This window comes from Filicampus tigris, chromosome 1, assembly GCF_054856515.1.
Source record: "Filicampus tigris isolate MCC_2025a chromosome 1, RoL_Ftig_1.0, whole genome shotgun sequence".
Taxonomy (NCBI): Eukaryota; Metazoa; Chordata; class Actinopteri; order Syngnathiformes; family Syngnathidae; genus Filicampus; species Filicampus tigris.
In genome coordinates, this window is record NC_141217.1 from 28,231,237 (window position 1) to 28,372,087 (window position 140,851).

The following is a 140,851-nucleotide window of genomic DNA, read 5'->3' on the forward strand; positions in this document are numbered from 1 at the left end:
TCGGTGTCATGTTCTTAAAGCAAAACTGTGTCATGTCAGTTTTTGTTGATTATGGCGGCGCCATGTGGACAAAAGTGGTAGTGTTTTAACAAAAGTCAACCACATTTCCCATGCGCGCCAGCGCATAGTGTCGTGAAATCCTGATCTCCCGCTGGCCTGCAAGTTGGACTGAATTACATTTCTATTTCCATTGGCTGTGTGAAAGATGAACACCCTGAATTGGTTGCCAGCCAATCGCAGGGCACACAGAGACAAACAAATAACCGTACTCACAATCACACTTAGGGGCAAATTTAGAGTGTCCAATCAACTTACCATGCAAGAACATGCAAACTCCACACAGGCAGGCCGGAGCCGGGATCGAACCCACGACCTCTGAACTGTGAGGCGAATATGCTAAACAGTCGGACACCGTGCCCGGCTTCTGCTATGACACCAGTAATGGTGCGTAGATGTTCGAATTGACTTCCGTCCTTATAGCCAAAGGAGGAAGTGAGTATGCCATAAAGCAATTCAGGACATTTGTATTTTTTTTGTGTTCCAGGATTGCTCCCATCCTCCTCAAAGTTGGCTCAGGTAACGACCAATCACGGCTCAGCTTTAGAAAATAGGCGAGCTGTGATTGGTCGTTACCTGAGCCCTGAGTAGTCCTGATGTCATTTGCAGTCGACAGAAATGACAAAATGGCCGCCCCCTGATATGGCTAAAAAGGGGTGGATTCATTTATATTCCACAAATGCAATATTAATCAGAATGCCGTGTTTCGTGTTTGCATATTTTTGAAAAAAATATGTTTGGGTTGATTACGTCTTTAAGGTATTCTAATGTGTTTTATATTCAAATGCGGGCATTATGGTGGTCTTCTTGTTGCTGTTTGCACACCTGCTTCATATTTGAGAGGTTTGGAGTTTGAAGTCCAGCCTTCCTGTGTGGAGTTTGTGCAAGGCCTCTTCACATTCAGGGCCGAATTTGATAAATTTGTGACTGGCATGGCGCTAACCGGTAAAAATGGAACACAAAGATAGCGTCTACTTCACCAAGCATGTGCAGATGGTGAAATGCTTCACTAACTACGATGCCAAGCATATGCTAGGGAAAGGTGGTATAAGGGCTAGCATTTTCAAAGAGATTTTATTGACTATACCTTCTATCCACATCTAAAAACATGCACGCTCATTGGAGTTTCTAAATTGTCCATAGGTGGGAATGTGAATGGTTGTTTGTCTATACGTGATCTGTGACTGGCTGGTAACCAGTAGGACTGTAGGGTCTACCCTGCCACCCGCCTAAAGGTGAGCTGGAATACAACATGATCAACAAAACCATACAGTGAATATGACATAAAGAGTCACTTTACAAAACTGAACAATTTCGTTTATTTGAAGACATTTTGAACTTAGAGTTCATCTTAGTTCAATTGAATTCTGGGTATAACATACAGCAGTGCTTAAAAGGAATACTGTACGGTAAGTACAGTAAACCAGTCTATAAAACATTAATACAATATTGTTTCAGAATGTTTACCAGAAATCACAGCTTTTCCTGCATTGCATAGTTTGTGTCATTATTTGATTGTTCACATCCGTTAACGGAGGTGCTACGATCAGGTTACAATTGTCTCAGCTATTCCTTTCAAATTCTTTCTACGGCTAACTATTCTTCTTTCTTCATATTTGTTTCTCCTCACACACTCACAAAGCAGACGTGGAAACAAGGAAACCATGTCACGGTGGCATACAGTTAACAGTTATTTACAGTTATTAATGTATGTTGTTGTGTAGTGCACAACCCAGATTTTGGAAGCAGTGGAACATAGTTAACTGAAAGACAGAAAAGGTTTACAGAATAAGGCTTTGGAGGTTTGTGAGGTTATTGACTGATAAACCTGAAATCTTGTAATCTGACTTCAGTTCAGTGGCTGAATTATCAACTAGCTGTCTTTCAAAGAGTACCCGTGTCACCTGATGCATGCTGCACACACAGCAAGCACAGACGCCTCAATATTTGTTATACTGTCACTGTTGATGGAGGAAGTTCTTCCCCTCTGGTGACACAAAAAAAAAAAGAAGGGGAGAACATTAGCAGCGATGTGGTGGTGTAATGGATCAATGAGACTGCTGTACATAGTTTTTATAATTTGCTTCTCTTACTTCCTCACAAACATTATCTTCTGATGCATATTCGTCCTAGAGTTCCACTTCATTGTCGATCTCCTCTTCGTCTGATTCAATTTGTTCAGCATCTACAAAGACCTCATCATGATCATCGGCCTCTGCTATAGCATCACCCTCATCAAGTAGTAGTGCCTCCAGGAACTGATCTTCATCACTCAGAATCTCCTCCAGACTTGGCTTCTCCCTTTTTCTGTGTGTTGCATCGGATTCTGGAGAGGTAAGCTTCTGTTCCGTCTGCTCAGTATAAGACTCGTCATCAGAAGCGTCCTGCGCCGGCTCCTCTGAGTCAGACTCTGCTGCTACAAGGGCGGCTTCCTCCTCTGTAGCTGGATCCTCTCTCTCAACAAAAGGAGATGGCTCTCCCTCAGCTTGGTTTACGGACTCTGGTAGAGCCTCAGCTTCATCTCCTACCATCTTAAAGAAGACATACATAAGGTCAGTTAATCAGCAAGGTCAGCAGAAGCTGGATAACATACCTGATTATTTGAATCAGGTGTTTTGCATCAGTGAGACAAAACATCCATGATACTGGAAGTGATGGGCAGATGAAGCCTTCTGAACCCTTTCCATCCAACTGACTCACAAAAAGGTTCAGCTGGTAGCTAAATTATTGACGGTCATTTGAACTATGTGATTTCTTTTTTTTCCCAGTCCAACAACCGTGTCAGCATGAAAATAATAGCTGGAATCAAAACACCAAATTAGGTCTACTGGACTGGGGTTAATTTATGTAATTTGTTTATGATTCATTTGTGGCTTATGTTATGGTATGAAATGACATACTATGTTTACGTTCAAATTGGTGTTTAACAAAATTTGTGACATTGACATTGATTGTGCACCGTAGTGCATGTGCTTCAGAACGCGCTTCCATCTTAGGTTGTTGCATTCTCTTTGTTGACCACTAGATGGAAATGAATTCTACACATTGTCCTTTTAAGAAAAATATATTGACCCCAAACTTTAAGTAAGTGTTGAAAGACCACTCGGAAGTAAAACCAATAGCCAACAAGCACATCATCTGAGATTTTAACCTTTTAAAATCTGAGCAAGTTTGACATCCCAACTGATGAAATATGGCAAAAATGGTGATTTGGCCTCAACCACAAAACATCTTTGAAGGCCCATTGCTTTCACTTGTTGTATTATGGCTATTTTGTTGTTGTATGTTAAGTGCTTTGTTCCAGCTGTAGCTATTGTGCAATATACATAAATATAGCTATATACATAAACTTGTATTGTACTTTCTTTTGTCGGTTAGCATATAGTTTTGGTGCATTACCGCCACCCTTTCTAGCATGATATAAAGAAGGTGGCCACCAGCAGTAATGCGTGACTACTTCTTCTGTCTTTTAGCAGTGAGCGAATACTTTTGGTGCATTATCGCCGGTGGAAAGAAGGTGACGGTAATACACTGAAAGGCAACACAATTAAGAAATGGGGAATTTGGGTGCCAGACACTGCCAGTCTAAGTTTTCATTTTAATATGAGTATAAGTCATAGGACCAGCCAAACTATGAAAAAAAAAGTGTGACTTATAGCCCGTAAAAATAAGGCACAGCCAAACATTGCACTGTGTTCACCCACTATATAACTAACATTAATCATTTCGATTGTTTTGTTTACTATATTACCTGTGTAACCTGCCACTGTAGGTTGTCCAGCTGAGCCCTGAGTTCGGCGTGAAGGCTATGGCTGGCTGAGTTCTGTTCCCGAACACTCATTCGAAGTGCGCTGATCTGTTCCTCCATGTCGGCCTTTGTGAGTTGCTTGGAGCGTTCATTTGGCAGCAATTCTCTGAGGACAGAGCATGAGAATGCTTTTCGTTGGTTTTACCTTTGCAGGCTTCATCCTGAGTATTAAACATGTAATGTGTCAAAAGTTGCAGATGATGCATGCTAAAACATGTTTATCAAATATTCAACCCCAGTGTTTTTATAGCTTGGTGCATTCTTGCAATGTGATCATGAAGCCTACCAACAGGGACTTGGAGCAACACAGAGCCGTAGCCAGCAGGGCTTTGACAAAGCAAACATCATGTTATGGGTCAAAGGATAGGAGTTATTCCCTCCCAGCACAAAAGCTGCTTTCTCCAACCTGATAGTCGCCATCTCGGTCTGGTACGACTTCAGCTGCACCTCCAGACCGATCAGCTGTGCAGCCTGCTGCTTCAGGTTGTCCCTCAAAGTGGCAACATCATGCAACATGGCTTCTGCTTCTTCCAAGCGCCCCATCACGGCTTGGACCTGCTTAGATAAGTTGGCGCTGGACGTAGCGAGGGCCTCTACCTGAAGTCCAACCCCCTTAAACTCCTCAGTCTTCCCCTCAAACCTTGCCTGCAGCTGGCTTAGCTGCTCCACAGACACAGTGGTCTGTTGGATGTCTGCCAGGCGGGATTTCAACTCCGTGTGGAGTGATAGCACCTGAGCGTGCAGATCCGACGTTTTGAGGTTCTCTGCGGTAGCTAAGGCCTCCTCCGCCTGCTTCTGGGCCAACGTGTACGACTCTTCCAGAGCATTTATGCGACTTTCGACATCATCTGTAAAATGCACCTGTAATGACAAGTGCAACATCTTGAGCCACTTGAGAGCGCTAGCTACCAATTCCAGGCGGGAGCTTGTTGACTGCTTCTTATTCCAAACCAATACAAAATCCAATGAAGCTGAGGGAACTTGCAAGGACTTTACTATAGAGGTTAAATGAGCTCCCACCATGTCGGTTGAGCTTTAAATAACAGGTCTTGTGCAATATGTTTTTGGAATTTGACCAAGGCTTAGCATTTAATACTTTATCAGGTAACTACAAGAACCCAAATGGTGACACCCAAGGTGCACAACATGATGTTGTAATTACTACATGTGCTGCAATTACTGTTGATTGTTATTCATTTTATTGTTATTTCATTATACACTGTACAATGACAATACAGATTATAATTATAATCCTATTCTATGGACCGAGCAGGCAAACACATAATTCATTTATTTGCTGAAAAAAATAAAATCTCAGTTCAATTCATGTTGGTTAACCTTTCAGAAGTAACCAGTAAACAGTGTCTGCCCTTGTGTTCCGGTATCACTTAAACCACGGACTAAATTTAGCCATGACATTTTACGGATCCAGTTTGTATATTATTAATAATATTATTTATATCAACACAGTGACTGCAGACTGTGGAGCCACAACGTGAGCTCGGACACTTTCCATATGAGGGTATAAATATGTAGTAGCTACTGCTGTATACTGGAGTGAGAGATCAAGTCAGTGGGTCATGACAAATCTGACCTGTTTGGAAGCGGCAGCCTGCACTGCAACCTCGGCGTGTGGACAAGAAAATCACTAGTTGGCATTGTAGCAATGACTCTAGAATTCTTACCTTATCACTAGCGTGTCGCATGGTCTCCTGTGACGCCTGGAGCTTCACCACTTTCATCTGCATGGCTGTTACGGCATCTGTCAATTGGGTCAAAGTTAGGTGCTGCTGGTAGCAGAACCATGCTGCCGTTGCACCACCGACTACAACGACGATACATGCTAACAACACAAGCGGGTAGCTATTCCCTCCTGCTCGAACTTCGGATTCCGGAATTTCACTTTTGATGTGGTCCTCTTCGTGTTTGTGATTGCTTTTCCCCTTCCGGTGCTTGGCCGTCATTGTTCCCGCATAAAGGACACGATGTGAAGGAAAGGAGGAGGCGTGGTGGGTAACAAGCTGAACTCTGCGTGAGCGCACGTTGAAGAGGCTGCTACAATCTCAGCCCAAGATGAGAGGAAGTAAAGGAGGCGTCTACGATAGTACTTGTACTTGTAGTCGGTCCGTTCGGGAAGGGCCGCCGTCCCACTACTCGTGGCAACCAGCTCCTGGGCGCTATTTTTTACTGCGGATGACATCCGAGCTGGGTGCGCGCGCGTGTGGTCATGCAGCACGCAAACATGGCGTTCGTGTCATGCTCATTACCAGAGGTGGTCATTCCGTCTTATGTGACGGACTGGTCCATCTATCCGTCAGTAATGGACGCCCGTTTTACCAACGGTTGACGAATGACGGGAACATTTTTAAAATAGACATATTAAGCATAGACGGAAACCCTTTATTTAGTCGCCATTCGTCTGCAGTCTATCATTACTATATTTTTCGCAGTCTATGTTCAATGGCCACAGCTAGCGCAGGGAGGACAAATTGTTGTTGCTCGGGGGACAGATTTGAGTGAGGGACCAGGCTGTGAAGACGCTTCCAAAGCGCATTGAGTCACTATTCCACTCCCCTCCGTCAGTCCATCCACAAAATGAGCATCCGTCCGGACCGTTCCATCCCTCTCTCTCTCTCTCTCGCTCTCGCTCTCTCTCTCTCTCTCTCTCTCTCTCTCTCTCTCTCTCTCTCTGAGAGGACAACCACAAAAAATGTATATATTTTTATATTAATGTAATAATCATTTGTTTGATTTGCCTTCAAAAATAAAATTACTTGAAGGTAAAACTTTCAGGTTACACCAAATTAATATTTTTTAATTGATCAAAAGCCTAAATATTGACTGTGATGCATAACAATTGTTTTTTATGTCCATCCTGTGTTTAATTTTTTTCAGTGTACGGTACATATTTCTAATCTACCTGTACATATAACTTGTAAACCAACAAGACCAAGGGGCCATTCATTTTCTTCCGCCCTTCCTTTCACACTCATCTGTCTCCCTCCGACATAAAAATAACGACACGAGATTCAGGCGTTAACCTGAGCATTTATTGTATTGTTTCGAGAGTGGGTTGGTGTGTGGGTACCTGTGTTTTCTGAATGGATGCTGGAATACCCATCAGTTCATTTTGCATAGGTTTTGCCTGGTCGTGAACAACTGTCCACTTTATGGATGGAAAAAAAATCACAAAAACCATGCAGAAAAAGTGAAAGGCACAATCACCATAGATATCAGATACACCACATTTTATGTGTCTAAATATTTCATTTCATGGGGAGGTGTGTACTACTTGAGATGTAACATGGGCCAAAGCTCATGTGTTGGTAAGCTGCCATCATTTCAGGGCACAACATAAACATCAGAAACTCCCCAGACATTCATTGTTTTTCATTTAAAACACCCTAGCTATAATGACTATACAGAAAAATACAAGCATATTCTGTGTTATTTTGATACATATACATCATTTGATTTCTTTAAATATAAACTGTCTCCTACCTCATCGTTTACCTGCCCATTTCCTTTCATCATAAGTGTTCAACACACAGTATGACCACTCCCTCTCCACATTGTTAGATATCTTTTACTCTGAACACACACTTTCCAACATTTACACACAACACAATGATCCAATTGAAGAGCCAGAACGTGGCTAATGGGTGGGCCTGGAAAAATCAGGGTGGGCCTGAATATTTCTCTCACTGAGCACAATCCTCCTGTCCCGACACGTCGTATATTTGAATAAAATGACAAACTGAACAATATGAAGTTCAGTTCTTCCTTAGACATCCACAATTAGGCCATTCTTAATATTCAATAAAATAAAAAAAACAACGAAACGCAAATAAAAAAAATAATTTAATAATTTACTAAAAATTAAAAAGTATATAATTTTTTCCTGAATCTCACTGGGTGGGCAGTCTGTCAATTTGGATGGGCCTGTGCACACCCAGGCCCACCCATGGTTCCGCCCCTGCACTGATCACATTTCCTTCTTACATCACAATAGAGGTGAGGAAAACAAATAAAAATAAGCAGCAACGTTTTGCAGACACAAAGCTTGAGCGTTGCATTTTACATGCATGTACATACACCCACCCACAATCTTGCACACGTAGATCTGTGATCTCATCAACAATTCAGCTGTGCATGTCATTTCATTACTATACCCTGCACAATACATATAGAATAAACAAAGGGGGGAAACAAAATTTATAAATATTTTAATGAAAAATATCTTTTATGGGATTAAAACAATAAAACAATTTTGGTATGTAACTAAAAAGAACAATTAAAAGACTTAAATGGATGGTTTAAAAACACTCTCATTCTCTTTGATTGTGAAAGCATTGCCAGTTAATTCGCCAATTGCCGCTAATTCTTTTGAACACAGCAGTACAGATTTGTATTACAGCCATGTCAATGCCCCCAGAAAAGTCCAAGCGGACCCTCTGGGAGGCAGTGTTAGCAAGCCAATGGCACATCGACTCTCAACCTCGTGTGATTTTAATTGTTCTCCTCAGTAAGGTGTGACTCAAATGGGGGCAAGGATGCCGTGTGGGCAACCGAGAAGCCTTTTCCATTTTCATAAGGAGCACCAAATTGATGCAGATAGGAGTCGCATAAGTCCCTTTGAACTCAACAGTGTGCACTCAAGTCTAGAGAGGCTTTGACGTCCAACAGAGCACTAGAAATTGTTCTTAGAATATTTACAAGTGTAATAAAGGACTATCATAATGAACGTTTTGGGGAAAAAACAAGTGAAAGAGTAAAGGAACACACAAGCACACAGCACACCACGAAAACTTTTGACTCACAAAAATGAATGACAGTGCAAATGTACATCCATGTCTCCAATAATATACAAACATTAGTTTACATTTCAGCACCATTGTTTAATATTGTTTAATACATATCATTAAGCTGAACCTCTAGTTGAACAATGCTAAGCGTTTGGTGTACATACAGGAACAAACACCCGGAACAAAGACCTAATGAAAGTTTTAGATGAGTTTTTTTCTCAAAAAAAAACAAAAAACTGCATAATTGGAGTCTTTTTAATGAAAGGGGCTAATGAATGCAACCAGCACGCTTGCTTTTTTCGTTTCGTAAAAGTGGAGAATCACAGCACACTCTGTGGCTGGTGTGTACTGGGCACATTGCTTTAGCTGGCAGATTTGCCACACTCACTATCATGCAGTGTCTTCTGCAAAGAGGACGTTTTCATGTATTCATCTTGTCTTCATGAACAGACTACTATTGGCGGAACCATGCACAGACTGTAAAACCAACAAAACAGAAGAAAGAGCTAAACCATCAATCCTGCTCTCGATACACTTACTATATTCTGTCATATCATGTGACCCAAGCACAAGGCCTTTTTCCAATTATTTCACTTTTTTCTATTAAAAAGCCAACTAACTTACCATTATCTCAAATATAAATTGAAATCCTCAATGTTTTTTAATTGATGCTAGACAACACAGGCCACTGTTGAGGGTCACTTTACACTTAGCTTTTCTTCTAAATCACAGTCACCGCATCATTTCCTTTACTCTTTAGTCTGTTTTGCTCTCATTTTCCCACCATCGCCTACTTGCTCTCATCCTTCTCAAAGTGAGACATGAGGAATCACACAATGTTTAAGCTCCCGTGTTAAGATTGTTTGCTACAATTCAAACGCAATAGATTTTATTGAGCTTTTCATTCCACAATCATCACACGGTATATCCATCCTCTTTTTTCTGGACGAAAATAAAGTTTCATGTGGTTATATTAACTTAACATAGAGCTGTGGGGAAATGATGAGCGGCTTTCTCTGGAAATAAAGTTTAGCCATGTTGCAGTCAAGGCAAAGTTCCCCCAATTTTCTTTTCTGTTCAGACAGAGAAGATCGCTTATTAATGTGAAATGACTCATCAAGTTCATCAATGTATTGTAATTGATCTCAAAGTTGTATCTGGTAACGATTCAATAAGACACCTTGGGAAACAGTCCAAGACATTTTACTAAAAAGGAGAAAATGAATAGAGCTATTTATTTACGTGGGACTTTTATGAACATTTTGTTGCTTTTTTGGACATTGCAGAAAATATAGTTAAGTTCTATTCAGATCCACTCTGAGGGCTTAACTGCAAAATAGGGAGAATCCAATTAGTCTAAAGTGTAGTATTCATTCAGTTGGACAGATTGTGCCGAAAAGAAATCAGATGCTTGAATGCACTGAATGCGGAGAAGGTTGACTATGCTCTTCTGATGCCCTCAGAGTGGACAATGTCCCCAGTTTCTCGGGGTCTAGTGGCAGAAGTTACGCTTGCTAGGCTGGTGCAGGAAGGTGTTTCGAGCGTGACTTGCGTGGCGTGGAATCTGCTCCCTGCTGCGGTTTTGGCGTTGGATGCGGTTGCGGCTCAGGTGGCGCCTCTCCATGCGAGCTTTGCTACGCTGGACTCTGGCCACTTGGGCCACCTTAGGCTGGACATACGGTCCAAAACTCACCCTGAATGGCCCAGGGGTGTGTGTGGCCGGAGCAGCAGCTGGCTCGGCCACTCTGCTGCAGGAGGGGAGCCAAAAAAAAAAAAAAAAAAAAAATGTGGTTGTTAAGCGGCTCGTGATGGTGCTAAGCGGGGGTGTTTTGTGAGTTCCTCACCTCACGCTACTCGCCATGCTCACAATGCTTTCCTCGCCCAGCACGGAGAGGTTGCCGTTGGAGACCATGGACAGGTTGTTCGGCAAGACATACACAGACATGCTGGGGTGCTCGATGAGCAGGTCCTCCATGGGGCTGGCTTCCGCCGTGGCTCCTTCTGCATTAAAACAGGGGGGAGGGGTGACAAACCAGCTCTCATCCATGCAGCCTCTCTCTGAGCCTGCCCTACTGCTATCCCCACTGCCCCCACACTCGCTCCCAACAGGAGAAGTCGACTTAGAAGTCGAGGAGGCTGTGGACAGTCTGGCCCGTCTTGACAATGTTGTGAGGCCCGTGTTTGATGGGTTCAGACTAGCCGTGGGGTCCGGCGGTAATACTGCCCCTTGCGCCCGGCCGCTACGTGTCCGCCGTCGCTTGTTAGGTGGGCGGGGAATAGAAGTTAGGCATTCAGTCCGTGTTTGAGCGTCTTCAAGGTTTAATGGGTTGCTGTTTGGGATTGGATGTGCAATAGTGAATTGGGCCTGTGTGTCAGCGTCAGCTTGCATCATGCGGCCAGACTCGTCTACGCGCATGGCACGCATGACATCAGGGACGGGGACGCCAATATGGTGGAGGTGGGAGGATTTGATGCAAATGTGGTAAACATTCCAAATGCCGGTAGAAGGGATCGTTTTGTGGCCATCACATACGCACGCGCACGCATACCAGTGTGGGGGATGTAAGGGTGTGTACAAAAAATCGGAGGGGAGGGGGGAGAAGAGGGGGCAAGGAGACACAAAACATAAAAGAGTCACATCATTAGTTGTGTTGACCCTCTTGGGTTTTGAATGTTTCTCCTATTTTTTTCGTTGTTTGATTGGCTTCTGAAGATACATTTTATTTTTCAACAGTCCACTTTGTCATGATTGAGATCATAAACAAGTTGGAGTGAGAGTTATGTTCAAAAGGAATTGCATCTTTCCCTTGTCTGGCTGAAAACATCTCAGGTAAGTCAGCCTTCTGCCTGGGCCTGTACATGATCAATTCCTGACTACACCCTTCACTCAAAGCATTATGTTCAGTGCAAGTGGGGACAGCGCTTGCACTCACTCTTTAAATTTCATTGCAATAGTTTTCACAACCCAACGGTCATCCTATGTTGCTTAACTCTCGAAAGCTATTATCCAGTCAGATGACTCACCAGGCAGGTTGACAAGCATCCATCCTTCCTCGTCGGCCTCTGTCACGCAGGGATTAGGTCCCTTCAGTTCAGCTGCCACTTCTTCTACCTCCCCAAACAGCAAGTTGCTCAGACGTTGAAACATGACGGCTTGGCCTTAAGGTTTGAAGACTTGACGCGCAAAAACAAAAAAAGCTGTAGCTGCCTTAGAATGGGATGCGTTTTTTAGGTAAGACTTGTAGCTGTGTATTCTTATTATTTGACTTTGCTTTGACTCAGAGCCCTTTGCTGGATCTTGGTTTGGACAAGGAGAGGGTGGGCCTCAGTAGTGCAAATGTAAGGTTTCACTTGGTTTGGAGCAAAGGCCTGAAAGAGAGGAAACAGATAATAATGGTGTTAGAAAACTGTGTTCTTCACTGGCAAAGCAAATGTTAAGAAAACAATTTCATGTCAAATAGTGCAACAAAGTCCACATTTTGTATTCCCTCCAAACAAAAACCTGACAGCATCCTTCCGTCAACAAACATGGTGGGGTGTGCATAATGAGGATTATTTATGGGGGTCCAAATGATTTTGGTGCTACCTCTGTATTTGTATTATGAAATATTGTATGTTCGCAGTCACTGCTGATGTGCGAAGCTGGCTGGAGCTTCGTTATACGTGCGCCCTTTCAAAGTACACGACTTGTTAAAGACAGCATACTACAAGAATTTGCTCACTAGAATTGTCATAAATTGCACTTTGGTCCACAAATCTGTGGCATAGCTTTTGTTTGCACGATCACCTTGGTTTGCTTAAATACAACCGCAATATCATTATGTGGACCTCATTTGTGTCTTCAATGGTGAGAGTGAAGCGCACGTGTATCCACTAGATTGACCTTTAATAATAAATTATATTATTGACTTAACGAAGCCAAGGAGAAATGTAAACCTTTCTGGGTTTGTTTGTTTTTTTAGGATGACCTGCGTTTAGAGGTAACCACATGTAGCATATATTAGTGAGGCCACAGTACTGATACCATTGTTATTTTGCGATAAAAGAAAGAACACAACACATAAACATAGGCACTTACATTTATGTTTCATAACACTACAGAGTTTTCTCTCAAATCTTTATCACTTTTAAGCCTGATCATGAATCTGATGTATCATTTGATCGCCACAACCAAGAGGCCTTAAATGTTTTTTGTGGTTTGCAGTTAAGTGTTGTAGAATGCTGCATCCAAGGGAGAGTGGTTTCCAATATTGAGCCTCTCTCACTGCAGTCAAAAGTTAGGACAGTTTCTCAGTCAAACGCATGAAAAGGTGCATCTAACCTTTTTCCAGGTAGTGTAGCTAGGGCACATACTGTACATCTCGGTAGTTCAACACCACTGCAAATTACACCCACACTAGTAATAATATATTTTCTTAAATTATTACCTCCTTGTGTCAATACTGAGGAAATGTATCAATGTAAAGCCTGAAGTTTTGATTCAGCTCTTGTATTGGATTTTGTTATGCTGGCAAGTTTTGAAATGTGGAAATAAATGAATGCTGCTTTATAAAGAAAAAACATTTAAGTGGAAGTCAGCCCAAGCATATTTTTTTCAAGAATATGTTCTATGCAGGCCCACTAGTTGAAACAAGGCATTCTGACAAATATTGCGTCTGGGGAATAAGAGTTAATCCACCCGTTTTTAGCCATCTCTTGGGTCGGCCATTTTGTCACTTCTGTTGACTGAATATGACATCACAACTGCTCAGGGCTTAGGTAACGACTAATCACGGCTGACCTGTTTTCTGAAGCTGAGCCGCGATTGGTCGTTACCTGAGCCCTGAGCAGTTGTGATGTCATTTTCAGTCGACAGAAGTGACAAAATGGCCGCCACCTGAAATGGTTAAAAAGGGTGGATTTTGCTGCTTAACTCATATTCCACAAACGCAATATTAATCAGAATGCCGTGTTTCAACTAGTGGGCCTGCTGGGAACATATTCTTGAAAAAAAAAGTGTTTGGGTTGACTTCCGCTTCAAGTAGTGAAAATAAGCAACACAGAGATATTACACATTTACAGATCATTAAAAGGGAAGGAGGTCCATTCACTGTGGAAGCTACTGAGGCAAGGGATAAGGCCTGACTAATGTGTAACAATGATGTAATAATAATAATGTCCAACTAAAGTTTAATAAGTCTGCTGACACGAGTGCAGGTGCATAAGGTATGACGCTCTGTCCTTATTTGGAGAACACAATGGTAAAAATGAACTTTAGAGGACACCTAATCATAGTGCACATTGCTGGCATCGGGCCAAAACCTCTTATCTCACTATTTGGTAAATCTAATATTCTTTTCACACATCTATACCATTGGTCAGTCCGCGCAATTGGATGTTATTTTCACAAATTATTGAAGTATATAAAGTGTTGAAAATGGTTTGCTCTCTTTGATTATGCAATGTTAATGGTTGAACAAACACACCATTTTTGAGGTCACCTGAAAAGTGATCATTTTGGAAGATGAGGATTCCGCCCGAGACCAGCAACATACAGATTTGGATTAGATAAAAGGGAAAGTTTATGCTCAACACTAAGGGGTTGTGTCTGTTGTTGTTTCAACGTATGTTCAACTTACAAAAATAATTCGTTCTGTGGCTCCATTTGTAACTCGAAATGTTCATAGATTGAGGTATATTTTCCCATTGAAATAAATGGAAATGCAATTCATCTCTTCCAGCCCCCAAATCATATTTATTTTATTATATATATTTGTTTATTTTAATCTGTGTGTGGTTGAAAATAAATACAGTAGAACATGAAAATAAGTGAAAATGTTATTATCACTATCACATATCACTAAGAAATAACACACTAAAATAAGAAGTACTTATTGTGCTTTAACTTTAAGTGAGGAGGGGAGATGGACAACAGCTCCCCCATTGAAAAAGAGTCTCCTTCCAAAATAGCATGACAAACTTATTTAGATGTCTTTTTTGCAATGTTAATGACGTCAAGGTAGCTGCTGTGAGAATTGTGATTGGAAAAAGTGCCAACCACGACGGTTAAATCATTCTGAGGTCTCATTAAGAGTAAAAAAAAAAAAAAAAACAGCAGAGCTATGGCAATTACTTACACACAGAGCCTATGATGGTTGAATAGAGAGAAAAGCACAGCAATTGAGCCATCCGCTCATCCATGCTGAGACAGTTCACATAACGAAACTTTGACGTTACTAGATCTAGTAACGAGGCATGTTTTCTATTAAAAAAGATTGTGCCTAACTTGAGAAGTTCGTAAAATGGGTCGTTTGTAATTCGAGGTTACATTATATGCTGTATACATAATCTCCTAAATGTTGCTGGATGGTTGACAACAATGATAATACAATGGTGTTAGCCCGGCTATAACATTTTGCATAGTGTGTTAGCATTAAGCTAGCAGTTTTGAAGTACTTTGAGTTAAACAATGTGTAATTCAGTTTTCTACGTAACGTTTGACATCGCCTGGGAGTGTCAAACAGTTAGAAGCATTTTTAAAGATTTGTTCACTGTCTGCCAAACTGCTGCTTATTTTAAAATGAGTTGAAGCGAGTTCATTGCCACCCTACAGCACTCTTATCAGAAGCTTTTGCTTGGAAGTAAAGGAAAAAATAAAACACCTGTGCAATGGCTAGTATGTCGAAAAACCTGGAAATCTGGAAGTCAGGTCACTTGTAAGTCAAGGTACTACTGTATTCTTTTAATTAAAACAAATTATATTGATATTGCTATAAATCATTATTATTTCACATATACATTTTAACTATGTATTGTTACTTACTTCGTCTATAAATGATCTGGTCCATCTGTCAATTTAAAAATCAAATGTGGCCCTTGATCACGCTAGTCATTGTAGTTCTATTTTACGACTAATGTATTCATTAACACGATTTCCACTTTCCAAACAGCACCTTGTATTACAGATGATAAGCGTCCCTTTTGCTTCTAGGGGCGGAGCTTATACAGTAGGCGTGGTCGGGGAATGAAAACAAGACGCTGTAACGTCACAGCATCGTCACGCAAGCCGCAGAAAAGAGTCTGAGGCGCAAACACAGCGAAATTGTAGGACATATGAACAGTGACGCCACACGAAATGAGTCCTTCACATCCAGTTTCGCGTCAATATTCTAACTGTCGTCCACCATCGAATATATGAGCGGCGCTGTTACAAGACGCTATCGCGTTGGTCGTTGTGTAAAAGCAGTAAAACTCGACGGCATTATACGGAGCCAGACAGCTATCGACGGACTTTTGTGTCGGTTACGTTATCCAGGTTACAGATGAATTATCCGTGTAAGCCCTCCAGCCGAAGGGTCAAAGCAATGACAGTCGTGGCTGATCAGCGAAGCGGCACTCACAACAAGACGTTGGCCCACACTGATGATAACGCAGACAGAAAAATAACACAGCGATGTTGATTGAGAACCTTAACCTCCAATGTCCGCCTCTCGAAAAACATCAACATCCGCCATCGGGCATTTGGTGCAGTTTGCACAACAACGGCTGCACAATGCAGATTGGTGTCATCTTCCGAGCAAAAGGCGTCGCATAACACTGAATAAAACGCTTTGAATCACACACGACATTGAAACATTTAGGCTGTGCAAGTAGTAGGTGACGATACGAGATGAAATTTTTACAGAATGACGGTTGACATTTAATCTTTATAGCTGTCATTTTTAAGCAGAGGGTATGACGAAAAAAACAAAAAGAAAAGCTGCTTACCTGCCTTTGCAATATTATTCAAGTTGTAAACGAGATCACACACAGTAGGAACGACAATTCTTAAAGCATAGCTTTAGATAGCCTTTAAGAGAGGTAGTTAAAACACCATCGTATAAAAATAAAAGGCTTTCTTCTCAGAAGAAGGGCTTCGTGTAAAATATTACACCGATGTTTCAGATCATAACATCTGCAGCTTTTTTGAGCCTCTGCTATCGTTTCTCCTTCTGTTTATTGCTGCCTCCAGCTGATCCTCAGATCAGTATGTAGAACGTACAAAACAGCTGATTGTGAGATCACAATACACAAGGACACGCCTTCGCTCCGCCCCCATGACGCCAGCGGGCCAATCAGAATCGGACACAAGCCACAAGCTCGAGCTGTGGGAAACAGCAAGGGTGGGGGCTGGGCCAAGAAGACTTCAACCTGCACTCAGAGAGAAGTTGGCTGATCCCTGATCAGCAGTCTCCATTGCCGCGGCTAAAATTTAGAATACAAAGCTGGGGGAGGGGAAACTGACTTGGTGTCTGTACTCACACGCCGTCTGCTATGAGGGCCCCTGAGGGACTTACCCGTAATTCAGGGTGAGCTCGCATGGATTCTACTGAAGCACTCCCTCATGCACTATTAATTAATGTATCAAATTCATTATGAATTTGATTTGCTCACATACATAAACTCGTACATACACTGGTTAATTTTAAACAGTCTTGTATACACAACTGATATTCTTTCGCCCACACCAGTGAAACGCACTACTGAAACCCAATGATACACGCATTAGATTTTTTACAGCCACATACACAAGCTCTAACACACACTGATTAAAAGCTCTCATATACACTGAAACACTCCCATGCTCCCAAATGAAATTCTTTTCACTCACATACACTCACACAACTGAACTTTTCCTGCTCACATACTCAAGTAAAGTGTTTTTCAAACTTTTTTGAGTCAAGGCACATTTATTTCATTGAAAAAAATCCCGCGGCACACCACCAACTGAAATTGTGACAAAAATAAGCTTATTTTAACAATATAAGTGTTATATTGTTTATATAAGCATGTTTAACATTGAAGAATGACGTTTTATTATAACGTATTGAATATTAATTGAATAAACACAAAGAAAAAAGTATTTTATAATGTTTCATATTGATACTTAATCAGTGTGAAACATGGGCCTGTTTGGATAAACATGCGTCACTAATTCGCTTGTCTCTAAACAAAGACAGTTAGCTACCTGCTGCTGCTGCTACCTTCTGGTATGGAAGAGTACTACAATGTGGTAAAGACATGATTACGCTGCCAGGCGCTAGACCGCACAGGCACACAAATGAGATAATTTCCCACGGCACACCTGACAATATCGGCACACAGTTTGAAAAACACTACTAGTAAACACTCTTACATAAACGAGTAAAATGCTGGCTGAAACACTACTGATCTCATACAAAATTACGTTTTTTTGCTCACATACACAACACTCACTTGCGCACAACAGGTTTTTTTTCACTCCCATACACAAGCGCTTACATACACTAGTTAAACGCTCTCATATACACCACTATAAATCTCTCATGTACAAAACTTATGTTCCTTATACATGAAACGCTACATACAGTATAACTGCATTTTTTTCTGCTCAGATGCACAAGTGAAATGTTCTCACATGCACGAGTCAAACACCGTCATAAACACTACAGAACCACTCTCATACACACTCAAATATTTTCTTTTCAGAAGCTCAATTAAAATACTCCTATACACTCGACTAAAATCCTTTTGCACATTACTCTGATATCCATTTGTTTAATAGACATATTGAAATATATGTTTAAGCAGTGTGTAAGAGAGCACCGCTATGATGTACATCTTGTCTTCATATTAGTTAAAGTAAGTTTAAGATTTCTTTTTTTCAGATAGTGCTCTTCTTATTCCAGTGATGAGAAACTCTCTTAGCTAGCTGAGAGTTTCGTCTGTCACTTCAGCCTTCATCGGAGCTGTCGCTGCTGTTGTCCGACGCACAACAGGACATTACACCAGAACCCCAAAACACAAAGCAGAACAAGAAAACAAGAAATCAGCCATAACAGACCACTGCAGAAGAACTAATTACATCATGGACTAGGGAAGGGGAAAGTCATTACATCAGAAACCAATACATTCAAAAGATGGGTCAATGAGGCAATTGAAATTGACGTGAAGATGGCATCATCAACAGGGACGAGGGGGCATACATGCTCCCACACGCCTGCGACACCAGCCTTCAACGGCGGTGGGTAGTTGGAGCGCAGGCTTGATTGTGTCGGGGAGCCTTATTTTGAAGGTCAGCTGTTTTTAGACACATTACAAAGAAGCCGTGACAGCTCCGTTGAAGGCTGAAGTGACACCCGGAACTGTCAGCAAGGTAAGCGAGTTTGTCTTCACTGAAATAAGAAGACCACTGTCTGGGAAAAAAAGAAACCATAAACATAGTGTGTAAGAGAGTGTTTTACTAGTGTATTCAAGGGGGGGAAATAATTGGTAGTGTGTGTGAGAGCATTTCACTTAGGTGAGAGAGCATTTCAGTTGTTTGTATGAGTGTTTCAGTAGTGTGTGTGAGCTAATCCTGAATTACTGGATGTCTTAGTTGACTAGGAAGAGAAGCTTGGACTGCATAACTGTTCACTTGCTGTGAACAATCCATATTTACCTTTCTATAAGAGATCTTCATCCATCTGGTTCATCTACAGTATATTTATAACTACCATTTGTGTTGCATTTGTAATTATATTTATAAACTCAAACACCTCTCTGTGTGCCTTAATTATCATATTTTTGAAGCGTTGGAATATTCAAAAAAACAAAAACAAGATTAGCACTCTCTCTTCCCTCCGTACTGTTGTCACTTTAAACACTGTTTGTAAACAGAAACTTTCCCTCAGCCCAAAAAGTGCCATTCGACATTCAACAGCCAATCAGGTGGGCTCTGTCTGGATGCAGCATTTGAGTAGCCAATGAGCTAGGAGGAGCTTCTCAAAACTCCTGCTGGTAACTTTTACACTTTGCAGTCTGTCACTGCCTTTATGAAACTGTTAACTCATAAAATACTGTGTGTCATGACAATCCCTTGTACATGTTTAGCATTGTAGAAGCTCAGTTTCTGTTTATAGGTGGCATAGTCACCTCATGTGGGTTTGCTGTCAGGTCTCCCAGCTCGCTTGTGATGACACGTGAGGCTTGCGTGGCTGCATGCATGGTCATCCATGTTCTCACAGGGCTTACTGTGGAATGTAATTCCTTTAGAAAAGTAAGGAAAACACAGCAGCCTAATTGTCTCTTTTAAATGACGACTTGTGTACAATGATGACTTGAGTTACACTTAAAGGCAAAAGGTCTAGCTACAACTGTCCTGTAATGTGGTAACGTTTCTTTTGTGTGTGTGTGTGTGTGTGCGTGTGTGTGTGTATGTGTGCGTGTGAGTGGCGGGAGGTTGTTTTAAATATAGATTTTGTTTTCGCTGTCTTTTCTGTGCAGACTGTAGTATAGACTTTGTAAAATACAAACACTTGAACAGTAGCCAAAGCCTGGCATAAGGATCTTTAAAAATGCAAGTGAGCACACCTGGCTGCATGAGCAAAAGTCTGCAACCAACAACCAACCAGTGCAACCAAAAGAACCACACCCAGCATCGTTGTGTCTACAATCACCTGACTTCCATTCCGACGCCTAATTACAGGTAAGATTGTTTTTGTCTGCAAGTTCATGTCTTTTTCTGAGAGACAAAGGGCCCTGCACCGTTTGAGCTTTGTTAAAGCAAAATGATAAAGTTTCGGCCTATACGGTTACCAGGTGCTAGGCACACAGACACTCAAACAAACACATTCCCCTCACAGCGAAGATTATGTGAGTGACACAACAGGAACAGTTTGTGTGTGCGCTCATGTTTTTGTTATCAAGCTCGTCTCGTCATACATGTGGTGGAATTATTCAAACAAATAATGCCAAATTTTAATGTAATCCATGCAAAATATACCGTAGGTCTGGTTTATGGCTTCTTTTTTCAGTCCCCACAACACAACACAAAGCCAGAGCTTTGACAAGATTCCCACAGTTTCGCCAAGCCGGCTGAAGAAATAGGTGAAAGTTCAGATCCGAGCCTTGCGTTCCATGTGCATGCTCATGTTCACCAATGTGACACACGGCTCTACCTGCATGCTTGTCCTCTCTTGGGCTGGCACAGCTAACTGCTTAAAAATCAAAAGCACTGTTCTTGCGTGCTTGAAGGTTTAGGTGTTGCCGATCGACAGAGTGACTCAGACTTCACACCTGTTGCACGTTCACACTCGTTCCTTGTTTGTTTCGTGCTGTTGAATTGCTCCCTTTAATCCCTTCCCGAACTGTGACATGGACATCGTGTCTGATGAGGACAAGTGTTTGTTGTAGTGTATTTTAAAACAGACCATTTGGAAACATGCCAATCCACAAAAGCACTGCCCCTCTTCTGACCATGTTACATAACAAAATAGGCCATGAGCAGAACAGCACTCTGTGTCCCTGTGACCTTGTCACATGTTTTGATACCACCGTCCTTTGAAGCTTTTATTTTTGGTCTTGTCGCTTTCCTTTCCTCTCTGCTGCAGCATTAGTGGCTGTTTGCATACGATAAGAGTGTGTCATGGGTGGCAAGCCAGATGAGACGTGAAGTGCTGTATCGAGGGCCTGCATGTGACACAGTTTTGGATGCCCAGAGGAAAAGGATTTGAATACTGACACAACATATCATGGATATAAAAAGTCTACACATGGTTTTTGAAAAAAATAAAATAAAATAAAAATACCAAACTTTTTGTACAATTAATGTAACCAATAACTTGTACAACTCAATTGTGAATAAAAAATAGTAAGTTAAAACAAACAACTGAAATAATGTGTATACATAATGTGTGCACACCCTCTTATAACTAGGATGTTTATATGTCCAGAATGAGTCAGTCACATTCAAAACTCATGTTAAATAGGAGTCAGCACACATCTGAGACCATTGGAAGTGTCTCTTTACCCCAATTTAATTTCATGTTCTTATAGTTTTTTTGTGACATTTTTATTTTATTTTTTTGCTTTCTAGCAATTATTGCTATGGTGTAGTGGTAAACTCGCATGACTTGTGAGCGAGCAGCGTGAGACCGGTTCCTGCTCAGTGATGGTGTCTCCTGTGTGCTCTCCGACTGGCTGGCTACCAGTTCAGGGTGTAGTCCGCCTTTCGCCCAACGTCAGCTGGGATAGGGTCCAGCGGCAGCCCCTCCCCGTGACCCTGTATAGCAGGGCTATTCAACTGGCGGCCCGGGGGCCAGATCAGGCCCGCCAAACATGTTGGTCTGGCCCATGTATGATTGCCAAAAAGAAAAAACACAGACGTTCGCCACATATACACATCCTTATGTTACACATTGTCTGGTGTATGGGTTATAAGTTCCATTAATAGTGGATCTAAAAAATAAAAAAAAGATTTATCTTAGTATCTGTTTTTTATATCACAAAACCTGGCATTTGAACAGGGGTGTGTAGACTTTTTATATCCACTTTATCAAATATCTAATGGTCTGAGTATGTACCAGGTAAATGACTGAGCTCTTGAACAATGTTCAGTGAAACAGGACACACAAAGGTGACCATTTCAAAGCTTTCTTGCTTTTACAACTGGATTTTGCTATTAGGTGACGTTGAGCAAATCGACGCTCTGCACTGCTCTGGGCATCATGTAACATACAGTTTGTTTGTAAAGGTTATCCTCAACTGCACTTTGTGGTCCTAAGATAACCCTTAAATACACATAACACTTAGCCAGCAGAGACTCCACATGATAGCTTCCTGTCCTCCATCCAAATTACACAGCTGAGCTGATATAAGGCAAGTACCCCCTCCCATCCATATTCCAGGAGATTTCCCTCGCAGTTCATTTAGCACACAGAAAGGGAGCAAAGGGAATGTGTCAGCTTCTCTCTCCTTCTCTCCTTTCCTTCTTCATATCGCCTCAGAGCTCTCCCAAAGCCCCCCATGCATCCCGTCGGTGTGTCCTTACAAGGCTCGAGTGGACGGGGTCTGGAAGTGTCCTTGGCAAGGGGCAGCTGATAAACACTTTAAAAGCAAGGACAGGTTGTGCAGAGGGGGAACATAGCCTCAAATTCATGCTTCCCTGGAGGACACCATTAAACTTCACAAGGGAGCAATTATAAATTCCCCAAGGGATGACGGCCTTTTGGATGATGAGAAAGCATTATATTTCAGCTACTGGGGTCTAGATCTGAGAAATATTTTTGCTTTTAATGTTCATTCTAACATATATTTAATGATACATGAATATATATTTTTTTCCAATAATAGTAGGTGGTTGAAGAGTGCCTGGACTCTGCTTAGATTTGTCCCCCAATGATATGCTGCACTTACCATCAGCTGATGGCAGGGCTCCTGCACACAGCGCGCACTGATTGGATGGCCAATTTCCCACTGAGCGCCACCAATCAGAAAGAAGCGCTGGCACAGGGCAACTCTCTATATAAGCAGTGTGCGTTCACAATCAGACAAGTTGCTTGAAGAGGCACAAAGAGGTACATTCCCAGCAGATTCAAGCGGAGCTCAGTCAGACAAGCGGAGCGGTCATTGAAGACACACTACAACGGGCGAGGAGGATCCAAAACATATTGTTTTCAAGAATACATTCCCAGCAGGACCACTAGTTGAAACACAGCATTCTGATTAATTTTGCGTTTGTGGAATACGAGTTAAGGAGCAAAATGCACTTGTTTTTAGCCATCTCCGGGGGCGGACATTTTGTCTTCTGTCGACTGAAAATGACATCACAACTGCTCAGAACGACCAATCATGGCTGACCTGTTTTCTGAATCTGAGCCGTGATTGGTCATTGTGAGCTTCATTTTGGTGTTTGACGCTTCAGGGTACGTGGTGTCTCTTACCGTTTTTTTTTGGTGCCATGCAGGGATAGAATTGCATCTACCGCTGTGAAATACTGCGGTTATAGTACAACAATTGTCAATACGTGTACACTTGTCCCCTGTGTTGGTTAAAACATTTCTTAAGATGAGTTAGCTGATCAACAAACGGCTAACATACGTGCCGTTCACAGGTGCACGATGCACTCTGAAGTAATTACGGTGTGTGTGCATTGACTTCATATTCTTTGAGTTATGCAGAAGGCTAAACGTGCACAAAGTTGTAATCACAGCACTGCAAAGTACTTGCTCTAAATTGTCGTATAGTTCATTGTGCACTATATAAATTAAGAATTAAGATGTACTGTATTGTATTATAGGAAATGTGAGTAGTGTAAATAGCAACAGTACTTCTTACTGTGTTGCATGCACTTTTTTTTTTTTCATCAATTTATTTATTTGTTTTTTACTTTCAGTCTCCCAAGAGCATCTTAAACAGCTCCTCAAGTTTTGGGTGGGATGGGAGATAACCCATGCCCGATATGAAAGTGGACGGTGGTGAGAGTGGAACATCCCACTTCAGCAACGTGCTCTTGGAATTTAAGATTGCCTGCCCATTTCAGAAATTAGTCAACCCAAACGGTTTTTTTTTCGGAAATATATTCTGTGCAGGCCCACTAGTTGAACTATGCCATTCTAATTAATATTGTGTTTGTGAAATATGAGTTAAGCAGCAAAATCCACCCCTTTTTAGCCATCTCTGGAGGCGGCCATTTTGTCACTTCTGTCGACTGAAAATGACATCACAACTGTTCAGGGCTCAGGTAACGACCAATCACGGCTCAGCTTCAGAAAACAGGTCAGCCGTGATTGGTCCTGAGCCCAGAGCAACTTCAATGTCATTTTCAGTCAATGAGTGGATTAACTCTTATTCCACAAACGCAATATTTATCAGAATGCCTTGTTTCAACTAGTGGGCTGGCATAGGCCGTATTATTGAAAAAAATATGTTTGGGTTGACTTTACCCTTAAAAAGAACTGCAATGCAACAACTGATAGTGGCTTTGGATTGTCATAGACTGAGGTTATAATTTTGTAAGTTTTAACCAAGTATTACTGATTTTGTGATCGGTAGCTCAGTTACAGTTTATTCAACATTTGTACGGTTTGAAAACATTTACCAAGCTAGTTTTTCTGTTTGGCCACACAACTAATGACCCAATTGTCACTTTGTCACACAAGAAAATAAAGACTTTGCTTGACATTTCTTGTGCAGTTTTTTCTCTTTACTGGAATTGAAATAAATACAGGTATAGCAATGGAAAAATAATATAAACTTAATACAATATATTGTATTATAATAACTTTCAGGCCACAATTTTGCATGGATACTGAAAATTTGACTGAATGTCGCCAATATGTAATATTCTGTCACATGGACATTCAATGTAGTAGTGGAGGTGGTTACATGTTTACACAAGTTTTGCATAATTTTCATTCATCACAATCCTCATTTGGCCCGTGAACAAAAGTAGTTGCAAAAGGATTGTACTATGTTTTCCCACTGGGATTAGACAAACTTCAGATGACCTTACCAAAGCTGGAATCACTGGACACAAGGCCACAACTTTCCCAGTTAAACATGGGGATGTGCAAACCCTGTAGGTGATGTGTAACAATTCATTATGTTGCCTGAAAAACTGCATGTTTTGTTTACCAAAGTTTAAAAGGACTTACGCAATCATTAGACTCCTGTAAATTGTGCTGCAGTCCTATGTGCCACAGTTGGTTAGCGGTACCATTTCACTTAGTGCTCATTGGATGATTGTCCCAGCCATCTTTGAAAACATCGTTGGGCTTGTAAGCAGTGAACAAAGACATTGACAACAGAAAAGGTGGACGCTGCTGGACAGGTTCAGATCATCTTCCTCCAGTTGGTGCAGTATGGCATGTAGTGGAGGCAGGAGATTGTTGCGTAAACATCTCGTCAGAGAAGTTCAATTCTGTCAGGTCCAAATTTAATTAGTTCGGCTTTTAAAATACCCTTGTCTAGAAAGAAGATAAGTAGATATCATTGCAAACCATGTGAGTCATAAAAGAAAAAATAAATCGAGTATAGGTTCAAAGATGAATCTACTAATTGGCTATCAAATTAAGCTTTTATGATAATTGATTAATTATTTTCATACTTGGTTTACAATGTTCCTTATCCCCCAATTTTTACCCTCTCAACAGTAAATATTCTCAGGTCTATGTAGCCTTTGATGAAAGCACCTATTTTTTTGCTTTTTCAAAAATAAGACATTTGCAAACATTTGCTTTTACTTAAATAAGAATGATCAACATTTTCCAATATTCTCTGATGTGCCAAAGACAAGTCTAATCGCTTAATCATAAAGAATTTGTGCATTTTCTGCACAAAAAATTTGAAAGACATGTTTTAGAATGAAAGGATGGAAACAAAATGTTGTTTTTTTTAATTCATAAGATTACTAAATAAAATTAATTATTAAAATGAGCATTAGTTGCAGCCCTACAGCAATTATGTTTTGAAAGAAGGTGAACAATTGTTGTCCTTTGCTGCGTTGGAATGACTGCTGGCCTTTGGTAAATTGTTGCTCTAAATTGTTGTCTTTACATTTTTTTATTTAATTATGAACAGATAATTAGAAGATAAATGCAGCGGATACATTAAAAAGTCATTATTTTGACTACAAAGAAATACTGTACACGTAAGAGGTTTGAAAGACACTACGTACCCTGAAGCATCACACACCAAATAGAAGGTCGCCAAGTGGTGGTTAGTGGTAACAACAAGTCACATCGCCTCCAGTGGTGACGTCAGCGAAACGCGCCGTGCACGGCCCTATTGTTCAAATCCGCAATGAATTGTGGGTAATAAAGTTTGGTTTGGATGCGGGCTAAGCCGAAGTGTTGAACAAGGGTACAAAACAGAGCGGTTTTGGAATGGGACACACTCGCACCCTCAACTGGAACGGTGAAAGTGGGGGTATTAGGAATTTGGGATTAATGTGAGTCCATCGTATATACTTCCGTGGGAGGAGGAGGAGGATGATGAGGAAGAGGAGGAGCATATTGAGTATGACGACAACAACAACAGATGATGTAACCGGAGCAGGTGATCAACTCGCTGACATCGGATTCCACATCCATTGTCTGGGCTGAACTTGGTCGTCCTCGTACCTGGACTATGTGTACCAATCACAGTGTTCATACACCAGACGATGCGACGCTGAGGAGCACAGTACCTGTAGTGTGGTGGGAAGTAAGTGCTATATACATGTACTGACAAGTGGCAGCACCTTTGGCATTCCTGTAAGTGGAGTATCTCCCATGGTGAAGTATTGTGCCGAACCTGTTGTTCCGGTTGGACACCCTCCACTGACCCATACAACGCCGTGGCAAACGATAGTTAGTGGTTCCTCCAGTGATAGAGAACGACACGGCTGCGACACGTACACACGGAAAATAACCCCTTAAGGAATATTTTCGACTTCCTCATGAACTACCCCCAGCATGGTACGTAAAGTGGATTTTGCTTGTTTTATTTTCGAGCCGTGATTGAATAGAATTAGCCAGAGCTTGTTAGCTATCTTGTGCAAAGAGCGGCCGGAATATCCTGACAGGTAATGTTAGCAACTTGGTACTACAAGTCCTTGTGTACGTGCATTTTCAATGCATACATTTTTTATAATAACTGAATGTTGTGTTGAGGTATTTATGTTAGGCGATAGGCCCAGTGTCGCCCAGTATGTAAAGCAGGCCATGGAAATAAAGATAAGATGATCTGCGAGTGTTATGTTCTGCAGGTTCTTGTTTACACAAAATGCACAGTCATCTGAGCAACGCACCCATTTCTTAGTAAGAATGCTGAAAAAGGGCAGATTGTGACGGTGTCCCAATTTGACTTAAAGTCTCACCAAGTTAATAACATGCACGGACCTTAAGTGTACTGTATTAAGGTTCTTCACCGGGCCACACAAGAGACTCAGAAGTATGTCCATCTTGTCTCTTAAATGTTATATTTAAAGAGAGGACAGGCATAGTGTGTGACCCCCGCGATCCAGAAGAGTAGCCATGCACAATCCATCCCCTGAAGGAGTGGCAGAGTACCCTGGCGGATTTGTGGTGGCGAAAGATGCCACGCCAGAGACAACGCTGGGCAGTGCCTATTCTCCGGTGGACTACATGAGCATCACAAGCTTCCCCAGGCTGCCAGAGGATGAAGTGATGCAGGGGGACAATGCCTTAAAATCTCGTAAAGATGATGACAACATCCTAGGCGAGCAAGAGACAGGTCAGTAATCCTGTGTCACATGGTGTTTCCTAAAAATAAATGTTTTCTAAAATCACTTTGGCTGTTGTATGCATGAGGAATTCAGAAAAGTGATGGTGAAAACATCCTATACTGTATATATCTTCCATTCCAGACCCAGACGTGTTTTTGAGGTCTGCTCGTCTCCAGCGTCTCCCGTCCTCGGCGTCTGACCTAGCTTACCACGATGTTGTGTCCTTGAGGGAGACCACCAGAGACCCTTTTACACAAGATTGTGCTTGCCAACGGGATGGACTGAAGGTCATCATCACAGCCTGTCTCACCTTTGCCACGGGGGTCACCGTTGCTCTCATAATGCAGATCTCCTTTGGAGACCCCCAGGTGGGAGTGGCCATTAGTATGTTACAATAGGGCTAATTTGCTGAAATAATTCCTTTCTCAGGAGTGAAGTTAACCACAAACCATCTTCTTTTTCTTGCTAGGTCTTTCACCAAGGAGCGGTGGTGACAGATGTGGCTCGGTGTACATCCCTCGGATTTGAAGTTTTGGGGAAGCAGGGGTCCAGTGTTGATGCCGCCATCACTGCTGCCCTCTGTTTGGCGATTGTACACCCTCACACCTCTGGTTTAGGAGGGTGAGTTGTCCAGGGAAAAATCATGTATGCATCGGGGAAACATTTTTCTTACATTTGTCTGTACAGTATACTGTATACCAAGATGTCTGTGTGATGTCCTCAGGGGGGGAGTTATGTTGGTGCATGATATCCGGAAAAATGAGACAAGGGTCATTGACTTTCGAGAAACAGCGCCGACTGCCATTCGGGAAGAGTTACTCCAAACAAACCTCGATCTCAATGTGAGGCATTTATCCCATGTAACTGATAAGCAAGCCATACCTTTAGGATTTTCTAATTGCATGATTCATGTGCCTTTCAGCCCGGTCTGCTTGTTGGTGTACCAGGAATGCTCAGTGGGATGCATCAGGCACACCAACTTTATGGCAGGTATGTATAAATACATTTAAGACTTTTAATTCAACCTCAACACCTAGATGAGTTTCCATCCTTGTACTGTGGCACACTGGCATCACAACGTCTACATTCTTCTCCATAATGTATTTCTTCCAATCATGTCCTCGGGTTTTCATTTACTGAACTACCAAGAGTACCATGCCTTTATGGTCCTGTTATTCCTAGTTGAGGCAGAACTACAAATGTTATTAGAAATCAAGGAGTTCAAGCATGCAAATTGTACTTGTTTCCTCACTGTCTCATATGAAAGACTCAGGGGTGGTCATATTGACAAGCAGAAAGAACGAAAGCAAATCACAAGGAATGTCATCTTAGAACGTTAACCCACAGAAATACATGTACCTTCATGCTGCGGTCAGACCAAATGCGAGTTGAGTGTTGTTGGCATTGCGTTTCCATATATAGTCAATGCCGTTCGCCAGGTCGGGCACGAATGCACGCCAGGTGGTGCGGATGGAGCATTTGAAGTGAAAAATTTGCTTCTTCTACCATTTCGCTGGGCTTTGCAAATGTGTTTTTCACGTCGCCAACAGCCAGTTGAGAATGTAGTTACTATGTCACATGTAGCAGCAGCATAAGCATAAACAGGTCCACACACCGTGATGGAATAAAAACAATGTGTGACACTTTCATTACGGTCTGGTGGACCAAGAGGTTTACAGCACAGCCAACTTCCAATAGCGTTCGGGACCGAGCCAAAAAGGGAGCAGACTTGGGGAATGGTGAGTGAGGAATTTTGCTTATTTGGTGAGGGCATTGACTTGTTACGGTTATTGAACTGTCAACCAAGATAGCATTTAGTAGCCAAAGTAAAATAACCACCTGTCACCAGATCAACTAGCCATGTTCAAACTTTTTTTTTTCTGTTGAGGTAGGAGGAGCCCCTCCTCTTTTCCACTTGAAGCAACCCCGGTGTAGTTTCCCCGAGAACAAACACACGCTAGGTACCTGGGGCAATGTCATAGTTCGTGTTTGGTCTGAATGTAGCATTACAAGTTGGCCCGCTCTTGCTGGATTTCCAGCAACTTGGATGATTTGATTGATTGCAGGAGTCTCCAATTTCCATGTAAGTGGCAAATTGTGTGACCAATGTTTCCATATCAAGAGATTTTGCCCTCCTAGACTTAATAATTATCGTCCTAAGATGATCAAGGCTGTGTGTCAAAGTTGCTCTTGTGTGTGTTTTGAATAGTTTAAGTGCAGAGAAACCTGTTTCACTGGAGGCACTACTAATTGGAGTTACTAATGCAATTTTGTTCAGCCTAAAAAGTTAATGAATACCCCACCATCATTAGCCCACAGAAGCTGCTGTCCTACTCCAAGGGCCCGTTTGCAATAAGATAAGATAAGATAAGAATGCCTTTATTGATCCCACAGTGGGGAAATTTTCGTTGTTACAGTAGCAAAGATATAGGTCACACAGGGGCGGCGGCATAATGTGGCCATTAATGTATAACATTGACGGCAAACATTTAGAATCAAACCTATGTAGATATACGCAGTAACATGTGTATATACACATGTGTATACACACCAACCTACATCTACATAAAAAATATGAGGAACACTCATTTCGGCCTGTACATAGTACAGAGGAAAAAATACTCTAAGTGACAGTGCTGCAGTGCTGTAGTGAAATGTAAGGAACAGCATTGGATAAAAATAAAACTAGACTAACAGTAGTGGGGAATGTTGAGTATTGCACGGTATTACAGTAGTGGGGAATATTGGGTATTGCACGATACGAGCTCAGGTGCAGGACTGCACAATTGCACTAATGACCGCCAGTTTGTAGAGACTACACAATGTTCTTGTTAAAGAGTCTGACAGCAGCAGGCAAGAAGGAACGGCGGAATCTCTCCTTTGCACAGCGAGGGTGTAACAGTCTGTCACTGAAGGTGCTGTGGAGTGCTGTTAGGGTGCCCTGGAGGGGGTGGTCCGGGTTGCCCAGCATTGATGACAGCTTGGCCAACATCCTCCTGTCCCCCACCGAGTCCACAGAGTCCAGGGAGCAGCCCAGGACAGAGCCGGCCCTCTTGACCAGTTTGTCCAGCCGCTTCTTGTCCCGGGCCGAGACGCCGCCTGCCCAGGTGACCGCTCCCTGGAAGATGACCGATGCAACCACCGAGTCATAAAAGTTCCTGAGGAGTGTCCCCTGAACCCCAAAAGACCTCAGTCTCCTGAGTAGGAAGAGTCTGCTCTGACTCTTCCTATAGAGGGCGTCTGTGTTGTCGCACCAGTCCAGTTTATTGTTCAGATGAACACCCAGGTACTTGTAAGTTGAGACTCTCTCAACATCTGTTCCCCGGATATTCACTGGTGCAGGTGAAGAGTGCTGGCGCCTACCGAAATCCACCACCATTTCTTTGGATTTCCCCGCATTGATCAGGAGGCGGTTCTGCTGGCACCAATCCACAAAACCCTGAGTAAGTTCTCTGTACTCCCGATCATCTCCGCCTGTGATGAGGCCGACAATCGCAGAGTCGTCAGAGAACTTCTGCAGGTGACAGGTAGGGGTGTTGTAGTTGAAGTCCGAGGTGTAGAGGGTGAACAGGAAGGGAGCCAAGACAGTTCCCTGTGGGGCCCCCGTGCTGCAGAGGAGCACGTCAGACACACAGTCCTGTGCAATAGCAGTACAGGTGACAAATCGGTGATTTGTTTTGCAAATTTTTAATCCTCTGTCATGTAAACCAGTATTTCATGTCATAAATTTGCCAGAATACCGTGGAAGGACGTTGTTTCCATGGCAGCAGATGTCGCCAGAAATGGATTTAATGTCACTCATGAGTTTGGTAAGTAATAACATTGTGTCATGTAAGTCACTTGTAAGAAATGAGATTTCATGCCTTCTGCCATCTTTTCGTATCCCTAGCTGAAGCTCTTGCTAACGTTAAGGACCAGAACGTTTCGGATGCATTTCGGGATTTGTTCCTACCTAATGGCCAGGCACCCCTCTCTGGGTTGTTGAGCAGACGACTGGATTTGGCCAGTATCTTGGATGCTATCGCAGTTAAAGGGATATCAGAGTTCTACAGTGGAAACTTGACACAGGAAATTGCGTCTGCGGTAAAGATTTCACAAATCTCCACATAAGAATGCCTTAATTTTTCACATGCTTACTGAGCACTCGTACTATCATATTGCCCCCTTCCTGAAATAATGGCCGATGTCATTTTCCATTATTTTCAGAAAACACAAAAAGCTGAACCAAATACACATTATTTTATGTTTATTAACCATTTTATTTCAGATGAAGAAATGAACGATCTGTGGATGTAGGCGATTTTAGCAGGTGACCAGTATCCTGAGATGTTTATGGCAAAAAATATTTTTTGTTAAAATATGACATAGGTCATTATTTTAAGAGGGTGGCGATATTAAAAATGACTTTAAATGCATTAAAAGGACATTTTTGGGGATAGATCTTTGATAGTACACACCCCATTGAAATGAATGGTAATGCCATTGACCCGTTAAAGGCTCTGCTAAAAACAACAATGTAATGTGTTTTTCCAGGGAAAAGGAAAATACCACTCTACTTGCGGTGTACATCTCTCCACAAAAGACAATTCAATACAATTTTCCATACATGGGGTACATTATGATTCAAGGATGCACAATTATAAAATGTTATTGATTCGATACGGTATGGCTGTAGCTTTTGTCATGTTTATTAAATATGCAACATCATGTACAAGTGTTACAAAGCCCAAACTATCCAAGTTTATTAAATTCAAAGAAGCAACAAATCATCAGCAATGTCAAACTGATTTCTATCTGGTGTACATCTCTCATAATAGACCATTACATACGTATCTCGATACATGGAGTGTGATACAATTCAAGGATGCAATGATTTTTAAATGTAATGATACGATTCGGTTTGTCAATTCAAAACCGATTTTCCTACTCAAATCAGTTTTTATTACACACTTAGACTCTAAAATATTTTACTTATCTAAAATATTTTACTTAATAAAAATATGGTAATAACAATCAAATAGAATATAAAGAAAACAGTTTGTGCATCACGATTAATTAATTGCAACTCCTGTTCAAACAGCATGACGACTTGGCCCTCGGGCAGCAGTACAATTACAATTATGCAGACAAACAGAAGAATTTTACGCTCCCGGCTTAAAGACAAGTTGTATGGGTGTTTTAATACGCAATGTGTAACTCTCTTTTGTTTGAAGTTTAGTTTGATAGTGAACGTCAACCGAGAACAGCTGAAAATCTGGAAGAATTGTTTTTGAAGAATTACTCACAAAGCCATCCTGCTGCTTTTGTGAAGTGAGCTCCGTTGAGTTCATTGCCACCATTAAGCACTCGTATCTCAAATTTTTGCTCACAAATCAAAGAAAAAAAATCAGCTGGAACAACAGCTCGTATCTCGAAAACTTGCAAGTAAGGTCACTGAAATGCTTGATGAGATGCACACTTTGAGATGATCTGAAGTTCTGAACTGTAATAATGATCATTTTAGGGTTTTATATGGACTGGACAAGATTGAATTCAGTGCCCTGACTCAGAAATGGCCTTGACTATTGTGTTTCTCTGTTGTTGTAATTTGTAAAGGTGCAAGCGAGTGGTGGGGTGCTCACAGAAGATGACTTTGGGAACTACAGCACAGTCATACAGCAGCCAGCACATATCAACTATCAAGGTGAGTACCAGTTTCATTCTCCATTCTCTATTTTTGCAACAATATGTACAATTACTATGCTGTTCTCTGTGGACGTTTTTGTAGGACACCATGTGATGGTGGCTCCAGCACCCCATGCGGGTGTTGGCCTGATCACAGCTCTCAACATCCTGGAAGGTTACAACATTACCAACCAGGTGCCCAGGAACAACACATATCATTGGACTGCAGAGGTAGTATTGACCCTTTCACTAAATCTTGTTTCAAGTACAGTACAGTGGAACCTCAGTTTAACCGACAAATTTGGTGTTGTCCGTTAGAGCCGGTTGCACGTTAAATTTAGTATTTTATTTCTGAATTATCATAAAAATGCTTGAAACTGAAATGTTTTAAAGTTTATCCACACTTACCTCACTGATGCTTGGCGGGGGGCTACAATGACGTGAAACTGGTCACTTAAGCCACAATGTGACTGCACTTCCTTTTTTCACTGACCAGTCCGTCATTGCTTCCGACCAGTCCGTCATTGCTTCCGTCAGTATTTCAGCCAAATAAAGAAAAATAAAATAAAAACAACACACACTCACACGCACGGCGTGGTGATTGGTGAAATAAAAACAATATGGGACACATGTCATTGAGGTCTGTGGGATGGAAAAGTACACAACAATGTTTTATTTTTGTCTGTATTTGGCTGCGTGTGACGTGGTACCGGTACGTCTGTTCTCAACGCCTTTTTGGCTTTGGCCTGAAATACTGATGGAAATTCACTGACGGACATGGACATGGACATGGCTGCAATATACAGTATGTCCATGTATTGCCCTTGATGGGAAAATTGCCCCCGCCAACAGAGGTGTGTGAGCTTGCTCGAGTCGACTGTACAGTATATCCGTGACAACAGCGTCACAACCCGGAAACACGTGGACCAGTTTCTGTCAGCAATTGGCTTCCAACTGCAGCCAATTCTGGAGCAAACAGACTTTGACAGCTGCTGAACAAAGGGGCGTTTTGAGTCGACTGGACACTATTTTCTATCCCTTAAATCCGGAGTCCGTTGGTGCCGGGTCTGTTACATCAACGTTCCACTGTACGGGAGTTATTCATCTATTGTTGTTTTTCAGTCGGTGAAAATAGCTCTGGCCCTGGCGAGTGGCCTAGGCGACCCTATGTTTGACACTTCAGTCTCAGAGATAGTCAGCAAAATGTTGAGGTACACTATGCTTTGCTCTACTGCAGGGTTGTTCAAACTTTGTCCTCAATGGCCGCTGTCCTACCTGTTTTAGATGCATCCCTCCTGCAACACACCTGATTCATACACATCTAAAACAGGTAGGACAGCGGCCCTGGAGGACCGGAGCTGGACATGCCTGCTCTACTGCATTCAAATGACTTTTGTCATGCTCGTTCATAGAACCCTTCCATGTCCAATCTCTAAGCAAAGCACAGGCATCCTTGCTCCGCCAAATGATCAACGACTCTCAAGCCTTTCCGGTCAGCCATTACACGCCCTCGTTTAGTTTGGAGGATGGCGCTACAGCTGCCCAGGTCATGATCATGGGCCCGGATGACCACATAGTCTCAGTTGTAAGGTATGCTTTCATACAACTCTGGCTTGTTTTGTTTGTTTTTATTGAAGAGTAAATACATACATCTCATACCATTGGTCTTTTAGCTCCCTAAATAAACCATTTGGCAGTCGGATAGTGACTCCTTCAGGAATCCTATTGAACAGCCAAATAATGGCCTTCTCTTGGCCAAATAAAACCCAAAGCTCCACACCTAACCCTGTAAGTAAGCCTTCTCGGTGCTGCCTTGGGATACGAGTTTAATTTGTTCTGAGGACACATTCGTATCTCAAATCATTTACCACTGAAATGAATGGAAATGTCGTTCATCCGTTCCAGGCTTCCCCCCAAAATAAAAAAATGTCGTCATGTGTACTTTTACTAGGAAAATGATACCCCATAACATTGTATTTCATAAAAACATACAAAATAATTAAACAGTTTTTGTCGCATGGCATCAATATAATGCTGCTCCTTGCGGTGTGCCCGCCTTGGTCACTTGGGGGCAGCATAAGGGAGACTGACAGATACAAAGTACTACTGTTATTTTAGGTGTTATTATAAACCCACGAGTTCTAGGCAGGACACGCCCAGTTGCAATTTGATTGGCTACTGCATTTTTCAACACTCAAAATATTGAAAATACATTCACGCACAAATAACGGCACAAATCTCAGAGAAGTTATTTATTTAATATCTGCAGTATGTCTGCAACACTGTAAGCAGTCAAATCTGGTTATTGATTGTAAGATGAAGAAAATATGGACTCTTGAGGTGAGTCAGCGTTGGACCATACACTCTGAGAACCACCCATTTATGAACATGAGTACTGTTATATTGCCCACTGTAGTGTACATGTTTCTGGACTGTTTGTTTTCAGTTTATTGATTAAAGGCTTAAGCACTGCAACAGATGCTAATTAATGTTAGAAATAATAATAATCTGGTTGTTTTGCATACAAAAAGTGTTCCGGTAATTGTTTTGTAGTTTGTTGAGTATGACAGTAAACTTCCACAGGTAGTAAACAACTTGAAGCCTCTTTTGGGGTGAATTTTTCACAATTTGCCCAAATTGCTGCTTATTGTAAAGTGTGGTGAGTTCACTGTCAATATACAGCGCTCATATCTCCAGTTTGAGTTCTCAAGTCAAAGCAAAAAACTGGCCGAAGGATGGTTCGTATCTAAAAAAAAAATCCAAGTAGGTTTGGTCGTATCTCAAGGCACCACTGTATTTTATAATGTTGGTTTTTGATTTCTTATCTCCTACTGAATCATGGTTGATGTCATTAGCATAACAGCCTCCAGCCTGGGAAGCGACCATTGTCCTTCCTGTTGCCCACTATAGTGAGGCCACCTAACGGGGTGTGCGGTACGTACATTGCAGTTGGATCCTCCAATGGAGCAAAAGCTCTTAGTGGCATCACACAGGTGATTATCTTACATTATTAAACTGAACTGAACTGAACTTTGGCACGTCTGTCGACTGATGATGACATTGAAGTTGCTCAGATAACGACCAATCATGTCTCACCTCTTTTCTGAAGCTGAGCCATGATTGGTCGTTATCTGAGCAACTTCTATGTCATCTTCAGTCGAGGATGTGTGTGTGTGTGTGTGTGTGTAGGTGCATGTGCGTATGTTTGTGCTTTTATTCATGTAATGATGTTCTTTTCTTATCCGTCACAGGTGCTGCTAAGTGTTTTGTCCTCACGTAAAAACATGAGTGACAGTTTAGCGTTTGGTAGATTCCACCCACAGCTGGAGCCAGACACCCTACTGGTGGACTGTAAGTTTTTTTTCTACTCCTTAGTCAGCACAGATTCTAGATTCTCTTCAAAAACTGCTATGCTTTTTTTTGTTGTTGTTTTAAATGTCATTTTTGATTTCAGCTGCAGTGCCACTGTTGCGTTTAAACAATATTTTATGACCTGCTTATTTGTACACTTGCTTGTAAACTTGTGTTTATCTAAGTTAATATCAGGAGTAAATACTGTGTTATTGAAACTATACGGATGATTGCAGCAAAGGCCAATCCTCTCTTACAGCTGAATTTCTAGATGAAGATGTTGAGCTGCTGCTGACCAAAGGCCACAAGGTTGAGAGGATAGATGTTTTGTCATTGGTAGAGGGCACCCGGAGAACTGATGACCTTATCATTGGAGTGACGGACCCCCGTAGTGCTGATGCCTCAGCCCTCGCAATGTCCAGGACTTAGCCGTTGTTTTTAACCACTGCTACTTAGTAGTTCTGGACACTGAATAAATTGAATGGCAATGGACTGTTCCTGGTGAAATCAAACTACACAGGTGTGCAGTTTGAGATGATTTTGCAGGTGTTGCTTGGACAGATTTTAAGCCTTGGTTGGCTTGCCTATCACAGTTGAATTTTATGTGTTCTTCCCCAAACAATGATATTTCCGATGTCTGCAAAGCACATACTACAAAAGAAAGTCTGTTACAATTGCATGAGCCTCTGCATAGATGATACAACAACAACAACTGAACAAGGTTTCCGCTTGCCTTATACCTTTATTTGTAAAAGTATCTGACTCCCAAGAGATGTTGAAGAAGCTAATTAACAATCATAATCATCTTTACTGACCAAGTGTGTTTCAAACACAAAGGCACAAGGGAATTTGTTATCACTAGTTCTAGCCACTCTACTACTCCAGCATACAAATGTTTCCTTACTCGACCGCGTGTCAGGAGTGCGGCACCTGCATGTTTAAGTCCGTTCTCTACGCAGGTCGGCTGACTCCGACCGACCGAATATGCAGGACAGAAACCCGGGACCGATGCCCAGCTCTCTCTCTCTCACTCTCTCTCGCTCTCGCCTGTCTCTCTCTCTCTCTGTGTATACGTATATATGTATATATATGTATATATTAGGGGTGTAAAATTAGTGCATTAATTGTGATCAATTAATTATAGTCAGAGTTAAAGCGTTATTTTTTTAATCGCATTAATCTGATTTTTAATCTCTAACTTTACTGTTTCTATATGATGATGAGATCCATTTTGATTCATGGGGATTGAGTTGTTGGGGGTGTGACAAATTTGCTATAACCGCAGATCACTGGACCTCAACTCGCAACCATGGTTATTTGGGGGTGCCTGGACACTTTATTGATGGTGTGTGGAATTTCAACTCAGTTTGCACTGATCGCCGTGAAAACAGAAACCGGGGACTTGGCTGGCAAATGCGAAAAACAGTACCTCAAGGTGGCAAATGACTGGGTAATTGAAAAAACACCATAAATACATATACAGTGCATCCATACAATGGGGGGCTTTGAAGCTTTTATCTGCAATTTTTAAGTGAGATTAAAAAATAGATTAATTAGGGAAATTAATTACAGATTATAATCTCTCATCAATTAACAGCCCTAATATATATATAGATAGATAAATAGATAGATAGAGGGTCAGGCAAAATGATGGGTTAAATAACCTACAAATGTGTCAGATCATTTTGCCTGACCCTGTATAGAGAATATGCAATATGCATACATGCACACACACACTTGTGTGCTTGGTAGGATGTTTTGACTGATTTACAGATTACCAAAATAAGTATGTGGATGTGCAGTTTATTTTTCTCCAATGCATGCAACCTCTGTATTTTTTTTTAATTATCTGTTGTAAAAATTTTAAGGTGGTTCTATTTTAGTGTACACTGGTGATAATTTAATTTGAAATTGTGCAATATGGTTTTGATGCTTGTTTTGTCTATAGAGTGCCATGCACACTTTTGCACAATATGTTAATGATTTTATGTGATTCTTTTCCATTCAAGTAATCATCCTCCCTCATAATAAAATGTGACTGTTTATATGGGAAATGGTTCCACTGATAGAATAATTCTGTACATGTATGCTCTAAGATTCTATGTGGACATTCCTAAAAACTTGTGTCTAGTATATGTTTTGCACATTGACATATTACTCTTATTTAAATGAAAAAATATGTAATGATATTGATTTCACTGTCGCCGTTTTATGCAACATTCTTTATTTTGAAAAGACCAACGGAAACTCTTAGCGTACTTAATGCCGTGTGTTTGGTTATCCCTGTTTTGTTAGCTAATTTGGCTAGCAGATGTCGACAGGTCGAATTTATTTTCAGAAAACTATGCGTGGTAAGATGTTTTCTCATCGTTGAGTAATCTGCTATGAATAACACTTAGGTGATGTGCTAACTTCAAAAAGAATTCAAAAGCTATTCGTGCCATTTCGAAGCATCCGCTGTGAATTAGTACCTGCACGTCGCTAGCGTTTGCTAATTGAAGCTTGCTTTGATGCCCGAAGTATCCGCTTGGTCATAGATTTGATATGTTGCGAATGTGTAACATAATCTAACACAACCGGTTAGTTTATCGTGATGCAATGCAAATAGATGGATGCAGGTTTTCTATTTTCTTATTGAGACCTTTTTTGTTTTACGTGTACCGAGGCTTTGTGCCAAGGCCCTCTACTGCAGGGCCGATCCTGTCATCCTAGCGATTGTTGTTTTTTATTTTATTTCTTTCATTTTGTCGTTACAGCTTCTATTAGACAATCTTTGCCTTTCATTAATCAACACATATACATCACCTCAACGTAACACGTAGAATGCAACAACACGCGTTTTACTGTCCCCAAGCTGTTTGGTGTCTGAATGTCACAAATTTAAGGCAAACAATCATGAGTAAGCCTTTTAATTTTGTTGTACTGCTTTTCTCTGAGTGCTCGAATATCTTATCCTTAAGTCATTGGTGTATACGTGGACAACATCGTTCAAGTAACTTGAATCTAACGTAAATAATACTAAACAAGAATGCATTAAATCAACCTATGAAAGTCAGGCATTGATATATATTTTTTTAGGTCAGACATAATTATGTTTTAAAAATAAACTAATGAAAATAGCCCTTTTGGCTCTTTTGCTTTCCCGACTTGGCTACTGACAGAGTAAACCAGGTGAAACAAAAGCAAATACATAATAAATTCATACGGTAGTTCTCAGGAAACATGTTGAGGGTGACACGTGAGTCCCAAAGTGAACTTGAGCAAATTCAGTTAAAATTTGTATTATATATACTTTGACTCAAACGTTACTGCAGTGTGTTATGAGTAAATAAATAAAAAAAATACTGGTAGTGGTAGTTAATTCAGTCCTTTGATCGTCGGAGATTGTGGTAGGTATTGTAATATAAGTGACTAGTTGGACCACTGATTATAATTAAAAGGGAAGTCAACCCAAAAATTTGCTTTACAAGAATATGTTCTATGCAGGCACAGAGTTGGAGCACCTTTGCTGTATTTCTTTGTAGGAGGGAAACATCTGAAACATGCAGGGTAGTGGCCCTAGAGCAGTGTTTTTCAAACGTTTTTGAGTCAAGGCACATTTCTTTCATTGAAAAAATCCCGCGGCACACCACCAGCTAAAATAGTGGGGGGGAAAAGCTTATTTTAACAATATAAGTGTTATATTATTAATGTAAGCATTTTTTTAATATTATATTATAACATCTTGAATAGGAATTAAATAAACACAAAGAAAAAAGTATTTTATAATGTTTCTTATTGATACTTACTCGGTGTGAAACATGGGCCTGTTTGGACATGCATCACTAATTCGCTTGCCTCTAAACAAAGACAATTATCTACCTGCTGCTGCTGCTGCTACCTACTGGTATGGAAGAGTACTACAATGTAGTAACTACATGATTATGCTGCCAGGCGCTAGACCGGCACACAAATTAGATAATTTCCCACAGCACAACTGACAATATCTCACGGCACACCAGTGTGCCACGGCACAGTGTTTGAAAAACACTGCCCTAGAGGACCAGATTTGGAGACTGGTAGAAGGTGTTGTGGTTTACACGGAGTGTCGGCATGTACAAACAGGATGTAGTTTGGAAGTGTATTGCGCACTGCTGAAAATCCAATACATTCACACACAAACAACAGACAGCACAAATCTCAGTCAGGTTGTTTATTTAATCCCTGCATTATATATGTCCAGTGTTGGGGTACAGTAACACATTTAGGCAGTGACAAAGTAATGAGTTAACCTTTAAATTTTTGTAATATGACAGTTATTGAGTCAAGTAACGCGTTACAAGCTCGGGACCACAACATAAATCTAATAACATAATTCAAACAAGAGAGCAATTAATCACCCCACTTCCGAAGTAAGATATTTAGTAAACTAATTATCACAAGCATTAACTCACAGGGTAAGTAATGTCGCAAAATTGCCCCCACCTTCTCTCTTCCAAATGTTTAGTTTGTTTTAACACGATGATGAGCATTGTACATGGCTGAGAAGTTATTTGTGACGCCAATCACTGTCATGGTTTCATAAAATAAAACATATACTCAAAATAAAAGTGGCAACAAACCTAAGTAAAAAGCAGCAAGGAAATGAGTCATTATGCTTTTTAGTTGCGATTTTAATTAATTTTGTGCCATCAATTGCAGTGCGTAAAATAGTGGTCATTCTGATTGGCTGTTAGCAAGCAAAATACAAACCCGTCTGCCTCGAATGCTGCTGACATCACGCTACGGCAACTCCAATCGAACAAACTACAATATGCCCCAATAAATTAGACTGCTGCGCTAATTTATTATTTCCATTTTCTTTTGTTCAATTCACCGCGAACCTTTGTCACTATGTAGTAAAGAGAATTACAACTTACTGAGTTGTTTTTTTTTTTTAATGAAAAATAAAAACACTATACTTAGGTCTGTTTTGACTTGATCAATTCATAGTTTTGCTTTTAGAACACATGCTCTATCTATCTGGTTAGATCAATTATCCATTATATGTCATGTATCATTATTAGTTGTGTGTAAATTAATTTTATAATTTCATCGATAGTTTACAGTCTGGGATTTACTGTACAAAATATCAGTTAGAATATTTATATTAACAAATAAATCTTATTGGTACAAAAATTGATGGAAGGTGATCCCCCACCAGAGTCGAAACATTTAACATTATAGCCTACACGTTAGTTAAATATCCTCATTACAAGTTAACTTTACCAGCTACAGTATGGTCGCAAATTTTTCCTTATAAACTGTCGAAATCATTAACTCATTCACTGTCAGACATTTTCAGACCCTCTTTTACCCTAACGTTTGGAGAAAAAAATAAATACAAATCCTGGGATTGAATGGCTGGACTGTGAAAAAACAAGTAAATTAATCAATGGCAGTGAATTAGTTAAATAAATCCCCTTTTAAAAAAATAAAAAGTAACTTCAACTTGAGTTAACTGATTACGCTACAAAGATTTTATTTTAGATTAAAGATTAGAAAGATTATTGTAAAGAAATGTTGGTATTTATTATTATCTCACATGCAAGTCACTGCTAATACCGTATGTAATATATTAGAATTTAGAAGTAACTTGCCCAATACTGTATATGTCATTGGAAACAATCAAATTTGTTGATTGAAGGGGGGGGGGGAAGACTCTCAAATTGGGTCACCATGCGCAGACTGAGGAGGGCCATGTTTTCTGCGAACCACCCGTATACAACAAACTGTACAATGTGATGCAGGTTTGAAGGGTGACTTCTCCGGACTGTATTTTTCATCTTCTTTCACAGATAATACAGTAGCAAGACTGTAATGAAGTTTTGTTTTTGTTTTCACCCAGTATTTTTTATTTATTTATTTATTCCAAAAGCTTTGTGTTTATGTCGTTATCCTTTTAGAGGACCCATGACTTGCAAATGCGACCAAGCTTTCTGACACTGGGCAGCACATCCCAGTTTGCCTTGATACTCCTTTGAGATATTTTTTGCATCCTGCACAGATTCAATTCAAGGTGCTCTGTGCCATAATTAGCAAAGCAGCCGCAGAACATAAAATGAGTCTGGTGTTTTGTTCACAGTTGGGTTGGGAAAGTCCACCTCTTTTTTTTTGTACACGTGGCACAGGCAAATTTGTGGGTTGTCTTTTGTTAGAGATGGGTGGGTGAAGATTCATGAAGAGTTGAGACTTTCCTTCAAATTGTGCCAAAACAGATTCAGCGCTTTGCTGCTTCATTGAAAGCAACATTAGGGACATCTACTGGAAGAGTGAAGTCAAAGCAACCTATGTCGCTAAGAGTGAAACCTTCGCTCACTCTCATCATTCAGCAATTAAAGTAAAAATATGATTGATCAATGTATTATTCACAGAACCTTTAACGCCCTAATTTGCTGCTATACATACAAAAAAACAAAAACATTTTCATAATACAATGAAATCTCAAAACTACCAGTTGCCGACCTGTTTCCTGAGCATTTGACAAGATAAGTGATCCTTAGGATCAGATCATAATCGCTTGTTTTTTCTCATGTGAAATTTTAGCATAAACCGGTTCCAACGCCACTCCCACAAGAAGAGGAGAATGGCCGATCGAGGCACTCCACCTCAGCTGTCCCAACGGTCCGACGACCTGGAGCGTGACAGCGACTCCGACTGGGACTCTGGCATCGGCGATGACGTTGACGGTTGCCACAGAAGCCCTGAGACCGAAGAGGACAACCACCGAGATGCCACTGAAGACAGCAATGGGGCAGGAGAACATTTTACTGTTTTTGTTGCCTTTCAAGGGAGTATGGAAGATGAAGACTTCACAATTAAACTTGACACTGTCCTCAGTGGTATACCCAACATGCTTGATATGGGTTAGTATGCTTTATTTAAACCCATCTTTCTGATCTAACAATGCACTTGTCGTTAGCAGGGCCCGACCGATATGGATTTTTTTCTTGAGACAGAGGCCCATATTTGGCAGAAAAAAATTTCAGATTGCCAATTAATTGGCCAAATAAAAAAAATAGATTGTGAATGAAATCACAAAAATGTAAATTACAGGCAGAACATCTGAGACTTTGATAATACTTTGTCCTTTAGTATTTCTGATTTGGTACCGGTAAGTACAACAGAGACGAACATTCAGGTACAAAAGCCTGCAAAAAAGCTTTAACTGATTTTCTTAGGCTATAAATGTATGCAGTATGCTGTACCAGCGACATAATGCGTGTAGTTAACTGGCAAAACATTATGCATGATAACCTGTAATGTTAAATTAAAAATTTCTTCTACTGTATTAGTTTCCTTGCAATATAGTGATTACTTCAAGATAAAAAAAGAAAAAAACAGATGCCTCATCGTTGCCCTGATGCCAACGACGACGGGTGCAACGCTACAATAATAAATGCGAATTCACGATGGAGACAACTTGACATGCATTGAGAACTCTAAACTGAGTTTTGGATTCACGACAGTATTTTATTTTATTTTTTTATCTTGTCTATGTTAAAATAAAAATCACAATTCAATTCCATTTCAGATACACTGCAATTGAAAGTTGTATTCTGCCCTCTTCTAGAATCAAAGACGCTGCAGCCACAGCATGTCGAGCCGTGGAACAGTGTGCGGGTTACCTTCAACATTCCGCGGGATGCTGCTGAACGACTGAGGCTGCTGGCTCAGAACAACCAGCAGCAGCTCAGAGACTTGGGAATTCTTTCAGTTCAAATCGAAGGTTGGGATACATTGATTTTATTTCACAACCATTGCACCTAAGTTTACTGCGTCAAACACTATAAATAGGAATAACAATGAGTGTTAATAAATGAATGTTTTCCTCTATTATTTAGGAGAGGGGGCCATCAATGTTGCAGGGGGACCAAATCGAGGACAAGAAGTACGAGTTAATGGACCAATCGGTGTAGCTGGGCAAATGAGAATGGATGTGGGAATTCCAAGTCAGCCTGGTCCAGGTATTGCTGCTCTTTTGTTGCTACAATGAAACAGTGCGAGAATTGTTTGTTTTAGCTGGTCGTGTAGGACTTAATTATGAAATAAATTATTGATTAAAATTCATTATTATGCATACAGGTGATAGAAAGTTTACACAACTCTGTTGAATGCCAGGGTTTTGTGATGTTTAAAAAAAAAAATGGGACCAAGATGAATCATTTCTACACTTTCTCCACCATTGATTCTGCCTATAAGCTGTACAACTCAATGGAAGGAAAGCATATTTTGGAGAAATAAAACAAAATAAGATAATGTGGTTGAACAAGTGTGCACATCATCTTATAACAAGGGATGTGGTCACATTCAAACTCATGTTAAATGGTAGTCATCTGCCACAATTTAAAGTACGTCTGATTAGCCTTAACCTTGTTACAGCAGAAAGTAACCAACTATAAACAGAAAATTAGCAGGTAAATTAGTAAGTGTCTAGGGAGAACACAAGACATCAGTCACACAGTAAGCGCACACGTCCGAAAATCCAAAATGAAGTAGTACGTAATGTTACCGCACAAGATATTATGGTCAATGATACAGAAATCTATCAAGTGAAAGTTGGTAAAAATTGACACTCCTTTAACCAGGAAAAAAAAGTTTGATTCTGCATTTTTCTGTTCTTTTTTAATCAGCAGTAAAAAAAAGGTAGTTTGCACAAAATGATGCCAATGGACTCAGAAACTATGCCAACGTCATTTCTAAAATGCAGCATCAATGTTCTCTCTTGGTGTTTGTGGATCAGTGAAGTTGTTTCCAAATTTGAAATTTACATAAGCCATTCAGAAATATTTCCATTGCAATTTTTACACTTAACCTGCACTATTACTGTGAACGTATGTATTTTAGGCCATACCGCCCAGCCCTATCTTGGGGGGACATACATACACATACACACACACACGCACCCCGCCCCACGCACACTCAAACACACGAATCACAAAAAACGTGGCATTTGAACAAGGGTGTACACTTTTTATGTCCATTGTAGTTTAATATGCTTCTTTTCTACAAGTAGGAGTCAGGATGTCAAACCCTTCGATGGTCCCGGCAGGCTCAGTCATGACAGGCCAAGCTCTAGTGCCAGGCAACAGTGGGCAGATGCATCCACGTGCTGCAAGACCATCTTCACAGACAGGTTTTTAACATTTGTGTACTTAGAGATACTTTATAGTACCCATTTTATGGACAGGATTAAAATTGTCCAAATGATACATTCTGTTACAGATGTCATGGATCCAATGATGCCTGGCATGTCAATTCAGCAGCAGCAACTTCAGCATCAGCAGGCTGGTCCCCATGGCCCCATTGCTCCCCAAGCTGCCCATCACATGCAGGCTTTGCAGGCTGGTAGACCAATCAACCCTGCTGCTTTACAGCAGCTTCAACAACAACATCACCAACAGCAACAAGCCCAACAGCAAGCACAACTCTCGCAGCTTGGAGCCAGACCTCCATTCAACCAACCGGGCCAAATGGCTATACCTTCTGGCTGGAACCCCTCTGGAGTCCTCCAGACACCGGCCGTCCAAGGAGGTCCTGCCTGGAGGAAGCCTCCACCTCAAGCTCAGATGGTTCAACGCCCTCCATCCCTTACTACAGTCCAGACACCCAGTCACCCTCCACCACCTTATCCATTTGGTAGTCAGCAGGCAGGTCAGGTATTCAATGCTATGGGACAAGGACAATTGCAGCAGCAACAACAAATGGCAATGGGTCAGTTTGCTGCACCCCAGCCTAAAGGTCCACAGGTTGTCCCTAGTGGGGTAGTTGGACCACCTAGACCTGCTCCACCCATTCCACCCACTAGTGGCCCCCAGGGGACTCTCACTGCCAAATCCCCGGGGTCCTCATCATCTCCTTTTCAACAGGGTTCACCTGGAACTCCCCCGATGATGGCTCAGAGACCTACAACTCCACAGGGTTTCCCACAGGGGGTTGGCTCACCAGGAAGAGCAGCCCTCAACCAACAAAATAACATGCAACAAGGATTCATAGGAATGCCCCAACATGGACAACCTGGAACACAAGTTCATCCAGGTCCGTAACTTTTCTTTTGTGGGTGTCAATGTGTGTATAAAGAAAGAAACTGATATACTACTGTTTGCCATAAGAAGTGCTGTCCTTGGCATTGCTACTGTATATATGACATGACAAGTCAATGAATCTTGCCCAGCAGGTATACCGAAGCGGCCTCTGGGATTTCCAAACCAAAACTTTTCCCAAGGTCAGGTGGGCACCAGCACGCAAGGAGCCCCTGGTGGAGGACCTAGTCAGCAGCTACAAAGCAGTCAAACATTGACTCATACAGGTAAAATGCGCTCAACAGATGACTGAAATGAAACCATAGTTTTGAGTCCTTTTTGTGCGGGGGCGAGCACAATGTGTTTCTCAAATTTGATATGCAATACTGTTTGTAATACCCGTACTTACAATGACGTTTAGTTATTGAGTAAATGTTGTCCCTGCAATGGCAATCTAAAGCATTATGCTGGCATCGGGCAGAATCCTCACATTTCCAAAAAAAGGCATATTTGCTGAGTCATTGACATTGCATCACTGAAGACAGCAAGCTATTTTCAACACTTTGTATTGGTCAATAATGTGTGATTTGTGTAACATTTTGAAATGGACCAAATGTTGACATAGCCATCAATATGTGTATCACTATATTACTTAGTATTTTCACTCATTTTGTTTTGTCCCACTTTGTGGCCATTTGAATGTTGACATATTCAAACAAGCATTATTCAGCATTCAGGTAGGTGGAGGCAGAGTGCTAACTGCTATTCACTTATTATATCACTGGTGCCCATGGAAGCCCGTTTTCATTTTCAGCACTTTAGAATGTCAACAACAACAGAAATTAGTATAGATCTCTGAAAACATTTTAAGTTGACCAAATTGTGACAAAGGAGGTTTCGGCTTGACACCAGCGATATGTAAACTGCCAATGTTTTTCTTCTCTGTTTGCATCAGGGGTCCAGCAGTCTTCCTCAACACCAAGTTCAATCCATGCCCAACCCAATGTTATGGGTGTACAAAGTGGCATTCCAGGTCAGTCCCCGGGCACAGCTACTGTGTCTAGCATGACCCAGCAGCAGCAGCAGCAGCCAGGCCTTCAGACCCCAATGTTGGGCCTCCAGCATCAGGCCCAACCCGTGTCCTCCTCCCCCAGCCAGATGGTTCAAGGCCAGGGTGGAGGTCAGACTGTCCTCTCAAGGCCCCTCAGTCAAGGGCAGAGAGGAGGGATGACCCCACCCAAGCAAATGATGCCTCAGCAAGGCCAGGGGGTGATTCATGGGCAGGGCCAGATGGTTGGAGGCCAAGGGCATCAGGCAATGCTCCTGCAACAACAACAACAACAACAACAGCAGCAGCAGCAAAATTCCATGATGGAACAAATGGTTGTAAGCCAAATGCAAGGCAACAAACAGCCATTTGGAGGAAAAATACCTTCTGGGGTCATGCCTGGCCAAATGATGCGTGGCCCCTCACCAAACGTTGCAGGTAACATGGCTCAGTTCCAGGGCCAGGTTGGCCCACAGCCAATGACGCCACAACAGCAGCAGCAAATGGCTCATCTCCAACAACAACAGTTACAACAGCAGCATCAACTGCAACAACAACAACAACAACAACAGCAGCAACAACAACAACAACAACAACAACACCACCACCAGCAGATGAATCAGCAGCAGCCACAACAGGTTCCACTTACTGTCAATCCTAATCAAATGATGGGCGTGCATGGGCAACAGTTGAGGCTTCCTGCTGGTCACCCTCTTATCCAACAACAGTTGCAACAGTTACAGCAGCAACAGAAACAGCAGCAGCAAGCAATGTTGCAACAACAACAGCAGCAGCAGCAGCAACAACAACAGACAGCTCAACCACACCCACATCAATTGGGAGATCCCAATAGTGGGACAGGCGATTTGGGGGTCCAACAGATGGTCCCCGATATGCAGGTACAGCAGGCACAAGGCATGATGGGGGGCCCTCAGCACATGCAAATGGGAAGTGGACACTTTGCAGGTCATGGCATGAACTTTAACTCCCAATTCCCGGCTCAGGTTCCAATAGGGGGACCTTGTACACAGGCAGGTGGTTTTCCTGTCAGTAAAGATGTAACATTGACAAGCCCCCTGCTGGTAAATCTGCTGCAGAGTGATATCTCAGCCAGCCAATTTGGACCAGGAGGAAAGCAAGCAGGTGGCAGCAATCAAGTCAAACCCAAAAAGAAGAAACCTGCACGAAAGAAGAAGCCAAAAGATGGAGAAGGGCCCCAGCAAGTCGAGGGACCTGGGTAACCAATTTATTGGCAACAAAAAGCCACCTTTCAAAGCAAATTGTACATTAACAGTATGATTAAGGTTGACCCCCCCCCACCTTATATTTTTAGAGGTCTGGATGTGACTGCTACGATGGAGGATTCTGAACTGCAAAATTTTGGTGGCGAACAGAGTTTGGCCCTGGATAACTCAGGCGCAAAGCTTGCTGACTTTCCCAATAGGGCTGCAGGTATTTAGGAATAGTTTTATTCATTTGATTATGTTAAAATTAATGGATTAAGTATTAAGATTGACAGCGCTGCTTTACAAACATAACGGCAAACGGTAGCCATTGAAGCCTCACCGCAGAAATAGACGAGACGATTACATAGAAAAAATGTGCTTCAGACTAGGTTTCGTCCGACTATTTGTTTAAGTTTCCCGTCTGTCATTTATTGTCTACAAAATGGGCGTCCATCATAGGTGGATAGACAGATCGGTCTGTCAGCCCAGCTCTGAATAAGTGTCATTTTTCAGGTGATAATAAAAAAAAAAAAAAAGAACATTTATGGGATGGGTTGTGTGGAGCAAATGCTAGATATGCTCAGTTAAATGCAGTATAGTTTTTAAATCTGGTCAATAGTAACGTTCTTGGTCTTCGGGCCATTCTTTGTCATTTTATCAAATTTCTGAAAATCTTCCCACCTGACCATCACAGAATTTGTTGAAAAGAAATCAAGCAAGAAGATACACTTATTGATAGGAAAAACCCAGAATACAGGATTAGGTTTCTACTTACCGTCAAGTTTTCTCATGAAAAATTATTGAATGCAGGGTCGTTTAGACGGTTTTTGGCCTCCTACTCTGAAAATCCATTTTTAAACAGCATTATCTGGAAAACCGTCTCACCTGTAGCCTTCAAATTTTCTACAGTGTATATCTGTTAATAAGCCTCCAGACCTGGGATGTCAGGGGTGTAGCTCAAGTCAGGGGCGGAGCCATGGGTGGGCCTGTGTGTGCACAGTCGATGTTTCATCAGAAGAGTTATGAAAAGATTTTATTAAGGTTAAATACTTGCGCTGTGTTGCTTTAAAAATGGCTTTTCAGAGTATGATGCCAAAAACTGTCAAAACTACCCAACATTCAATGATTTTTCATGACAAAACTATTGACAATAGAGACCAAATATTTAGGATTTTTCCTAGTAACAAGTGTCTTTTTCCTAGAATTTTTTCAGGACATCCTGAGATGGTCAGGTGGGAGGTATTGATGAAATGAGATGGAATGACCGTTCCATGTTGTTAAGTTTCTTACTGTGTCCAGTTATCACACTGTTCTTTGTACATATATTGACATGTTTCCATTTGGTATCTGTTTTCCCCAAGTATTTCCTGGTCAACCAGGTGATCAAAGGATATTGCAGCAGGTACCAATGCAGTTCATGCAGCAGCAACAACAGCAGCAGCAGCAGCAGCAAATTCAACACATGCAACAACAACAGCAAATTCAACAACAACAGCAAATTCAACAACAACAACAACAACAGCAGCAAATTCAACAACAGCAAATTCAACAACAACAACAACAACAACAACAACAGCAGCAGCAGATTCAACAGCAGCAACAAATTCAACAACAACAGCAGCAGATTCAACAACAACAACAACAACAGCAAATACAGCAACAATTACAACAGCAGCAGATGCAGCAGCAGCAGCAGCAGCAGCAGATGCAACAGTTGCAGATGCAAGGTCTCCAGAATGTTCAAGGGCAGCAGGGCATGACGGGACCACAGACAGGTGGCCAACCCCAGGTACACCATCAGTTGCAACAGCAGCAAGGTCAACAGCAACATCTACAACATCAGGTAATTTGCTTGAAATACGAGAACATTTTGCAATATGCATTAGATATCCATTGATCTAATCCTGCTTGATTTTCAACCCCAAACTACAGCAACAGCAGCAGATGTTAATGATGCTTAAGATGCAGCAAGAGCAGAAAAATCGCATGTCCATCGCTCCAGGGGGTCAACTCCCTCCTCGTGTCATTGGCAATCAACCCGAGGCACAGAGACTCCCAGTCTCACAGCAAGGGAACATGCCTGTCATGATCAGCCTTCAAGGACATGCAGGATTAGCGCCATTGCCTGATAAAGCAAGAGGGATGCCCCTGATTATAAATCCCCAGGTGAGGGAAAGGGCTGTACTTATGGGTATTGTTCTTCAAGAAAAGACTTGACTAATAAAGAAAGCTACATTTTGTAATGTCAAAATTTCTACATTGAGTCTTGATGCTAAGAGCTTATTACAGTATGTTGTGAGTGTGTAGTATTTTATTGAGTCAAGTTTTGCCATTTAGCTTACAGGTGCTGCACGACGAATGTCCCTTCCTGAATCGGGGCAGGGTCCCCAAGGCACTGGATCTGATGAGACAACTTCTGGGAACCACCCAAAGCAGGATAAGACAAGTGGTGTAGAAATGGGCATGCAGCCTGGGAATGGCGCCCAACAGATGATGGCCAACCAGAGTTCCGCACCACACGTGATGAAGCAAGGCCCTGTTCCGTCATCAGTGGCCCAGCACCCTGGAGCAAGTCCCCAACAACAATTGCCCACGCAACCTCAACAAGGAGGACCCATGTCCGGCATTCATTTCACTAACGTTCCCACAACTTCACAGAGTTCCAGACCAAAAACTCCCAACAGGGCTAGCCCCAGGCCATACCATCACCCCCTCACCCCAACTAATCGTCCACCGAGCACCGAGCCCTCAGAAATCAACCTTTCGCCAGAAAGGCTCAATGCTTCAATTGCAGGGCTTTTTCCACCTAAAATCAACATTCCTCTGCCACCTAGGCAGACAAACTTAAACAGGGGATTTGACCAACAGGGCCTTAACCCAACAACTTTGAAAGCCATTGGACAGGCGCCTCCAAACTTAACTTTACCAGGCAACAACAGTGGAAGTGGTGGAAATAACGCTAGCAACAGTCAACAGCCTTTCTCTGCTGGTACTGGTGGGGGAGGCACTAAACCGGAGAAGCAGTCTGGAGGACAGAATAAAAGGGCAAGCCCTAGCAATAGTCGTAGGTCAAGCCCAGCTTCCAGTCGCAAATCAACCACACCAAGTCCTGGAAGACAGAAGGGCGCAAAAGTGCCCATCAATGGCCCTCCCCAACCTCAACAGCTGGTTAATGCTCAGGGGCAAACGTCGATGCTAAGTCCTACTTCAGTAACACCAAATCCAGTATCTTTGCCGTCGCAGTTAATTGGCAGCATGGAGACACAACAAACCCAGAGTCCCTTCCATGGTTTACAAGGTAACCCTCCCGAGGGCATCAAAGAAAGTCAGACAACGATGGCATCGGAGCAACGTCAGATATCTCAGCCTCAACCACATCCTCAGCCTGTGCGGGAGTTATCGGCTCCAAGATTGACAAGTCCTCGTCTTCCCGCTCCTCAGCAGCTAAAATCTGACTTGGAGTTGCAATCTGGAACAGTCGATAGGCAGTCAACACACAAAGCACCATTGCAGGACTCTGGGGGATCAGGGGCTGTCAGGATTGGTGCCACTTCCCTCAACCAGCTTCTGGACGTCCCGAGCAAGCCTCTTCGACCTGCGCATGGTAACATGCTTAGGGACGTTATGGCAAAAGACAGCCTTAAGTCAGCCATGGATCCAGAGAGACAACTTCACTTTAATACTCAGAGTACAGACATGCTGGCCCCTGTCACTACTTCAGCCACTCCTAATGAATCAGAAGCTAAACCCAAGCCTCCTGTGTCAACTCCTATTAGCAGTCACAGCATGCATGCTAACGTGACCTTCAGTTCCGTTCCTAGCAATAACCAAAACCCTTTACTCTCTCCTGGTGCCAGTTCCAGTCTGAGTACAACTACTAGCCTTTGTTCTACCTTCACTAACACTAATGTTGTGCAGAGTGTAAGCCCTAAACCCGTTACTTCCACTCAGGGTAGTCATTCGTTAGCTGTTAGCAGCAGTTCTAACACCAGCTCTAGTCCAAGCCAAGCCAATGTGATGCTCAAACCCGGCATGGGCCCGAAACCCATTACAAGTGTTCATTCTGTCATACAGATTCCTGCTTCATCCAATTCGATTTCTCCCAACCAGATCACTGTATTTGTCACACCTAACCCAATCACTTCTGCACCGACATCCCAAGTTCCTGCATCTATGGTCTCCACAATGGTGACTCTTCCGAACAAGAACATTCGGCCACAGGATATTCGGCATCAGACGCCTGTAACTCGACCGCCTCAGTTTATCACCACCACACCGGTTTTTATCAACCCAATTTTTCAAGTCCCAAGTACATCTGTTTCGCCCAATACCACAGTAGTTTCTCAGTCAGTCACTATGGTGGGACCTATCCAAGTATCTACTACAAATATTCAACTTTCTACTGCCCCGAGTTCCACACAGTCCTCGGGGGCAAACATAAGTGCATCTCAACTTGCACAAGGCGCTGTTGGACACCTTCAGACTGTCACCAGTGTGTCCTCGGCTACCACAATTGGTGCGCATTTGACTCCTCAGCAAATCAACCACGGGGCTCTTAAAATAGAAAATGCAGTTGGAACTCAGAAATCAAGTCCAGCGGTCCGTCAGCCATCTCATCCAAGCCCTTCGACATCCTCCTCTTTTCAACCTCCCACCGCATCTCCGCCTTGCTCAAGTCCTAGCAACATGAACACACTTCAAAAGGGCCTCATGTCTTCCGTTCCCACTGCCCAGTTAAAAAGTAAGACGGCGCAGGTAACCATAGCTCTCTCTGGAAAAGCTGATTCCCAGATACCTGCTCAGGTATCCAGTGTGGCTGCTCCACCACATGTCTTACACCCTTCCGCTAGTCCAGTTATTCCAATTGAAGCAGCAGTGGCCCACACCACTGTTGCCACTCCAAACCTTACTACACCAGCAGTTTCCTCTTTTGTTTCGGTTCCTGGTCAAGTTACTGTTTCGACACAGGCTCCATTGCCTCCTACAGCTTCACTGTCAAACTTCACCCAAGCTGCAACATCCCAAAATCCCATCGCCAGTGTAGTCGGTACCATTACTGCAGTCTCCTCCACGTCCTTGCTCTCTACAGTCAGCCCAGTTCAAAACCCAGTACCATCTGTGGTTCCAATTGTTGCCAAGCCTGGACTGATTCAGGAGACCCCACCTCCAAATTCATCTGTTGCTAGCGCCAGCAGAGTTCCACTTTCTCAGACTGGAGCTGTGTCTTTTGCGCCCGCCATTTCACAAGCAGTGGCTCCTGCTGAAACTATTCAGGCCACGCCAGGTAAATGCAAGTCTTAAATAAGATTGTACTGGATGCTAGGTACTTCTGTGTCGTCAGACTTTAGCCCACGTTTTTGTGTACTGGGAATTATTTCAAACTCATGAGTATGTTGTGACTCCTATCCGCCTTCACTTAGAATCTGTTCACCAAGATGCTTCACAAGAGCCCGTTGCTGTTGAGAAGACAAGTGAGTGTGTCATTTTCTGCGGATAAAGCCTGTTTTATGATCCCCTTTGTAATTAAGTGTGATAGATGTGTTTTTTTACTGTCGTTTCAGGTGAAGAAGTCATGACAAGTCTTGATCAGGGGTAAGATTCCTCACACCATGAGTGCTGCTGTCACTTTATGACTAAATGTATAGCTGAATACTTGAAGAGCTTTGTTTTACTAAGATATTCCTTGTTAATGATCATCTAAGTTGGCCTAAGACTTACTTGTGCTCTTGAAGAAGAAATGCTTAGAAATGTCTTACTCTACTGAAACTCAGGGAGATCATGTGGTTTGCCAAGGGGGTATATGGTGAAAATCAGTGAGCCTTGTGGCCTCGGCACATGGTATGTATGATGAGCATGAAACAGTCTACTAATACTACGGTAATGCATGTCTCAGGTTAAACCAAATGACAGTGCATATATACAACAGTTCATATATACAACTCCGCTGACCTTCATGGCCTCATCTCTTTTCTGGGGATTGTAGTAATATGGTTTGGAAGTGAAGCCATGTTTGTTCAGCACAGTTAGTTTACCGCTGTTTTTCCACTTCTATCACAGATGGGCAAAGAAAAGAAAGACGCCCATCAACTTAGTTCCAAGGTATGTATTTGAACAGGTTTGCGCTGCAAAGACACAAGCAGTGGTCATGTTGACATAGTGGAGCTGTCGGGATGAAGATGGACAGTATCTGTGGTAGATGAGGAAAAACAGCAGAGTCCTGCGCGGTATTCTATCTTCCTGAGTAGTGAAGAGTTTAACTCACCCCCTCTTTAATAATGCTGTGTCATTTTCTTCTGTTTGTTCGTCTTCTATCTGCCATTCCCAGGGCTGCTGTGGAGAAACCCAAGGGGCCGAGTAGACGCAGCTCCCGAGCAGAGAAGGAGGTGGAGGAAGAGCCAGTAGCAGAAAGTGGTGTCAGGAAGAGATCAGCACGGCCTGGAACAACTGCTGCTGCTGTTAAAGGTAACACAATCACAAGTGAATAAATGCCATAAACTAACAAACCGGAATGTCGATTGACACACTACATGGTACTTAATGTCTGTATTTCAACAGAAACTGGAGCCAGCCCCACCCAGGCCAAACGAAGGAAGTCAAAATAGGAGCAAACGTCTGCTTTGACCACTGTTGTTTTCTGCTGTGAATCACTTGATTTAGATTTCCCTATCCCACCTTATGATTTTTTTTTTTTAACTCGGAAGAAATCATGTACAGATTGTTTTAAAAAGAATAATGATGTGTTGTCCGTCCTGTAATGTGATATTGTGGTTAAAATGTGTGCAAATAGTAATGTTGTTTTTTGTTACATGCTGGATTAATCATGTTTAGACTGATATTGGAGCTTGTCCTGTTTGCAAAATTGTTAAAACTGAATTAAATTTTCTACTGCTTTAGCCAGTGTGTCAAAGGAATGTAATTTTTTTTGTTTGTCACAACAAACGTTATTGTTGAACGCAGATTTGTTCCTTAGATGCTCCTTATTGTACATTAAAGCCATTGAGGTATATTTTAATATAGACTAATACAGTTAATCTTCATTTGCTCCTATCTTAAATTAAGAGTTGCTGTGTCTGCAGACCAAGGGGGTCAGTAGGTCATTAGTGCTTGAGGGGGAGAACAGGATGCCCACAAGGAGTGAACATCTGTTTAAACTATTCTACCCTTTCCTTGGTGTTATCTGAGTCTTCCCAAGGTAATAAAACCAAGGGGAGTGAAACCTTTTGGCTCTGGACAGGACAATTGGGGCAGTTTACTTCCACTGGAAGCTTTGGGGGAAGAGAATAAAGAATTTAGCTATTTGGAGGTAATCATATGTAATAATTTAGTTGGAATATTCATCACGCTCTCAAGAAGGCAGACACGAGAGTGGGCAGACGCGCGCGTGGCAACTTTTTGGGACACCTTTTTTGACATCAGCTGTATTGGACAATAAAATCTTTTTTCTAATCGACTGACTGTTGAAAAGTTTCTTTTCCATGATCAATCCAGCCTTGCTCTGCGTCTTCTCCGGAGGGACGCCGAGACGGACCTGCTCTTCAAAAAAAAATACACTACATCCAACGCACTCTTTCAAGGAATGTTAAAATGAAGCATTTCTTTGCCCCTATCGAGACTCGCATCGGATACTGTCCCGTCAGTGATTTGTCGTTTTGAATTTTTAGAATCTGAAGCGGTCACTCGATCAAGCAACAATTTAATTCAATCGCTATGTAGTTTTGACTGCGCATGCGCAATCCGTGTCTGTTGCATCCCGCAATTTCACCTGGGTTACTAATAAAAAAATAACGCTGTCCATGAATGGCGATAAGGCACATGGAGACCCACAGCACAGGTACCCCTCGTTTAAAGGTATACTGTATACCATGTAGATCACATGGAGTTGATGTCGTCCCTGTTATAGACAAGGATCTGCTACCGAGCTATGAATTAACGGCGAACAAATATCTTAGCCACGAGACGCACATAGCCATTTAATCAGTTTTTATGTATTAATGTTAATATATTTCTACGATGCACATGTACACTTGAATGACTAACTTACCGGCATTTTAAACTTTCACCTGTGAGGCCTATGCTTTTTCACAAATTTCAGGTAAATTTGGCAATTAAAGGAAGCGGCCGATAGGTCCTCTGGTGATGTTTTTATTAGGAATTATTACTACAATTCCGGTCTTACGTTAAAACGACGCCACAAGCCAACATGGCGGTCAAGTCGGTGAAAGCAAACATTTGGTTTCATTTGTTTTACGATTTCAATATGTGATAAAATGTCGTCTGACTACAACAACAATCAGCATGCATTGGCAAAAGTTCGAAATAAACAGAAATTGGACGTGATTGATCTAACGTTAGATTAATGTACTTACTAGCAGCCAAGAGGCACTTAGAAGTCCAGTACAAAATGTTTTTTATTTTTACGTTTTTTAAAGGTCAGTTATAATGTTCAAAACACTAATACACATAACACACATTATTCAGATAACGTTTTTAAAGGAACAATGTATAGAATGTTTTAATTTTTCCATGATCATTCATTTAAAAAAACAAAACACTATTCATTTCAACAATATGCAAAAAAAAATAGGCTCTATCACATCAACGTAATTACTTTTTTAAATAATTGTAGGTGAGGTAATCTGTAATTATGGGGCGCGTCTCCCCTACAGGGCTACCATATTCTGCTGCCATCTTGGTGCTACGGATACTCAAAGGAGACAAACTTAGCCAACGTAGTTCCTTGGCAACATGACTACAACTTGTGTAAAGAATGCAGTACACTGACTTCATGACTTGAGGGAATACTTGGGAGTCGTTTGCAGAGCTGGGGATTTTACTAATCTGTTATTCGTCATGCGTCTGCAGCGTGGGTTCTCTTCCGTCGTTCGATATTCGCATTTTTTTCGGGGGTTATAGTACCCGCTCTACCTCCGATTTTAAACGGGCTTCCATCAGCGATTCCGACTGCAAACTTAAATAGCCCCCAGATATGGAAGATATGTAATTCAAAGTGCTTTACATGAGTTAATTATCTAAATATTGTTTCAAGTTTGTTTCAATTTATCATCTCAAGTTGCAACATGTTATGGAAATAAAGATTCATTTTGAATTTTCTGGTTTATTCAAAGAAGTCACACGATGTATGTTCAATAGATCAAGGTGCGTCAAACTCTGGTACAAGCCCAGGCCTGTTCTTGGAGGCCCTCTCTCACCCCTTTGGTACATGGCCCTCCCCATTTACGTACACTTGAATTAATCATAAGGCCGCAATACAACATCTTACTTACTGTATTGTGGCGTAAACAGGTCCCCGACTTCACTATGATGGAGGAAACATGCATCTCTATTCATACAAAGGAGGCAGCAACCACCCACAGAGTCCATCCATCCATCATCTATATCGCTTATCCTCACGAGGGTCGCGGGGGTGCTGGAGCCTATCCCAGTTGTCTTCGGGCAGTCATTGGAGTGAAACTGGTCTCTGCCCACCTTTGAAACATGGGGTTACAAATGTAATTTACATATGAAATAGCTGAACTATGTATGCACAGGAAAGATCAAGAGCATGATTATGTGTTTCCATCAAATACATTGAATTCCAGTGATTGGGCTGTGTTGATTCGAAATACATAATACCACAGATTCTTTGCATCTTATGGAATTCTTCACCAGGTTGTTGATTGTTTTGTCTATGTTGCTATTATAGAACTAGTCAAAGAGGAGGAGGAGGGCGAATTTCTTCTCCAGAAAAATGGCTCACCTTTGGCTGACCTAAGCAGATGTGCATGTGTGTGTGTCTCTCGGTAAATCAGATAAGTCCAAGCAGTCCTCCCTTATGTGTGACTGATAAGATATTTTCAAAGGATTTAAAATGTTCACAAGGCCTTTTCACTTGCAGGCCTGTTAATTTTGAAGTCTACATTTATCCAATGTGTGTGTGTGTGTGTGTGTGTGTGTGTGTGTATTTCCTCTGTATAGGTACCTGATAAGTAAGTTTTAAGCTTCCCACCATTCAAAATGACCTTGACTTTCAAGTCTTAAAATTAAGGAGTGAAAGATGCCTAAGACGGTGAGCTCACTCCCCCTCCCCCCAAAAAGTGGACTATATGAACGAGGGTACAAGCAGATGTTCATCAGAAAATAAATCTCGGCTGAGCAGAAACAGAGACAAGAAGAATCGAAGGTCATTGACAATGAACAGTTAAGTTAATACTTTTGGACTTCAAAAGAGTCATATCCATACATTAATGATGGATAATACTACTTTCTGTAATGTATATATATATATATATATATATATATATATATATATATATATATATATATATATATATATATATATGGAGGCTCTCCATCTGTTTGGCACCCTCTGATTGAAATTGATGATACTAATGCGTCTGAAACCGCTTCAGTTATAGATAAAAACGCCTTTCAGCAGCCTGGTAAGTTTTTACATTATAAATATCTCCTTGTCTACAAAGTTGTGAAACCGTCGTGGATCGGTAACAGTTATTCATTCAGAAAAAGGAAAAAAAAAAGTAGGCCTATGCAGACTGTCAATATGATCTCTAAGCTTATACAATGGCTCTATCTTTTGGCTGTCATGAGAGTCGCGCTCTAGATGTACCAGAAAAAAAATATTTAAAAAAAATCCAAACCTCTTTTTTTTCTGCAGCAGACGGAGGCGCTCCACCTGTTTGGCACCGTCTGATTGAAATTGATGATGGTATTGCAGAACCTTGTTTTCTACAAAGTTGTGAAACCGTTGTGGATCGGTAAATGTGTTATTAAATCAGGAAAAATGTACGCGTACGAACACTGGCAGTAAGATCTGTAGGCTTATACAATGGCGCCGTCTTTTGAAATACAGTACATGTAACTGGTCATGTGATCTGTAAGATCATATAAATCTTTTCGTTTACATATGACTGGTAATATGATCTGTTAGATTACACACTTGCGGCATCTTTTGGTTGTCATGAGACTGGCAATATGATCTGTAAATTTATACAACGGCTCTATCTTTCGGCTGTCATGAGAATCGCAGCCTGGAAGCCTACATTTTTACCTATCAAATGGGGTTAAGACCTGTACTATAATCTTATTGTTGACGACTCAGTAGATTAAAACAGCATCCTGATATATTTTTCTAAAATTTTATTAATTCTGTTTGATTATAAATAAATTTTAACTATTCAAGAAAAAATATACTTTTTATTTATTACTTTTTGCAAAGTTGATATTTACTTACAAATAATATTTAAATTTCATGACAATTTTATGAAGTTGATATATTTAACTACAAATATGTTTTTAATTTAGATTAAGTACAATTGACTTGTATTTACAACATGTTAAATTCAATGTTTCTTTCCTTTTTTTCCCCCCCACAGGACCACCCGAGAGAGATGTGATAGCTAACAGACGACCAACATCACGGCATGAAAGACCTGTCAGACTGAGACGACCTGTCTCAAACAGTGAGATAACACTACGGCATGTAAGACTTGTCAGACTGAGAAGACCTATCTCAGACAGTGACATAATAACAATCCTCGGGGAACGTCATTCTGTACTTGCTCAAACCTTGCAAGTTGTGAACAAGTTGACCTCTCTGGCTGACAGGTTGACCTCATTATGGTGAATCAGTATTCAGCACTGTCCTCATGAACAGGTGCTAAAGTTCTATAGCCTTTTTTATATCGTGTTTTTTTTTTTTAAATATTCTATGTATGCATGATTTTTAAAAAAAATATTCTATGTATGCACGATTTTTTAAAAATAGATTTTTTGTATGCATGTTTTTGAATAGTCTTTTCTATCCAATGTGTTTTGTTCTAATAAACTGTCTATAATGGAAAACTCTGAAATATAGGCTTTTGAGATACCCAACGATTTGCAAGATCTAGTGAATCACATAAACGAACATGTATCAGATCAAAACATACCTTACCAAATACAGATTGGCGATGATGCTGATCCATTCAATGCAATACGTCTTATTGAAGATTTTGTAGATTTCTTTAACCCTTTAGAAGACGCACTAGCACGTTTAGCACACCCATCACAAGTGATGGATCACAATACAGAACAAATCACAGCGTCACCTAGTGGTACAGTACACCTGCTATCACAACAAAATGATTAATTAACTACACAAACATCTGACGATGCAAAAATGCAGATCAGTGAGGTTGAAGTAACTACACAACCATCACAACCAACCATGTGAAGGGATACAGAACACCTGTTAGCACAACAAAATGATGAATTAACTATACACAAACATCAGAGAATTCAAATTTGTTAGTATCGGGGCAATATGATCGAACTTTCTTGTCCTTGTCGGGAGTCTACCTGCAGCATTGTGGACAAGCTGCGGACTTTTAATACTAGACAGGAAGACCAGAGAGTAAAACGCTACAATGATCGAGGTGAGACATAAACTCATGGATTATGATTTCTGCGTCACTAGTCAATAGAATTTACACATTTTTGCAATATTACGAAGATGGAAAAATGCAGTTCTAAGAATATTCTTAAATGTGCATTTCAAAACAGAGTCAAATATGACTGAGATTTTTTGTTGAATCACTTTGCGTAATAGTACATTTTTCGAGACTCGGAGTGGTGTCCTTAAATAGGTGCCGACGACGAGCAGGGCCAATAATATTTAATCAACATCTTGGTTTGTCGAAGTCGGTAATCAGAAATGCTAATGCAAGCCTGTTTAAAGTAATAGTCGGACCGACCTATAGGTGATTACTGTTTGGTCTGGCCGGACAAAATGGCGGATAAACGGACGGCGGAAGGGTACCCCAGCTGTTGACAGAAGGCAATAAACGAACCACGAGTTTATAGTAAAATGCCCAGCTCTGGAAAATACAAAGTAAACAACAGAGAGCTGGACTGGAGGCATCCTCCCTGGAAGAAGGTTTGACGTTCTGACAACATGTCACTCAGTAACTCAGGCTTATAAACTGTAAAACATCAGGCCTATATGACATAATAAAGGATAGAGCATAAAAGGAACCTTGGCAACTGCATAGCAACTGATACATCAAGTAACAAACAGTCACAAAAGTACCACCCCCCTCAAGGGGCACCACCCGGTCCCTAGAATCTAAAATAACAAAAGACAAAGTCAAAAATCGAAAACACTAAACTACAACAAGAATCAAAATAACTAAAAAAAAACAAATACAAACAGACAAGACACAAAGTGTGTAGAGGGAGCTGACGTTACAATCCTGTCCATCCCGCGGCTCGCGAGCCGTATGCGGCTCTTTGGCCGGTTTCATGCGGCTCTTGAAGCCCTTTTTGAAAATGAGCTTAGCTTGCGCTGTCAACCTCATTATTGTGTAAGTGGTGAGGGGTGGGTAGCATGGTAAAAAGTTAAAGTTCCTTGCTATCGTTCTTGTCTTATTTGGTTGCAAAACAATGACAAACAGTCTTCTTAAAATGTAATTTTACTCGCCAGTGTGGCATTTCAGGACCTCATTTCGGGGGTTCATGTTACACGGCCAATCAGGCGCCCAATTGGCTGCGCAACCCATGTGATAATTTGACACGTGTGAAAAAAATGCATTGATGATTGGCTGACTGACATTTCTCCCGCAGAGCTATGTATACAAAAGCCAGAAGCTACGTTACATTATCTTACGATTCAAACATAAATAAAAAGAGATATCACCGCGACGTGCCATCGTCCGGTGGAGAGCAGTGTCCGTGGTTGAGACTTCCACTTCAACCGACTTCTACTCCTTGCCTCGGACAACACATCAGAGATAAGTCGACCTCCAAATTTAAGCATGTCAGTAAGCACAGAAAAATAAACTAACCAGGTGATTATTTTCAGAGCTGGGCGCTTGACCCTTTTTTGCCGGTCCGTCCTCCGTCCTCCGTCCGTGACCTGGGTACCCTTATGGCCTCATCGCTCCGTCCTTATTCATAAAAATGGTCAACCCCCACAACCTCATCCCAAACCTCATCCATCCTCGTCCTTTTAAAGCGCTTCCGTCCTTGCATTCCGTCGGTCTGAACGGTCACAAATATTTTTTTTCATATATATTTAAGATTGAGCAAAAACGCAATACTATTGTGTTTTATTGCAAAACGTTTTCTTTTTAAGACAATTTCATTTATTATAAAACAATTATTGCAAAATAACTCAAGGCTATTTTAAGAGGAAACAAAGACTTCCACCTCCGGGTTGGGTCTTTTAAATGTATACGTTGGTAGGGATTTTTACGGTCTAAAGATGTCCCACACAAGGACATACTTCGGCCGATACTCTGAGCAGAGTGAAAAGGGGAGATGGAGCAGAGTCAAGAAATACGACACGAGAAACAACTTGATATATTTTCGATTTGAGGAGGCAAGCAAGACCTTAAGACAATAAGAAGTGGAGCGGAGGAGAGAGGCAGGTGATAATAAAAATATGTGAAATATAATACATTTTGGGAGATTTAGTTTGGCAGGGGGCCCAACATTTATTTGAGGGGGCCAGGCCCCCTCTTGCCCCTGCCTACACCTGGCCCTGCCGCTTCTCGTTATTTTTAACTTTTAGCAGATTCGATATTTCTACTTAGCAGACCTTGTTCGAACCAAGGCAAAGTTGAATAATTGAATTATAATAGTGTTGTTGTTAGTACTGTATTGAAAAGTTGTCTTGTCATCCCTTTGACCCAGCTGCCAAAGGGCATCTTTCTACGGAAAGAACCCTAGTAGTTTGTATGTAGCTGCAGAAATTTACCAATGATCAGCCATATGTCGTCAGTGTAGTATTACAGTACTTTCAAATTTAGATTTGTAAGTCATTTGCTATATTGAGCGTATGCAAAGAATTACTAAAAATCAGTGCTAGAATGACAATCCATTAGAAATAACATGAGCGTAATAAGACTTTTGGTGTGGAAGAAGGAACATTACTACAGTATATAGGCATGGGGCCACCAACATGGTGCCCCAAGGACCACATGAGTAACCCGTGGGCCTGTTCTAAAAATAGCTCACCCGTGATGGGACATGATGATTTTGTAAGAATGTTGTAGAAGTAATCACTTGAAAATAATATAAACATTGAAATAGCTCTTGCTTGCCACTGTGCGAGTGTGGGCACTCACACGCACGCGTACACAGTAGGGGTGGAACAGCTTATGAAACCCGGAGTTTAAACGGTTCGGTTTGACTGTAAAAATTAGGTTCACATGGATTTATTAATGAAGCATAGCACTGAGGCATGCCAAAGCCCATTTGGACGAGGCAGATTCATTTTGGAATAAGGTGCAGTGGACTGATTAAAAGGAAGTTATTTGGACATAAGAAGACCAGTGTAGGTACTGACGATCTTTTTGAAGTTGAAGGTTGCATGATGGATTCCAGTCTGTACCAGCAAATTCTTGAGAAAAATGTTTCAAAGTACAATGATTGGAATGGCCATCTCAGTCCCCAGACCTAAATATCATTGAACATCTGCGGTGTGACTAAAGCGGACTGTCCATGCTTGGAAATCATCAAACCTGACTGAAATGTTTCGCAAATAAGAAATATGGTCGAAAATAGCTCCAACCAGAATCCCAATCCTCATTGGAAGCTATAGGAAGGTATTTATTTATTTTTTTTCAAGAGAAGAGTCTACTAAATATTGATGTAATCTTTCCACTGGGGTGCCCAAATTTATGCACCTGCCTACTTTTGTATAAATAATTATTGCACACTCTCTGTAAATCCAATACACGTTATTTCACTTCTCAAATATCATTGTGCTCGTCTGCTCTATGATATATCCATCCATCCATTATCTGTACCGCTTATCCTCACAAGGGTCGCGGGCGTGCTGGAGCCTATCCCAGCTGTCTTTGGGCAGTAGGCGGGGGACACCCTGAACTGGTTGCCAGCCAATCGCAGGGCACACAGAGACAAACATCCGCACTCACAATCACACCTAGGGGCAATTTAGAGTGTCCAATCAACTTACCATGCATGTTTTTGGAATGTGGGAGGAAACCGGAGTACCCGGAGAAAACCCACGCAGGCACGGGGAGAACATGCAAACTCCACACAGGGAGGCCGGAGCCGGGATCGAACCCACGACCTCTGAACTGTGAGGCGGACGTGCTAACCAGTCGGCCACCGTGCCGCCCTCTCTATGGTATATTTAACTGAAATTGCTGATCCGAACAACCATGATTTATAAAGGAAAATCTTGAAAATAATCAGAGGTGCTTAAACTTTTTCATAGGACTGTATATTGGGAGATTTTGAATGGCGTCACATGTAAATTCTACCACATAAATGTAACTACATACTTTGTATGAAGCTGTATGTATATTTTTGTTTGTTTGTTTAACTGGCAGCGCTTTTACTTTGAAAGCTGTCACCGGAAAAGCTAGGTTTTCTTTGTTATTTTGACGCTACTAGTGGTCGCAGGGAGGAGAATCGGCTGGGCTTCGTGGGCTTCCAGTTGGTGACTTGAGCAGAAAGCGGACTTGGGTACCTTTGCCACTCGCGGTCTGCCTGTCCTTCTCTATGGACGGCCAGAGAGGGGTCGACGAAACGGGGCGTTTTGTCGACTGGAGCTGGTGAGCCTCCGCGGGGGGCTTGGCGGTGCTCAAATCCCGGAAAAGCGGACGATAAGCACAAGGAAGGGCAACAAACGGGAGTGAGGAGCAGGCAGCCGTTCGAGATGTGCGGTCAGGCCGAGATTGCGGCGGTAAGTCCAGCGCAGCGCAGAGCAGCACAGCCCAGCATCTACTGCGACGTGTTTCCCCCCCTCCCCACACACTTTTTTTGTTCAACGGAAATATGAAAGCAGACATGTCAAGACGGAGAAGAGTAGCTACTCATACCTGAGCCCATTTGGGGTTCTGAAACGAAGCACAGCAGCAAGTCTGTGTCTGTGGCCCAGCGACATGTTGGCTCACTCTCACCGGCCGCGATTCTGCACTGAGGAAATGGCCAGACGACGTCGCTTGTTACACCACTCGGCTGCTTGCTTCTTTTGGCCAAAGCCAAGTGCTCCCCCCAAATATGTTGTCTCTCTTAAACTTATCCGCGGCCCGGATATCAATTATTTGTTATAACCGCCACAAGACTTGAAAGTGTAACATGTACGGTCAAATGTTGAGCAGAAAGTTACTGTATGCTTTGGGTTATTAGCTTCAAAACACGTACGGTAGCTTCCCTGCCAGATGTTCTTTTCTTTTACATCTTAGGTATATTTGTGTGATGGCACTTGACACTGTTCTGTCGTTCATATTTAAAAGTATGAATTCACAAAAAGGAAAAACTGGATGTTGGACTTTACTTGCGCCTACCGTGTCGCGTTACAATGGATCCTTGTGTTTGTTTTTGCCGCTTGACATAAAGATGAGCTCTGTGACAAAATTTGGCCTGTGATACTTAAAGCCAAATTATTATTATTATTATTATTATTACTACTACTACTATTAGCTTTGCTGTTCACCAAACTACTTATTAATTATACCTTGAACACTGACTACATGCTGCTGGATAATACAGGTACTCCCTTGTGTGTCCAAATTTGAATAGGAATGGTAAATATTAAGTCGGCTAAAACTGCTAGACGTTCCTCCTGGCTGTGTCAACTGTGGTTGAAAGCATGTAAAGGTCTGACACACTTGAAATTTGTTATTTCACAGGCCTCACTCGTCCTTCTGTTGTAGGTATCCCTGTCTGCTAGGCCTGGGCTAAGCATATTGTTCTGAAAGGAAACGGATAACAAACAGGGGAAGTGAACATGGCTGGGACCTCAGGCTTCTTTTCCAACGGGCCCGTTGCGTGGATGGACAACGACGCAGAGATGAACAACCTCTACCGAGACTTGGAACTGGGCACGGTGCTGACGCTGTTTTATTCCAAAAAGTCTCAGAGGCCAGAGAGGAGAACTTTTCAGGTCAAGTTGGAGACAAGGACCATTATCTGGACCCGGGGCACAGACAAAATAGAGGGAGAGAGTGAGTACCCATCTGTACACTTGAGTGTTATCACTATACCAAAATTCTGACTTTGATTCTAGTCCTGCATACAATACCTCGATACCGATACTGAAACGATGAAGTCTCCTCGATTCTAAATACCATATTTATTATAAATATTGAAACTTGGGGTAAACATTTCAGCGAGTGTACGCGCTGCAGGCTGGGTCCCATTTACATGAATGCGACCAGAAACAAGTCTCCCTCGGCGGTCACCCGGCGTGACGGTCGTGGCCCTACCTCGGTGGCGGCGCCCAACACAGAGCTCGGATGCCGGAGTGCGCTGACGAACGAGCCTGGCCTTTTCCTTTTTAATTGTTCTTGTACTTTCGCTACTGGATACTGTAAACGAGTGGACTTAATCAACATTGGATTGCAGTACAGACTGACGGGTTCTAGCGACTTTTCACCGCGTTTTAAACATCCCGGTCGAGAGAACGCGACCCGCGGGAGCTCCGTGGATTGTTGTCAGGTCTGGCAGGCACCGTAGGCAGCCTTTCCTCATATGGTTTCTCTGTGCCTTGCCATGTGTTTTTAACACAGTTTATCGGGTTGTGCGTATGCGTGTCTGCTTTGTGTGTGCGAGTGCTGATGTGCTTGTGAATTAATGTCTGTATATGTTGGGAGGGAGGGAGGGAGTCTTCTTTTTATGTTGTATTTTGGATGTTTTTATTGCACAGCACTTTGAGCTGCATTTTCATGTATGAGAAGTGCTATATAAATAAAAAGTGATTGATAGAAAAGCGGGCTACGGGCTACGGCTAAACTAATGGCTAACCACTCAAACCTCCGCTTCAGAGGTTCTCTACTTCTCCAATGCCAGATCCATAACACACAAAACGTGTGAAGTGGAACTACAGATAGCGGGAAATCTCTAAGTTCGGGACTGTTGCATTTTATTAATCACAGGAACCTGACTACATGCTCAGATTCCCCAAGCTTCAGTGTAACTGTACTTGAGGCTAAGCGCACCGCAAAGTGACGTTACATCGCTGGTTCATGATGTCCAATAATGCGTAGACTACAACTAACGACAACTTTATTGCACACTTGCGACCCTAGTGAGGAAAGGTTTTTCAGAAAATGGATGCATTGATTTTTAAATGCTATGACACAGCACTGCCTACGATAACGATTATCTCACGATATGACGATACAGCAATTATCAATTATGTTGGTCAGGGAATCAATCCACAATACTACTACTCAATCCACAATACTACTACTCAACAGAAAATTGATGTTTTTTAAATTTTTGTTTTTTATTTTCATACGATCACTGAAACACAAACAGTGACAATATCTGTGTAACATTGCTGTAAAGTGCGAATCTACTGCAAGGCCTCTACCTGCACATTTAAAGGGGAAAATTTGAAAAGTAACAATAATAATAACTTGAATAAGAAATATCAAATCCAACAACGTCAATATTAATATTCTTCAGAAAACAGAAATTGTGGGCTTCAAAAAGTGAATTAATGACAAGTTTTATCGTGTCAATCTTCCACTCATCCACTGCTCTCTAAAGTACTTCTGCAATGTGCGCACCAGTGTGGGTTTCATACATTTCACGGGTTTGAAGCACACATGATTTGAGTTCCCATTTAAGTTCCCAATCACAGTGTGGCCCTTGATGTCTGTCCATCACAGGTAAGACACACTCGTTCTTACCACTCGAGAGCATTCATCACTTGAACTCCGGTCTCCTTGTACAAAGTTGGAATTGTTTTCTGAGTCAAATGTTTTGGACTTGGTATTTCGTAGCGTGGTTCTAACGTGTGCATCACGTCGCGAAAACTATCATTCTCAACTATGCTATATGGGCGTAGATGCTTGCAAGGCCTGGACCGATAATTCAATATCAGTCTTTATCGCGATTGACACATGATCGTTATCAATAGACTATGCCTTCGATAAAACGTTTGATAGAAAAAAAATAGAAAACAAACCAGATCGCGGCATGGTGCGTGATGTAGGCAGCGCGCATCCGCCTCCAAACACGAAGAAGTTAAACCAAAATAGAAGAAGCAGCTAAACCAACCAGAGCTGGGCATCGCCTAACTGCCACCGAGTTCCGTCCTGCATATTTAATCACGTGGTCTAGGTCCAGCCCTCGTCGGCCACAGCCAATCGGCGTCGAGAACGTAATATTAACGTCACAAGCAGGCGCCCAAGCAGACATGCGGCCAAACAAAAGGCCCTGATACACCAAACCGACGTCAGAGGTCGTGAAGCGTCGTGGCGTCTTTAAGCGCTATCTGATTGGTGTAGTGACCACCGTCGTAGTGTCGTAACCCGTCTGTAAGCGTCTGGGGGGCGTTTACGTGTGTTGAATCTGCGTCGCCAGTCCTGACATTTGGTCTCTCTGATTGGCTGTTAGCTAGCGAATCAGCGCGCGGAGCACCAACGGGAAGTGACAAATGCGGAAAAACAGTGAGCAGGCCTTAATCTTCCTACAAGAGCGAGGGTTGACAATGTAAGTATTTCAAAATACCGTGTCAAGAACGTGATTGTTTACTTTGCGTGGGAGTTCATCGTGAGCGAAGAATAGAGCTGAATGAATTGTTTACGTTTTTATAATCCCGGCCAACAGCTTTCCGGTTGGAGTTTTCTAACCATGAGAAATGGTGACTACTGCCGCCGATGGTATGGAAGGGTATTCCATCTTCTGTATGCGCAGAAGGTACTTTAATGGTCAGCGTTGCTGTCTGTCGTTGCGGTGTATTCCTCCAGCGTGACGTGCCGACAGCCGGCCGGACGCCACAGGGGGTAAGCGTCTGTCACTGTTGGCCAGCGTCTTTTTGGTGTATCAGGCCTAAAGGAAAACATCAAACAAAAACGACACACACACACACACACTCACAGTGAGGTGATTGGTGAAATCAAAACACATGCGCAGTGGTGGTAACCCGGGTGATAGTAACAGAAGCATTGTGGGTAAAGTAGTGTAAGCCTTACACTGTAACTGCTAGTTCGTGTTGGCAACAGAGTCCGAAAGTTACGGCGCATTTCACCAAATATATTCAATACAATGCAAACCTGCCTTTCATGGCAGCACGATGGGGATGCCCAATCATTTAAAAAAGGGAAGCAAGTTTTGGTTTATGCCTAATTTTATATCTGACATAGGCACAGTTGTGTCTAGAAGCTAGCTGCAGTTAGCATACACACGTTACGGTGTGTTTGATGTAACGCTCCTGTTTGCTACGCTGACACGTCGTAACATCTTCTATGGATTAAGCAGCCATTATTCGGTAAACTCGCGTTGATCAACAACCAAAACTGTGTGTTTATGCCTGTGGTGGACATCGAAGCAGAAAGCGCACACTTACTCTCTCTCTCTTTCTCTCACTCGCAAACTGGGAAATATCAGCACTCAATACAAAAACGACATATGTGCCACTCATCGGCATCACATAACAATAAAATCCATAATTAAGTTTGTTGTAATATATATATATATAGTATACTATGTTATAGTGCAAAAAATGTCTTCCTTTTTTTGTTACAGGTGCATACCACATTTTGATTGTGTAGATCAATTTACTACTTTTGAATTATGCATACTAGTGAAAAGAATAACAAAACCTTTTTGATAAAGTTTAAATTAACACAAAATTAAGAACCAATACAACTGTTTATTTTAGTTTTCTGTAGCACAGAGCATTTGCCCAATTTACTCCTCTGATTTCACTACCTTCCGTGGAAAAAAAAAAAAAAAAAAAAGGCTTGGTGCCCAAGAAGAGTGAAATATGTATACAAGTACTTTATTTTGTATTCAGAGATAATTTCACTGTATTAGTGCAACTCTGCATAGTGTATAGTTTTGGTTCAATTTTGAAACGCACTAAAGAATTACAGCACAACATGTCAGGAATGATGGCTTAAGTTGCAAAGTTTAATAGAAGTTGAATGTACTATCATCTTGTCTTCATGACTAGTTTGTACATAAAGAATTTAATCTGTAAGCGAATGATGCTCATTATAAGAGCAGCAGCCTGCTGCTGCGATTTGCCGCGATTTATATATTATCCGATTAGTCGAGTAATCGCGACTACTGTTAGTGATTAGTCGACTAGCAAAATAATCGTTTGTGGCAGCCCTGCTCCCGACACATCGACCGTCCACATGTGCACGAACTACTCACACCTTGACTGTTTTTCAGATACATTCAGAATACACTCAACCTAACTGTCTGCCTATGGAGATATTTGAATCCGTGCCCTATGCAATCATAAAAAAGAGATCATATGCGACTCCCCAAATATCTGCAACTGAGCGCACAAAATATTGAAATTTTATGATGTGCAACTTAAAACTAGAGTGGACCCTAATGATGACAGGTGGTGTAGACAACGTATGGTTGTAAATAAATGTACATGTACACTTTGTTTGTGGACATAAGAAGTGCCTGTGGGAGGAAGGATGGAGAGCTGGAGGAAGCGTGGGAGTGTGCTGCAGGGTACATCCTCTCATCTCCTTTAATGAGGTTATACCTCTGGATACCTCCTTATTTCCGGCACCTGCTCAAGTAGGCCCCATAAAGTTTGACACAAAGGACTGAAACAAGTCAATCTGTCGTGGTTTTTGCACAAGTCTGTCGCCACATATGATGAACTGAGCTTGGGGCGGGGAATTAGGGAGTCAGGTGAATCAGTCATTGTGTGAATCTGTTACTTTCTTATCATGACAAATTAATGTTCATTACAATTAGGGATGCTCTGATCGATTGGAAACCGATCATGATTGGGCCGATTTTCGTGAAAAATTACATGATCGGAATATTCGATCAAAGCCTTTTATTGCTGATCAAAACATCCGATCACCCGCAGCTCATGCTTGGCTGCCGCGAGACGAAACGGCAAAAAGGTTTATTTGTTTAATACGCGACGACGTCCCTCCGCATCACTCGCGCCACCCTACATGCAACCGCGCCCGCCCGCCCGCGCGAGCAGAAGGGAGGGACGCAACACAAGGCTGTGAAGCATGAGCTGCGGGTGATCGGATGTTTTGATCGGCAATTTTTTTTCGTTGACAAATGCACAAGATAGTTTCTTTATGCACAAGACAATAAAGTTCCTGAGTCGTTTCAATTTAGGAACTCATTGAATAGTTTATTCAAGTGAAGCCTACATGTGACTATTTTTTCTACTTTGATTATATTCTGAACCATGCACTGTTTAGGTGGCATGTTATTTATTTGACTTTTTGCATAATTAAGTCTTTTGAGAATGCTGATTATTTTGATCTGTTAAAAACAGTCTTACTAAAAGCTGGTAAATTTAAGTTTTTCAGTTATCTTTGTGACTGAGTAATTGTTGTATTGTGACAGCAACGGTTTTGTATTTCTTCATGCTTTTGAAAATATATATAGATTTTTGTCAAAATTACGGCAATAATATGGCTGTTTTTTTTTTTTCAGATAATATTGCATAATAGCAGTCACCATAAATAAATGGAAAAATATACAGTTATTCCATGTGATCAGAATCGGTATCGGCCGATCTCACTTATGCATGATCGGTATTGGTGTCATAAAACCTGATCGGAACATCCCTGATTACAATTGATCTTTGTGTCAGTGGGTGAAATGTAAACTTTTTTTTATAATCGAACAGCGCTACACAAGTAAATCCTGTTTACCATTTACCACTTTTTGGCTTGGTGAAATTAAGTGTGAGAAGACCAAAGACCTATCCTTTTTTTTTTTTTGGTGGTTCAGAAAAGAGCAAGTACACCTTAACACAAGCAGCTCTGGTGTGTGGGCGACAAAAGCACAGGAAGTGTGGTGCAGGAAGAGTGGCAGGAGCTGAAAAAAGAAAACGTGACTGCGTGTGCGTGTGCGTGTGCGCGTGCGTGTGCGCTTGCATGTTAGTCCTCTCACTACCGAGGCCTTTGAGACCTCTCAGCCCACACATAAACTTTGTGTGCGCTCATTAACTGAGGCAGGTTCCAAAAATCAGCCATGTGTCTTTAACGTCTAAAGCTCAGTGAGTATAAAAGCTTGATCATATTTGAGCTTGATAAGCAGCCAGCACGTCACCTTTTATATTGCAACACTAGGCTCATTTTGTTTTTTAGATGCTCGACCTGAAACATAATAGTCAATTAGCAGTTTCTTCAGTGGCAAAAAGGCCTGTTGCCAAGTTTGACTCTCAGTCCCAAACCCCACCGAGCACTTAACTGTTGTTTACTCGTTTGCAAATCAGCAACTTTTTCCTGGTTAATAGTGGTACAGCGGCCCAATTGACGCCATTGCAGAAACCATTCGGATTGTTTTTGTTTGTTTTTATTTTTTTGCTTTGGCGTCTTTGGTGTCACAGTTTAGGCTAATAGTTTATTTTTGTTGTGTGATGTTCAGGCGTAACCCTCCAACGGTCAGTCAACACATATCTTTCCTTCATTCATTCATTTGCCTTTTTCCTTGTATCTTTTCCGTAAACATTTTTTACGCACGCTCTACAGTTAATTTGCACTTGTTTTGTAGACTTTGGGTGGACAGACTGAATCTTACTTTTGTACTTATGTTGTGTCGTTTCATATGTGTGCCGCTTCACCAGTTGACATCCGAGAAATCAAAGAGATCCGACCCGGGCAGAAGTCCCGGGACTTTGAGCGCTATATGGAGGACTCCGCAGCCAGGCTGGATCAAGCTCACTGCTTCGTCATTCTGTACGGGACAGAGTTTCGCCTTAAATCACTCAGCCTAGCAGGTATGCGTTCGAAAATGTTTGCCTGAAAAACATTACAGCTTAGTCAATGTGTACAGTATGTTGTTTGTGTGTCATTTATTTATTTATGTATTTATTATATTGCCCATGAACGTAATAGCAACGTCGGATGAGGAGATGACCATGTGGGTGAAGGGGTTGAACTGGCTTGTGGCTGACACGCTGAAGTCCCCAACACCACTTCAAATAGAGAGGTAAAGGAAGTACGAGGTGGACGTCTTGGAATTCACTGTCATGTTTTTAATGCACCGCATCCTTAATTGTTTTGATTTAGGTGGTTACGTAAACAGTTCTATGCCGTTGACCGCAACAGAGAAGATAGGTAAGTTGTTTGTATGAAGTTTCATCCTCGTCAAATTATTACAGTGGACCACCCGCATTCTCACCCCCCCCAGATTTGCATATTTTCAATGTATTATTTATTTATTTGAAGAAAACATTTTGGGGGTTGGAAAAAAAAGTTGAAACATATATCACATAAGAATATCAAGCACCGTCCCCCCCGTGTGAAGTTCATGAGCTACACCAGGCTTGAGTGTTGTGAGGTGCAGTGAAGGAACTAGCCTCTCAACCGCACACTAGCAACCTTTCCTGCCACAGGAAACAGCCTGTGCAGGACTTTAGGAGATGCACAGAGATGTTTGTCTTTCGCATCCTAGACGACCGATCAAATCTGTTTGAGGCTGCAGGAGTTTTTCCTCTCGCTGGCCAAAGCTTTCTGTTAATAGGACATGCATCTACGTGCATCTTCATATTTGTGTTTCCTTTTATTTAAAACCAAGCGTGTGCTCTTGTCTAGGATATCCTGTAAGGATCTGAAGAACATGCTGAGCCAGGTCAACTACAGGGTGCCCAACATGAGGTTCCTCCGAGAGAAACTTCCGGTAACCTCCCTCGACTGAACAGTCTGGCTTGCACTATACTGATGCTTTAGTATTTAGCGTGACACTTGAGGTGAAAGATGATAACTCTTATTTATTGTCCTTTTTCCCCCCCCAAGGACTCTGAGTGGAGGAATGGAGAAGTGTCCTTCAGCCAGTTTTCGCAACTTTATCGCAACCTTATGTTTGATGCTCAGAAGAACGTAAGTATAGACGATGCATTTTGTGATGTGTCCATTGTTCACAGACAAGTCTGTCTGTGCCTCCTCTCGACAATCCACCCCCACAGTCCGATGCCATTGCCCAGGCATGCTTCCTCCCCCATCTGTCTGTTCTCAAATGGCACCGAGATCAATACGATCCAGTTCAAAACTCCCAAGCCCTTCTGGTGAAGGCCATTAGGACACACATAAGCAAACTCCTGCAGATGAAGAGGAAGCAGGCTGGGGTATATTTAAAATAAATGGACGATCTCAGTGCCTGCCATAATAACCGCTCTCACACAACACCAGTTTGCCGTCCTCAGGCCTCCAATTAAGTGACATTGTTGCCTCTTTCCTTCTTCTTTCAGCTTGAGTTCCCATTTTTGCAGAGGTAGGCCAAAACGAAAAAAAATCAAGCCAGTGCTTAGCCACATCCCAATATGTGCGCTTACTGAGGCATTACTCTCTCTGGCAGGTTCATTGATAGACCAGAACAGAGGATCTCCCTTGAGGACTTTAAGAGCTTCCTTCTGGATTCTCAAATGGTAATCATCTCTGCGGTTGTTTGCAGATCGGCTTCCACTAATGCTTGAATGTTTTTATACACTTCATGTAAATGCAGGATATGTGGGCCACAGATGGCAGCAAGGTTCAAGAATTTATGTTCGGCTACCTGAAAGACCCTCTTCGAGAAGTGGAACAGCCTTATTTCCTCCAAGATGAGGTACACATGCTTGTGCATGTTTTATTTTCCTGATATCATTGTAGGGGCTTTTTTTGCCGCCTGCCGATAAAATGTAAAATAGCTGTCGTATTAGTTCGTATAGTTTTCCACTCACCCCACTCCTCGCACCTCCCGTACCCTTTGTTTGGTTAGGTACTGCTCAGTAATTGACACAAGAAAGCTCGATGCTGGCCTTAAACACCTCCCACACAATTAGAAAAGGTTGGCTGCGGCGACGTGTGAGTAGTATGCAGAAAGTGACTGATGCTCTCTGTGGTTGCCATAAAGCGGTGATTGACTAAACACAGCAGAGAACAGAGAGCACTTATGCAAACCGGCCTGTAGGAGTTGGTACCCGTCTCTGTTTGCACGAGGTCCTGTTATGGCACATAAAAGGGCTTCATGCTGGGAAACCTACACTAAAACATGGCTTATGTTGCTACATATTCCATGAATCCTAAAACCTCTTCAACAGGCTTTTAATATTTTTTTGAACCTCAGATAAAAGGAACATTTGCCCGTTTTAGGCCCGAGCATATCCCGCAGCATATTGCTGGCGTCGGCTGGAATCGTCATACCTCCAAAGTGATCACTTTTCAGGAGGACCCAAAACACGGCATGTTTGTTCAACCATTAACATTACATCGTCAAATAGAGCAAGCCATTTTCAACACTTTATGTTCAAGAATCGGTATTCAATCATTTGTAAACACCCACACATGGACTGACCATTAGTAAAGATTTGTGAACAAATATGAAATTTCCCAAACTGTGACACAGGAGGTTCCGGCCGGATGCCAGCGATATATGACACATCGCACAAGATACAGCTTTGTTCATTTGTACTTCAGTTTCATGTAATTCTACTCAAATTTCTTTGAAAGAGTAGTTATGTGTCGAGGAGACTTGTTGAGTCTACTTGGTCTTTCTGTTACAGACTCATATTTGGTGAATAAAATATTGTTCTTGTTGCTTTGTCTCATTTGTCTAGTTCCTGACGTACTTATTCTCCAAAGAGAACACCATCTGGGATTCCTCCTTGGACCAAGTATGTCCAGAAAATATGAACAACCCTTTGTCCCATTACTGGATCTCCTCTTCACACAACACGTGAGTTTGTTTCTGTCTACACTTGCTGTTGGGTTTTGGGAACACTTGAGTTGACATTTTGGTGTGAAACTTTTCGACAGATGTCACCAGTTAAATACAAGTGGATTATTCAACAATCAAATTTCAGATTGAGGGGCCTATATTTTGTCCGGAAAATACATGTTTTCCATCAATTGAAAAGTGTGTGAAATGCTGTTCTAATTTGAACCTTCTATGCTGGTTTCCAAACTCTTTGAAAGAGCAGAATGGCAGCTTTTGATGTTGCTTTTTGATTGAGTTGGAAATGTGCGTTTGCACATGTCAACAAAGGAGAAACAACATTTACTGTGCGTGTGAGCGATACCGATGTGAATGCCTCAGAGGTATGCATGCTTTGACTCGTCACATGCTTATTTTTAGGTACCTGACAGGAGACCAGTTTTCCAGTGAGTCGTCTCTGGAGGCGTATGCTCGCTGTCTAAGGATGGGTTGCCGCTGTATTGAATGTGAGTAAACACTGTCTGCTCAGTTCGCCTGCGACTGCAGCTGCCACACCTTCACACACGCGCACGCACACAACGGTTTCACAACTACTGTACATTATCGCATACATGGACTGGTCAAGCTGGTTTGTTTGGATTGTATAAAAAGTGTTGGTATGTGTCATAGAAAATTAAACAACTCACTTCCAATAGCAAGTTGGGGGTCAAGTTCAATCTGTAGCTCTGTAATATTCTTTGCCATTCCTTCTTACCCTAGTAGCTGAATGTGTTTTGTTTTTACAGTGGACTGTTGGGATGGTCCAGATGGAATGCCAGTCATCTACCACGGGCACACCCTCACAACAAAGATCAAGTTTTGTGATGTGTTGACCACCATCAAAGAGCACGCATTTGTTACGTCAGAGTGAGTTCCCAGAGACTGTCAGCCTCTCTTCAGTGTCTTGTTCTAGGCGCGTCCCCGGTGATGTATGACAAAGATAAATATGCTTGCTGCACGCATAAAGTGTGGAGAAACAATGTGACCTGAGGAAATTGTTCCGTGTGAGAAAATAAGATAAGAAATGGCACCTAAGGGAAGTTGCAACTTTTAGTCTGATCTCCCCCACAGCTTTCCCATAATCCTGTCCATTGAGGACCACTGCAGTATTGTCCAGCAGAGGAACATGGCCACTTACTTTAAGAAACTGTTCGGAGACATGTTGCTGACCAAGGCGGTGGATATCGCAGCGGATGGCCTTCCCTCACCCAACCAACTCAAGAAGAAGATCCTCATCAAGGTTGGTCTTCCGATGTCATTTTTAAAACACTGTTGCTCACTTACACACATCCGTCTTACATGTTTGGCCTCTTAATGCGCTCTAAATTGATTCCAGCCTCTGTTGCATTTTCCCTTTTGCGCACGTCACGTAATCGTGCTTTCACATTCTAAAATTCGATCTTTTTTTTCACATTGTGATTTTGTCGCAAATGCAATCAATTGTTCGTCTTTAATCTCACTGCTCTCTTTTTCCATGTGGCAGCATAAGAAGCTTGCTGAGGGCAGCGCCTATGAGGAGGTGTCCACCTCTACTCCCTACTCTGAGAACGACATCAGCAACTCCATCAAAAATGGAATCCTATATTTGGAGGACCCAATCAATCATGTAACTATTTTTATTTTACGTTACGTTACTTAAACGGAACATGTATCTTCTGGAGTACGTTTGTTTCGTCTGTTCGCTGTTTGTGTATTTATATATATTATTGTGTAACTGTATCCTGCTCAGAACAAAATATGTTTGAATTGCTTTTCCTGGTCAGATGGTGGTCACATTTCTGTGCAACACATGGATGTTCTAAATAATTAATGTAGCTCACACATTCTGCCTCCTCATATCCTGTCCCTCTCGCCGCAGGAGTGGTATCCGCATTTCTTTGTCCTGACCAGCAGTAAGATCTACTACTCAGAGGAGACCTCGAGTAATCAGGGTAATGATGAGGAGGAGGAGCATAGAGAGGTTAGTAGGTCTCACTTCGCTCGAATACAGACTTGGACCACACTGTCCCAAGGCCAGATCTTTGCAACACTTAAAATGTGTGGCATCAAGTATTTGGGTTTGAGCTCTTTTATCTATCCCTCCCGCTAATCGGCAGGTTTCCAATGGGATGGATCAGCATGTTACAGAAAAGTGGTTTCATGGAAAGTTGGGTGCAGGGCGGGACGGGCGCCAGATAGCGGAGCGCCTGCTGTCAGAGTACTGCCTAGAGACTGGAGCGCCTGATGGCTCCTTCCTGGTTCGAGAGAGTGAGACATTTGTGGGAGATTACACACTGTCTTTCTGGTATGTTCCACATGGGGAATTTTATGTTGCTTCTGAAAAATTCCAACAACTGATTATTGTGCACATATTTAGCTTCAGTAAATGACCAAATTATTCGGGTTATTTTAGATGCATCATTTTGAATTATCTGAATGTTTTCTAATTTCTTTTTCCATTTAACATAGTTTTTTCATTTGTATTGGGACATCAAATGAGGACTGCATTCATTCAATGTGCATTTCATGGATTTCATGTTGTCGTGTTCGGAGCATTGACTTTGTCTGTCATTGCATTGACTTTGACTAAGTGGAGTCACGAACGGGGTAATCAATGAAAGTGATAGGTTGAACGTATACGCTTGGAGTTTTCCAGGACAGGACAATATTGAACAAAAACATTTTCAAGGTTGCCCTGCGACTGGCTGGCGACCAGTTCGGGGTGTAGTCTGCCTTCGCCCATTGACGGCTGGGATAGGCTCCAGCAATTCCCCGCGACCCTGTATAGGATAAGCGGTTTGGAAGATGACATGACATGACATTTTCAAGGTCTGGTATACAGGCTCTCCAAGCACCCTGGAAAACGGTGGCTCAAAAACACATGGAAAGTTAAACCGCTAATATATCGCTTTATATAGAGTACTGTAAATCTCCTGTTACATTGCTGTACATACTTCTGAGAAAGGCCCTAATTTTTCTTTTAACACAGTGAAAAAAGCTCATTCTAATAAATTACGACTGAGTGAAAACAGTACATTTTGTCACATTATTATCCTTCATCAATTCCATTGCAGGCGCTCAGGACGAGTGCAGCACTGTCGCATTCACTCTCGTCAGGAGGCCGGCAGCCCAAAATTCTACCTGACTGACAACCTGGTGTTTGACACACTCTTCGCCCTCATCAACCACTACCAGCAGGTGGCGTTGCGCTGCAATGAATTTGAGATGAAGCTGACTGAGCCTGTGCCGCAGACCAATGCCCATGAGAGCAAAGAGTGAGAGACCCACTGACATATTAAGAATTATCAATAATATTTGTATTTATGTATCCTGCTTGTACCCCACTTTTAGACTCACTGGCTGTGTCCGAATGTCCACACCAGTCCCTATATAGTTCCTTATAAAGGGGTCACACCAATTTGTAGGTTTGCCCGAATGTCCAGAGAGAAAAAAAAATGTGGTGCACTCAAAATTTCCCAGAATGCACTTGGAAAAGTAGTAAGCATCATCAATGGTCTCAACAGGTTAATATAGAGCATAATACATTGCAAGTATAGGTAGGCTAATGGCGGACTCCGTCGATCGCCGGGAGCTCTGATTAAAGTAACGGCAGCGATATATAGACGATGAGCATGACAAGTGGAACCAGTCGAACGTGATATGATATGGTTTATAGACAATTACGAGATTGACGTCTTTATAACAGAATAGAGGATGGTAATTACCACTCGATTTTTTTTTTTTTTTTTTTTTTTAATTAAAATAGTGCTTCTCTTGCACTGACACGTTATTTTTACTTCTTCAATTGAAACAGTAAATAATAATCAATTCTGCCTGTGTGAAAGCCACATGTCTAAAGTCTTTAATTCTTTTGGAATTATTATTTCTGTCTGCTACAGGGGCTGAGATATTAATCCTTTCGAAAGTGTTGGATTTCTGGGACAACTTCAGGTTTTCAAGGATAATTCCGAAATCGACCTTAGGTTTTGGCGAGCTGCCGAGAAAGGCGCTTTAGGCCTTAATGGGTTAATGGCAAGGGGAAAGGGGGAAAGTAGCTATTGGAATGTCCGCTGGTTTTGGTGTGGATTTTTTCGCTTACGCCTAACAAAGGGAAGGAGAAGAAAAAGGTTGTTTCCGGGGTGGGGTGAATCCAAGAGAATTTGACTGTACTTATTGTAGTTTGCAGTGTGCAAGCCCTCAAGAGTGGGTAGGGGTTACTGATGATAATCGGGGTGCGATTTAAGGCATTTGCGTGCTCAGAAGATGAGAAAATAAATGCCTGTTCTAATCTGTCCCTTTTTTTTTGGGTGGGGTTTGTTTCAGGTGGTACCATGCGAACCTATCCAGGAGTCATGCTGAAAACATGTTGATGAGAGTTCCTAGAGATGGTGCTTTCCTTGTCAGGAAAAGAGCGGAAGCCAACTCATTTGCCATTTCTTTCAGGCGAGTAGCCGTGACTTAATTATCACATTTTGAGTAATTGTAAAGATAGGCATGATAGATGATTAATTGTGTGGTGATAAATCATGTATTGTATGCCTATGGTTACCATGCAGGGCCGAGGGCAAGATTAAGCACTGTCGTGTACAGCAGGAGGGTCAAACTGTAGTGCTGGGCACTTCGGAGTTTGACAGCCTTGTAGATCTCATCAGCTACTATGAGAAGCACCCTCTGTATCGCAAAATGAAACTGCGATATCCCATCAATGAAGAGACACTGGAAAAGATCGGCACTGCCGTGAGTACCACCATTGGACTGACTGGAGACTCTTCATTAGAAATTGTTTGGATTTTTATGTGGCTTTGTAATGTTGAATGCAACAATGACAGTCCGAATAAAAGACTTTGTCTCGTCTGACAGGAGCCCGACTACGGGTCACTCTATGAGGGCCGAAATCCTGGCTTTTATGTGGAAGCCAATCAGATGCCTACCTTTAAGGTGAGTGTCAGCTGTGGAAACTGTCAGTTGAATTTCTTGAACTTTCTCTGTTTTTTTTTTTTTTTTTTCTGCAGTGCACAGTCAGAGCCATGTATGAGTATAAAGCCCAAAGAGATGATGAGCTGTCCTTCACTAAAAATGCCACCATCTCCAATGTGGACAAACAGGAAGGAGGATGGTGAGCTTGGCATACATTGTGGAAGGAGCTCTCATGCATTTAAACAGAGTGGGGGGGGGGGGGGGGGGGTGTTGGCTAACTTAAGGGACTGGCTGCATTATTTTAGTCAGCGTGCTGTTGATTATAAAATTACACTTCTGCCAGGTGGAAGGGGGACTGTGGCGGGAAGAAGCAGCTGTGGTTTCCTGCAAACTATGTGGAGGAGATCAGTCCGTCAGCCACAGAGCCGGACAGAAGTGTGAGGATTAAATCCACACTGCCACCTGTGCTTCCTCAGCTTCACTCGATTCACCTATGCTCCTCTTCCATGTCCAGCAGGAGATGACAGAAAACAGCCCACTGGGAGATCTACTGAGAGGAAGTGTGGACGTCTCCTCCTGTCAGATTGGTGAGCGCCCACCCCCACCAAGCCGACTTCCTGTTCGGTTCTGTGCTGCTGCTGTTGCTGCATTCTGTGCTGCTACTGTTGCTGCTGCAGTGCTGACAATCATTGTGCCCGAGGGCAGCCTTCTTCCATGAATACAATCCAAATTTCCAACTAGTTTTGCTGCTTTTGATTTGTCTAGCTCTAGTTTTACAATAGGCCATTTTTTGTTCTATTACAATCCTTTTGTTTCTTACTTATCAGCAATCTAGGCCCTGCGGCTAAGCAGGCAACACCCATTTTCTTTGCTATAGCCTCTGCTCACAGAATTTAGGATCTAAAAACTGCATCGCTGTCCTTTGCTGGGGTTTTGTCTCCCCCTAGCGGCGGTATTAGGTTAGACATTTTGTGCATTTCCTGATGCATGTCAATTAAAATATGGGATCCCAGCAATGCTTGCTGATTTTTTTTTTTTCAACAGGTCATTTGATTTCAAGTGGAAATGTAGCCTTTTAAAAATGAAATACATCAAAGTGTGTTTGAAAAGGACATGGAAACAGTTCCGACCCAGTATTGTCGTCACATTTGATACCCGTGTTTGATGTACAGATGGGAAATTCAGGTCCAGAGGTTATTAGGGAGGATGAGCTCATTTACCTGTCGGTTGAGTAGAAGCACCTTTGGCCAGAGCCAAACTGTGGCAGGCTTTTTACTTTCTGCTCATGAATTTCCCATCTCTGGTTTGATGTGCATCTGCAAGACTTCTGTGCTTGGTCTTTCACTGTTGTATTTTACCTACACTAAATATTGCAGCATTTGTGTAAATTGTTTTAAGAAATTTCCAGCAATCAAAATACATGTGCATAAATGCAGTGAGTGAATTTAATGGGGGGGATGCTATCAAAAATTGTTCTGTTTCCGAAATAGTTGTGCGGCCTGATGGAAAGGGAAGCAGGCCGCATGTCTTCTCTCTTGTGCCAACCACGGCCATGCGGACAGGACCGGTGCTGGAAGTTGCTGCCAGTAGTCAGGATGAATTAAAGGAATGGGTTCTCAAGATCCGTGAGGTGGCGATGACCTCAGAGGCCAAGGTGTGTGTCACACACCTTCACTTTGAAGAGCTGCCCTGCTCTTAATGTGCTGTGCCATTGTGACCAGATGTTTTGCCCATTCTGTGGTTTCAAATTGATACACCTGCGCTACAGATGCTTCAGATTGTCTAATTGTGCAGTTGGCTTTGGTATGCTCATCTCAGTTGTGTGCGCCTTTACACAGCTGGAGGAGGGCAAGATGATGGAGAGGCGAAAGAAGATTGCACTGGAGTTATCCGACCTGGTCGTCTACTGTAGACCTGTGCCATTTGATGAAGACAGTAAGTCGAACACACTTAACCACCACCTAATCATTTTGTCTCTGTGTGTGCGTGCGTATGCGTGTAAATTGTCCTCAACAATTCCCTGGAAAACTCACTTACTCACAACTGTGTTTTTGTACTCTTTCTGGTGGATAATAGCGCCAAAGCCTTGTCTGATAGGAAAGTAGTAATTTGTGCCAAAGAGTTAGGTTAAAATGATGCATCTTAACTCAGAGTTAAAATCTTTGCATTTTGGGCAGTAGCTAAGTTTAGCCTGGGTTGTTAGTGGAAGGCAAACGTCTAATTTCTTGAGAAATGGTATTTTATTTATTTATTTTTGCGAAGGCCTAAATCATCGGTAAGCCATTCATTTTTAAGGATAATGATGTAAGATGGGTTGGACATGATATTGAAGTGTGTTAGGATCGTAGGACATTTTAAACTGATAAAATAAGCAATTGTAAAAAATAAAAAATAAAAATTTCAAAAACCGAATTGATTGGTGGGGCCGTTAATTGCTCACAGCTCTTCAGTCTCAATGCTGTACTTCCAGTAGTCCCAGGTGAGTCGACGTCAACCCTATCCTGTTTCTCTGCATCTTCTAGAGATCGGCACGGAGCGCGCCTGTTTCCGGGACATGTCATCATTTCCCGAGACCAAGGCAGAGAAATACGTCAATAAGATCAAAGGAAAGAAGTTCCTGCAGTACAATCGACTGCAGCTGTCCAGGATCTACCCGCGAGGCCAGAGATTGGACTCCTCTAACTACGACCCTCTGCCCATGTGGCTGTGTGGCTCGCAGCTTGTAGCGCTTAACTTCCAGACAGCAGGTATGGCCCAATTATCAAGTTTCTCGAGTCACACCGGTGATAATCGCTTTACGCTCGTGCTGTCCCCTGTCCAGACAAGCCCATGCAGATGAACCAGGCCTTGTTCATGTTGAACGGAAGAAGCGGCTACGTCCTCCAGCCCCCCATCATGAGGGATGACAACTTCGATCCCTTTGACAGACACACAGTGCGGGGCCTCGAAGAAGTCACTCTTCAGATCGAGGTACGGCTTCCTGTGGGATGTCGTGATGTTTGGGTTTTCATGCTGAAATGAGGTTTAAAGGGAGTTCTTCTTTACCTTGTTCACTTTCGAAAAATGTGTGCCCCAGTTTGAGAAACCTTGGGGTCATATTCCATCAGGCTGTGCTTTTTGATAAACACTTGTTTACTTGTGTTTTTTTCACCTCAAAAATAGTTCTAAACTTTAGCCATGTTATCCCACTCTGAAATACAAATTATCATTCATGGGGCCGTTATGCATATATGCAGGTTATATGTTTATTTATTAATTACCTGCAACCAACATCATGCAAGAGAGGCTCTGTCCTTGTCACTCTTAAAGTGACAGTAACCAGACCAATGTTAAGTGTATTTGTGGCGCCTTTTATCGGTCCAGTTTTGTTGATATGTGACGTCATTTTTTTTTCCTATTTCAATCCGAAAGTTATTGTGCATCCCTAGTTATGTTATCTTGTTAGCCGTTTTAACTATTTTAACCATGTAAAGCACTTGGTAAGTTCTTTGCATGAGAGGTATTATGTAAACTTACTTATGTAAATTTACTTGCATCTCTTTTTAAAGGTGTTGGGTGCAAGGCACCTACCCAAACACGGGCGTGGCATTGTTTGTCCTCTAATCGAGATTGAGGTGTGTGGGGCCGAGTATGACAGCGCCAAGCAAAAAACGGATTCAGAAGGTGAGTATTGAGTTGCAACACAAAATAATTGACTTTTTTGTGCTAGACTAATACAGACATTAATCTCCTGTTGCTCCTGGATCTGGGCATACATTTATTTGCGTGCGTCAATTCTGAGATTTTTCACACAGGGACTATTAGCCAACATTTTTTTTTCAACTGCTTATCTTATGTACAGTTAATGCCTTAAATCATATTTTGTTTAAAAAAAAACCACACACACACACAACGTTACACTTTTCTTGACTATGTCAAATAGAACAGTTTGCAGAAGAACAACTGTATTGTCACACATTACACTTACATTAAGCTTGTGATACAAGCCGGTTCAACTCTAAAATAAAACTGAAGTGATGATTATCACATAATTGCTTACATTTCTTTCTTCTTGACTATGTTTTAAATAAGTGAGGGGCATTTTTAAAATGAAGTTTAGCTTCTCTGCGTTATCTGATTTCAGACTATTACAATTTTCATCTGCCCAATGTCACTGTAATGGGTACAGATGGTGGCATCCATAAAAAGTGGATCGGGCAGACACTCGACATCGACTTTGCCGCCACGGAGGGCCAGCTCGAGGTTATCTAGGGTCACCTAAGTAGCAGGGCTCTGTTGGGGAGGTTTTGGGTCTGATCAATGCACGCCTTCCCTGGGTTGGTGCTCGTTTGCATGTATTAGCCCTACAGTTGCCACAGTAACGACAGAGCGATCAAAGGAACCAAAGCTGGTTTAAATGAATCATCCATTCATGGTTTCACTGTACAGGTCAGTGTGGACTTACACTTGCTTGGCTTCCTCTATAAGACAAGCAGTGGTGTACCTGAATGAGTTCAATAAACGAAAGGTCATGAACTCATTTATATTTTGGGTGAACGTGAACTGAACGTAGTGTACTTCTGCCTGATGAATGTTTTTTGGGAATGTGCTCACACGCACCAGTAAGTTATTGTTTTGTTCGACCCTGGTAGGCATTCAACATTAGAGCGTTTTCCCTTTGGATTTCAGGGCGAGGGTTATGGCGGGTTTGCAGGTAGTTGCAGGTGGATCATCATTTTACGGTCGCCTGAAGACGGAAGGCGGGGTTTAGTTATACTGTCTGACAGCTCATTTCCTGCCTCCGCCTGGATCCAACCTTAGTTTAGTTTTGGAGTTGTGCTTACACATTAAAGACTACAGTCCAGTTTTTGTTTCAATTCCTCATTTAAAAAAGAAAAGACCATTCAAGCCGTTTTCCTCGTGAAGTTACTAGTATGGACTAAACAGGTAGCAACAATGGACAAATGTAGTATTTTGAGAGTTATGGCTCGCAGCAACATAGTGTAAAAACAAACAAACAATGAACTAGTTCATTTTTGGAATGGCATAGTTTGCGTTTCCCAACACTAGAGACACTGCTACTGGCAGAATCAACTGGGTAGCATTGAGGGCGTGGAGCTGGAGGAGGGCCTCGGAGCATTTTTAGGAGTACTAGTACACATCCACATTATCGGCATCCCTAACACAAATGAAAACGGCTCGTTTGAACAGTTCCGCACTCCATTCCTATCATAACATACAAGCAACAATTCTGCACTGACCAATCATGAACACCGGTGTGTTGTACCCCTCCCTAATCCCATATTAACTAACTGCCATATTTGAGTAAATGCAGTAGCGTTGTACTCGGTTGGGCCAGATGATCAATTGAAATTTAAATCGGGATTTCGATTTTGGCTTCTCTCGATCTTTCAAATCCTCATAATTGAAGAAAAAAAGGACGGCGTGGTGTTAAAAAGATCCCGACGTTGTGAAAGTACCCCGAATGCACCATGAGTAGCGAGCTGTAGCATAAGTGATTCTGCCATCCCTGAGCATGCTTTAAGATGTTTAATGACATCCTTTTTGGAGTTTACTGTAAAACTAAACACACAACGAAAGGAATGACACACAGTATAATTAAACACAAAGCATACTTTGTTTTTTAAAACATTGCTAGCGTTAACGCTCAGGTACGCGTCTTGTTATAAACACGATTCTCTCTGTTGTGCTCTTTCCTGTTGCAGCTGATAATGGTCTGAACCCCACGTGGCCCAGAAAGCCGTTCCAGTTTGCAGTGAGCAACTCAGCCTTTGCCTTCCTGCGCTTTGTGGTCTACGAGATCGACATGTTCAGTGACCAGAACTTCCTGGCTCAGGCCACGTTCCCTATTCACAGCCTGAAGACAGGTGCGCACAGCAGCACTACCGCCGTCCCATTCCCGTCACTTGCTAGCAGCATACTGTAGCGTAGCCATAAACACGCTCGTGTGACCCCTGTTATTGTACATTGTTCCAGGTTATCGGTCAGTGCCTCTGAAGAACAGCTTCAACGAGGATTTGGAGTTGGCCTCGTTGTTGGTCCACATGGACATCGTCAGAGGAAGAGTAAGCATTTATCACACGCTGCTGAGTCTGTTTGCGTGGAGATTTATACGGCCAGCTTTGACGTTGTGCTAATATCTCCTGCCCAAGTCTTGATCCACATTTGAAAGAAGCCTGATTTGTTTTTGTTTTATTTTTTCCCGCTCTTCACACTGCCTTGATGCAAATTTGAATGATGACACATTCCCATGTTTGGACAACTTAGTCTTTAGTGACCCAAACAAGCATGTTTTTAAAGTGTGGCGGAAACCAGAGTACCTGGAGAATACCATCATAAACACGGGAGCAGGAAATCGAACCCAGAACATCAGAGCTGTCAGGGAGATATGCTAAACAGTAGTCCACCGTCCTGCCCCATCCCTTAAGCCTTGTAGTGTAAATTCAGCCTCGTGTGAAGGTGCACAACAAATTGATGGATGAATTGTTTTGAAATCAGAAGTGAAGCAGTGGTAACTATTTTTCAATATATTTTTAAAGGAGGGTTGGTGACGACAATGCAATACGTCAGTGTTACTAAAAGAATTTGCAATTATGGTACAGATTTGAGCAAGAAACGTGACGTGGACACTACGCCTGTAACTTGGGATGTCCCAATTACACTTTTTTGGCAATCAAGTCCCAGTCTTTGGTTTTAAGGATCTGCCGATACAGTCTCGATCCAATCCCTCGGCAATACATTTTAAAAAAAAGAAGAAAAAAAAAAAGAATACTCATACAAGTTGTCTCAAATGAATATAGAAATGTACATACAGGCATATATTGTACATAAATGTGTTATGTTATAAATGTTAGTGTATATTTACATTTATATTATAGGGGCCATTCCACCTATTCAGTGGCAATTGCTTTTTGTAGAGCTATCAAAATAAACAAAGGTTCTATCTTTTTTCTTCAGTTTTTCCATTCTAAATTTGATACACTTATCGAACAACTCAAAACGTGTATTGGTCAATCTCAGACATGTTTTTTTAGGTCTTTTTTTTAACTGAAACTCTCTATGGGTGTTTGGCATACAAGCAGCAAATACTTGAACTATAGCCGTGACATTTATACTAATAGAATGTTGACATCAAGTACAATTCATATCAATGTGCAGTACACTTTCCAAAAGTGTATTTTCATGTAAATGTACACAGTAGTGCATTTCATACATTTTTATTTCCTGGGGACTCAAATGGCACCAATTTGTGGAGTGGCCTATAAGTATTAGCATCAATATACCGTAGAATGAGGGATTCCTCTGTTTGAGTGCATTTGATTTATCTCATGGTAAACATTAACAATACATTTACATGGTTAGCATTTATTGGCACGCACAAGCGAGCCCACACAGCTACGTAGTTGCTGGGTATGTGCGTGACTTCTGTCATCTGCAAACAAAACTATTGATTTATGACCTCGTTAAACCAGTGGTGATCAACCTTGCATGTCAACAAATAGTTTACACTTGTTAAACTTGTATTTGAAGTTAGGTCATTTGTGTCACAATTGCTAACCTGCCTGTACACCGCTCTCTCTACTCTTATGCCACGAATTGGGGCGGCTTTAGCAGGCAAGGCAGACTTCGGCTATTTATTTTCGAAGTATCTTTTGGCATACTCTGAGTGTTTAAACATTACTTGTGTCGTTGTTGCTTCAATTTACGTATTGCCTCCGTGCATTCATGTTGTTACTGCCACTCTGACTGCTACACCCCAAAATAAACAAAATGTAACATTGTGTCATGTAAAATTAAGCTACTCCTGGTGCATTTGACAAGATATTTATAGCTATGGATTATGTGATGACTTTGTGACCTATAAAATTTCAAATCGATCTTTAGCCCTCATCGCCCGATCAGCTGAAAACCACGTGATCGGATCAGGACATCCCTACCTGTAACAATACGGGATTGAAAACGACAACCGTGATGCTCTCAGGCACAAACCTTGTGTCATCTCTGAAATGGCAAAAAACTGGCACGCATGCCGTTTCCGACTGCCAGAGTTGAGCGTCCAATAAGATACAGCCATATGAGCTCACAGTGTTACCAAACTTAATGTAGTTAATAGTATTATTTTATGATAAATGTACGCCTACGTTGAACATAAATTTCTTCAGCAAGCTTTCTCCAACTGCATGTTGAAGTGACTGCTGTTTCCAGTGATGGTCATCTGTCCAAAGGAGAATAGAAATAGAGAAAGAAACTCGAATAACTAATAATAATGAAATGGAATTGAATCCACCATTCAAGCTCATTTAGGTCAGCAGTGTGGTAACTTTTGGACTGTTTGTAGTAAGCACATAAAAAAAAAAAAATTAAAAAAAATTAAAGTCACGTCAAACATGATATTGCACCGACAAAGTCACCAACGCAAAATTGAGAAGTCGGGCACGGAAAAAAGCAGCCAAAGTATACCCTCAGCAACGGGCTGACAATATGATAACTGTGAGCAAAAACATCATTTTTTCAATAACAAAATAGCACTTTATAATATACTTGTGAAAAATGTAGACTAATAACATTTGATTAGAATATAAATATAATTGGCCACCGGCAGGCAGTATAATGTAGTCATGCAGACACAAACAAACAAAAGAATAAACCTCTTCTGCAGTAAGTTGTTGTAATATTATTCATTTTTTCCTAGATGATAAAGAATATATGCCTGTGAGTATTGTTATATGATCTACCCACATATGCTGCTCTACCATTTGTGTTTAAATAGCCGTTTCTTAAAGCATTATAAAACTTGTGCTATCGATGCTAAACGTTAGCATGTCGATGGCATTTTCCGTTTGTTAGTGGGGGGGGGCTGTTCTTAATTCTGGCAGGCCTTGTGTTTGCCACCCGTGTCCTAATGCATGTCCCTACACAGGATGAAAACGGCGAGATGGCGTGCCCATTCTCCGTGACCTCGTTGAATGCCACGTCGGCCCACACCGGACGGGAACGCTTCGGGGAGCAGGGCTCGGCGTCCTCCGCATCCTCCATGTCGGCCGCGCCGCAGTCGCCCGGCCAGGCCGTGGCGGCGTACAGGGGCCGGGAGGGCTCTTTTGATTCCCGCTACCAGTCGCCGCTCGATGACTTCAGGGTGTCGCAGGAGCCGCTGCTCGACCACATGGACCCGCAGAACAGAAGGTGTGTGCAGGCGGGCGCGAGGGACGATTAGAAGGTTCCAGACGTAATGACTGTTGGTCTCGTCAGGATGCTGCGGCGGACCAGAGTGGGCGGAGAGAACCGCGTCTGAATCCAAAAGCCGGCCCAACTCCACCCTGAGCTGCCAACCCCTACCCACTCGACCACCGCCCCCCACCGCCCGCCCCCCATCGTCATGCCTCTGCCCGTACTGATGATGTCACTGACTGCTGTGAACACTGTTTCCATGGAAACGCCCACCACCGCTTTGGCCTACATTTCAGGCAGCTCACACGATCATCCCTCCCACCCACCACCACCCCGTCCGCTCAGAGAGGAAGCTGGTTGCTGCACACAGGAAGACAAAAAAAAAAAAAAAAAAGACGTTCCAGGTGCACAATGACGTTTGAAAGTGATTCCTATTCCGGGCTGTTTACTCATCTCTGCGTGTGAAAATGTATTTATTCCTGCTGTGCTGTCGGCTAGAGGACAGCGGCACCTGACCTGCTCTCAAAGAGCTCCCGTCTCCCCTCATATTAATTATTCCAATTATTTAAACATTCATAATGTGATCTTTCCATTTCCTTTTTATGTATATGTGTAAAACACGAGGGCTCTGCGACTGTTTCTAACATTTTTCTCTCTTGCGCACGCGCTCTTTGTGCTTTGGGGGATGTTATGCACCTCCTCTTTACATATTTAACTTTTTGGGTGAAAGGCATCAGGAAGAAGTCATAGCTGGTGAGACAGCAGATGTAGCCATTTTCTTTTTTGTTACATTCCAAAAAATCACAAGCTTGCACATGATGGCATTTTTGCGGTCTGTCACACTGCTCAATCATTTGTTTCCCCAAATTGTCCAGTCCATCTGGCATCAGAGCAGTTGTGATGATGCAATTTGATTGGCAAAGTGTATTTTTATTCTCAATCAGTTTAAATGTGATGGCGCCATGATCAGAAAGCCCTCCACTATCGTGAACGTGTTGTCAAATGTGCGCATTTTTTGCTTAGCCAACCTGTAGGAGTGGAAAAAATATGCCATATATATATATATATATATATATATATATATATATATATATATACACACACATATATATATATATATATATATACACACACACACACACACACCCCCACACACACACACACACACACACACACACGATGTTCCACCACTGCCATCATGTGTTTTAGAGATTTCAAGTTGCACTGCTTCTGCGCTTTCATTTAAACATCAACCACCGTCTTGGTTCATTCCTGGCTTCTGGTTTCGTAAACTCAAAGCAGGCGGATGCCACTGCTTCTTGAATGGATGTCAAGGTGCCTTCACTGTGTTCAACTCTGCCCGTTTTGTTTTCGCTCTGTCAATGATGTAAATTCAGTATTGTTGCTCAGTGTTCCACCACTGAGACTCCCAAGCCATAAGGTATCATAAAGAGCTGGAGGTGAGAGCAGGGATGTTCAGGAACACTTGTTGTTCCACAGAAAGGCTTTAGCATCACTTGTCTGTGTGAGTGAGCGAGAGAGAGGCTGCATAGCCCAAATGACCCGCCCACTCCCCCCACCCCATGTTGCAGTACTGCAAATGTCTGTCTACATGCCCACAGCATTCACTTGCAGACAAGGTACACTCACACCTGTTTTGACTGACCAGGTCTCAGCAACGTGTGATGATCACAAAAATTGCCTGTTTCCCACTAATCTTTTTTTTTTGTTTCCCATGGGTTCATGCAGTTTGGGATTGAAAGAGGTCAAATAGATGAGAATCTCACAACCACTGCTTTTGGATGTGTGTACTGCGCAGGGCCCCAAAGTGTCTTTTTGTTTCCTCACTGACAGTCTCGCCTTTCTGTAATGTGCCTAAACTATGGAGAGGAAGAGTGTTCATTTTAATTTTGCCTTTCATAAGGAACATATTCAAGCGTGAGAATAAAATACTTACTACTTTATACAACGTTGTCCCCCTGTGTGAATATCCCATTCAGTCACACCGGTGTTGCAATTTGTTTGTCTAATTTGATAATCATGTACTGTTCACCATTTTGAAGTGTACCCAAGTAAGAATTTTGAGTAACCTTTCATGACATTCAGTTTATTCTGCAAATACACCTGTAAAAATGATACATTTAACCTCAGTAGGGAACCCTGGAAAAGTTCTGTTTTACAGTCAAATGTATGCAATGTAAACGCTCCCAAAAAAATAAAACGTTCATACACGTCGAGGACGTCAAGGAGCGATTGATTCCACGATACAAAACTCCATCTGTCAGTTATTGTGGTGTGTTCTGAGGATGAACGAGTCCCCATCCTTTATACATAATGGCCAAACTCAGAAAAACAACCTCAGTGCTTCATTTGTCATTAAGACGCTATGAAGAGGTCAACTTGCACTGTGTCAGCTACCAGGGTCCAGAGAGAGTTAGTGCAAGATGGCTTTTTTTTTTTTTTTTTTTTTTTTTAACTTTTAAGGCTTCAGGAAACATCCAGCAGCCACGCAAACTGCATTGAATGAGCCTCCTCAGTCACGGTAGATCCCCACCACACTTATTTTTTATTCTACCATCACTTTTTCTTCCACTACTTGAACGGCCAAGAGGGAGCATGGTGCTCAGCAGGATATTGGAAGGGAAATGGATAAAAAAGCAAAAGGGTGGGATGCAGGGCCAGAGAATTTTGTGTCCATCTCATGTCGTGGCTAAAGTCACATCCATCCTTCGAGGAGGGGGTGATCCAGTTTCAAGGGCCGTTCCCATCCCTTCATCCTGTCATGTTTGTCAATCTGCTTCTGTAATGAGTCAAACCGTAAGAAAGTACCATTAGTGTGTAACTACATTCCATTTTAGATTTCAAGACACACAAACTACCTTGAGTAGTCTTGTGAGTGTCGCCGTCCCTTGCTTGGCCGCACAGCGACTGCTCAATTTTCTCGTTACTTCCTCTTGGGTGCGGCTCCACAGGGGAGGAGCCTGGTGGCGGCGGTTCAGCTGCGGGTTTAAGCGCGGGCACTTGCTCCAGTCGAACCACAGATGCCCTGGTAGCGAACCAATATCTCACCAGATCTGTTGTCAAACCGGTCACCTTTGCCAGTTCCTGTAACTGCAGCCGGAAAGACCAGTGTTCAGTGCTGCTCATTTCAATGAACATTTGCACACACAAAAAAAAAAAACAAATATGAAAATTAATCATTTTAATGCAACTTGACACAAAAAAAGATAAACTCTCTCTCCTGAAGTACACAATATTTGGATGTGGTTTACAAATGGAAGTATATTGATGCAACACTAAGAACTTACAAAGTGAATTCAGAGATCTGTTTCTGAACACATTACACGTTTGAAGGCAATAGCTGTTTTTCACCACTTCAATTTTCCAGATTTCTTTTAGGCATGGTTTAGAACAGCGCCCAGTGATACACTTTGGCATCTGCCATGTGCCTACATGCGGACTTGAGCACCTTTGTTCCCATCGGTGGTTATGTGGCGCAATTTCAATTTCATTAATTACAGTAAAACCTGCTCCATCGCAAGTTCCAGGTTTGCGGTCTTGCTATTTTGTGGATTTGTATTTTTTTAACTAAATTACTATGACGGCGGCACAGTGGTTGACTGGTTAGCACGTCCACTTCACAGTGCAGAGGTTGTGGGTTCGAATCTGACCTCGACGTTACTGTGTGGAGTTTGCGGGTTCTCTCCGTGCCTGCGTGGGTACTCCGGTTTCCGCCCACATTCGAAAAACATGCATGGTAAGTTGATTGGACACTCTAAATTGCCCCTAGGTGTGATTGTGAGTGCGGATGTTTGTTTGTTTCCGATTGGCTGGCAATCAGTTCAGGGTGTACCCCGCCTTATGCCCAAGAATAGCTGGGATAGGCTCCAGCACGCCCGCGACCCTCGTGGGGGTAAGCGGATTGGACAACAGATGGATGGATAATTATGATTAACTGCTTTGGTGGAACTCATTTAGATCAGGTATCATTTCACTAACAACCACTAGATGAGGGCACACTAGTGCGAAATCAGGTCAATTTGAAAGAAGAATCTTGATGCTAGAATGGGCCATGTTCTTCAGTAATCAACAATTGTTTGTGGATTGATTAGTTACAGTATGGAGGAGTGTCGAAGGTGCTCAATCCATGAACCAAAGATGGCTGCCACTTATAATGTTGATACTTTTTCGTGGTTTTGAAGCCTCATTTGATGTAGTTGGTTGGTTTTTTTTAACCTTGATTGTTAACGACACTTTTCTCTGTGTCAGTTTTAGAAGACATTTATTTGCAACTGACGGTGAATTGAATTTCTGCCTGTGTGAATGACCTTTGACCCACTGCACCGACTCATTTGTGGTCAGTACCTGTGACTCTTCCTGACCGCCGCGGTTGTCAAGGTGCGCCTGAAGGAAGCGCTCGTTGTCCTGCTGGAGGTCCTCGTCCAAGGCCGTGTTCTGGTAGGCCTCCAACCACTTGAGCTGGCTGTTCTTTTGCATGTAGCGACAGTCCCCGAACCAGCGCACCACGTCGGGCCGGGGCAGCCCCGTGCCCGAGATGAGCTCGTCGTACTGGGCGGCGCTGGGCCACTGCGTTCGCGCGTACACTCGCTTGAGCAGGTGCAGCTGCTCGGCCGTCTTTTTACCTCGCAGAACGGCTGCTTTGGCGCTAGGCATCGGCGCCGGGTTCACGGACGCGCCGGATTGAGCGCTCGCGCAGAGGCCGTCCGCCGCCTCATCCTCCGGTTTGCCGTTGGCCTCGGTCACCTTCAGCATCTTCAGATTGATCTTTATCGGGTTGACTTTGAGTTCGCCGGAAGCGTCGTCGTTTGGTCCCTCCTCGCCATCGGCTTCCGTCTCACCGCCCGATGCTCGCACCGCTTCCTCTTTCAGTCTTTCGGCCGCCGCCGCTTTCTTCCTCCTCTCGGTGAACCAGTTGTGGATCTCCCTTCTGGTCATCTTGGTCTCACTTCGAAGTCGGTCCACTTCTTCTGCTGACGGTTCGGCGACCTGAGCGAAGCTGGCCTCCAGCGCTTTGATCTTAACAAAAAACATCAGGCAAGAACAGTGACTCAACTCATTCACTGCCATCGATGAGTGTGCTCCTTAATTATGTTTTTACACTCAATTATGAGATTTTATATTATATCATATGACAATGATGTTTTTATACTTCAACTCAGCATCAACAATGTCAACTGTTTTCTAACAAGGGTGGGTGCTGGATGGTCTGATGCTGCTCCACTTTGAATATCAAGCTTGAAAACAACTTTACTGATGCACAACCTCCAGTAGATGGCAGCGATGCAACATTTTACATTTGAGATCAGCCCTGTTTGTGACTACAAATCACTGGAGGTAAAAATGGTTAACACTCCAACCAACATGTTTGAAGTTTGACAAAATTAGCCATTTTACATTCATACAGAAAATGTTTATGAATAGTATTCCTAGAGTATGGTCATGCTACCCGTGGAAAGGCCGAGCTAACCAATCAGCTCCAAGCTGGTTAAAAAAAAAAGCCATATCTACGTCACACAATCGCACATCCTCCCTGTGTTTCTCGGCCGCCAGTGCTTGTGAACTTGAGGGGGAACAAGAGGTACTAAGATAACTTTCTCTGCACTATGTCTATTGGCAGCAGCTACGAGGTGCACGGTGCGGTCTCCTCTCCTCTATCTAGGTAACTAATCCATGCCTCTTTGGTGGCGAAAAAAAGCCACACTTCTAAGTATCACTAGCCCATAAGAAGAAAAAAAACGGGAAAAGATGGAGAAGCAGGATCGCAATTTGGGTTATGATTAACAAGTATCTAGTGAGAAAATAATAGGACAGCAATAAAGTAATCACACCATGGTTATTCTTATCGCTAGCCTTGGCAGTGTTCGGTCCCAATCACCAGCGAATAGTTGACTGTACTGTTTAGAGATGGACCAATTATCGAAATGTACTCTTACATAACATCATTTTTTCAGTTATCTTCAGGTTCGTAACTTTTGTTGGCAGTAACTTCCCCACTTTCCCTCACTTGCCCAAAGACTCTGAGATAGATTATTTGCTTTTGCCGATTCCTTGATTGAAATGTTCTATTTCAATCGTTTCTAATCGTATACTTTCGATCTGCTCAAAATCCTTGAATTTGATTAAGACACGTTGGGAGGAGGACGTAGGGGAGGCTATCCCTGATGAGCTTTGGTCGCGTATCTTAACTCTGGTACATAAGTCTTCCATATGTGCAAGGCATTCTCTTATTCAATGTAGGGGTGGGCAATATGACAATATTAGATTGTTAAGGGGTTTAACGTGTTGACGATCTCATAAAGCCGAAAGATCGTTTGATCGTCGACAGGGCACATTCTATACACTTTAGCTCTATGGCGGCTCAAAGCCGCTGCCGCATACCCGACCAACCAATCACAGCACACACAGTGCACCGTACGTGACACTCCCCACCTCGCTGTTTGTTTGTATAGCGGCGAGCTATAGCGAAAAGTCACCACGAAGGAGAGTTGGTCCCGAAAAGAAACTCCACATCCACAGTGTCGATTTGGTTTGGCTTTTCCTCGGAGGAGAAAGCGCAAACCAGTATATTTGCAAAGTTTGCAGAGACTCGGTTCGGACGTCAGATGGCGACATGACAAACCTGTTTAATCACTTTTGTGGACAGCGCCCGCAAAAAAACTACGCCGACAGCCAAAGCAAACGGAGATCAGACACATGGTAGCCAGAGGCAGCCGCTAGCTCCAAGCTAACAACCCACGGTAACACAGTCATTTAACAAGAGCACTCCACATGAAAAGACAAGACAGCAGTGTAAAAAAGTAACTGAGGCAGTGACTTATTACCTCGCTGAAGACGATTCCCATTAAAACAGTGGAAAACGAGGGCTTTAAAAGACTCTTCAAACTTGTAACCAGACCCGCGTTACGAGCTGTGTTTTTACGTTTTACGTTATGTTACCTATGTTTACATTCACTGTACATTTTGATAAAAATTGGTACTATTCAAATTAAAACCTGTTCAGAAAGTTCAGCTGGCTTAAAATGTCTTTTTTTTTCCTTTTAGGGTTTTATATACATTTTAAATGTTTTATATGTTGAACATGAGGAGAATTGACAAAAATGTGCAAAAACAAAAACAAAAAAACGATGTAGAAAAAGAATCATGATCGTGATTTTATTTTTTAAAAATCGTGATATATTTTTGCCATATCGCCCACCACTAATTCAATGTAATCTTGTGCATCGTGTCTATTATACCAAAGTTCGTCTTGCTAAGGTCTGTAACACGATCTCCCTAGCCTGTGACAGGTGCCAACAGTCTCCTGCAAATCTGCACGAGTTATTTGTCATCATATCAAAGGTGATTGGTCAGGAAACTGACCCTAACCCCTTAAGTGCTCGACTTGGGTTTTTTTCTGCGGTGTCTCCATTAAACTCTTCTCAAAGAAATGGTCTCCCTTTATGACTATTGTTGCGCGGAGGCTCATTTTGCTTAAATGAAAGTCACCCCAACCTCCTACTTTTATTCACTGGCTTTATTTTCTCAAGCTATGTATCCCTTAACGTACTTTTGAAACGGATTTAAAAAATGTCTTTACTTTTTTATTCCTACCACATGCGGTTTGTGACATATTTTCCTTTTTTGTTTTTAAGTTTGACCTGTAAAAAGCGTGCGTATTTTAACGTGTAATTTCTCATTCATAGCTATGACGTTTCAGAAAAAAAAAAATTCAACCTGTTACGGAACTTAACCCTTGATTCATAAATATGACTAAATATTACTATTGTGGAAATTATATTACTGTTATTATGTTATTATCGTGAAAACCTGATGTGCTTTAGGAAAAACATGGGCAGATTTGGAATTAGAGCAGAAGTTTACTCTGATTAAAGCAAATTCATAAAAATGTGTTGACCAGAAGAAAAAAAACGTAAGGGTTTCTGTTAGTACTACTTTTCCTGGAATGTAAACTTGCCAAACTGGCAAGCATTTTGTTGTTGCTGCTATGCGCTCACCTGGTGGGGTTCTCTCTCCTTATAGCGGACGACTGTGAAATCAGGAGAAGGCGACCTTGGCAGCCTACGTGAGGGCGTGGAGGGAGATGTGGGAGTGTGCGTTGATGTCGGGCTCAGAGGAGCAGAACTGTGCTGCGGCGTTTTGGCGCCGCTGCTGCTGCTTTCGGACAGGTCGATGGGCCCGGGGCTGCTCTCGTCGCCGCCCGCCGCGCCGCTCCCTGCCGACGACTTGTGCGGTGCGCCTGGACCGGAGCGCGGGCCCTTCAGGTTGCGCAGGTGGTAGCGTCGATCGCTGAACCACTTGCGCACTTCGCGCACCGTGAGTCCCGTCAGTGAGATGAGACGGTCCACCTCCTCCTGGTCGGGGTACGCGTTGCTCAGAAAACTGTCTTTGAGCGTGCCCAGCTGCTCCTGGGACTTCTTGCCCTTGCAAAAGCCGGGGTCCAGGAAGGCGTTGATGCCGCGGGAGCTCAGGGAGCTGCCGGAGGCGCCAGCCACGGGGGACGGCGACGAGGATTTGGAGGAAGGGGAGGACTCTTCGTCCATTTTGAAGGAGTTGCTCGTGCTCGGGTCGGCGTCATCCGCACTGGCGCTCGAGGCGTCATTTTTGTTCCCGCCACTGCTCGTGTATTTGCTCTTCTGACCGTCGCTGTCTGTTGTGCTGCTGCCGCCATTTGGAGGCTTGCTGTCTGTGCTGACTTTGGGGGGATTTGTACTTTTATTGACATCGCTTTTGCTCTTGCCATGGGCACCGCTGTGGCATTTCACATTGGCGCTACTCACCTTTGCATTGCCATGATTATTGCTACCCTGAGTGAGGTTGAGGACACTAGCTTGACTGCCGCTACTAGTGACGTTGCTGGCGGCCCCTCCTCCGCTCCTGCTACCCTTACTGCTGCCGATGACGCTGCTTCCCGTACTGCTGCTGGCCACCGACCCCACCATCATGCCGGCGCCCTTGTCGGCCACCAGGGCGGCGGCGGGCCGGGCCTGCATCATGGGCCGGGCCGCTGCCTGGGGCTTGGGTGTGACAGCCAGTGCCACGGGGGTACCGTTGACCTGAATACCGTTGGCCATCACGGGCTGCGTGACGATGACGCCCCCTTGGCTAACAAGAGAGCCCTGCAGGATTTGAGGGATCCCAGTGGCTCCCAGGACCGTGATTGTGTGCGAGGCCGGACTCTGCGGCTGGTTGTGTGCGCTGGTGGATGCGGTTTGGATGACGGTGTTGAACATTTTCCTCCTGGCCTCCTCAATTTCCTCAGGAGACCAGCTGATGCCTTGTTTGAGCCGTTGCGCTGTGAACCAGATCTTGATCTGCTCTTCTGGGAACTTAGTGACCACCGTCAGGTAGCAGAGCTCCGCCTTCGTGGGATACGGGAATTTGCTGAAGGAGGTCTTCAAAAAGGAGGAGGAGTCCATGGAGGCATTGTAGGTGGGGATGCTGCTCAAAGGAATCATCACCTGGATGGGAAGAGTTGGAAAGGTGAACAGGAGGTTTCCATGCTTACAAGCGTCCATGTTTAAATGAGATAGAACTGAGAGAACAATTACTTTGGGGAGATTCTTGGAAGACGAAGCATCAGCGGAAACTGCGGTCGGAGAGGACTGATGCAGGCTTTTGTTCTGAACAGAGACCACCTATACATACATTGGATTAGAGATGCAACAATTGATCCACAACTATTTCAAGAGACGATTCATCGTTGAGAGACCAAATCCTCAGAATTTCAGCCTCTAACCTGTAAATATCCTCAGATTTCTATAGTCTTCCAAGAAAACAGACTGATTACCTTTGTCTTTAATGAAAATAAGACATTTGCAAAATAATATCTGCTTTTACTTTGGACAAAAAAAAAAAAGATCAACTTTTTCCCCCCAATTTTGTGACATATTATGGCCCAAACCAGTATCCGAATCATAAATCAATTTATGTTTGTGCATTTTCTGCACTGTCACTTTGAAATAATGTCCCGTTTTGAATAAAGGGATCGATATTGAATGAAAGATTCAATGAACAACAATGAAAAAAATTGACAGATGAATTGACTGTTAAAAAATAAGCAAAAGTTACAGCACAACATTGGATATTGTAAAGCAGTAAGTTGAACAGGAGGAGAGAAAAAGCAAGCAAGAAGTGAACCTACCTGTGTGATGGGGGTTTTGAGCACCGGCAAAGCTCCAGAGCCATTGACGATCTGAATCGCAGAGGGTAGTGTGACCTTGGTTGGTCCGTTGTGGACAACTGCGGGCACATGAGTGACTTGGGTGACTGCAAGAGTCTCTTTTTTCTCGGGCTCCTTGGAGCCCGATAAGGAGTGCGCATCCGAGGAAGGGTGGGACATTACAATTCGTCTGAGCTCCGATTTGCCCTTCAGCATCTTCATGATTGGGGTTTTGGTGATGGAAATCTCATTATCTTTGCCTTCATCTGACCCAGTTACTATTGTTTGCTCCACCACCGCCCTCCTCTCCCTCCTTCTCAGCTGCAGAGGGCAGTTAAAGGTGCTGGGGTGAATCCTGGCATTATGCAGGGCCAGGCCTTCAAATTTAAGCGCCGAAAAGCCACAGTTCACACAGAGGAAGCTCGGGTCCGAACGGAATTCCGGGTGGCCGGCGTACACGTGGTCTAAGAACAAGTTAAGGTCGTAGGTTTCAAAGTTGCAAGGCTTACAGATGTAGTTCCCTGCATCGTCGATGACGGGGTCTGCTGCGTCGAGTTTGGGAGAGTCCGCGAGTTCCGGCGGGCTGTGCCTGCCGCCGCCTCCGGAAATCGTAGTTTGCCGCTGAAGAAGCGGAACGTCCGCTTCAACGTCCTCAAAGTGCTGCATGATCTTGCTGGGGATCATGCAGGGTATCGTGGACTTCCTCTTGCTGGCCATGGTGTGGCCACACGGTGGAGAGCGTCGCTCAAATAACTGCGAGTGGGGTGTGATCGGGAGAATGGGTCGTTGCTGGCAGCCTATAGGCCGGGCATGGCGGGAGGGAGTGCGCACGGCATGTCCACACGCCCACTCGGTCCTTTCATGGTGGCCTGGAGGGGAAATGTGGAGATGACAAAACAGATGGCGGTTAGGTTACAATGAAAGAAAAAGACAATTTGCATCACAACTTGTAAACATAAAATTGCTCGGCTCCATGAGTAGACAAGCTGAATTTTAAAAGCCAGCGGAGGATATTAGCAATTAAAATATGATGGCTTTTTCCACGCTCAAACCAATAAAACCCCCAAATATGATTACAAGGCATCCTTATGCCGTGAGGCTCATTAATGAGAAGTTTTCAAAATCCACTCTGCTTATTCACTAAAGCCTTTGTGCGAATGCTCCTGTCTGAACCCTCCTTCCCCTCCCCCGTGCCGCTATGTCTCACTTCCCCACCATCATGCCCCCCCAAGCTGAGAGCAAGAGAATTTAGGAGGAAAAAAAACCAACAAAAAAACGAGCCCTTACACACGCGGACAAATATTGGGACAAACACTTGAGACCGCTCGCATTACAGGTTGCTTGTCAACTGGAGTTCGGAATACCCCTCAACTTGGTGATTTTGTTGCGAGAAATGAGTGAATATTTTCCTCCATATCCTGCGTCTCCAACATGGCGAGGCTATCCGGGGAGGAGTTTCACCATCCCGCCTTCCCCCGCTCACTCCCCCAGGCGGCGCACAGACGAGAGCTGCTTTGAGTAGCCAAAAATTAGACTCGAGTGATGTCAAATGACTCCAGTAAAAGTAAAAAGTAGTTCTCCAAATAATTACTTAAGAGTTTAAAAGAGTTTTCAGTTAAAAGAAAAGTAGTTGAAAAAGTAACCTCTGATTTATTTATTTTTTAAACTAGACCATGAATGAAACTAAGACCGATGCAGCCACAATTAACGCTCTTCTCTTCCATGGCGAGGAATTCCATTGGTCTGGTTGAGTCGGATGAAATGCAATTTGCATTCACATGCTGTGGCTGACATGCTACTTTCATTCCACAGAGCATCACAATCCGCAAACATAAATGCGAAATGCTTTTCTTAAGTACAAGCTGGAGGAGCTGCTGTAGACTGTAATGTTGACATTTTACAGCAAACACGTGATAGAGCTGTGTTTTTTCCAGCGTCCCTCCATCCGCTTCCGCTGGCTCTTCTCCTCATTGGGGTCATGGATGAGCTTGAGCCTATCTGTAAAGCCAATTCAGAGTCCTGTCATGCTTCATTTGAATGAGTCACTTTGAACATTTTGGAAAACTTTGAAAAGCTTTTTTAGTGGGGCTGTGCTGCTGCGTGCGGTCATTTGGCTGGCTCCATTTGATTTATCAAAAAGAGTCAAACTGAATTACAAAGATGGATGGGCGCTCCCGTTATCATTAATAGGGAGAATTAACACAGTCAAAATAAATATGCTCCAAAAAATTCATTTATTTATTTCAGTCTATTCCAGTAAAAATCCCTATATCATTTTTTAAAGAACTAGACAAACTATTAACTACCTTCCTGTGGCATAAAAAAAACACAATCTTCTTACGTTGCCTCTTCCTTATTCAAAAGGTGGCCTGAACCTGCCGAACTTTAGATCATGTTATTTGGCTGCTCAGTTTCATGCTTTGTGGATATGGTTTGATTCTAAATCAGATAATGTCAGGTGGTTGCCGACAGAACAGAACGAAGCACAGGATAAATTAACGGTAGTACCATTTCTGTGATCTAAAAAGAAACTTAACATAATGACAGAAAAAACTCAATTATTTCTGCTACATTTGATGGTTGGCAACAATTGCACGCATTAATCAGGCAAAGTACAAAGATTATTGATAAATTCACCACCGATGAACAATCTTAACATCCCAGCATCGTTAACAGATAATGTTTTGCAAATGTGGGTGAGGAAAGGTATAAAAGTTATTGAGATCTTTACACTAAAAGTGACTTTGAGTTTTTGTCAGTAGTTTATAGTCTCGGTAAAAAACTTTTTTTTTTTTAAATATTTGCAGGTTAGGAGTTGGATTAGAAGTCAAACTAAAGATACGTTTCCATATACACCTCAGGAATCTCTACCCGAAAAATATATTTTGGAGCCAAGATAAAGTGGAGCGAAAGGATTAATATCTTTTGGTTATAAAACTATACTCAACAATTTACCAGACTGTAAGTGGGCACACAAACAGAACGAGATGGGAGGCTGATCTTGGATGTAGTTATACAAAGGAAAATTAGATGACTTTCAATTGATCTGGACACCTTTTTTGAATATTGTGACCCATCTTGAAATGATTTCAGATTAAATTGATTTCCTGTTTGTTTTTATTTTTTTTTCCATTTCTAGATGTAATTGTTGTTTAGTGCAGAGAGTTTTGTTTTGGAAAAGTTGAAAATTACAAATAAAATGTGTAAAAAAATATATATATATAATTTTTTTTAAAGAGTCAAACGGCACAAATATTCAAGTTGGTGTAACAGAGACATGCGATAAGTTTCTCTGACGAACCAAAAAAGAAAGATCGCCTTAGCAACAATAAATACATGTAGATAAAAATACAAGTAGTGAGCAGAATTTATCTCAATGTAAAGCAGTAGAAATATTGTTTCTTGACAAAAATACCCAAGTAAAGTATAAAGTACTTTGACCAGTGCAATTTATCTAAAATGTTATTTGATTAAATGTAACTCATTACTACCCACCTCTGGCAAAGGTGGAGTGATTATAAGTACCGCAAGGTGGTTCTGGGGCCTGCACGTGACACCTCACACACAAACTAACAAAGGTCACCGATTGACCAGTTTTACTGCTAACTTCAAAAGCCTCTCAGAGTGCTGCCCCTTACTACGCAAGGCACAATTGCTGGTCGATATTCCAAATCAAAATGTTGGCCAAGTCACAAACCTGCCCTTCTTCAAACAGCGTCAAGGCCTTCTTTCTCTCTCTCGTGCCCACAAAGTAAACACACAAAAAGTTCATGACAAGAGAAAAGTCACGCTACGTTACTTCCAGACACGAGTTAACGCTCACTCCACAGGGACGCTAAACTTTCACACACCAACATCAGTTGTTTACATTGAAATGCAAAAACTTTGGCTCACACCACTTGAGGTGAATGAGGAAATGAATTGGCTTCCACTTGATAAGACCCCGGCAATTTCTTCTGCCACATAGTGAGAGGTTAACCAGCAATGGGAGATTTGTTTGTGTCGAAGGAACGAGATGCCCCTTGTTCCTTCGGGCGTCCCAGGGTGAGAGTTCCTACTCTTGTCTTGGGCTGTTGCGCACCCCTCCTAGTCCTCTGCCATTCAATTCTGCATCAGGGGGCACCGCGCTGCCAAGGCGGACTGGTCACATGACCGAAACAAAGGCTTCTGGGTGGACAGTCTCAGTCGTCCATTACGCGGCTGTGTCGGGTGAGATGAGCGCGAGCCAACGGTGGGGGATGGGAGCCGCTTTGGGGTGTGAACTGTCGGGGAGGAAGCGCCGAGGTGTTTCACAGAGGAATTTTTCCTAGCCGATACCCCCCCCACCCTCCAACCACCGCACCCTGCCCACCCCCGCTCTTCGACGCCCCCTTCTTGCTCCAAACTACAATCATGCAGTGCTCCACCCCACTTCGCCACCTCACCCCCATCCTTCTCTCCTCGCTATGCTTTCTCAAACTGGAATGTTCCAAGCCAAGAAGCTCCTCAGTCAGTGGACACACTGTAAGCTACAGTCAAGTTCGGCTTCACGGACAAACATTGACATTGTTCTGCAATTATGATTGGGGGAAAAAAAATGAAGGTATAAAATGAAGGCATAAAATGAAGGTATCAAATTTGGCGCAAATGGACAGAGCTACAATGTTATCCTGCGAGGTTTCGCCTCATCAGGGTGCCCGCTATAGGCCTCAGTAAGGTGTGGATGCAAACAAAGCATTTAACTCACAGAGTATGAACAACGTAACGGCGTCAAATTGGATGTCACGTGTTGTGGCGATGGCGACTTTGTGTCGGGTATTTGCATGTGTGGGTTTCCTGTGCGACTTGGAGTGAAGCGATGGAAGTGGGGGTCGGCTGGGTGAGCAAGGGAGCATATGCGCTTACGTTCGTATGCATGTAGGGCGCGGGGGTGGCTGCCTGCGTGCCAGTGAGTGCGTGTGACGCTTGTTTACGGAGGCACCGAGGCGGCTCGTTTTCCTGCACGTGAGAGTCTCGGATATGCGGGTGACACAAAGAAATCCTTTTCTCACGCTGGTTATTGAACACCTGTTTGGTGGTTCTGCAAATCTGCACATGACCTCTTTTCGTCCCTCGGCATGACTTTTGCGCAGGCCTCGGCTGGATCCACACCACAGAGTGTCGGCCAATAATAGCATACACACAGGCTCCGCTGGAAAGAGGGCTGCGTAGCGTGGCCACAAAAATACCAGGCACTAAGCAGCGGATACACTCGCGCTGATGACAATGCTGTGCTTGAGAGACGTATGTACGCCGTTTGCTTGTTGACTGAGTTTCAAGCTTCCTCGCTTGTCCTTTTACGTCACACAGATACACCCCCCGCCTCCACTTCCCCTCTGGCCGTCCCCCCTTCCCAGTATTCCTCCCCCTCCTCCTTCTCGTAGCATGCTTGGCCGAGAGAGACAGGACGGCAGCGCCACTGGTGTGTTACTGTCCCCATGGCAACCACCTCCTACCCCTTCACCCCAACCACTAGAACTAGCCACCGGCAGTTCGCAAACACAAAATGGGCATGTGTACCACACACACACACACACGCACGCATTCACTGTGGCTACCTACGTGTTTGTTTGAAGCGGCATTTGGAGCATCCCTGGACTGCTCGTCTTTTAGTACCTCCCACTGACAGTATTGGTGTTTCCCCAGATAGGTGTGGTCGGCACGGAAAGTTATTGCCCTGGGATGATGCTGACTCTTCCTGTTGACCACATGCCTGAGTGCCCTTCCAGACATCTGCCTTGGTTACCTCTCGCTCACTTCCCTCATGGAATTAATTAAGATAGGTCTGCGGTGACCTAGGTAGTGCTGAATCCCAGTGAACAGAAAAAAAAAAAAAAAAACATAAAATGTTAAAGCCAAGTGTTTCTCTAACCTTCCTTTGTCCACCAACTTTTTCTCAGGTGCTTGTTTGCTGACATTCACAAGTCTCTGAGGGACTCGCTTTCGCCCATGACTCCGGCTCAGCATTGGCATCAGTGCAACACTTCATGTCAGTTTCCTACTGGCCCATCTTCTCTTAGCGACTCTTAGGTCACAGAGCAGATGGCTGTGTGGGTTGCAAAGGCTGCATTGCTGTGGCCTCTACCGGGGCATGCAGAACTGGACTGCTCAATACAGAGCGACAGACAGAGAGAGAGAGAGAGAGAGAGAAGGAGAGAGAGGAAAAATGGCGTCGCATCGTGCTCAGTGCTGTCCAACCTAAAATGGCTGACATCACAAGCTGCTAACCAGCCGAGCAGAACGCAGGCTGCCGCTACTGACCTAAGCCTGCTTGCAGCGGATGTGGGAGTGAATCAAATCAGCGTGCTCTCGCCAAGACTGGGAAAGACTCTCAACTAGCAGTTGACGCCGAGCTGGTTGCCAGTTTGGTAGAGATACGCGAATACATTGTCGTCATGACAGTGGGGAGGGCGGGTGACGTCACTGAACGGGTGGCTCACTGAAATTACTTCCTCGTAGAAGCCTTAAGTGAAGACTGAGGATACAATTCAAAGAATTCAAAGGGTTAAAGTAATCTCTCTCATTCATGCATCCTCTGTAAGGTGACATCAAAAAAAGCAAGTGTAGAAAGAGTCAAGTTGTCAGTATTCTATGGCGTTCCGGCTAAACAAAACACAGCAAGCTTGAGCTACCAGTACATCTGTGTTGTTGTAAATATGGTGCTTTTGGCCTTCACAGCGGTACAACCTGACTTCAACATTGAGTCACAGGCGGGCACCAGTGTTGTCGTGGGTGAACTCTTAAATGCCCCAGAGTCAAACAGTCATGACAACACGATATGAGTCATCGCCAGGCCAGCATGCTAACTTATTGTCGACTACTGAGCATCACAAACAAGCTGCTCGGAGCTCATCATTTAATAATAAGCAAAAGACGAAGATTCAAAAAAAAAAAAAAAAAAAAAAAGTAATTGAATTTTTAAAAAATGCAGTTTGCCTATTTGCAAAACATTTAAAAGGGGCCACCATGCGTGTCATTCAGATTAGAAGAATTGCATATGGAAATACATTTAATATTATAAACAATGTTTAATGAAAAGTAAAGAAGGAACATAAAAAGAGCACAAGTTAAGAAGCCTCTTTGCAAAACTTTTAAAATGTGCAACAATGCGCATCATACTAATTGAAAAACTAGAACTATTATTCAAAGTATACTAACAAATTGTACATGGCAACAATTCTTAATAAGTGGTAGGAGTACCACTAGTGGTATGCTGGCCCTCGCTTGTGGTATGCAAAAGAATCACTGAATTAAACACATAAAATTACAACATTGAAAACGTGAAAAACTTATTACAGCGAAACTTGTAGCTATGAGTACAGCCAATTTAAACCTTCTTTTAAACCAATGATGTATTTTTTTAACATTAATTTTCATGTACTGTACATTTTAAAAAACATTTTTAAGTTCAGTTTTATTTAAAAGAACCTGCGTTTTAAACATTTAAGTACATGTTTGACTTATGTGCAAAACATTTTAATTGAATCATTATGTTGTTTTTTTTCTTTTCTTGTTGATCATTTTCAATCACGTGACCATTATTTGTTCGCCCACCGATCCGTGTTTGACATCGGGAAGATTCTCTATTCAAACACTCATTAAGCAACGCAACAAAACAATGCATGATGTCACAGGAAAAACAGCATCTATATTTTAGGGCAGGGTTAATGTTTGTGTATGGAGCTTACTACAATAAATATGAGAATAATTTGTACAGATACAACTTTGAACCTTTTTCCTATGAACACGCAGGCCTATTAGGCTACTGTATATTAATGTTGGTCATCATAGTGGCACTCACCAGTATTTTGGGAGGTTGTGCATGGATAGTATTTTTTAAAAATCTGATCAAAAGCAAAGGTTATGATCTTATTTGCAAAACTTTTGATGATTGTCATTAAACTGGGGCAATTTTATTCATATCACATTTAAAATTTGTATTTGAAATCTGTTTGAAATTATACACGAATGTTCATGTATTGTCAAGATGCACGAATAATAATTAGAAAAAGAAGAAGAACAATTAAATCTAACATTGACTTATAAAATCGGAGCCGCCGAATGGGAACGTCATCGACATCACACATTTCCCATTACGATGAGTGTTCATATTCCTTCCGCTCAACTTGAGCAGGCGGAGTGAGTCCCAACTTCGTGGACACGACAATAATACGCGTTCGAACCTTCGTACTCGCAGCGTAGAATCGGGAGGAAAAAAAGAAAGAAAGACAAGTCCCCAGCCCTCGAACAACCCTCTCCCCCCACCCCCGTCGGCTGTCGCCATTTTAAGTAGGCGACCTACGGTGCAGCTGGCCGGCGAAGGTGGACGCGAAGTTGGGCGAAGACTGAAGCGCCCCTCGTAGAAATTGAGACCAAGAAACGACACTCACCTCACGTTGTCGGCACACGTCGCTGTGGCAAACAAAACACACAGCCCAAAAAGTTTTCAATGGTAGCAGCTCAGCGCAACCAGCACACCGACGGCAGGTCTGCGCCTCATTGATGGTAACTTCGAGGTGGAAGCTGCTCCGTCCATCGGCCGGTTGTCAAGACGCCCGAAGCCCGACCGCTAGCACTCGCGCCCGCGAACCTTCTTCGGTTCGGGATTGTGGTTTGATTTCGAGTGGTTCCAGTGTGAGAGCAGCCAATGGAGGGAAGCAAAATACGGCGGACGTAGAGAGGGGAGAGGCGAGCACGTGACGCTTACGTCATTGACGGTGGAGTTGGCGTGAGAGCGTGAAGAGGCGAAGTGCCCCAGTGAGAGAAAGCGGCGTCCCGCCGTCCATCGAGCCACAAACATCGCACCGACCTGGACGGGGTGCAACATCCCGCCCGGCACACTTCAACCGCATGCAGTGCAACTAAAAACGCCACTAGCACACCTGTGTGTCCCCAGGTGACCTCTCTTAAAGACACAGGCACGCATCAGTCGTTCTTTCTTCTTTCTATTGGCAATCAAAAACGACAGTCACACACATTACGCTAAATTTCTTATTTGATTTTTAGTCAAAACAAGACACACACTCATTCAAGTTGTGCCTTGGTTTCAATGGACCACGGATGACGACATTTGCAGCCCACTGTCAACTTTGTAACAGTAAACTCCGTTGTATCGCAGCTCTGATTTCGCAATCCCCATATCACAAATTTGTTATGACTGTTAATTTTGTTTGTGACATTACATTACTATTCCTCTGTCTCAATATATTATGTGTTTAGATGTGTTTGTGTTGGTTTAAAATTGGGTTCAAAGACCTTTAAAAAACGTTCAAGTGCCTTAAATACTTGTATTTAAAAAGGGTATTTCTATAGCAGAGATTTCAAATCTTCACCTGGTGCTGATGCTTTATTATATTATTATTAATATATATATTTTTTTGCACATACAAGTGTAATTGCACATCCACTACAGTAGATAGCAGTGGCACTCTCATTGAGCCAAATGCTATGTCCAACTTCAAAGGCTGCGTCCTCCAAAGGCTAAATTGGAAGGCCGCATTACAAAACTAGATATTATCTGATTTCTGTAGTCCTCCAGGAAAGCAGTGATGTGATTATCTTATCAAACTAAAACTTTGCTATTACTTTGGAAAACGGTAATCCATGTTTTTGCCTATTTTCTGACATGTTACGGACCAAACCAGGAACTGAATCTTAATTTGGTGTTGCATTTTCTACACTGTCAATTTTGAAATAAATAGCCCTGTTTTTAAATAAAGGGATGGAAATTAGACATGCTTTTTTTCATCCAATTAATCGACAATATTCATTGAAACATTTTCAATTAATTAATGAATTTATTAACAGATTAATCAATTATTGAAATGATCGTTAGTTGCAGCCCTACATGTACTTTTGTCCGAAAACATCAGCCATAAAGGAAACAGTAAGTATAGCAAGTTGGGCTAACCTGTTTGTTCATGTGATATTCTGCATATAGCAGGTTTTTAGCGGTCCAACGTTATACAAAAAATAACATTTGACAAGGACGACTGGTGCGAGTGTTTTCACGCACATGCACCATGGTTGCAAGTTGCAACGCACCTGACAACGACTATGACGACGAGTACTACTAGTAATAATGAATTGGTCTTATGTAGAGCTTTTCTTTGCACAAAGAAAACACAATTGACATAATAAAATATTTATAATGCCTCGAAAATAAGGAGGATTCTCTTTTGGAAACGTTTGGAAATGTTTGCAGCCCTCGGAGGAAAAACTTTGGACACCCTATACTGGACCATAACATGTTATATCACATGTGTTTGTGTGTATACTGTCGCGAGCCTTATTTAAGAGAGACTGAGACATTTTCGGCTGTTTTCCGGTGTCTATTGTATATAGTTTTTTGTGTTAATTTGTTGATTTCACTTATTGCATTATGGATATTCTTGTTGTATGTAAAGTGCTTTGTTACAGTTGTAGCTATTGTGAAATGCGCTATATAAATAAAATTGTATTGTATTTTATAGATAGAGTTGTAATGTGTTGCAGATATCTGTAATTCAGTCTCATATATATAAAAAAAGAAGTTACACAACAAATTAATATTTTCAGAGGGAAAAAACGTTGTAATGCAATCAGAATAAAGTCACATTTTTAAAGAAAAGAAGTCATCTTTCCAACAATAAATACATATTTTGTTAGGATAAAAAGTGTGAGAAATGTAAAGTCGTACTTTTTCCAAGATAAAGTCGCAATATATGATACATATGTCAATGTAAGGAAAGAAAATCATGTTTTACCAACAGAATTCCCATTATACCACTTTATTCTCTTAATAGTACGCTGTTTATTCTTTAAAAAAAAAATCTGACTATGCTTTGCAAAAAAATGACACATTTTGTTCTCGGGTGGCTGAAAAAATAAGTCTTTATTCTCATAATAAGCACTTTTTTTAGATAATATGATAATTTATTGCAGGTTATTTTGTGGACCCCTGGGGGCGACAGTTTGAAAACCACTGTCCTAGGAAACATAATACAACTGGGGGGGGGAAAAACGAATCGACACGATTGAAAGCGTAATATACACAAAGATAGGCTGTGATGAAATTGATCTTGTCCTGACTCACCCGAATTCAATAAAAACCTCAAAATACTGTACTGGTAAATAAATGCCGCCGCCACAGTGAGTTAAAATACTGTTTGGAGGAAAAACACAAGCACTTAGACAAGGATGCAAACTGGGAAGCAGGTTTTAAGTGTTTGCCAGTGGTGGTACCTGGCACGGTATGTACATGGAGAATAATGGAACCAGGCCTGAGCACCAAATTAAACAACCAGTACGTTTTACAATGAGGCATGTTTCCATTCAAATTTGCAGGTTAACCTCCTTAAATATCACGGCACTTTGAAGTTTTTACCCTGAGGGATTATCAGTTTTTGCTTAACTGTTAATATTGTCTGGCATGTGTGCACATAAGGTAATCTAACTTACTTTGGTGTAGAAAATAGTTTGTTGTTACGTATAAAGTTACCAAGACAGTATTCACCTCATCGCCTATCCAAATAGCAATTTTGCCAGTTTCTTAGGTAAACACAGCCTAATGAAATTCTAATATTTGCTTCTTTTTTTGTTCCAACTGATGGGATGATCTACTTCATGTGCTCACTTAAAAGTAAATGACTGTATGCAAGACAACTTCTGAAATACATACAGTGTAGTATGTTTATCACACGGTGTTGATGGGCAATACCGGACATTTTTTATTCAAAACAGTGCTATTTTTTACCCCATGAAAATACATGACAACATTTTTAATGTGTTTTGTTCATTACATATAAGTGATAAGAAATTACAATACTTGAAGGGGTTCTTTACTAATTTTGCAATTTTCACCGGTAAAAAAATAGTATTTTGTCTGTAATGAACTTGATAACGTTAATTATTTTTCATGTACAATTAACACCTTCAAAAAATGTATTTTGCCACTTGCTGTCGACAGTAACAACCAATCACAGCTCACCTAAAATTCACAAGTTGCGGCGTGATTGGTTGTTACTATGGACCTGCCTGATGGGTTCATTGTGAATGACCACCGGCCTCAAATTGTCCACAGCTTTAAAATTGAACACAATTTCTTGGGTTTTATTTACATTTAGCATCAGTTAGAGTCACACCAGTGAGCAAAATTACAGATCCCAGAATGGTAAGCTGCTGAACTGTCATTTTTGTGTAGGAAGCCCAGGATGTCATCTGAAAGGTTAATAATGTAATTATTATGGTGGACCTTTATACAATTGTTGGTTGGTCACGCGCTACAATGCTGACATTTTAACTATACTAGTTTTTCCCCCAACACTGTCATTTCTAAATGTACACCAATGCAAGTATGATTAAAAAACAAATACAACAAAGATAAGTTAGATAAAGCTAAGGTAAGTGGCTCTACTTTACTTTTGGTGGGGAAGAGCAACACATAATCAAATTAGGAAAATTTCCATGGTGAGCTACAGTGTTTTTCGAAAATCCCTGCAGGCTACTCATGTGGCCCTTGGGGGCTACTTGGTGATCGCAAGCATCATGTTGATGACGCCTGCCTTAAAGTATCTGCAGACAGCTGGCTCTGGGTCCACCTGGCCACAACGTATATGTCAGGCTGGTAAAGTGGTATCCGTGTTGACGTATTGGAGTTTTTTTTCTCTTGAGTCTACTCTGAATACAAGTACAGAGGTAGAGTATTTTCACTAGTTTCAGTGCATCCCTATGAATAGTTGCAATGAGTTCTACCTGATGAGGTCATTGTTCCCCTTTAAATGAACATTTTGGTCAACAGAATGCACTCATTCCTTTATTTATTGGAAAAGATGATATGAGTGTTGTGTAACTGTAACCCATCTGGTAAGCACGTTCGTGGGGCTGGCATAGGTTTACATATATTGACCACATGAGGTCGCTGTAGATTTTCTGGACCTTTTTGGCAATAGAAACACAGGGACGTCGCACTCTCTGATTGGCTAACTCTGGCGGGGTCAACCTACGATGCGCATGCTCAGTCGTCCTTTTGAGGCTAGCGTCTAAAATCTGTCAGATCAGCGGACAGTCCTAACTCTTAACACCTTCCGATACAGCATAACACGGATTGCATTTACTCGCCGTCAGATAGTAGCATTTATTGGAAGGTGTCTTTAGTTTGTCATTTTAATTTTTCGACGCGTGTGGTATAAAGAAGCTGTAAATAATGACGAGCAGCTCAAAGCGGAAAGAAGAAAGTCATCTGCTGAATGGGGGTGTCAAACAGTCCACATGGAGCAAAGCGTTCAACAGTAATGCAGTTTGGGAGGAGAAGGTCAGTCGGCAGCGCTTTTAAAATGTAACCAATCATGTTGTCGGATTTTGTTTTGCGCAAATCACCTGGTTTGTTGTTCGTTGCATCAGAGGCGGATAACATGATCTTGCGGCTATGTTCAAAATAATTCGTAATCTACTTATACTGTATATGAATTGTCCAATCTAAATGAGCAATTTTAAATGTGATGAATGCAGATTTAGCTTTGCAGTCTCAAAGCGATCCGTTAAAATATTCTTAATTTTGATATTCGGATAATCTTTTTTTTTAACTCACTGACAAAAAGAAAGTTTCCAGTTCGTAACCTGCAACTGTAACCTAAACAGAAACTGTACCAGATGGAGTGTGTGAACCTTGTAATTAAATGACAAAGTGAAGACGTCCTCAATGAGGTAACAATCTAATATGCAATAAGGGGACGAAGTGCTGAATCAATGTGGACAGTTTTAAAAACAATAACAAAGCTAAAAACAAGAAAAACAAACAAGACACCAAGATAAGGGCATAGTCTTGGGCTATGTTGACGGATAAGGAATAGAAATTGGTTTTAATGTGTTTTTTATAAATGGACAGTGAGGCGGGCCTTTGCTAATGTGCGCCAACCGGTACGGCATTCTAAAGTTTGGGACGAGCAATTGAAAAAGCTTTATCCCCTCTAAGCTTCCGCTTAGTCTTCGGTACCTCCATCAGGATGCATAATACATCCGGCAGGAGTGTTGGGTTGTAGCAGGTCAGAGAGGTAAGGTGGGACGAGACTGAGATTTGAAAGCAAACAGCAAAATATTAAAATGCACTCTTCAATGCAGTGGCAGTCAATAGAGGGAGGACAGAGAACGAGGTATTTGCTCCTTCTTGCATGTTTCAGTTAAGTGGCGAGATGCAGCATTTCAAAGCACAAAATACATGAATGTGACGCATAAGTATTATTAGAGAACTCTTACGTTTACAAGAAACAAAACATATTTAACAGATCCGGTGAGGGAAAAAAACATGGACATTGTGAAGTGTTGTGGAGATTTAACTGAAAATGCACCACTACAGTTAATTCTTCCTTTTTAAATCTTTGCAGGATGAGTTTTTAGATGTGATTTACTGGCTCCGGCAAATCATTGCAGTGATCCTTGGTGTCATCTGGGGTGTCGCCCCACTGAAAGGGTTTCTGGGGATTGCCATGTACGTATTCTTCAACCTGGCACTTCTTCATATATCATTAGCTTGACTCGGCAGGCTCATTTTCTCGTCATGTTTTTGCCTCATTAGATTCTGCATCATCAATGCTGGCGTCCTCTATGTATACTTCAGCAGCTTTCAGCAGATTGATGAGGAAGAGTACGGTGGAACGTGGGAGCTCACTAAAGAAGGCTTCATGACATCTTTTGCTCTGTTTCTGGTGGGAGAATATTTCATGATGCGTGCATAGACTTTCTGATAAACATTTTAGGCTTGTAATATTTGTGCTTCACGAAAGCAAGACCATTTCTTTAGTGGAATAAAAATATGTATCAGATAAAATGGGAATTAGGTGGTTGCAGTCCTACTGAAAATACCTTACATTCAGTACATTATATAATAAACTAAATTAATTGTGGAAATATGACAATTGTTCTTCTTATATGTATGCATCAACAGTTTGAACTTGCCAACATTGAACTCGGCTCACTTATTAATGTCTCCCATTCTTTGTCCTTCTCAGGTGGTGTGGATAATCTTTTACACAGCCCTACACTTTGATTGAAAGGATTCCACCCAACACTTCGTACGAACATTTGCGTCAAAAAGCAGGAACTCTATGACTTCCAGGGTGCCGACGTGGCCACAAACAGTATGACTCCTCAGTCTGCACTGCATAATGGAAATAGTTGGTTGAAGATGGACATGAGTTAATCAGTTTTTGTTGTTGTGGGGCCGCTTTTTTTACAGGTGACAAACCTTGCCATTTGTCATTCTTCCTCCCTTGTGTCGTTGTCACCATGTCTGACAAAACATTAAAAAACACTGTGGCTCTGGTTCTATTTCTAATGAATCAAAGCCTTTATGGATGCTACCCTTTCGACTGACTTATCTTCTGGAGAACATGCATATTTCCATCTGTTAGTACAGTATATTCAGTCCATTGTACCGGTACAACTTCTGCGCTGGTCCCTCAAGTTTCAAGATACAGACAATACAGCTCATTTTCTACCTGATAGTCACTTGGGTAATGTTGACACTATTCTTTGATTTTAGGATAAATCACACCAGTCGGATGCATTGATATTGATGCTGTTGATTACTCTCATACGGAGTGTGTCAGAAAATGTCACAGGACTGGTGTCACAAAAGATATTTCAAATTCAAGTTGCTCTAGCATGGCCATTGTCTTCATGGCCAGGAACTGCCAGATGCAGTTCTGTGAGCAGCCACTTTTTCCTGCCACAACTGGAGCCTCTGCACTGAACGACGCAAATGACAGAGGACCTCTTTCAAGATGGTTTTGTAATACATCTTTTGTGACACCAGTCCTGGATCTGTACTGACACTCCTCGTTTTATGCCTTTGCAATTTGATTGCTACAGTCTATTGTTTTTTTTTTCTTCTCAATTGTCTTGTCGATTTGAATTGATCAAAATTCTCATTCGGACTGCGGTACACTGATGTTTATCATCTGCTCCAAGTGTGTTCGGTTTTAATAGTGGATGCGTTTTAATATTGCTGCCTGTAACTCATTAGGGCTGCACGATATTAGAAAAACATGCAATATGGATGTTGACTATCGCAATATTGATATTGGGATATTCAACATGTACCTTAAAGACATTTTTATTGTCTAATGAAAAGAAGTATTTTTTTTATGTGGGAAAATGAACAAGCTCAATGTGTTCTTAGCTAATTGTAATTCCCTCTAGACAATGTCCAACTATTGGCGATACGCATTTAAGTTTGTATCTGTCTGGTCAAAGTCACATAAAAGCATTCAATTCTATTAGAAAATTATTGCATGTCTCTGCGATATGTATATTACATAGGCCATTATCACGATATCGATATTTGATATTTTTGATGTATTGTGCAACCCTATAATTCATTCTACCAGCCTAGATCCAAACGCGCTGTCGCTATACAATAAATCACAATCTGTCCATCCAGCGAGGAGGAAACTGTTCAGAGATGTAAGCTAAACTTGGCCTGTGCACAGCAAGACAAACTGTTTGTATATCTCATTGTCATTTAGCAATTATTAGTAAAAGAGGGTATAGAAATAATTTAATGTAGCTTCCAGATCAGTCTTACCTATTGTTTTAAAATTAATTTAAGGTGTTCCAGTCGTCAAACCCAAATCTATGTACTTGCCTTACGTCTCGCAGGATGTAACATTACTCAGTATTTTATAGTTGAGAACTTTTGTTCTCGGTTCCTGCAAAGTTGTAATGAAACTGTTATCCTATATATGCAGATTGTGGTTGAAACGATCGTGTTTTCTGATCAAATCTTTTGGGAATCATTAAACATGGGCTTCATTTGGCCTCCGTTTTCAATGGAATTGTCTGTGTGTTATTTTTCCCCATTTTTTAAAAATACATGAATGGAAAAGAAAAGCCTCAACTACTATTTTTAAAACTCAAAAGTTACAATTGAGATGCAATATTTCATTTTTCAGCAGTTAGATAAGATTACTGGTACAGATACATGTGGAACAAATGAAGTAAAAGTGAAGTACAAACTGAAATGTACTTAACTCATTCATTGTTGGACACTATTTGTCAAATGAAGTTTACTGCCACTTACACTTCCGATCTTGTAGGCATGGTTTGTAAAATCAGGCTGGTAAATCACTAATTACTAACAGACCCATGTAGATGGTGGTGTTGCATCATGTTGGATTTGAGATCAGCTCACCTTTTGAGTAGAAGATAAAGATTTAGGGAGAGAAATAGCAACACTTTGGAAATTGAAAAAGCTTAGGCACTTTTTTCAATTTCAAAGACTTTATTGTACAATTATTGTACAAATGACAAACGCAGTTGTTGTAGTTCGTTTAGGCAGTGATATGAATGAAAAATAAGATTAACAATAAGGGGCACAGACTTCATTAATTTACTTGACACTTATTGTTTGAAAACCTCTGACTGAAATGCAGACTGTTTTTTTTTTAATTCAGAACTACAATATAATTAAACAATACAAAATACAAGGATGTATAGTCTACTGAACAAATACAAGGATATTAGGTGATGAAAACCATTCAAAAAAAGCAAAGTTCAAGGTTCCTTAGTATTGGTCAGTGGTCACAGTGCACAATCTTCTGGTCCGAATTCGGATTCAAAGAAAAACTTACGTCATCCATTCCAGAAACATTGACAATAACACTTTAAATACAGCAAAATTTCGTTATTGATTTGCAAACTTTACACAGTGGATATGAAACTTTGCCAGAATTGAGAGAAGATTGACAATATATATCGTATCTAAAAAAAACAGTTTGTCAAAATTAGATAGCCTAAAAATAACATGTCTAAAATGTATTCTCATTGAGGGTTCAATTTTAGAATTGATAAAATTATTCAAGTCGGTCCAAAAGATGTGGGTATGAGTACGGTCCCAAAACAAATGTGGTACTAGTTTCCCTGTCATTTCAACAAAAAGAAATTAAGCACATGTTGAGTCAATGAATAAATGCAGACTCTTCCAGCAAAGCGAGGCTTGGCAGTGACGTCATCACCAACCGAATACACATTGTGACGTCGATTCCAAGATGGCGGGTAACCGTTCCACGATGAAATTTTGGAAGCCGGGTAAGTTAGTCTAGTACATGAGTGGTGATAGGCATCGGTTCTAGTATATTCGACTCCAGATTCGTTCGTTTATACGCAGATTTACAAGCTAGTCAGTCTTTAAGGGGGTTGAAGCCTCAATTCAGAATGTGCGCGATATGTGCAGTCAGACCTGCGACGAGAAGTCTCCTTTCAAATTAAAACATGGGACGCAAAGTACAGCAGCGAATTATCTGTCGTTCCTCTGGTCATTCGTTGCATTGCATGTTTTGATACCATTGATCCGTTGTCCCTCTCCCGTGTATTCAGGGTCCGAAGCACCTGGGATCTCCGAGGAACGTGAACTAACCACTGAGACCAGCGGCTCCACCGCCGTCTTCAATCCCTTCATTTCACTCTCGATCGAGAAGCAGAGACAGAAGCTTCCCGTTTTCAAGGTGTCCCTAACACCTTACAACATGTCTCTCTCACTCTCCCTTGGCCTTAAGCCACTGTGTCTCATCATGGACCAAATGATTGTATTTCCAGCACAGAAACAACATCCTGTACTTGGTGGAAAGCTTTCAGACTGTCATCATAGTTGGGGAAACTGGATGTGGGAAGACGACACAGATCCCTCAGGTTTGTGCGACATCTTGACAACATAAAGTGATGCAAAACAATGTATTAGTTTCCTCGATTTACTCTTGAATGAGTATACCTGCTGTACTTTGTTGCTGTGTATCAGTGGTGGGAAGTAATACTTAAGTAGTAATAAGTAGAATCTTCAGGTACCTGGCAGGTACGTTTTACTTTTACTTGTACAGTGGTGCCTTGGGATACGAGTGAACTAACCTATGAGATTTGACTCCACTCACATCACAATACGCAGCAAATAGTGGTAAATAATGAACATTTCTTCAAAAAAGAGGCTTCAGGCTGCTTATTGCCACTCCCAGTTTATGTTTACTATCAAAGTAAACATACTATCAAAGTAAACATAAAAAAACATTTACATTGTGTTTTTAAACCAACCAAACTACGTTGCTTTAAGAACAGTCCCCGCTAGCTTGATGCTAATGTAACGGAAAATCCCTTTGACATGCTGATGGTTAGCATCGATTGTCGGGATATACAAACTTACATATTTGAACAAAAATGGTTTAACAACGCCAATAAACAGATCATAATAGTACTCACTCACAGAGATACTGTGTATTCTTCATCCGGTACGAAAAATGAGTAACATTAAAGCAATTTACTGAGCAGCCGAATTAGTCTGTTCTTATTCATTTGTGTCTGCATGAGTATTACACAGTGCTGCCTCCCAATGACCAAAGTGGACGAGAAAGAGAAGCACTCATACCTGTTAGGTTGTACACTTTGAGCATAATTTGTACAGGTGGAAACACCTTTTCAAACATGTACGCCGTACATCGCTGATTTCTGTTCACGTGACAGCAGCCATTTGAAAATAAAGTGTAATGTGTAAGATAATATACAGAAATGTAAGGGTAAATTACAACTTTCGTAAGATTCAGTACACCCAGGGCTTGACAGGTATGCACAATGAAATGGATTGCAGCATTAAATGATGCACAAACGGTTTAAAACTTTATCATCTATTTATTTTATTCCTGTTTTTGTAAAGTACAATATTTTAGAGTGCTATTTTTCCTTATTAAAAAATAAATTAAAAAAAAGAGGTTGAGGCTTGAACAAATTAATGGAATTTCCCTTCATTTTAGAAGATAATGATGATTTGTGATGCAAACGTGTTAAATCTTTTGTGTGGTCACTTAAATTAGTATCTCAGTGCAGTACTGTATTAAATACTTTGTCACAATAGGCTTGTTACTTTTTTCCATGAATGACGACATAACGTAAAAAAGACGTAAACATAGAGATGTAAAGTCAACCGCGGTTGAGATCTTGATTGATTAAAATGTCGAGGTCTTATAAAGCAAAAAAAAATGGGGACAGCACATTAGTATTATTCAAGCACTAGAAGTGAATCAGTATCTTTACTTTTACCAGCCTCTTTTTTTCGGTATCTCTACTTCTACTTAAGTACAGGCTAGAGTGTGAGTACTTTTGCCAATCAGCTTTGTGGTGATGTGCACAAGTGTGACTTAACCTCAACCTGACCTGTTCTGTACGATGTGGCCCGGTTTGTGTTGCATCAGCGCTCCTGCAACATTGATGTCATTTTCTCTGCTCATTTTTCAGCTATCTTTTTGAATTTATCTCCCCTCAGTACCTGCTGGAGGCTGGCTGGGCGGCCGAGGGGAGGGTGATTGGTGTGACACAGCCTCGACGTGTGGCTGCTATCTCTGTAAGAGCACTGCAGATGTCCTGGAATTTGCCTTTTCTTTGCCCGAGTCCTTTCACTCAAGTAAAACGAGTTTAACACTCAAGGGCACTGCTTTTCAACCTCTTTCCTTTTCTTGTTTCTTTTCCTTGACACTAGGTCGCTAGCCGCGTTGCAGAAGAGAGAGCTGCCCGGTTAGGACATGAGGTGGGCTACACCATTCGATTTGATGACTGCTCTGACCCGCAAGCTACAAGGATCAAGGTATTCACAAACACATGGTGATTTTTTTTTTTTTTTTTTTTTGTACAGTGGTGCCTTGAAATATGAGTGACTCGACTTAATATTAACAATAAATAACATGTGTGTTGCAGTGCTATAACCCTTAAAGGAGTGGATTGAATACAAATGGTGCAGTAGCACATATAGACAGACAACAATACTCAGTCATATATTCTTTATCCTCTACAAATAACGACTAGTATTAATGCCACATTGATGAACTGAGAGAAGTTGAGATATCTCATTGAACAATATATGTGTCTGTCTGTCTTATACTGCCCCCAGATAGCCAAGGTAGGCAAATCACAAGCAGCACAATTGCCAGTCAGTTAATATAGTGTGACAAAAACTGTTGAATTCTTTCGAATTGTATTTGATTATGTCATTGTGTCTTTTTGGAACGTACAATATAATGAAGTGCTGTTTTTTCTCATTAAAATACATCTTAAATTAGTATTGCACGGGATACCAGTACCGTACCGTGATTTTTCGGCGTCAAAAATGGCTCAATACCATTTTTTTTTTTTTTTAAACACCGGTATTAAAAAACAAAAAACACACAACTCACCAACTCTGTCTTAACGACAAGTATACATAAGCGCAACGGCGCCTGTCTGCCGACATGTGAGAAATACCTTAAGTGGCACGCCTCCTTCTGCATGTGGAGAGGAAGATGGCCTCAAGCAGTGAGTGAAGCGCCCGCTGCTTTCTGCCCTTCCGCTCCTTGTGGAAAAGCATGACGTGCTAATATATGGAACTTTTCTGCGTACATGACCGACAGCCATGGCAAGCCAACCAACATGACAAAAAAAGACAGTCTATAATGCTTGTTTTAAAACTACCGTGGCTCGAGGTGGGAACACGTCCAATCTGGCCAAGCACCTTGCTGATCGGCATCCAGAGTTATACCACCAGTTTTAAGAGCTACAGTTTGTGATGCATTTCTAACACTTCCCTCAAAAATAAGTAGTGTCTGAATTATTTTGTTCACAATTTGTATAATTTGCAAGACATTCAACTAGCTGGGAGCAGACTAGAGAAGTGTAGACACACGCATGCACACGCACTCAAAGAAGCATTACGTTGCGTCATTATTAAATGAACATATTTGCTTGACCCTAACGGTGCATATGTATTGTCATTATCAACAATGGATGACATGAAATTGACTCTGTGTCCAAAAAGAACAGAGGTTATGCAGCTGCCAATGTGTCCATGAAAATGATCATAACTTGCTTAATACTGCATTACAGTAGATGTCACACTAATGGCTCTATAAACCTCTGTGCACATTTTCTACTAGTGACCTAAAAATAAATAAATAAATGGGAACTAGTTTTTTTAAAGTTTAATTTACATGTCGTCTATAAATATAAATAATCAAGTGTAGAAAGAAACAGTGTAATATATTTATCTCACTCCTCCACATGTGTGCAAATGTTCACAAGTGTTTTACACTGTTTAAAATGTTATTTTCTTTATCAAGCGTATCCTAATATTAAGAATTAATAACATTTTTTTTTTTTAAATTTGAAGTTATTTTGTCAGTTTTAATTTTGCTGCTTTTGCAGATTTTAGATTTTTGTCTAGGGACTGTTTCGGTACCGGTATCGAGGTATTTTACGCAGGGTACAGTATCGAAGTCAAAATGTTGGTATTGCGACAACACTATCTTACACTATTTTGGCTGTTATTTTTTGGAGGGGGGGGGGGGGGGGGGGGCTGGAACGGTTTAATTGCATTTACATCCATCCATCCATCCATTATCTATACCGCTTGTCCTCACAAGGGTCGCGTGCGTGCTGGAGCCTATCCCAGCTCTCATCGGGCAGTAGGCAGGGGACACCCCGAGCTGGTTGCCAGCCAATATTGCATTTACATTTCAATGTGAAAAGATGATTTGAGCTACGATTGTTTTGACGAATTAAACTTGTATCTATTTGCAAGGCTCCACTGTATAGTGCACACCTAACGTTATGAGCAATGTTCATCTTTTTGTGTTGCTTTGCCTGTGGACTTCAGTTCCTTACAGATGGAATATTAGTCCGGGAGATGATGGCTGATCCCCTGCTTAAAAAATACAGGTAGCGCCATGAAACTGCAAAGCTGACCTGGCTTAGTGGCCTAGCAGCTCAAATGTTTTCTTCAAATGTCTTTTTCAGTGTCCTGATGCTGGATGAAGCGCATGAGAGAACCTTGTACACGGACATAGCCATTGGTCTGCTAAAGAAGGTATCGCAAATTGAAAATATATGTCAGGGGTGTTAAACTTGTTTTCATCCTGGGCCATATCATAGTTAGAGTTGCCCTCAGGGTAGGTTATAATACAATACAATACAATACAATTTTATTTATATAGCGCATTTCATAACAGCTAGGGCAGTAACAAAGCACTTTACAATACAATAAATAAAACAAAAACAATAAAAGGCTGTGGTACATGTATTGATAAATATAGACATAAATAATATATAAAATATAAATAAAATATAAATAAATAAAGCCAATAAATTGACATAAAACACTATATACAATTGACACCGGAAAAGAGCCAAAAAATTCAGGTCTGATCAAAAGCCAGAGAAAAGAAATGTGTCTTCACCTGGGCTTTAAAAATGGACAGAGACGGGGCTTGCCTATCAATCAATGGGAGGTCATTCCAGAGGGATGGACCAGCGACAGAAAAGGCTCGATCCCCTCTGAGGCTCCGCTTGGTCCTCGGCACCTCGAGCAGCGCCTGGTCCGCAGACCTGAGGCTGCGGGAAGGTGCGTGGGAGGGGAGGAGCTCGGAGAGGTACGCCGGGGCGAGGCCATTTAATGATTTATAGACAAATAGGAGAATCTTAAATTGAACCCTGAAATGCACTGGGATCCAGTGAAAGGAGGCCAGAATTGGTGTTATGTGCTCCATCTTCCGAGCTCCAGTTAGTAGGCGGGCAGCAGCATTTTGGACCAGCTGGAGATGTTTGAGGGAGGACTGGCTGACTACAAAATAAAGTGCATTGCAGTAATCTAGCCGAGATGTAACAAAGGTATGGATGACTGTTTCTAAGTGCTGATGGGAAAGGGGGGGCTTTACCTTAGCCAGCTGTCTAAGGTGAAAGAAACTCGACTTTACAACAGCGCTGATTTGCTGGTCCAATTTAAGATCACTGTCCATTTTAAAACCCAAGTTTGAGACTGCTAGCTTTAAAATACACCATATATTATATGCATAATATTCATAATAAATTAGCATAATAGGCAAGTTTTCATCAAACGTGAGACAGACTTTTTATTCCTGAAAAGTATATCTATTACTAATGTAAGCCATTATACGTTATACGCAGTTTGAATTTTAACACTGCGCCTAAGTATAGTGAAAAAACCTGTACATTTATATTTATTGAATGAAATTAGAACGTATAAATGTTAAAAACCACCAAATTAAAAGTTTGACAACCAACGTTTCAAAGATTAAAGGGAAATGTTTGCACTTGCATGAAATACAACTGCACGCTACTTAATTAGGCAGTGATTCTTTGGACTACCACTAGAGGGAGCCTGCATACCACCCTTTGAGAATCACTGCACTGTTACGTTTACAGTTTTTGTTCACGTGGCTAGAGTGAGAGGCATTTTCACTTCTTGCCTCTTACCTAATCTGTTTCATGTGGCAACCCTAATATTGGCCCAGTCCCAATCATAATTGCACCTCCATTTGATTATTATAATTGTAAGACTAATTTTGAAACTTTCGCAGCCCTGGGGCTTTGAGTTTGCTGAAAGTGGAAAACGTCCACTTGTTTCACTTTCGTGAGCCTTGCGAATCTTTTTCTTCATCAGATCCAGAAGAAACGACGAGACCTGCGGCTGATTGTGGCCTCTGCCACTCTGGATGCCAAGGTAATTGCGTCATTAAGATGAAGAGATATGCTGGAATGGTGAAATAAATAGAAGTCATTGCCAGGTGAGATTGCATTGTACTGACAAATGCGATACAGTGCAGTGTTCAACGTCAGCTGAAAGTTAGTCAGTCAAATTGGGATGCACGTTTCAGGTACAGAGCCATGCCTCGAGTGGTAAAGCGGATTGTTTGTTCAATTCCCAGCTCTCCCGTGTCCATGTACCCTTGATAGTGTATCTATTATTTGCAGGTAGTGTTGTTTCTCGAAATTCTCACTTCGATACATGGACCTTCAAATTCGTACTAATTTGAAATATTAGGTGGTGGAAGATATTTAAAAAAAAAAAACCCAAAGCCAAACTTATTTGATTTAAACTTAAAACAAATGACCAGAATTGGGCACTTGACCCTTTTTTGCCAGTCCGGCCTCGACCCTCGCCCTTATTCATAAAAGGTATAGCTCCCCGGCCCCGTCATCATTTGTGATCATCTGTGCTGCGCGCAGCTTGACTTCATACCCGCGGACACAACGTTGTTTTGAAACAGTTGCCATCCAAGTCGGGAGGCATCGCTTCAAAAAGTATGAAAAGTATGAAGAAACACTCCTATAGCCTGTACATAGTACAGAGGGGAAATAAATAACAGTACTGCAGTGAATATAAAGTACAGCATTGAATAAAAATACAGTAGTGGGGTATGTTGAGTATTGCACAATATACGGTAAGGTCAGGAGCAGGACCGCACAATTGCAATAACGTCCTCCAGTTTGTCGAGACTACCCAATGTTCTTGCGTTAGACAATTTATAATAAGGTTAGGGTTCTGAAAATGTGTCAAGTGTAGGCTAGTTAATTGCACCTGTGAAAACTCAGACTATAATCATGTATCTAGTAAGTAATACATCCGTTTGATTTCTACGACCTCGACCAGCTGCCCTCGATTCAACCTATGTGGATTATGCCATCCACAATCAATAGTTTTCTTCCTCAGACGTCGAACAAGAAATTATTTTGTCTTCCTAACTATACAATTCCTGTTTCCTGAAGAAATTCCACGAGTTCTTCAACCAGAACGAGTCTGGAGATCCCAACAAGGACACATGTGGCATCCTAACTGTGGAGGGCCGCACCTTTCCAGTGGATATTTTCTACACGATCAGGTAGTGACACTGTACAATCTTCAGACTAGACACTTTACATTGAAGTCTGTGTTTGGTCCCCAGTCCTGTACCTGACTATGTGAAGGCCACAGTAGAAACGGTGATGAAAATACACGAGGCAGAGGATGCTGGGGATGTGCTGGTGTTCCTGACTGGGCAGGTTTGAGGCTTTGTTTAGGCTCAATTCCAATAATAGTGATACCTCGACGTACACGTTGGGTATTTAAACAAACCACATTAACTCTGTGTACTTAAATTCGCTTGCTTAATGCTAACACACAATGCAAAACGCCATAGGCGGGCTACCAGAACTAGCAACCTTTAGTTGTGGTAGTTAGTAGTATTTAACTTTTGAGTACAGTTTATTTTTAGGCTTTCGCACCCTGTTCTCATTCTCTTTCTTTCCAACACATTGTCAGTGTCATGCTTTGGGTATGTTCTCTCAGGAAGAAGTGGAGAAGGCGGTGTCCCTTCTGCAGGAGCAGGCCAGGTCTATGTCACGACAAGGCATGAAGAAACACCAGAGAATTTTGCCAATGTATTCCGGTTTACCTTATGCCGAGCAGATGAAGGTCTTTGAGCGGGTGCCCGCCACAGTTCGCAAAGTAAATATGCTGCAAAAGACTGCATTTTTTTTTTTTTCGCCATTAGTAAGTATTATCAACAGTCATTATGAATGCATTTTACTTCTTAAAAATGTCTTGCTTACTCCAGGTGGTGGTGGCCACTAACATAGCCGAAACATCCATCACCATCAACGGCATCGTTTTTGTCATCGACTGTGCTTTTGTGAAGCTACGTGCGTATAATCCCAACACTGCCATTGAGTCACTGGTGGTGACGCCCATTTCCAAGGCTTCAGCCAGCCAGAGGGCAGGGAGAGCCGGCCGGAACCGACCTGGCAAATGCTTCAGACTCTACACAGGTGTGTAGAATACGTATTTCGTCTTGTGTGAGTGTGGTCATGCGCTGATAACATGTTTCTTTTCATCAGAGGAGGACTTTGAGAAACTGCCTGCCGCGACTGTGCCAGAGATGCAGCGCACCAACTTGGCGCCAGTTATTTTGCAGCTCAAAGCTTTGGGCATTGACAATGTTCTGCGGTTCAGTTTCCTTTCGGTGAGTAGAAAGGAGGTGCTTCACCAAGAACAGGAATCATGTGTTTTAAAAAAAAAACAAAAAAAACATAGTAACCTTTTAGTTGTATTTTTACCAATTACATTTTATTAGATTCCATAAGGATAAACCACTGTTTGTACTCAACATTTACACCTTGTTGGCAACTTGATGTCAACCTAACTTGCGTGAGGAACCAAAAATGCACAAAGACCCAAGCCGAGATTCAAACCCACAAACCTTTAACTTTAAGTAATTAATAACAATAGCAAACAATAATACTGTATCAACACCTACATAGAAATGCAGTTTTTCTTTGAAAATTGTGAGATATAGTTGCATTTATTAATACCATTCCATCGTCCCGCATGCCAGGCAGTTGTTAGCCGGGGGATTTACGTCACTACCTGGAAACTTGGGGCATGTGCTACACCGTTAAAAAATGAGTTCCAGGAGATTTGAAAAATGCCCAACATTTTAAGATACAATCATATCTGTAGGCTCAGTGAGCATTCAAGTCAGACACTCGCAAACACAAAAAATACAGAACACACCATTTTAGCCTCATAAATTTCCAAGGCAATGTCAATCCATCAAAAATGGTTTGATTTGTCGACAGTTGTCCAGTAAAATAGTCCACACCAAGCCACTTTATTTGCTACTGCAAATGTTACACATTTACATCAGATACTCATATTTTTGGCATATTTTTAATTGTTGATTGAGTTAGCTTGAATGGATTAGCCATGCGAGTGTTTTACGTAAAAATGACAGGAAGGACTTAACTGCATAAAACCATGTCTTTTAAGGCCATAAATGAAAGAAGTTAATTACTGTAGTCTAAATGCATAAGTCACCACCATCGCACGGTGTAGAAAAACCTTAAAAACTTTCTCTTGAAAGTGATTGAGCTTTTTTTGCCTGTGGAATTCATCATATGCAATCTATTTTGTCTTTTTAAACCCTCGACAGCCTCCTCCAGCTCAGAGTATGGTTCAGGCTCTGGAGCTGCTTTATGCTCTCGGAGGTATGAAACTGACGCAAGCTGCATGCCTTATGTTTACTGTCTACTGTATTTCATTCTGTGACAGCAAGCGCATGAAAATATCTCGAGTCCTTTCACGCTTCGTTTGTAGGCCTGGACAATTATGGCCGTTTGACCGATCCCATGGGCGTGCGGATGGCGGAATTCCCTCTCAGCCCCATGTTCGCCAAGATGCTCCTCGACTCGGGAAACTTTGGCTGCTCCAAAGAGATTGTCACCATTGCGGCCATGATGCAGATTCAGAATATCTTTGTCGTTCCTCCCAATCAGAAGAAAGCCGCTGTGAGGAGAATATCAATAAGTAACATTGGTTGTAACGATTGAAAAAAAAAAACAGTTTCCGTAGTCATGCCTTTTCTCTCACCTGCCCCTGCAGGCCCGAGAGCACAGGAAATTTGCTGTTGCCGAAGGAGATCACCTCACCATGCTGAATGTGTATGAAGCCTACATGAAGGTACAGCGAGCGTACATATCCTGTGTGTATTGTTGGAGGATCAGGACGTCTGGAAAGTCTGGCCTCTAATATTCCATCCATTTGTCTTCTGCAGCACCAGAAGAGCTCCAAGTGGTGTCAGGAGCATTTTCTCAATTACAAAGGTCTACAGCGTGCCGTGACGGTACGAGAGCAGCTGCGGCGACTCATGACCAAGTTCAAGGTGGTGTGGACTTCGAGCGAAGGTACATCAAAAAACGGATTTGTTGAATTTAACCAAAAATTGGTTCAAGTGGGTATTTTCTTCATCTCAACAATGCAATCCAATACATACTATAATAAAACGACAACGTACAAGGTGTGACGTTTCTTCTTCACTAGTTGCGTTCAAGGGTTCATTGATTAATTAAATTAAGTTCATGAATTACAGTTGTATACATTAAAATGTATTAAATGAATTACAAGTAATTGTAAATGAATATACTTGCTCTCTAGATCTATACTACACATGAATACAGGCTACAGCCAACCAGTTGGGTTAGTTAAATGTACTCTCTGTAACCAATTTCATTGGTTGTTTGGCAAACCGATAAAATTGGTTGTCCCATAACCAACCAAATTGGCCAAATTCTGATCAAACTATTACTTACTGTAACCAACATTAGCTTTTTTTTTTTTTTTTTTTACCAATTCTTCATTGCAGGCGATCCTGATGTGATCTTGAGGTGCATTGTGTCGGGTTTTTTTGCCAATGCAGCGCGCATTCACCACTCTGGTTCCTACAGGTAAACACTTTTCTTTTCCTTTCTCGAATTTATTTCTCACTGTCCACCATGGTGTTCTGGCTAAAATGGTGTTCCCCAATTTTTTTTTTCACGGAATAATGAAGTGAAATCTGATAATTTCCTGCAGCACACCTGAAGATGTTGCACGGCATATTATCACATAGAAGTTATGTATCACCAACTTAGTCTATAGCCCCAATATTATTTTCTTCTCTTACAGGACTTTACGAGACGATCGTGAGCTTCACATACACCCCAACTCTGTACTGTATGGAGAGAAACCGCCAAAATGGTTAGTACGTTCTTGTTGATGTCACAAATGTGGTTTCTAGTACCATGTTTTTTTTTCTTCAATTTTCTTGAGAATTTACACAACACTCTCCTACCACAGGGTTGTCTTCAATGAAGTGCTGCAGACAAGCAAATATTACATGCGAGATGTGACTGCAGTGGAGTCGTCCTGGCTAGTTGAGTTGGCCCCTCACTTCTACAAGCAAGCTAAAGTAAGTCAAACTAGCAAAATACCTTGAGTTCTTTAAGAATGTCGTGGTTATATGTAAACTGTTGTTGTTTGGTACCTTGAGAAATTATTTCAATTTGTTCCTTGACCATGCCCGTAACGCAAATCATCTTTCCCTTTTGAAATGAATGGATATTCCATTAATCCGTTCTAGCACCCCTCCAAACCCACAATTGTTTTTTTTTTAATATTTTGAAACATCACTGAACAATATTGTACTTTACAAAAACATAAGAGTAATAACATCAAATAGAATGGAAAGCATTCAAGAGTTTGTGCATCATGTTTTACTGTTGCTGTCTAATTCAGTGCGCTGTTCCTTGTGGCGTGCCCTCCTTAGCCACCAGGTGGCAGTACTGTATAATACATTCGTGCAGACAGGTATGAAATGCAATTTAGGTTGTGAACATTATCTTGGATTTTGATGCCAAGGTGTTCTTCCAAACCTCAAATTGATGTCATTAGAATATCAGCATTCCTTAAAATCCCTGTGGTTTATGCAACACTGTATTTGCATGTTGAGGCAGAAGCTGTACTGCCTCATTTGTGTAGGATTCACATAGCATATTTGGCAACAGTTTAAGATGGTGGAGATAGGATAGACTACAGCTCACCTGTTAACCCGAGCAGGATAAATGTGTGCAACCATGATGGATAGAATTATGAAATCTTGGTGGATGTCTGCTACTCAGTAGGGGGTGGGAATCTATGGGTACCTCACGATTCGATCCGATTCAGAGGCCCACAATTGGATCTAATTACGATTAGAGCCTATGATTTGATTGCGATTCCGATGCATCACTATATTGGCTTACATTTTCTAGTCCATGTAAAACACTGGTACCTTTTTTTTTAAAACAAAAAACTCGCTTGTTTCGCCATCTTGTCACGTATTAGCTTAGTCTAGCATAGACATCTGATGTACAAACGCATGTAATCGCTTGCGCATGCTTTTACTTTTTTTAGTTAAACTTTAAATATAGATTATTAATCTCTATAAATCGATTCATAATATTTTAATATGCCGAACGATTCATAGAAAAACACGATTATCGTTCCCACCCCTACTACTCTGGGTGATTTTAGTTGGTCTTGCTTTGCTCACCTACCAACAATATTACTTTTGTCTCCTTTCTCTTTCAGCATGGTTCACTTGGCAGCAAGCGTTCCCGCATCCTCTAAACCGGTTCATCTTTTCGCCCTCTCCGTGTAAATAAATATGTCATATTTATTGATCATGTCCACCCCAGGCACAACTGTGACCATGCTTGACAGCTCTCGCTTTTTGATAGTTACCCCCTTTGTATTAGATCTGTGTGAACGTGATTGCAAATGAATGTGAGATGAGGTCATACTTTGTACATAGTAGGAGAAGGCTCAGGTCTGGGGAATGCTTGCAGTCATTCCTGGTTCTAGGCTTTATTTTTTTAGAAGTTGTATTCATCGAATACTGGATGATAAGCTGTGGAAAAAAAATGAAATGTTGAGGATGTTTGCCATTTTGACAATGTTTTTCTTCTTCATTTCATTTGCCCTCTCATAACCTAGGTGCCTTTAGGAATGTGACTGGTAAAACGACCTGCAGTTTATTTTTAATTTCTTATAATGGTCCCATGATGACACTGTGAGAAGACCGTCTACCTTTTGCATAAACATCCTACCTGAAGTTCACATTGTGCAACCTTTTCACCGTTCAGTGCCACTTTCCTTTCATCAGCCTATTTCTCAGTTCATTCCTCAATGGATCGTGCAAAAACACATGAGCATTGTAAATGGAAAACTGTGAAAACCAAACAAAGTGCTGTTTGTCAGTGTGGCGACTTAAAATATAGTTAAGTGCACTCAGATGTAGCCTAAAGCCTCAAAAGAACTAGCATTTATAAAACCTTTTCATTTTTGGTTAGCCACCCGAATGTCCACAGAACATAATTGTGTCTCATGTACATTAGAAAAGCAGTGCTATAGTTCAGTAAACAGGCTTGCCACAGTGTTACTTACATATAGTTACTAGTGCATGTGCACTGAAAAATGCTTTTGGCTATAGAGTTTCACACATTTTCTGCTAAAACGTCAACAAATAGTCCATTACAAGTTTGCCATGATATTACTAGAATTGCTACTAATCCAGGGCATTCAGATATTTAGACAAACGTGCATGCTTTCTTTGTTGTACCATTGCTGCAGTTCCTTAAAACCAATCTCGGCCCACAGAAGCACAACGTACAGTAGCTAGGTAAACCAAACATTGCATGTTAAATGGGCTGATGCATATTCATCGAGTTATTGCCACTATATAAAAGAAAAAAAATGTCACTTGCCGTCTCTCTTACATCCTCAAATAAAACCTTAATACTGCACTGCAAAAGCATCAAGTGTCAGTTTTTAATTCAAGTGTACAGGTTGGCCACTGGATGTCGCCGTATGTCTATAAATGCAAAATGCCGACACATTGTGCAAAAAAGAATAAAGGCACCAACCACCACGCGACTCCAAAATACCTCAACGTTGTATTGTTTTTCATGAATCGCAAAGTATATGTTTTTATTGTCGCTGCCACTTTAGTCACATGAGATGACCAAAAAAATGTCATAATTCGGTAGCCCCACGCCTCAAGTCTTGTAATACATGATACACACACACATACATACGTAAATATGAAGAAGGCCTGCTACATCTAAATTACATTAGGTTGTTTATTTCATGTGTGTACAATACAATTTTAGATCAAGATCATATCTTCGTGCGCAAATTAGTATATAAAATAGTTATCTCGCATAATGCTTGTTAATCCTATTGAACATTATTCCAATAAATTATATGTAGAAATAAGATATTCCAAAAGTGTATCTAATAACAGTTAATCAGAATTAGTCCTATTTTAACCGAAGCACAAAAAGACGAACACGTTCCATGGTTTCCACAATTAAAATACACAAACGCAAACATTTTAGAGTGAATAGCCTACAATACAAGCAATGTTATTCACACAGTGGACAGTTGTATAAAAGATTAGTGGATGAATGGTACGAAATAAAATGTATAGGGAACAACTGAGTCTTTATCTTGAGGTTAAGGATTTTCTGCTGTTTGTTTTAGTGTGTTAAGTGTCATGGAGGTGATAATCGAGCACTCTCAAAATCCATCCATCCATTATCCTAACAGTTTATGGCAATATAGGGCGCGTGTGTTTATTTATCAAATAAAATCGTGTTTTTCAGCGCATATTCAGCCAGACAGAAACGCCCAAATTGAGGAGGCACGGCACACTTTCTTGGTGTGTTCTAGCTATGGCCACTAGGGGGCAGACGGAACTAATAGAACTTTACAAATTTTAATTTAATATAAAGACATTCATCTATATGTTCCAAAAATTATGGAGGTACATTTGGTGCAAAAGTAACTTGTACTTGTAACAAAGAAATGGTAAAAAATTCTATTCGTAGAGAAAACAATTTGAATGCGTGTGAAGTAATATTATATCTGAAAAAACAAAATTGTACTAAAAAAATGAAAATTTGTACCTGTAAAAACAAAATTCTCCTTGGTAGGAAAAACGACTTGCAGTTGTGGGAATAAATTTTGTCCTTCAATGTGTACAAAATTTAATGTGTACTTGTGGGGAAATACTGATTTGTACCTGTATGGATGGCAATTTGTAGTTGAAGAAGTCGCCACTAGGAGTCACGAGTGGTTTTCCTGCTGCTGTACGCACACGTGACTTTTGCACCACATTTACAACTACCATATGGAGCAAAACAGATTTCCTTGTTACAAGTACATTTAGAGGCGGGTGCTGGGGGCGGGGCTAGGTGAAATGCGCCATCTCGACCAATCAAGTGTGACGGATTTGGGCGGCTGAAGCTCAACCTCATTGGTTAACCTTGGTCGCCCAGCGGGAGTGCGCACGCATAAGGACCCTAACCTAACCACCACTTAGCCACCTTCTATTTGGTGTTTGATGCTTCAGGGTACTACTTGGTGTCTCTTAACGTTTTATTGGGTGCCATGCAGGGATAGAATTGCTTCTACCGCTGTGAAATAGTGCGGTTATAGTACAACAATATTCAATACGTGTACGCTGGTCCCCCGTGTTGGTTAAAACATTTCTTAGCTGACGAACAAACAGCTAACATAACGCTAACGTACGCGCCGTTCACAGGTGCACGATGCACCCGATAAATATTGCGTTTGTGGAATAAGCGTTTATCCACTCGTTGACTGAAAATGACATCAAAGTTGCTCAGGGCTCAGGACCAATCACGGCTGACCTGTTTTCTGAAGCTGAGCCGTGATTGGTCATTACCTGAGCCCTGAACAGTTGTGATGTCATTTTCAGGCGACAGATGTGACAAAATGGCCACCTCCGGAGGTTGCTTAAAAAGGGGTGGATTTTGCTGCTTAACTCATATTCCTCAAACGCAATATTAATCAGAATGGCATGGTTCTACTAGTGGGCCTGCACAGAATATATTTTGGGAAAAAAACATTTGGGTTGACTTTGTCTTTAAATGATCACAAAATTCTGTATAATTTCTGTAATGGGCAGGCAATCTTAAATTCCAGAAGCACGTTGCTGAAGTGGGATGTTCCACTCTCCCCACCGTCAACTTTCATATCGGGCATGGGTTATCTCCCATCCCACCCAAAACTTGAGGAGCTGTTTAGGATGCTCTTGGGAGACTGAAAGTAAAAAAAAAAAAAAAAGAGATGAAAAAAAAAAAGTGCACGCAACACAGTAAGAAGTTCTGTAGCTATTTACACTCCTCATATTCCAATAATACAATACAGTACATCTTTATTTATACAGTGCGCAATGAACTGTTTGTACTGACAAAATAAAATTGACTTAGTCACGTGTGCGTACAGCAACAGAAAAACCACTCGTGACCCCAAGTGGCGACTTCAACTACAAATTGCCATCCATACAGGTACAAATCAGTATTTCCCCACAAGTACACATTCAATTTTGCTTCAAGTAAAACATTTATTTCCACAAATACAAGTCATTTTTCCTACCAAGCAGAATTTTGTTTTTCACACATACAAGTTGTCGTTTCTACAGGTTCAAATTTCCCTTTTTTAAATTTTTTTTTATAAGTACTATATTTTTTTTCCAGATACAAAATTACTTCACACACCTTCAAATTGTTTTCTCTACAAATAGAAATTGTTACCATTTCCTTGTTACAAGTACAAATTTCCTCGGTACAAGTACAAGTTACTTTTGCACCAAGTTTACCTCCATATAGACCGCACACGGCACACCTGACAATATCTCGTGTGCCGGGGCACACAGTTTGAAAAACACTGTTCTAGCGGGTTACAGGGCAGCCACTCCCCCCCAAAATCCAGCAGAACGCTTGACGTTTTGCTTCATCATCGGCTGTTTTATAAAACAAAAATAAATATAATATATATAAAACAACATGATTGATTTTTTCCTGCACATCTTAACTAATAATAATGAATTGGTTTTAACGTTTTGGAAAATGGAACAATAAAGCAGAAAATATACTGAAAATCCCCCAAACTGAAATCTCTATGCATATTCTCAAACAATGGAATCTTTGAGGTTCTTTTTGTATTTGGAAGCGATGCAATCAGTAGCCTGGGACTCACACAGGCCTCCCCGGGTGACAAATTGGAAGTGTCTCGGTCTAGTTTATAGCCCTGATCAGGTCAAACGAAAAATATTGGAGGTCTGTGTGAGGAGACAGGCCCGCCTGGTGCAGATAAATGGACTGATCATTTCTTATTGAGAAACAATTCCTAAAAGGTAGTTTACTGTGTGACTGGGGGAAGCGGCGAGCTGAGAGCAGAACCCGCACCCACTGCTCCCTCCCTGACCCTTCCTCCACTGCCGGAATTAAATGGATAGAGAGAACGCGTGTTTCTGATGGCACTCCTCTGCCGGAGAGACACTCCATTTGTTATGAAGTAGGGCTTCTGATGAAGTGTAGAGAGAGCTCCTCTTTCTTTTCTCAACCCCCTTTTGCCCCCCCCCCCATCCTTCCTTTCTCAGGCACTACAAGGCCGGCCTTCAGTCTGCTTCGCGTGAAATGGATGGAAGGAGCCGATTGAATTTTACACTCCCCTGGTCATGATTAATGTGTTTGGTGTGGAGCGTCTTGGCAGTTAATCGCCACTACCGCTAGCTGGTGCTCAAAGCCCTCCGTTGTTTGCAGTGTGAGAGCTGTGCAGAGGGATGAATGGGTCGGGATGTTCGTTTCTGGCCCGCAACCCTCAAGAACTTCTCTCCTGGCGGTAATAGAAAATATCTGCTCTTGCCCACTCACTACTTCACGGTCAGATTCTCTCCATATGCTTTATCCAATGTTACTTGTGAGGGTGGGGCTGTAAATGTCAGATTATCACTTAACCCATTGTTCAAGGGTGAGGAGCTTAATATCAAGTATCAGGTCACTTAACTCATGTGAGCCAATTTCGGAACACATTCTTAGTCATGTTTTAGGACTAGCACTTTATGCAATGTGTGCCTTAAATGAGAAATTCCCGCCTTTATTTTTATAAAATGCACCCATTTTGCATTCGGAAAATATGGCACAAAAAGTATAGAGTTATGATCTCTTAATTGACTCAGAAATGTATTCAGTGTGAAAGATGGGCTTGTTTGGTGGACCACAAAGCTGATATATCCGCAGTAAGCCATGATTTATTCTTTTGTATGAATGGCAGCAGGAGGATGGATACACAGGTTGGTTGTACTTTCTTTCACCTTGTGGAAGTGCATTTAATTCAGGGATGCCCAAGTCCGGTCCTCGAGAAACCCGATCCAGAATGTTTTAGGGGTCTCGTTCCTCCTCTCGAGGACCCGACTTGGGCACCCCTTGTTCTGCCTGTCACTATGCATTGAGGAATTTACAGTTCTCGCAAAAAGGGAAAACAAGGTGGATAGAATACTCAAAATACTCAATTAACAAAGAACAAAATGCAAGTTACAGAAAAAACATAAGGTTTAAGGCCATAACAAAAGGAAACATAACATGACTGCATTCACTTGACAAACAACAGCAACGCATGGCAGCAATAATAAACCGACACACACTGAATGAAAGCAGGGAAAAAAGAAAACTGACTAGAGGACACGACACGATTGGCTGGAGGGAGCTGATTGGTAGACGCTGACGAGAACAGGTGGCGATGATAACCTAACGAACAGACAAAACTTGAACAAGGCAAGTAGGGAAGCAAGTGCAAAATATGAAATGAAACTAAATCCATTCAAAACAGTGCAAAAAGTCCACAAACCAGATCATGAAAGATTCAGTCAGATGAGTCCAAATTGGAATCAGGAAAACGAAACAGATGGACAATGATCAATTGCAAAGATTTATTAGAAGTAGGTGGATGGTTTAATGATAACACAAAATTGAAATAAAAACCCAAAGTGTCAGTGCATATTGTGTCAGTGTATACATACCCTCAGTTCTCGGCCCCAGCGCACTACACAAACATCGTGCACCTCGGTCCTGCACGTTGTGTACCGGTGGCTTGCAGCTTTAAGTACGATGTTGTTATTATAATGTGTCCTCAGGACAAACACTTCAAACAGGTGATAGTTGGCAAATTGGAGAACTAAGTCAGTATCACGAGCCCGCTGCGCGGCCGATCCAGACAGCTTCAAAGTGTCTGGTGATAAGGTGACGCATATTTAATGGCATTAATGGCCAGGAGGAAGAGACTGGATTTACACAAGTGCCTTAGATGAGAGATCAATAAAGAGGTAACTGAGTGGATGAGCCAGACTAAGCAGGAAAGGAGGAGGTTTAATTTTGCATAAATAATGTAGTTGGAGAAGCAGTGAGAGAGAGATAAGAAGAATGCAGTCTGGTGAAAGTTTTTTTTTTTTTTTTTTTAAATAATGTTTCTCGAATATTCATTGGTATATTTTTTTTCCCCTTTTTTTTAAATACTGTATCTGACTTTGACAATGTACTAGCACTGAAACATTCGTCAGCGCCATAATAATAATAATAATAATAATAATAATAATAAAAATAATAATAATAACTATTATTCTTATTATTACACATGCGCACAAAGCATGACTTCGAGTGACGTACAAAAAAAAAAATAAACAAAAAATACGCCACATGGTGCAGTTTTTACGGAAGTAAGTATGGTCCCGCAGGTAGGGGCTCATTTTATCTTCTCATATCGCTGGAGTAGCGAGGCGGGATGAGGTAGAAATATTTTGGGAAAATCTACCAACGTTCCTTGATCGCTTCATTTAAAGGAGACATCTACTAAATACGACGTGACGTCATTGCCGCGTGTAATAAATGAACCGTTGGCATTGGTTGAATTACTACTATCATCAATATTTTCCTTTTTTGGGTATCATTTGCATCAGATTTAATCCTTCCTTTAGTCAGTATCACATCCACCGCTCATTTTTCTTCCCATAGGTATAGTATTTCTATAGTTAAGATATGTTGATGTTTTCAAATTTCTTGACAACAACCTCCACTTAATACAGTTTGGAATGAGAGGTTTTTGTGGTTCCATTTATGTAAATAACGTATAAAAGGATAGAAATTGAATTGATGTTTCATAGCTCAGGCCTTGTGTGTCTGTGGTAGACCTACAGTAGATTAAACTGTCTTTAACCTAACATGGGTGCATGGGGGTTGGGGTTCGGGGGAGAGATACTGAGAGGGAGGTAACCGGAGATAAAAACAATGGAAGAGTGACGGAGGAAGGGATGGCTGAATGAGAGAGAAATCGATATGAAATCAGTGTTTGGGGAGGGCCTGTCGTTTATCAGGTGACTCGGTTAAACAGTGTTAAGGCACTAAAAGTGGGAAAAATATGGGCTCTACCCGTACTGGTATTGATCAGGGAGAAATGGGGTGGCAGAAGGCCGAAGCCACTAATAAAATAAGACATGTCTGAGTAGGAATCCGTCAGGGATCGATGGGCTCGTTGATCAAAGCAACATCTTCACTGGAATTTAAGTTTGTTCTGCTTCCTTGTAACCCTTATGAAAACTTAGTAAAAGCAGGAGTTGATATGATACCCACAGTTGGGACACTAAGACTTCAAACTGGGCTTACCTTTTCCATGTGGATTTTAGGCTTCGACCACAATATCTCCTGACTACCAGGGAACAAAATATTGTCCAACGACTTTTATTTTAAAATTCCCCAATCTTTGTAAAGTAACTGGAATACTGAAAAATACATTTTTGAAAAAAAAAAAAAATATATATATTCTTTAGCTATGATGTGTTTACTAGAGATAGACCAATATGTTTTTTTCAGGGCCGATACCAATACCGATTATTAGTACCGGTAGTCAAGGAGCCGATATTAATTTTCAGCAAAAAGGAAAATATTGGAGTCAAAATAAAAAAATTAATAAATACAACTCTTCACTTTGTTTAAATGTATTTAAGCGTATGTTTTTTTTATTTTATTTTTTTCAGATTTGCAAAATATTGATTATTATTATACATTTTTGGCAATATATATCTTTGTTGTAAAATTCTAACAAAAAGGGAACTCCCAGGGTCATCAGCATGCCTTATAAAGTGAAATGAAAACTTAAACAATAGCTCCCTATATTTTCGAAAGTAAAGAAAGTTCTCCAAAATTTCAGAATGACACAAATGTTCAAATTTCACTTATTTTTGTTTTGATTTCAAACAAAAACAAAAAGGTGCAGAATGTTGTCAGGGTCAGTAGAATCTCATAAAGTTAACTGAAAATGTACCAAAATAGTTCCTTGAAGTTGACACAGTTTTAAATGGATGTATTATCTGCAATCAGATTTTTAAAAAAGGCCAATACCGATATTCATTAAAATGCCGAATATTGGCGCCGATAATCTGCCTGGCTGATAATCGGTCTATCCCTCGTGTTTACTACAGAGGAGATTGAACCCGATACAAGTGAAACTGAACTTTGTTGGCAACCAGTTAGTCCAACAGAAAATATCAAAAAGGCAATATGAGAGAGTTCAACATAAGCACAACTGCCAATTATCTCTTTTTTTCTGTTAACTTCTGCTCCTTTTGTGCTTATTTGGTATGGTACATGAAAAAGTGATTCCCTTTCTTGGAAAAGCAAAGGAAAACCTTGCACTTTGTGCACATCACATATGTTTTACTGTTGCATCCGGATCTGCGACACCTTGATGCATGTGCTTCATCCACCATCTCTGGAAGATGGATGACACCGTAGTGTCTCAGAGCTGCATTTGGCTGCCGTTTCCATTTTTGACGTGAAGGAGTATAGACATCTTCGGTGGCACTTGCGATTCCTGCTTGAGCTCGAGTAATTAACTCTTCACCAAGGATCAGTTTGAAGTCAAGGAACTTCATTGGTCCCTTCCCGAGAAACTGACGGTCACTCTTATACTGA

General features: G+C 41.8%; 8 protein-coding genes and 4 long non-coding RNA genes across 34 annotated transcripts; 7 read left to right on the forward strand and 5 right to left on the reverse strand.

Moving 5' to 3' along the window:
* Nucleotides 1-1,352: 1,352 nt before the first annotated feature.
* LOC147153460 (uncharacterized) lies at nucleotides 1,353-6,307 on the reverse strand. Of its 2 annotated transcripts, XM_086030204.1 has the most exons (5): nucleotides 5,551-6,307; nucleotides 4,272-4,726; nucleotides 3,809-3,971; nucleotides 2,151-2,588; nucleotides 1,353-2,044 (listed from the first exon to the last, which is right to left on the reverse strand). In XM_086030204.1, the coding sequence occupies exons 1-4, from the start codon at nucleotides 5,827-5,829 to the stop codon at nucleotides 2,187-2,189; spliced, it is 1,299 nt and encodes a 432-aa protein (XP_085886330.1). In that variant the 5' UTR covers nucleotides 5,830-6,307; the 3' UTR covers nucleotides 1,353-2,044; nucleotides 2,151-2,186. The 2 variants fall into 2 exon arrangements, with proteins under 2 accessions (XP_085886330.1, XP_085886322.1); XM_086030196.1 differs by having other exon boundaries at nucleotides 1,353-2,588.
* A 586-nt stretch (nucleotides 6,308-6,893) lies between these two features.
* On the reverse strand, nucleotides 6,894-20,797 carry tp53inp2b (tumor protein p53 inducible nuclear protein 2b). 8 transcript variants are annotated; one of them, XM_086030366.1, is made up of 5 exons: nucleotides 20,607-20,797; nucleotides 19,582-19,679; nucleotides 11,695-12,039; nucleotides 10,515-11,076; nucleotides 6,894-10,418 (listed from the first exon to the last, which is right to left on the reverse strand). In XM_086030366.1, exons 3-5 carry the CDS (start codon nucleotides 11,816-11,818, stop codon nucleotides 10,163-10,165), a joined length of 942 nt encoding a protein of 313 aa, XP_085886492.1. In that variant the 5' UTR covers nucleotides 11,819-12,039; nucleotides 19,582-19,679; nucleotides 20,607-20,797; the 3' UTR covers nucleotides 6,894-10,162. The 8 variants fall into 8 exon arrangements, with proteins under 8 accessions (XP_085886492.1, XP_085886501.1, XP_085886483.1 ...); XM_086030375.1 differs by having other exon boundaries at nucleotides 20,432-20,797; XM_086030357.1 differs by lacking the exons at nucleotides 19,582-19,679; nucleotides 20,607-20,797 and adding an exon at nucleotides 16,421-16,693.
* On the forward strand, nucleotides 19,490-24,609 carry LOC147153462 (uncharacterized). Its single transcript, XR_015086784.1, has 2 exons — nucleotides 19,490-20,134; nucleotides 23,822-24,609. It is a non-coding gene; the product is annotated as an uncharacterized LOC147153462 (long non-coding RNA).
* LOC147153463 (uncharacterized) lies at nucleotides 24,476-26,376 on the reverse strand. The gene is made up of 3 exons (XR_015086790.1): nucleotides 26,105-26,376; nucleotides 25,083-25,348; nucleotides 24,476-25,004 (listed from the first exon to the last, which is right to left on the reverse strand). It is a non-coding gene; the product is annotated as an uncharacterized LOC147153463 (long non-coding RNA).
* Nucleotides 26,242-38,724, forward strand: ggt7 (gamma-glutamyltransferase 7). Of its 2 annotated transcripts, XM_086030326.1 has the most exons (17): nucleotides 26,242-26,631; nucleotides 26,709-26,885; nucleotides 27,398-27,663; nucleotides 27,797-28,023; nucleotides 28,125-28,276; nucleotides 28,380-28,497; nucleotides 28,578-28,645; nucleotides 31,391-31,464; nucleotides 31,545-31,738; nucleotides 33,251-33,338; nucleotides 33,423-33,550; nucleotides 34,442-34,530; nucleotides 34,757-34,909; nucleotides 34,993-35,107; nucleotides 36,175-36,312; nucleotides 36,571-36,670; nucleotides 36,930-38,724. In XM_086030326.1, the coding sequence occupies exons 3-17, from the start codon at nucleotides 27,444-27,446 to the stop codon at nucleotides 37,097-37,099; spliced, it is 2,034 nt and encodes a 677-aa protein (XP_085886452.1). In that variant the 5' UTR covers nucleotides 26,242-26,631; nucleotides 26,709-26,885; nucleotides 27,398-27,443; the 3' UTR covers nucleotides 37,100-38,724. The 2 variants fall into 2 exon arrangements, with proteins under 2 accessions (XP_085886452.1, XP_085886444.1); XM_086030318.1 differs by having other exon boundaries at nucleotides 26,242-26,885.
* A 146-nt stretch (nucleotides 38,725-38,870) lies between these two features.
* On the forward strand, nucleotides 38,871-55,877 carry ncoa6 (nuclear receptor coactivator 6). Of its 6 annotated transcripts, XM_086030250.1 has the most exons (18): nucleotides 38,871-39,021; nucleotides 43,235-43,554; nucleotides 44,262-44,417; nucleotides 44,533-44,655; nucleotides 45,702-45,824; nucleotides 45,914-46,726; nucleotides 46,866-46,997; nucleotides 47,666-48,657; nucleotides 48,763-48,995; nucleotides 49,092-49,210; nucleotides 50,346-50,827; nucleotides 50,917-51,150; nucleotides 51,322-54,268; nucleotides 54,405-54,455; nucleotides 54,546-54,576; nucleotides 55,042-55,083; nucleotides 55,310-55,446; nucleotides 55,540-55,877. In XM_086030250.1, exons 2-18 carry the CDS (start codon nucleotides 43,275-43,277, stop codon nucleotides 55,584-55,586), a joined length of 6,942 nt encoding a protein of 2,313 aa, XP_085886376.1. In that variant the 5' UTR covers nucleotides 38,871-39,021; nucleotides 43,235-43,274; the 3' UTR covers nucleotides 55,587-55,877. The 6 variants fall into 6 exon arrangements, with proteins under 6 accessions (XP_085886376.1, XP_085886343.1, XP_085886363.1 ...); XM_086030217.1 differs by having other exon boundaries at nucleotides 47,666-48,995; XM_086030237.1 differs by having other exon boundaries at nucleotides 45,705-45,824; nucleotides 47,666-48,995.
* On the reverse strand, nucleotides 40,848-62,082 carry LOC147153466 (uncharacterized). Of its 3 annotated transcripts, XR_015086781.1 has the most exons (5): nucleotides 61,734-62,082; nucleotides 60,935-61,010; nucleotides 58,269-58,470; nucleotides 55,247-55,437; nucleotides 40,848-43,425 (listed from the first exon to the last, which is right to left on the reverse strand). It is a non-coding gene; the product is annotated as an uncharacterized LOC147153466 (long non-coding RNA). The 3 variants fall into 3 exon arrangements; XR_015086780.1 differs by having other exon boundaries at nucleotides 60,930-62,077; XR_015086777.1 differs by having other exon boundaries at nucleotides 60,935-62,076.
* LOC147153467 (uncharacterized) lies at nucleotides 56,736-60,740 on the forward strand. Of its 2 annotated transcripts, XR_015086783.1 has the most exons (7): nucleotides 56,740-56,815; nucleotides 58,135-58,200; nucleotides 58,288-58,493; nucleotides 58,688-58,784; nucleotides 58,960-59,164; nucleotides 59,657-59,707; nucleotides 60,375-60,740. It is a non-coding gene; the product is annotated as an uncharacterized LOC147153467 (long non-coding RNA). The 2 variants fall into 2 exon arrangements; XR_015086782.1 differs by lacking the exons at nucleotides 58,135-58,200; nucleotides 58,288-58,493 and having other exon boundaries at nucleotides 56,736-56,815.
* Nucleotides 62,083-65,368: 3,286 nt separating the features above from the next.
* On the forward strand, nucleotides 65,369-92,680 carry plcg1 (phospholipase C, gamma 1). 4 transcript variants are annotated; one of them, XM_086030269.1, is made up of 33 exons: nucleotides 65,369-65,695; nucleotides 66,669-66,959; nucleotides 73,541-73,693; nucleotides 73,812-73,905; nucleotides 73,986-74,033; nucleotides 74,511-74,595; nucleotides 74,712-74,795; nucleotides 75,164-75,186; nucleotides 75,271-75,340; nucleotides 75,418-75,519; nucleotides 76,511-76,629; nucleotides 77,029-77,114; nucleotides 77,394-77,514; nucleotides 77,719-77,887; nucleotides 78,131-78,253; nucleotides 78,506-78,607; nucleotides 78,744-78,931; nucleotides 79,701-79,901; nucleotides 80,950-81,062; nucleotides 81,176-81,363; nucleotides 81,487-81,564; nucleotides 81,639-81,742; nucleotides 81,887-81,980; nucleotides 82,058-82,130; nucleotides 83,034-83,197; nucleotides 83,382-83,478; nucleotides 84,066-84,290; nucleotides 84,365-84,513; nucleotides 85,092-85,206; nucleotides 87,249-87,410; nucleotides 87,520-87,608; nucleotides 90,464-90,726; nucleotides 90,793-92,680. In XM_086030269.1, exons 2-33 carry the CDS (start codon nucleotides 66,743-66,745, stop codon nucleotides 90,833-90,835), a joined length of 3,942 nt encoding a protein of 1,313 aa, XP_085886395.1. In that variant the 5' UTR covers nucleotides 65,369-65,695; nucleotides 66,669-66,742; the 3' UTR covers nucleotides 90,836-92,680. The 4 variants fall into 4 exon arrangements, with proteins under 4 accessions (XP_085886395.1, XP_085886389.1, XP_085886384.1 ...); XM_086030263.1 differs by having other exon boundaries at nucleotides 65,370-65,695; nucleotides 66,645-66,959; nucleotides 80,950-81,069; nucleotides 81,183-81,363; XM_086030258.1 differs by having other exon boundaries at nucleotides 65,370-65,695; nucleotides 80,950-81,069; nucleotides 81,183-81,363.
* Nucleotides 92,681-92,756: 76 nt separating this feature from the next.
* Nucleotides 92,757-109,783, reverse strand: zhx3b (zinc fingers and homeoboxes 3b). Of its 3 annotated transcripts, none has more exons than XM_086030306.1 (7): nucleotides 109,617-109,783; nucleotides 100,874-101,760; nucleotides 100,281-100,367; nucleotides 98,727-100,190; nucleotides 95,077-95,748; nucleotides 93,591-93,822; nucleotides 92,757-93,511 (listed from the first exon to the last, which is right to left on the reverse strand). In XM_086030306.1, exons 2-7 carry the CDS (start codon nucleotides 101,606-101,608, stop codon nucleotides 93,501-93,503), a joined length of 3,201 nt encoding a protein of 1,066 aa, XP_085886432.1. In that variant the 5' UTR covers nucleotides 101,609-101,760; nucleotides 109,617-109,783; the 3' UTR covers nucleotides 92,757-93,500. The 3 variants fall into 3 exon arrangements, with proteins under 3 accessions (XP_085886432.1, XP_085886416.1, XP_085886423.1); XM_086030290.1 differs by lacking the exon at nucleotides 109,617-109,783 and adding an exon at nucleotides 108,944-109,068; XM_086030297.1 differs by having other exon boundaries at nucleotides 92,758-93,511; nucleotides 109,300-109,783.
* A 4,098-nt stretch (nucleotides 109,784-113,881) lies between these two features.
* On the forward strand, nucleotides 113,882-117,715 carry rab5if (RAB5 interacting factor). Its single transcript, XM_086030457.1, has 4 exons — nucleotides 113,882-114,200; nucleotides 115,270-115,373; nucleotides 115,461-115,590; nucleotides 115,894-117,715. The coding sequence occupies exons 1-4, from the start codon at nucleotides 114,093-114,095 to the stop codon at nucleotides 115,933-115,935; spliced, it is 384 nt and encodes a 127-aa protein (XP_085886583.1). The 5' UTR covers nucleotides 113,882-114,092; the 3' UTR covers nucleotides 115,936-117,715.
* Nucleotides 117,716-118,891: 1,176 nt separating this feature from the next.
* On the forward strand, nucleotides 118,892-132,137 carry dhx35 (DEAH-box helicase 35). The gene is made up of 21 exons (XM_086030470.1): nucleotides 118,892-118,972; nucleotides 119,261-119,388; nucleotides 119,480-119,572; nucleotides 121,188-121,265; nucleotides 121,401-121,505; nucleotides 123,546-123,607; nucleotides 123,686-123,755; nucleotides 125,349-125,408; nucleotides 126,455-126,567; nucleotides 126,631-126,727; nucleotides 127,014-127,172; nucleotides 127,282-127,492; nucleotides 127,562-127,686; nucleotides 128,656-128,710; nucleotides 128,820-129,010; nucleotides 129,105-129,182; nucleotides 129,277-129,406; nucleotides 129,865-129,946; nucleotides 130,167-130,238; nucleotides 130,338-130,449; nucleotides 131,610-132,137. The coding sequence occupies exons 1-21, from the start codon at nucleotides 118,933-118,935 to the stop codon at nucleotides 131,646-131,648; spliced, it is 2,100 nt and encodes a 699-aa protein (XP_085886596.1). The 5' UTR covers nucleotides 118,892-118,932; the 3' UTR covers nucleotides 131,649-132,137.
* Nucleotides 132,138-140,851: the final 8,714 nt, after the last annotated feature.

Excerpts from the sequence above, each read along its gene's own strand:
- LOC147153460 (XM_086030204.1), bottom strand. The coding sequence starts at position 5,829 with ATGACGGCCAAGCACCGGAAGGGGAAAAGCAATCACAAACACGAAGAG. Across the intron at positions 3,972-4,271 it reads ACCGAGATGGCGACTATCAG|AGAATTGCTGCCAAATGAAC; the intron begins GTTGGAGAAAGC and ends CTCTGTCCTCAG. Across the intron at positions 2,589-3,808 it reads TACAGTGGCAGGTTACACAG|ATGGTAGGAGATGAAGCTGA; the intron begins GTAATATAGTAA and ends GTCTTCTTTAAG.
- ggt7 (XM_086030318.1), top strand. The coding sequence starts at position 27,444 with ATGCACAATCCATCCCCTGAAGGAGTGGCAGAGTACCCTGGCGGATTT. Across the intron at positions 27,664-27,796 it reads CCTAGGCGAGCAAGAGACAG|ACCCAGACGTGTTTTTGAGG; the intron begins GTCAGTAATCCT and ends CTTCCATTCCAG. Across the intron at positions 31,465-31,544 it reads TAATGTCACTCATGAGTTTG|CTGAAGCTCTTGCTAACGTT; the intron begins GTAAGTAATAAC and ends TCGTATCCCTAG.
- tp53inp2b (XM_086030366.1), bottom strand. The coding sequence starts at position 11,818 with ATGTTTCAACGTCTGAGCAACTTGCTGTTTGGGGAGGTAGAAGAAGTG. Across the intron at positions 11,077-11,694 it reads GATGCTTGTCAACCTGCCTG|ACGAGTCTGGCCGCATGATG; the intron begins GTGAGTCATCTG and ends CCATGCGCGTAG. Across the intron at positions 10,419-10,514 it reads AGCATGGCGAGTAGCGTGAG|CAGAGTGGCCGAGCCAGCTG; the intron begins GTGAGGAACTCA and ends CCCCTCCTGCAG.
- plcg1 (XM_086030269.1), top strand. The coding sequence starts at position 66,743 with ATGGCTGGGACCTCAGGCTTCTTTTCCAACGGGCCCGTTGCGTGGATG. Across the intron at positions 83,198-83,381 it reads CGATGACCTCAGAGGCCAAG|CTGGAGGAGGGCAAGATGAT; the intron begins GTGTGTGTCACA and ends GCCTTTACACAG. Across the intron at positions 83,479-84,065 it reads TGTGCCATTTGATGAAGACA|AGATCGGCACGGAGCGCGCC; the intron begins GTAAGTCGAACA and ends TGCATCTTCTAG.
- rab5if (XM_086030457.1), top strand. The coding sequence starts at position 114,093 with ATGACGAGCAGCTCAAAGCGGAAAGAAGAAAGTCATCTGCTGAATGGG. Across the intron at positions 115,374-115,460 it reads GGGTTTCTGGGGATTGCCAT|ATTCTGCATCATCAATGCTG; the intron begins GTACGTATTCTT and ends TTGCCTCATTAG. Across the intron at positions 115,591-115,893 it reads CATCTTTTGCTCTGTTTCTG|GTGGTGTGGATAATCTTTTA; the intron begins GTGGGAGAATAT and ends TGTCCTTCTCAG.
- zhx3b (XM_086030290.1), bottom strand. The coding sequence starts at position 109,019 with ATGAACACTCATCGTAATGGGAAATGTGTGATGTCGATGACGTTCCCA. Across the intron at positions 100,368-100,873 it reads TCAAAACCCCCATCACACAG|GTGGTCTCTGTTCAGAACAA; the intron begins GTAGGTTCACTT and ends ATGTATGTATAG. Across the intron at positions 93,823-95,076 it reads GCGGTCAGGAAGAGTCACAG|TTACAGGAACTGGCAAAGGT; the intron begins GTACTGACCACA and ends TTCCGGCTGCAG.
- dhx35 (XM_086030470.1), top strand. The coding sequence starts at position 118,933 with ATGGCGGGTAACCGTTCCACGATGAAATTTTGGAAGCCGG. Across the intron at positions 119,389-119,479 it reads AGAAGCTTCCCGTTTTCAAG|CACAGAAACAACATCCTGTA; the intron begins GTGTCCCTAACA and ends TTGTATTTCCAG. Across the intron at positions 123,756-125,348 it reads CCATTGGTCTGCTAAAGAAG|ATCCAGAAGAAACGACGAGA; the intron begins GTATCGCAAATT and ends TTTCTTCATCAG.
- ncoa6 (XM_086030217.1), top strand. The coding sequence starts at position 43,275 with ATGGCCGATCGAGGCACTCCACCTCAGCTGTCCCAACGGTCCGACGAC. Across the intron at positions 48,996-49,091 it reads CAGCAAGTCGAGGGACCTGG|AGGTCTGGATGTGACTGCTA; the intron begins GTAACCAATTTA and ends TTATATTTTTAG. Across the intron at positions 50,828-50,916 it reads AGCAACATCTACAACATCAG|CAACAGCAGCAGATGTTAAT; the intron begins GTAATTTGCTTG and ends CCCAAACTACAG.